General features: G+C 47.9%; 12 protein-coding genes and 1 non-coding gene across 16 annotated transcripts; 8 read left to right on the top strand and 5 right to left on the bottom strand.

Annotated features, from left to right (window-relative positions):
- The first annotated feature begins 13,936 nt into the window (after positions 1–13,936).
- On the top strand, positions 13,937–23,104 carry ATN1 (atrophin 1). Its single transcript, XM_032678625.1, has 9 exons — positions 13,937–14,123; positions 14,321–14,458; positions 14,842–14,955; positions 16,273–18,269; positions 18,488–18,710; positions 18,819–19,536; positions 20,709–20,852; positions 21,120–21,300; positions 21,833–23,104. The coding sequence occupies exons 1-9, from the start codon at positions 14,046–14,048 to the stop codon at positions 21,864–21,866; spliced, it is 3,627 nt and encodes a 1,208-aa protein (XP_032534516.1). The 5' UTR covers positions 13,937–14,045; the 3' UTR covers positions 21,867–23,104.
- Positions 23,105–23,258: 154 nt separating this feature from the next.
- Positions 23,259–24,438, top strand: C2H12orf57 (chromosome 2 C12orf57 homolog). Of its 2 annotated transcripts, none has more exons than XM_032678630.1 (3): positions 23,259–23,353; positions 23,863–24,039; positions 24,121–24,438. In XM_032678630.1, the coding sequence occupies exons 2-3, from the start codon at positions 23,916–23,918 to the stop codon at positions 24,267–24,269; spliced, it is 273 nt and encodes a 90-aa protein (XP_032534521.1). In that variant the 5' UTR covers positions 23,259–23,353; positions 23,863–23,915; the 3' UTR covers positions 24,270–24,438. The 2 variants fall into 2 exon arrangements, with proteins under 2 accessions (XP_032534521.1, XP_032534520.1); XM_032678629.1 differs by lacking the exon at positions 23,259–23,353 and adding an exon at positions 23,483–23,719.
- Positions 23,491–23,551, top strand: LOC116783529. Its single transcript, XR_004355727.1, has one exon. It is a non-coding gene; the product is annotated as a U7 small nuclear RNA (small nuclear RNA).
- A 79-nt stretch (positions 24,439–24,517) lies between the features above and the next one.
- On the top strand, positions 24,518–40,365 carry PTPN6 (protein tyrosine phosphatase non-receptor type 6). Of its 2 annotated transcripts, XM_032678626.1 has the most exons (16): positions 24,518–24,593; positions 25,693–25,794; positions 30,730–30,852; positions 31,145–31,339; positions 34,270–34,492; positions 35,571–35,687; positions 35,849–35,962; positions 36,363–36,459; positions 36,869–36,948; positions 37,041–37,190; positions 37,311–37,442; positions 37,722–37,876; positions 38,176–38,243; positions 38,592–38,743; positions 39,392–39,489; positions 39,611–40,365. In XM_032678626.1, exons 1-16 carry the CDS (start codon positions 24,538–24,540, stop codon positions 39,717–39,719), a joined length of 1,971 nt encoding a protein of 656 aa, XP_032534517.1. In that variant the 5' UTR covers positions 24,518–24,537; the 3' UTR covers positions 39,720–40,365. The 2 variants fall into 2 exon arrangements, with proteins under 2 accessions (XP_032534517.1, XP_032534518.1); XM_032678627.1 differs by lacking the exons at positions 24,518–24,593; positions 25,693–25,794 and adding an exon at positions 30,126–30,472.
- Positions 40,366–45,651: 5,286 nt separating this feature from the next.
- Positions 45,652–52,521, bottom strand: PHB2 (prohibitin 2). Its single transcript, XM_032680441.1, has 10 exons — positions 52,356–52,521; positions 52,194–52,278; positions 52,039–52,118; positions 51,194–51,378; positions 48,944–49,073; positions 48,365–48,468; positions 47,862–47,939; positions 47,269–47,345; positions 47,033–47,038; positions 45,652–46,217 (listed from the first exon to the last, which is right to left on the bottom strand). The coding sequence occupies exons 1-10, from the start codon at positions 52,480–52,482 to the stop codon at positions 46,187–46,189; spliced, it is 903 nt and encodes a 300-aa protein (XP_032536332.1). The 5' UTR covers positions 52,483–52,521; the 3' UTR covers positions 45,652–46,186.
- Positions 52,522–52,695: 174 nt separating this feature from the next.
- EMG1 (EMG1 N1-specific pseudouridine methyltransferase) lies at positions 52,696–57,570 on the top strand. The gene is made up of 6 exons (XM_032679890.1): positions 52,696–52,863; positions 52,944–53,045; positions 53,839–53,980; positions 54,372–54,430; positions 56,270–56,419; positions 57,241–57,570. The coding sequence occupies exons 1-6, from the start codon at positions 52,726–52,728 to the stop codon at positions 57,352–57,354; spliced, it is 705 nt and encodes a 234-aa protein (XP_032535781.1). The 5' UTR covers positions 52,696–52,725; the 3' UTR covers positions 57,355–57,570.
- LOC116782857 (adiponectin receptor protein 1-like) lies at positions 54,550–56,225 on the top strand. Its single transcript, XM_032679891.1, is given in 4 exon segments — positions 54,550–55,469; positions 55,471–55,776; positions 55,778–55,860; positions 55,863–56,225. Coding segments are annotated over 4 exon segments (651 nt in total). The 5' UTR covers positions 54,550–55,329; the 3' UTR covers positions 55,985–56,225.
- Positions 57,571–57,787: 217 nt separating the features above from the next.
- Positions 57,788–72,357, bottom strand: LPCAT3 (lysophosphatidylcholine acyltransferase 3). Its single transcript, XM_032679889.1, has 13 exons — positions 72,217–72,357; positions 63,564–63,671; positions 63,345–63,451; positions 63,098–63,191; positions 62,947–62,984; positions 61,713–61,891; positions 61,182–61,290; positions 60,399–60,485; positions 59,917–60,083; positions 59,184–59,331; positions 58,507–58,665; positions 58,263–58,389; positions 57,788–58,132 (listed from the first exon to the last, which is right to left on the bottom strand). Exons 1-12 carry the CDS (start codon positions 72,311–72,313, stop codon positions 58,273–58,275), a joined length of 1,410 nt encoding a protein of 469 aa, XP_032535780.1. The 5' UTR covers positions 72,314–72,357; the 3' UTR covers positions 57,788–58,132; positions 58,263–58,272.
- Positions 72,358–81,251: 8,894 nt separating this feature from the next.
- Positions 81,252–90,265, top strand: C1S (complement C1s). Its single transcript, XM_032680629.1, has 12 exons — positions 81,252–81,426; positions 81,899–81,963; positions 82,390–82,594; positions 83,678–83,855; positions 84,122–84,247; positions 84,863–85,062; positions 85,275–85,428; positions 85,663–85,778; positions 86,011–86,089; positions 86,334–86,471; positions 86,971–87,045; positions 89,030–90,265. The coding sequence occupies exons 2-12, from the start codon at positions 81,959–81,961 to the stop codon at positions 89,821–89,823; spliced, it is 2,070 nt and encodes a 689-aa protein (XP_032536520.1). The 5' UTR covers positions 81,252–81,426; positions 81,899–81,958; the 3' UTR covers positions 89,824–90,265.
- Positions 90,266–91,689: 1,424 nt separating this feature from the next.
- C1R (complement C1r) lies at positions 91,690–99,133 on the bottom strand. The gene is made up of 11 exons (XM_032680705.1): positions 99,061–99,133; positions 98,064–98,292; positions 97,641–97,833; positions 97,314–97,457; positions 96,970–97,166; positions 96,337–96,484; positions 96,133–96,254; positions 95,467–95,545; positions 94,906–95,046; positions 93,204–93,278; positions 91,690–92,976 (listed from the first exon to the last, which is right to left on the bottom strand). Coding segments are annotated over exons 1-11 (2,130 nt in total). The 5' UTR covers positions 99,063–99,133; the 3' UTR covers positions 91,690–92,176.
- Positions 99,134–104,072: 4,939 nt separating this feature from the next.
- Positions 104,073–105,831, bottom strand: RBP5 (retinol binding protein 5). Its single transcript, XM_032679410.1, has 4 exons — positions 105,624–105,831; positions 105,192–105,370; positions 104,612–104,713; positions 104,073–104,216 (listed from the first exon to the last, which is right to left on the bottom strand). The coding sequence occupies exons 1-4, from the start codon at positions 105,694–105,696 to the stop codon at positions 104,163–104,165; spliced, it is 408 nt and encodes a 135-aa protein (XP_032535301.1). The 5' UTR covers positions 105,697–105,831; the 3' UTR covers positions 104,073–104,162.
- Positions 105,832–106,425: 594 nt separating this feature from the next.
- Positions 106,426–121,940, top strand: CLSTN3 (calsyntenin 3). Its single transcript, XM_032679227.1, has 18 exons — positions 106,426–106,662; positions 109,356–109,478; positions 110,442–110,637; positions 111,114–111,322; positions 111,627–111,776; positions 112,412–112,597; positions 113,232–113,501; positions 113,791–113,903; positions 113,985–114,147; positions 115,192–115,248; positions 116,030–116,187; positions 116,367–116,515; positions 116,980–117,206; positions 118,294–118,464; positions 119,069–119,214; positions 119,345–119,480; positions 120,924–121,141; positions 121,226–121,940. Exons 1-18 carry the CDS (start codon positions 106,446–106,448, stop codon positions 121,394–121,396), a joined length of 3,060 nt encoding a protein of 1,019 aa, XP_032535118.1. The 5' UTR covers positions 106,426–106,445; the 3' UTR covers positions 121,397–121,940.
- On the bottom strand, positions 121,695–130,201 carry LOC116782479 (solute carrier family 25 member 36-like). Of its 2 annotated transcripts, XM_032679229.1 has the most exons (8): positions 130,132–130,164; positions 128,078–128,140; positions 125,761–125,937; positions 125,135–125,212; positions 124,711–124,811; positions 124,045–124,111; positions 123,561–123,844; positions 121,695–123,453 (listed from the first exon to the last, which is right to left on the bottom strand). In XM_032679229.1, the coding sequence occupies exons 3-8, from the start codon at positions 125,817–125,819 to the stop codon at positions 123,254–123,256; spliced, it is 789 nt and encodes a 262-aa protein (XP_032535120.1). In that variant the 5' UTR covers positions 125,820–125,937; positions 128,078–128,140; positions 130,132–130,164; the 3' UTR covers positions 121,695–123,253. The 2 variants fall into 2 exon arrangements, with proteins under 2 accessions (XP_032535120.1, XP_032535119.1); XM_032679228.1 differs by lacking the exon at positions 128,078–128,140 and having other exon boundaries at positions 130,132–130,201.
- Between the last annotated feature and the right edge of the window lie 794 nt (positions 130,202–130,995).

Below are 130,995 nucleotides of genomic sequence, written 5' to 3'. Positions count from 1 at the left end.
GAAATTCCATTTCATCATTTACCAACTCACCTGCCTCAGTACCACCTGAAAACTTTACCTGTGTTCCTGAAAACTTTGTTTGGATGGTGCCTTCACCAGCTACCGGTGATATTCCATATTAGGCCACCATTTGCTCTCACTGGTGGGCTTTGGGGGACTTGCTTTGCAACAGTGGGTCCATGCGTGACGTCTTTTTGCTGGGACAGGTCATGCTTGTGCCATAGTGGTGCACGAAGCTTTATTCCACAGGTTGTCACATGTTGCTTTACAGAGATTATCCAAGGCAAGAAAAATATTTTGGGCCATGATTTCACTTGCCGCTGTGTCTTTTCTCCTGAGTCCAGTCTGAGCCTAGTTTGGGCTCAGTCTCTGGGCTCTTGAGTGGGTGCCCACTTGAGAGGCAGAGGCCTGTGCTTGTGGTTGGTAGGGTTCATTGTGTATCTGAGGTGGTAGCACTTTGGCATAGATTGCCTGCTTTGAATTCTGCTGGGATTGGGGAGAATTTTGAGTACTTGTGACTTTTAGTCCTTTGTTGTATCATGATCAGGAAGACCTTGATTTAGCCATAAACATCTATTTTCTGATTTCGTAAAATCACAAGGACCAAAATCACCATGAACTTGGTGAAGTACATAAGACAAAAGCTCTCCTTCCGCCTAAGATGATTCAGCACTGGCACAGGTTCCCAGGGAGGCTGAAGATGCTCTTTGAGGTGTTTGTGACAACCTCATCTGGCTTTGCAGTTTACTGTGAACAGGGCATTTGAGGGATTCCAGCAATCTCTTCCAATATAAATCTTCCTGGACATACCACTGGGTTTTCCTCCATTCAGTCCCAGAGGTGAGGACAGGATCATTCTACTTGGCCAGTTCTGTAGACCAAGGAAAAGCTGTGGGATTCCAAGCTCAGGAGTGACTCAGAGTGTATCAGTGTCTCAGGTCTGCTGTACAATTGTTCTTCTGCCCATCTGCCTGTCCCCAGTTCACTCCTTTCATTCTGGATCTGTCTGTCCATCCTGTCCAGACACTTGCCCTTGGCACACATGATTCTCATGTTGTCTTTGCTGTCAGTCATGAGTCCCTAGAAAGAGAGAATCTAAAGTGTGTCCCTTGGATCAGTGGCTCCAAGGTCATAGAATCATTTAGGTTGGAAAAGACCTCCAAGATCATTGAGTCCAGCCATGAACCTAATATTGGCAAGTCCACTACTAAACCACGTCCCTAAGTGCCACCAGGGATGGTGACTTCACCACTTCTTGGGGCAGCCTGTCCCAATGCTTAACAACCTTTTCAGTGAAGAAATTTTTCCTCATATTCAATCTAAACCTCCCCTGGTGCAACTTGAGGCCATTTCATCTTGTCCTATTGCTTGTTATTTTGGAGAAGAGGCCGACCCCCATCATGCTACAACCTCCTTTCAGGTAGTTGTAGAGAGTGATAAGGTCACCCTGAGCCTCTTCTTCTCTAGCTGAACAACCTCAGCTCCCTCAGGTGCTCTTCATAAGACTTGTGCAGCAGACCCTGCCCCATCTCAGTTTTCCTTCTCTGGACTTGCTCCAGGACCTTAATGTCTGTCTTGTAGTGAGGGGCCCAAAACTGAACACAGGCTTTGGGGTGCGGCCTCACCAGTGCCCAGTACAGGATCACAGCTCCTGCTGGCCACACTATTACTGATACAATACAGGATGTCACTGGCCTTCTTCAAGCCTGTGGTGTTGCAAGAGGTTGTGTTCCAAGTGCAGTGTCCAGTGGCATTTTCTCATTTCTTGATAATGCCTTGCCTGGAGCCCTTCAAGTAACAATGGTGCCCACAGCTATCCTGTGATTAGTAAATGCCTTCTGAGAAGTCCCTACGGATGAGCAGGAGCTCTTATGGCATATATGCTTGTCTCTTCTCTTCAGTGTATCACTCAACACTTTGTACAATTGAACTTGTTTAAAACATACCAGTGACCCTACTAGGTCCGTCTTGTCCACTGCTGCTGCAGCAGTAGTCACTACCAAATCTCTGGGAAAGAAGTTAAGTTAAGGCAAGCTTATGTGCCATTTTCCTCTGATACTCCTACAGTTGCCAGCCGTTTTCCATGGAGGACCTGCCATAGACAGATGTGGTTTCTGTCTATCCAGAAAGCGTCAGTTATTTTCTCTCGAATGAAACTCTTCAGTTACCCATCAAATCCATACAAACTTCTAGCACCAGTAGTGTCCTTTGATGGGAAATTCTGCAGCCACATATTTAAGAACTACTCTCTCTTTTTAGTTGGTTTTGAACTTGTTTCTTTGTACTGTTATCTGATGGTCATCAGTTTTTGTACTGGAAAAAACCTTGAAAAATTATTTCTTATCCAACCTTCTCATATATGGTTTTACAGTCCCCAGTCACATCCTGACTTTAATAACCTTTTCTCTGGACAGACACTGCCCTTTCTAGTTTCTGCAGGAGCAGAACTGCACTGAAGATATGGGAAAGTCACAGTTCTGCTCAGTTAGTTCTTATCCTCATTATTACCCTCATTGATTTACTTTCGTCAGCCACATTGGCTTGCCTTTGCTCTTTTTCTATATCCATCCTGATTTTACTTCTTTATATTTTATTCTCTTAAGTTCTCTCTTAAATGATGATCATCTGTGATACAGACAGTGTCTCAATGCCCTTGGGAGGCAGGACATTGGTCATTGTGAGAATACAGCAGGTGTTCTTCAGCCTGATTCTTCAGCACTTCATTCAAATCCATTTGCAGAGTTTGATCCTTCCAGCTGCAGAGCTTCTTTCTGGTTCTTATCTACACCAACAAGTTTGCCTGGGACTGAGGGCTCTGAGCAGAGTTGTATCCTTGCCCAGGCCCCCTTGTGCCAGCTTCAGAATGATACAGGTCTTGGCAGGAAGGGGTGACCATTCTTGCTGTTCACTGGTCTGTTAGGGAAGGGAGGGGCTGTTGGTGTGTCCACCCTGAATTTGGATTCAACTTCTAGTTTCCCATGTTCTTACATGTGTCCTGCAGCTGCAAAGTTTCCAGCAGTCTTCCACAGCAAAGGCTTGCAGCAGAAGTCTAGAACCATGGTGGATTGACTGGTGGATAACTTCCATGCGCTGACAGTGAGAAGATATGGGATGTGGAGTCGTGGTCACGAATAGCAGCAAGGAAATTACAACTGATAATGGGTGTTTCTGCACTGGAATGGGTGCCCCAGGTCAACTGGGAAAGCTTCACTCTTCAAGATGTTCAGAACTTGCTTGGAGAAGTCCCTGAGTCATCTAAATTTGGGGTCAGCCCAGCTGTGAGCAGGAGTTTGGAGCAGAGACCTGCTGGTGTCCTTCCCAGACGACATCCTCCTTTGAGTCTCTCTACAACCAGCCTGTGATGTCTTTGAGTAATTCACTTTGCATTCTTAGCAAAGGGTCATCTATCAAAAGAAGGGTGTGAAGTATCACAGTAGACCCTTCACCCCTAACAGCTCGACAGGTAAGGTGTGCTCAGGTGTTGCAAATATAGAAGATGCTCTACTTCTTAAAATAGTGAGTGTGGGGAGTGTGATGTATCCTTCCTCTGCATCACACATCCATAGGCCTCCATCCCACTTGCAGAGGGAAGAGCCCGGTGGTTTTTTTTTTTGTGATCCTCCACTGGGCCTGCCAGCCTATATCTCCAGGAGATCTGGAGGCCCTCCTCTGGGGAGACAGAATGATTCTTCTGGGATTTTTAAAAAAATCTGTTACATACTTAACAGTCGTTTTACTGTGCCCTCAGGAATTATTTTACGATTAATGTAACCTTCTTTAGTACATCTAACCTTCATTTAGTGCATCAAACTTTATTTTCAGTTGCTTCTGCAAAAATTAATATTATCTTCCGTGGTGTAAATTAAGCTATTCCATGGTGTAAATTAAGCTATTGTTAAATGCATGAATGTTTTTATTATTTATTAATAACTTGCTTTAGCTCTGTTTTTATTTCACTCTGCTCATCAGAAATATTTTTTTCTGAGATACATTTTTATTTGAATGGAAGTTCCAGAATTAGAGATTTCTTACTGAAAGTAACATTCTCGCTCCTCATGGTTGTGCAGAATTAAGAAAACAAAATATTAATATAGGCTTAATGAAATATAAACTGGTTTTATATCCTAAGACTGCCAGCACTCTGCACGTTTATTTTTAGTACTCTTATTTGGCACTGTTTCTTGAAGTTCGAGCATTTTAAATTGTATTAAAATGCAGAGAAGGAGCACCTAGGTAGTCTGACAAGTGAATTTGTCAGCAAGTACGTATAAGAAAAGGACTGAAGCTGTTGGCTCAGGATGAGTCTCCTTTCTGCTTGGGAGGTGTTATTTTAAGTACAGAATCATAGACTGGTGTGGGTTGGAAGGGATCTTAAAGATCATCTCGTTCCAACTACCCTACCATGGGCAGGGATACCTTTCACTAGACCAGGTTGCTCCAAGCCCTGTGCAGCCTGACCTTGGACACTTCCAGGGTTGTGGCATCCACAGCTTCTCAGCACAACCTGTTCCAGTGCCTCACCACTCTCATCATAAAAAATTTCTTCCATATGTCCTATTTACATCTGCCCTCTTTCAAACCATTACCCCTTGTCCCGTCACTGCAGGCCCTGGTAAAAACTGTCTCTCCATCTTTTTTTTAAGTCCCCTTTATATACTTAGAATTGCAACATCTTAGAATCATTAAGATTGGAAAAGACCTACAAAGATCATCGAGTACAACCTTTGATCAAGCACCACCACATCAAATAGACCATGGCAATGAGTGCCATATCTACTTATTTCTTGAACACTTCCAGGGATGGTGATTCCACCTCTTGCCTGGGGGAGCCCTTTCCAATGCTTAACCACCCTTTCAGTGAAGAATTTCTTCCTGATCTCCAACCTGAACCTCCTGTGGGGCAGCTTGAGACCTATTGCTAGTTGATTGGCAGAAGAGACCAACTCCCACCTGGCTACAACCTCCTTTCAGGTAGTTGTAGAGAGTGATAAGGTCACTCCTGAGCCTCCTCTTCTCCAGGCTAAACAACCCCATCTCCCTCAGCTGCTTCTCATAAGACTTGTGCTACAGACCCTTCACCAGCTTCATTGTCCTTCTCTGGACATGCACCAGCACCTCAATGTCTTTTGTGTTGTGAGGGGCACAAAATGGAAAACAGGACTCAAGGTGTGGCCTCACCAGAGCCAAGTACTGGGGAATGGTCACTGCCCTGGTCCTGCTGGTCACACTGTTTTTGATACAGGCCATGATGCCATTGGCCTTCTTGGCCACCTGGGCACACTGTTGGCTCATGTTCAGATACTGTTGACCAGCACCCCCAGGTCCTTTTCAGCTGGGCAGCTTTCCAGCCACTCTTCCCAAAGCCTGTAGTGCTTCATGTTGTGACCCAGTGGCAGGACCTGGCACTTGGCCTTGTTGAACCTCATACAGTTGGATTCAGCCTATTGATCCAGCCTGTCCAGGTCCATCTGCAGACCCTTCCTACCCTTCAGCAGATCAGCACTCCCACCCATCTTGGTGTCTGCAAACTGACTGAGGGGTACCCTCGATGCCTTTGTTCGGATCATCAGTAAAGATATAAAATAGGCCTGGCCCAAACACTGAGCCCTGGGGAACCCCACTAGTGGCTGGCTGCCAGCTGGATGTAACTCCATTCACCACCACTCTCTGAGCCCGGCCATCCTGAAAGATTTTTACCCAGTGAACAGTGCACCTGTCCAAGCTGTGGGCTGCCAGCTCCTCCAGAATGCTGTGGGAGACAGTATCAAAGGCTTTACTGAAGACCAGATAGACACCATCCACAGTGTTTCCCTCATCCACTAGGCAGGTCACCTGGTCATAAAAGGAGATCAGGTTGGTCAAGCAGAACCTGCCTTTCCTAAACCTGCTGGCTGGGCCTGATCTCCTGCTTGCCCTGTACATGCTGTGATTGTGCTCAAGATAATCTGTTCCATAACCTTTTCTGGCACTGAGGTCAGGCCGGTAGTTCCTCAGATCCTTCTTTGGACCCTTCGTGTAGAAGGCCATTGTATTGGCTAACCTGTAGTCACCTGGGACCTCCCCTGTTAACCAGGACTGGTCATAAATGATGGAAGGTGCTTGGTGAGCACTTCTGCCAGCTCCCTCAGTACCCTGAGCTTAAAAGCTACAAGAAGGTCTTCCTGGAGGTTCCTCTTCTCCAGGCTGAACAACCACAGCTCTTTCAGCCTGTCTTCATAGGAGAAGTGCTCCATCCCTTTGATCACCTTTGAGGCCTCCTCTGAACCTGCTCTGACAGGTCTTTCCTGTGCTGAGGACCCCAGAGCTGGATGCAGCAGTCCAGGTGGGGTCTCACCAGAGCAGAACAAAGGGGCAGAATCACCTCCCTCAACCTGCTGGCCATGCTGCTTTTGATGCAGTCCAGGACACAATTGGCTTTCTGGGCTACAAGCACACATTGCCAGCTTACGCCCAATTTTTTGTCCATCAGTATCCCCAAGATCTTTACCACAGGACTGCTCTCAGTCCCTTTAGTCCCCAGCCTAAACCGATCCTGGTGATTGCCCTGACTCATGTGCAGGCCCTTGCACTTGGCCTTGTTGAATTTCATGAGTTTCACATGGTTCCACTCAAGCCTGTCGGGGTCCCTCTGAGTGGCATCCCTTCCCTCTGGAGTATCAACCACTTGGCTTGGTGTCATCTGCAAACTTGTCATCTGCAAACTTGTCATCTGCAAACTTGCAGAGGGTGCACTTGATCCCGCTGTCTGTATTATTGATTAAGGTATTACATAGTATTGGTCACAGTACGGACTCTTGAGGGATGCCATTCATTGCTGATTTCCACTTTGGCATTCAACTGTTGGATGCAACTCTTTGCACGTGGCCATCTATCCAATTCCTTATTTCTCAAACCCGTATATTTCCAAAGTTGTGGCGAACCGTGTCAAAGGCCTGGCAAAAGTCCAGGTAGATGACATCTGTACCTCTTCACTTGTCCACTGATGTGGTCACTCCATCCTTGAAGGCACTTGATTAGTCAGACACAACTTGCCCTTGGTGGAGTCATGCTTGCTGTCTCTAGTCAGCTCCCTGTCTTCCATATGTTTTGACATGTCTCCTGGGAGGATCTGCTCCATGTTCTTGCCAGGCAGTAAGGTGAGGCTGACTGGTTGCTAGTTCTCAGGGTCCTCCTTATTACCCTTTTTAGAAATGAGTGCAATATTGCCTTTTTTCCAGTCACTGGGGATTTTCCCTGACTGACATAACATTTCAAATACCATGGGGAGTGGTTTGGCAACTATGTCAGCCAATTCCCTCAAGATGCTGGGATGCATCTCAGTGGGTCCCATGGACTCGTGCATGTTCGGTTTCCTCAGGTGGTCTCAAACCTGATCTCTTACAATGGGATTATGAATCTGCTCTCATATACATACATATATCTAAATCAAGAGAGTTCATTCAGCTTGTGTATTAAAGTATGTGTAGTTTGTCCTCTGGCACAGAGTGAAGTTCCTGAAAGCATACATTTACATGTATTGTTTAAATTTACTTTAACGCATTTCATAGTGACCCATTCTATGCCATATTTTGAAGACGGAAGAATGCAATGACATTCCAGTACATTGTCAGTGTGAAATCAATTCCTTTATATAAAATAACAAAAATTGACAATTTTCTCTAGTTTTAGATTGGATTTATATTTTGACCTCTGAGCAGTAATCACAGTTTTCACTTGTGTTGCAGGCACTTCTGTCTAAGTTTGCCCAGTAACACTGTGCTGCCAAGCCTCCCTAGCAGGGCAGGTCTCAGCCCTTCCCGGGTATGTCCGATGGTAGCTGGTGGTCAGATGCTGCTGTCGCAGGCCCTGTGGGCTGCTGAGGACCCAGAGGTGTGTGCTGTGATCCTGAGGTGTCTCTCTGCAGTGGTGCGGGAGTGACCTGCAGGAACTGGGTGAACAGGTGGAGAAAGCTGCTCAAAGCAGTCTGGGCTCCTGAGTATTTCAGTCCCCTGAGATCCTCCAGCTTCACATTAGTATTGCAGGAAGGATGTAGTCAAACTTATCCACTGGTAGGTGAGAGTTTTAACTGGAGTATGATTATTTGCCCAGGTTAACAGTCTTATTCCTTGATTAATCCACCATCCAGCCTGAGTTCACAGCCCCTGCATCCACCCAATGCCGTAGTTGTTTTGTAGGAGACAGAAAAATGCCTTTGTTCCAAAACTACCTTTCATTTGGTGTCTTATAAATATATTTATTCTTAACAAGATTTATTAAATAAATAAGATTTGCCAGTCATGGGAATATTCACACTGAGATAATATTAGCCACAGACATGTGCCATCTTGGTATTTAACCATTTTGACATCCTGATCCCTTTGCTCACAGAGTCATTTTCCTTTTTACAGTAATGTCATGCTTCAAGTACCGATCAAAAGACTCTGACATGCAACCTGAACCCTGACCTGTTCATTCACTGCTGTCCAACACTGAACACAGTGCTCTTTCCTTCCCTCCCTTTCTCCACTATAGTAAAATGCCAGGATTCAAACATGAAATCAGATAATTAGCCATTGGGAAATGCTGTCTGATTGCAGTATTTTGGACAAAACTTAGTGTTTTCAAGATACTGCACAGTTGTTAAACCTGATTACATTTCTGGAAATCTATCCTTCATTTTATAAAATTAGGGAAATTGAGACAGGAATTAAAAATGCCTGGGACTATCATTCACTGGGCAGTCATATATATATATATGATGTGTGTGTGTGTATGTGTGTGTGTGTATGACAACTTCAGACTTCCCATCCATGGTGCATGTTCCTTGACTATACTGCTCCGGTGGGCCATCTGAGTAATCTTTGCTTGTCAAGAGGGATCATTGGTTATCATCCCAGCTTATTTTCAGGACACTTTTCAGCATCTGCAATGTGTTAGAAAGCAGCTGTGTTCGTTTTGTCACCCTGGTTCCTCTCTCCAGTGCTAACCCATAGTTTTGCAGAAGGGGAAAGAAAAAACAGTATGGGAACACAGAGCTATTGAATGGCAAAGAAGCAGACTCGGTTTAACTCTCATGTCTCCGTCTGAGTCCCTGCCTTTTAATACCAAATGCCTTTGATTTCACATAGGATATTGGATGTGGTTCCTGCATTTCAAAAAGTGACTTAAAGAGTAGTCACTGTTTAAACAGTTTAAACAGTAGTCACTACTTTAAACAGTTCTCAACTGAAGAAAACAAGAGGTTTGCACTTTGGAACATCCTTACTTAGACTAAAGCAGGCACTCCACTGACTCCTTACTCCAAACTTACTTTCCATGGACTAGTATCTAGTAGAGGATGGCTATGTCTACAGTACCCAAATAATAAGGCCCCAGCTTGGCCGGGCACAGCACTATCTGTCCATTAGGCTGGTGTTCCTAGTACAGCCTTTGGCCTGTGCCAGCAAGTCCCCTCCCAGATGATGCCTGAGTGTGATTTAGGAGTTGGTGTAGGAACACACCAGTTGCCAGTGGCCAGGTTAGATGTGTCTGTCCCCTTTCACTGGGCAGGGGAAGTTTGCCATCTCTGTGTAAGCTATATAATGCCAATCACTCCTGGGACCAGAGAACAGGTGCTGTCCCATTTTGTTTAAAGCTACAGGTGCTGTCAAATTGCCCTTTCTTGCAGCATTTGGGGTCCTGATGGGTGGCAGAGTTTTTAATTAGTTTCTTCTTTGAGACTAAAAGATCCAACCATGCACCTTGACACCTTTATATTCAGTGCCTCCAACCAGTAGATGGTCTGTTGTGCAGTGTCTTGGTGGAGAGAGGAGGCTCCATCACTGCTGTTCTTCTCCACCCCCAAATCACCACTGACTAACTCAGGGCAGGCTCCTGTGTCACGTACCATAGTAATGTTCTGCCTGTGCATCTCCCCATCTGCTTGGACCGGGTCTGTATCCACCTGAGATTACTGGGATGTTACGGTTGGAGAAGATCAAGAGTACCAAATAATAAAACCAGACAGGTGGTTGGGGTTCTTTCCCTAAGAGATGAGAAATACAAAAGAAGGGGAAGAGACTGTGGTAACTATTGACAACTGAGTCATCATCATGGCTGGGCTTCGCGAACGAAGATTAGGGAAAGGTCTCTACCCACGTTTGCTGCAAGTGCGCTGGTGGTTAAAAAGGCCAATACGAGACAGGCACGTCCGGTTGCAAAAGGCACAACAGAAAGACTCCTTAGGTGGTAAATTCTGCAAGGCACGATTCTTTCTGCGTTGTCTTTTCTCCTCGAGAGTGATCCTGCGTGCGTTCTCAAAGGAAACGGCAGCGTTATAGATGGTGTGTCTCCAGGCCTCCCGATTGGAGGCCAGAGTAGAGCAGTTATGTTGATCAACATGGCCAAGGCTGAGATGTTGTTTCAGGGAGTCCTTGTATCTTCTCTTTGGGGCTCCTTTCATGCGGCACCCGGTGGCAAGTTCACCATAAAGCAAGATCTTAGGGAGGCGGTGGTCCTTCATCCTTGAGACGTGCCCTGCCCAGCGCAGCTGTGTTCTCAGCAACATGACAACTGAGTACCAGCAGCTAATCTCAGTGAGGACTGGATCAGCCTTAAATGTCTGCTAACTAGACACTGCTGTGGTAATGATAGTGTTAGCCCTTTTTCTTAAGTGACGTGGATCCTGGGAGTCTTCAGCTCTCCCTTCTCCTGGCACTGGCCCCAGGGAGGGCTAGCTGGACCTTAGTTCCCGTTTCCTCTGCTTCTGTTGCCATCTAGGAGAGTTTATTTTCTCAAACCCATTTTCTCTAACATGCAAATGCTATCCTGAGCCAAGGACTAACTTTCTAAGAGAGGTAAAACCTTAGTGCTTCTCATTTGAGATGAACTTGATTTCAGTTTAGTTACCTGTGAGAATTGCTCCACACTACTGCCTGGGAAGGAGAGAGTTTTTTCTGTGTCCCTCAATAGAAGAAGAACTGGAGCTCGCTAGCTCCTGGCTGTCTGTGCAGGACAGTCCAGCTTTGGCAAGGAGAATTACTTGGAGCTGAGGAGGAGGAGGAGCGGGATCCATTTTGAATCCCACATGGGGGATGCCTGTTGAGTGTGTGTTGCTCACAGGAGACTGCACCAGGGCTTACACGAGAATATGGAGGGCTTTGGGCAGTAAGCCAAGCCAAGCTGGGTTGTGTGAAACGCAGATAGAAAATAGCAATTCGCAATGCCTCATAACTCAGTCAAACCTGTAAAGGGCTTCACAGGGCCAGGGAAAGGTTAACCCTTTGACATCAACCCTGCCACATCTCACCTCCTTAGCAAAACCACAGAGCCCTAAGAGCCCTTCAGAGACATTTGCAGGGATCTTCGGTGACAGGAAGCATTAGGTGTAACTTTGCTGATTGTCAAGGCTCACACTGCAAGCTTTTATTTCATAGATGTTAAAATTAGAAGGCAGTGTTGTGATCCTCTCATCTGGCCGTAACAGTTTCTCTACTGAGCCTAATAATGTGTGTGTCAGTTCTCTTACATATTTTAGAAAAGTCTTCACTAAGTGACAGAAACTTATGTCTCAGTCAGGGGTTGATTATGTCTCCTGAAACACCCCTGTTCGTTTCTGGCTTTGTTTGGTACTGCATATTCAGCAGTTGACATAAGTGCCAGGTGGGTATATCTCTGTTAAAAAGGGAAGTTTTGGTCTGTGGTTGGCTGCGTATTACTTCTCTGACTTTTCTGGAAAGAAGCTGCTAATTGTCACTATAGGGTTACTGAAAAGCTGAAGTGAGACCTGTGCCCTGCAGTACCAGGTTGGGTTCTTTGGTGTGGGAGGTGTGGGTGGCATCCCTGTGGAATGTAAGCAGTGACATGTTGGCAGCGTGCTGTTGCTGCTGCTGTGCCTTCAGAGCTGAGCTAATACTTGTAGGTTGCCACCATGGTGTGTGTCAAAGTTGAATTAAATTAGGATTGCCCTACCTAAAGTGTTTGTTTCATGTAAAAAATATTAATTCTAAATGCTTATCTAGAATAGCACCAATGTAACTGGCTGAATTAGCAACTAAAGGGCAAAGCGTGGCAGAAATGTAAGGCTGTAAAACAAGTCAGCTGATAGGGATTGGGAGCAGGCTGTGCCTCCATTAGGTCAGTTATAAACCATCATCAGCTATTTTTCTATTAAAGAAGAGGTCTAAGTTAATGAATTGATGTGTGTGGGAATTAATGCTGGATGAGTCTCCTGTGGCTTTTGTGATGAGGGTCAAATAAAATATTAATGAAATTAAAACAAACAATCCCCTGCTCTTCCTAAGTGCCTTCCGGATGGGTTTCTCTAAGCATTGGTTGGGGAAGATGTGGAGCCCCAGGAGAGATAGGCCGGTGTCATTATTCCCTTTTCATGGGCAGGGAGATGAGGGTGGTAGAAGACAGTGACCCTGGGGCCTCACAGGCCAGCAGCAGGGTTGCACAGGAGATCTGCTGTCTGGTGCTTTTTCTCTGATCTCTCCAAAACCCCTGAGGTTTCAGCTCCTGTCTCAGAGAAATGGAAGTCCGTCCAGATTGCTCCTGCACTGCTCGGCTGGAAGCTGAACTTTCCAAGTCTAAGACAGCCTTTGGGAGTCCCAAATCTGTGGTGTTCTTATTCACAAAACTTCTCTGTGCCTCCAGATCAGAGACTGTAACCCAGTAGATGTGGCTCTTTTCTTCTGATGCCTTATCCACATGACACATTCGCTTGTCTTGTGAATTGTCCATTCTAAAGTCTGAGAATAGGAGCTCAAATGACAGGCTGGGGAAGGATAAAGTCTTTTTGGTTACATCTGTGCTGTGCAGTGCAGTGCAGTGCAGAAGATCTCAGGCGTGATGAAGTCAAGCAAACTTGCTTCAAGAGCAGCATCCCTGAATCATTTCAGTCCAGTTCCCAGGCTAACACAATCATGGTGCTTTCATACTCTAACGTAGGAACTGTGTGGTATAACAGGGTGTTAAATATGTACGGTGCTTTTGGACGTGGCACAAAGCTGTAAATTGGTTCAGAAATCTTCCCGCTGCTGCAAAATATAAGGATGTGATGTACTCTGCATCTGTGGGCATGATTCCATTACACTGAGAAACATCCAGTGTATGGAGAAGGAGACCTTGGCAGGCACTCCAGGCTAAACAGAGACAGTTCTGTTTGCATCATGCAAAATCAAAGCTAAATGCATTTTCTTGCACCTGTTTGTGTACCTTGGGCATGGACCAGCCTAAGCCAGACTTCAGCAAAGGCCACTGGGGGCCCATGGCACAGGGCTGGCGAATGACAGCACATGGCGAGGTAACTTACTGTGCTGACAAGTGCAATGGGGGACTTAATTTGTCATGAGGAACATTTTAAAGCACTTTCCTGTTATTTTTTCTAAGGAAGTGAAAATGCTAAAATTATTTCAGAAGACAGCGAACATCTTGATAACCATTCCTCCGTGTTACCTCCAAAGCATTATTGATGGGCCCTGAATCATAGACTCAGAGAACCACAGAATGGTTTGGGTTGAAAGGGACCTTAAAGATCACCTAGTTCCAACCCCTTTGCCATGGGCAGGGACACCTTCCACTGGACCAGGCTACTCACAGCTCCATCTGGCCTGGCTTTCAACAGTTCCGGGGTTGGGGCATCTACAGCTTCTCAGTGCAACCTGTTCCAGTGCCTCACCACCCTCACAGTAAAGAGTTTCTTCCTCAGATCTAATCTAAACCTGCCTTCTCTCAGTTTGAAGTCATTATAAAGGAATACCTCTCATTGCGTGGGTATCACTCCCGGAAACTGGAACTCAGGTATGGCAGTGGGCAAATCTTTTCCCCCACTGATGGAAAAGTTTATTGAGTTCTTGGTAAACATCCTTGCGTCTTTAAATAAGGAAACAATAATAATTTTGTCATATTTCTGTAGCAAACCACAAAAATGTCTTCTACAGTCCACTCAGTCTTTCTCCCCTCTCTTGTGCTTGTCTGCCTTTCAGGATCTTTTTGTGTGACTGGTGCAAGCCTCCCTTCCAGAAGAACTGCCCATCTCTGTCTCCTTGGGAACAGCCGAAGGGGGTGCGGAGTGACAAAAATTTATGTTTTCATCAAACCGGGCCAAGGAGAATGGGGGTCCCGCACCCAAAAGAATGAAGACACGACAGAACAAGGACTCAGTACGTGAGATAGGAGAGGGGGGTGGGACATGAGAGCCAAGCTGGACCTGTGGATTGGGACTGAGACTCCCAGCAAGCTAATGGGCATGAGTTTGGCACAGTGGAGTGCCGGGGGTTCAGGGGCTTTGGGAGGCTGGGGACGAGGCAGGAGTGGAGGGAGATGCCATGCAGGGCTGATACAGTGATCCTTCCCTTAGATGTCAATGCGGAGTGGACGGAAGAAAGAGACTCCAGGGCCCCGAGAGGAACTCAGGTCACGGGGTCGAGCTTCCCCCGGGGGCGTCAGCACCTCCAGCAGTGATGGCAAGGCTGAGAAATCCCGACAAGCAACAAAGGTATAAGCTAGCACGCAGGTGTGGTGTGGCCAAGGACTGCCCAGACTAGGTAGGATCCATTTGAGGATCCAGGAACACAGACCAGAAGGGATCCACCAGGGAACCCATGCTGGGTTAGCTCCCTAAAACGAGCAGGATCCCTCTTTGCTCTTATCCTCACCATTTTACACTTCCTACCATCTCCTAAGAACTGGTCCTTGGTCCCACCATCCCCTTTTAGTGCTGATTTTTGCCATATCCTGGCTTGTTGTTGCTCTGCTGGTGTTATCAACACACACACCGTGGTGGCTATGTCTCACCTGCTGCATTCTGTGAAGGTGTGGCAGGTTGGCAAATTGCCCTATGACCCTCCCATCTCCCTGTTCTCCTTCTCTTCCTTGCAGAAGGGCCGAGTGGAAGAATCCTGCACCCCCAAGGGCAACAAGCAGGGCCGAACAGAAGAGATCTCAGAGAGTGAAGGGGAGGACACTAACGCTCCCAAAAAAACCAAAACCGAGGTGAGTTCTCACTGCTGTGATTGCTGGCATGCCTCAAGTCCAGGGCAAAGGAATCTCCTGTTTTCCTACCTCTGCTGCTCATGCCTGTCCAGCTTGAGGTTCCCACTGCTTGGGATCCCCAGCACCTTGTTTTGCACTGCAGCTCTTGCAATCTAAATGGCATCTGTCTGGCTACAAAAAATGCCACCAGGAGAGACAACTGAGGAGACAGAGGCTCTCTGTCTGTTTTGCCTTGTCTGCAGGGGACTGCTGTGCTCTTGGAGCCGGGCACATGCCCTGCCTTTCCCAGGTTAGTGGCAAGAGCCTGGCTCCATGCGCAGCTGCTCGTTGTGTTAGTCAGCCTCTTCCGATCCCCTAGCGCAGTGTGAAATGGAGGTGCTTAAGTTGTCATGGGTTCCAGGTGACAGTCGTGCAAAACCTGCTCATGCACACACAGAGTTGTGACAGGACTTTTCCGGAAGCCGACAGCATCAGCCTGGATTGGTAGTTGGATGGCTGGAAGAAGACTCAGCTCTTGCGCTTCTCCATTCCTGTTCCGGGAATTGGCCTTAGAGGCCTGCAGACCCTGGGATATTTGCTCACTTTATGAGGTCATTGTAGTTAAACCACTGTGATTACAACTTTGTAATTTCTCCACATGGGCACTCCATTCAGCTCAACAGTGATATTTTTTCAGTTTAGCCTCTCTTGTAAGCCCTGAGGCTCAAGAGTGGCGCTTGTTAATTACCCAGGATGACTGCTTAATCACCAGTGCACATTGCCTGAGGTGAGAGTGGTGGGGAGGAGCAGGGATTGGGAAGCACAGGGGTAACTCCTAGAGTTAAGGAGTGGGACAGTGAGAGGAGTCTGGATGGGATCTGATCTCCTCAACCAGGGAGAGCTCTGCAGGGGCAAGAAGAATGAGTCTGGGTCTGGGGTCTGTGTTGGGACCACTGTGGTGTGTGCTGTTCTGTGCCACCTGGTGATATCATGCCCTGGCCAACAGCCCATCACTGGTGGTGGTGGTGCAAGGACCTCTCATATCTGTTCACTCAACCTTTTCTGTAGCAGTTCCCTGCCCTCCCTTGCTGCCGCTTTACACAAGGTACTTCCTTCCCAAACGTGGGATACTCATGAAGGATGTGACAGCACTAGAGGAGAGGCAGGAGGACGTGTTATTTATTCCTTGCCAGACGATGTCTCCTTTCCTCTGTGGGCTTTTCTAGTGCTGGAGCTGACAAGGAAGGGCTGGAAAACAAGTTTTCTGGGAACTTGAAATGTGTTAGGTGTGGTCTGGGAGGCTTCCTAATGTGTCTTTTCTCCTCCTTCCTACTTCAGGAGTTGCCTTGCCCTCCATCCCCATCCGATGTTGACAGCCTTGATGGCCACAGCTTCAACGATGAGATGAGCAGTGACCCACGGGACATTGACCAGGATAACAGGAGCACCTCTCCCAGTGTCTACAGCCCTGGGAGTGTGGAGAATGACTCCGACTCCTCCTCTGTGCTGTCCCAGGGGCCATCTCACTCCTACCACCACCCTCCGCTCTTCCCCCAGAGCCCACCGGTAGCTCCCCCTCCCGACAGCCTGGCCCGTCCACCAGAGCCCAGCTTTGGGCTCCCAGGCGAGGTGCACCCCCAAGGACCCCCTGCAGGAAGTTACCATTCCCAGCTGGAGGGCCAAGCCTCCCGCATTTTCCAGGCTCAAGCCCCACAGACACCCGCCTCCTCCTCCTCTGCTGTTGCTGCCCCTTCTGCTCCCCCTTCCTCCTCATCCTCTTCCTCCTCTTCTTCCTCCTCCTCTTCCCACACTCCCCTTTACCCTTCAACCAATGTGGTCCAGGTTGGGACCAAAATTGCCAGTGGAGTGGGGGGGCTCCCAGCACCAGGGGCTCGCGAGCAGACCCTCAGCGCCAAGCACAATCCACCACCCACCACCCCAATCTCGCTGGCGTCAGTAGGAGGGGGGCTCCCCCCTCAAAAGACGCCCCCAGCCAACCCTCCAGCTGCCCCCCCAGCTTCAGCCCCTTCCTTCCCTCACGTTTCTGCCAACCTGCCTCCCCCCCCAGCCCTACGCCCCCTCAACAACACAGTGGCTGCCTCCAGCTCCCCAGGGATGGTGGGTCAGGGCCTGAGCGGCCACCTCCCCTCACCCCATGGCATGGGGCAGGACAAGGCACCAGCCCTGGCCCCCTCCCGCTACCCTTATGCCCCACCGCCTCTGCCACCCTCTAGCTCCTCAGCTCAGTACCCCCAGCCCTCCCCAGGCCAGCCCCTGCCGAGTTACAGCGCTTCCTATGGGCACTCCTTTCCCCCACCCAGTGGCCTCTCTGTCTCCAGCCAGCCCCCCAAATACACCCAGCCCTCCCTGCCCTCGCAGCCCGTCTGGAGCCAGGGGCCACCCCCTTACAGCCGGCCCTTGGGCAATGCCAGCTCCCACCCTGCTGCCCCCTTCCCCGGCCAGTCCCCCCATCACCAGCAGCCACCCCAGCAGCACCACCACAGCCATGGGAGCAGCGGGGGTGTCTCCCCGGCAGCTGCAGCTCCTCCCCAGCCCCCTGGCTACCCCCATGGCCTGGAGTCTAACAGCCATCACCCTTCCCATCCCACCTACGGGCTGCGCCTCTACCCTCCCCACAGCCAGGCTGCCTACAGCCAGGCTCCCTCGGCCACCGCGGCTGCAGCCCCCTCTTCCTCCTCCTCATCCTCCTCCTCTTCTTCTTCCTCATCCTCCTCTGCCACCTCTTCCCAAGGAAGCTACCCCAGCATGTGCTCTCACCCGCCGGGACAGAATCCTGCCACCTACACTTTCCCCCCCCCACCACCCCCCTCCCCTGCCCATGGCGCTGGCCCTCCGGTCACGTCCGCTGCCACCACCCTCTCCACTGTAATCGCCACCATGGCCTCCCCCTCTGCAGCCCCCTACAAGACAGTCTCACCTCCGGTACCCCCTTCAGCTGTGGCCCCATATGGGAAGCGTGCGGCCTCCCCTGTCCCCACCTTCCAGCCCCCAGCCCCCTACAAGCCAGGCTCACCCCCCACTTCCTCAGCTGCCCCTTTCCGGGCAGCCACCCCTCCTGGCTACCGGGTGGCCTCCTCCCCTGTGACAGGCGGCTACAAAGCCCCTTCACCGGCCCCTTCTGCCCCACCACCCTTGCCGGGGAACATGACTGCCCCGGCCCCCCCACCGCCCCCACTCCCTCTCAGTGCTGCACAGATCAAGCAGGAGCCATCAGAGGAGTACGAGCCCCCCGAGAGCCCCGTGCCTCCTGCTCGCAGCCCCTCGCCGCCCCCCAAGGTGGTGGATGTGCCAAGCCATGCCAGCCAGTCAGCCAGGTGAGGGGCAGCTGTGGGGGGTTCTCTGCAGGCTGGGGGGTGATATAAGGGGCAGGGAAGAGGAAATCACTGCAAGCCTGAGGTGCAGCTGCTCCCTTTTTGCCTTTTTCTTGATACTTTTCACTTTCTCTCAGTGCCTTTCCCACAGTACCTATCCCTGTCCCCGTCCCTTCTCTCCAGCCCCTTCAGCACTGACAGGCTTCATGTCTCACTCCCAGATTCAACAAACACCTGGACCGTGGCTTCAACTCCTGCTCCCGCACTGACCTGTACTTCGTGCCCCTTGATGGCTCCAAGCTGGCCAAGAAAAGGGCAGACTTGGTGGAGAAAGTGCGGCGAGAGGCTGAGCAGAAGGCGCGTGAAGAGAAGGAGCGGGAACGGGAACGGGAGCGGGAGAAGGAGCGAGAGCGGGAGAAGGAACGAGAGCTGGAGAGGAGTGTGGTAGGTCTGGGGGTCCCACAGCTGCAGCACAGCCAGGGTGGATGCTCTAGGGCCCCCTCGGCCACTCCCTGCTGGGACCCTGAAGCTGGTCTCTTTGCTCTTTTGCAGAAGATGGCCCAGGAGGGCCGTCCAGTCGAGTGCTCGTCCCTTGGGCCAGTTCCCCACCGCCCCTCCTTCGAGCAGGGCAGTGCTGTAGCCACTGTTCCCCCATACCTGGGCCCTGACACCCCGGCTCTGCGCACCTTGAGTGAATACGCACGGCCACATGTCATGTCCCCCAGCAACCGCAACCACCCCTTCTACGTGCCGCTGGGGGCAGTCGACCCAGGCTTGCTGGGGTACAACGTGCCAGCCATCTACAGCAGCGATCCAGCGACACGGGAGCGGGAGCTGAGGGAACGGGAGGCCCGCGAACGAGACCTGAGGGACCGGGACCTGCGTGAACGTCTCAAGCCCGGCTTTGAAGTCAAACCAGCTGAGTTGGAGCAGCTCCATGCTGTGCCAGCTGCTGCCATGGATCCGTTCCCACGCCATGGCGGGCTGAGTCTGCAAACAGCCCCTGGCCTTCATCCCGCTTTTCCCTTCCACCCAGGGCTGGGCCACTTGGAGCGGGAGAGGCTGGCGCTGGCAGCTGGCCCCACCCTTCGTCCCGACATGTCCTATGCTGAGCGCTTGGCGGCTGAACGCCAGCACGCCGAGCGGGTGGCTGCTCTCAGCAATGACCCTCTGGCCCGGCTGCAGATGCTCAATGTGACACCTCATCATCATCAGCATTCCCACATCCACTCCCACCTCCATCTCCACCAGCAGGATGCCATACACGCGGGTAAGGACCCTGTGGTGGTTCTAATGTGTCCTCCTTACGCTCCCCCCCTCTGGCCCTGGGGAAGCCCAAAAGCTGCTGACACTAGACTTTGAGGTCACAGATTTTCATCCAGAAGAGCCCAACATCGTGGTTGTTATTTCTTACCCTCGCTCCCATCCCACCAAAGGCACTGACACTGCTGTTTAGTGGCAAGCAGAATCGTTTGCATCTGGCATCCATCCCACTGGCTGCCAGGCTGCTATTGCTGGGGACTTCATCCCTCACATTGGGCTCTGCAGAGGGAATAGAAGCCCTGTTAGAACAGTTTTGACAGTGTCCTTAGGACTAATGAAATGTTGGTTATCAGGTTTGCTGCTATAGCTCTTGCTGCAGGTAGTGGGATGGGATGGGATGGGATGGGATGGGATGGGATGGGATGGGATGGGATGGGATGGGATGGGATGGGATGGGATGGGATGGGATGGGATGGGAGAAGGCTGCTGTTCTTCAGAATTGAGTGGTGGTCCCTTCCATTTCCACGTCCTACAGGAAAGCAAAGTAAAAAGTTAAGGGATGAAAATCTCAGGGGAGTAAAGCCCAAGCTACAGTACAGTAAGAAAAAAGTGTTGTGCCTGCTCAGGTGCTGTGAGCAGTCAGTGGGATCTGGTAGAGTGGCAGACGCTGGCTCTAAGCAGCCACAACTGCTCAGAGGTGGCACCAAGTACAAATGAATGTCCATTCCTCCGTTCTCCATAGCTGGGCATCTCTAACCAGCACTCTGGCAGTGAGTCCAGACCACTGGAAAGAGCATCTGTCCTGGATAAGACCAGGAAATGGAAGCATCCAATACAAGTACGCACATGAATGACTGCCAGGGTGGCAGATAAGCATGATACAGGGTCCAGACCTGATTGCAGAGCGGGTCCTTGCAGAATTGACTTTTAAGGAACAGTACTTCCCCCTGAGGAGTGTGGGAACAGAGCTCTGCCAGACTGGTTCAGGTGAAACTCAATGCAGGTAAAAAGAGTAACACTCAGAAGGACATGGTATTGTGTTGTTTAGCTGTGAAGTGATTCCATCCCTAACATACTCCAGCCTTCTCTCCATGTCTGTTTTGTGAAGCCTTACACCTTTCTTCATGTTAGCTTTTACAAAGCATGGGACAATTATCTTGTGTTATCTTTTGTTCCCAGCCTCAGCCTCTGTTCACCCTCTTATTGACCCACTTGCCTCGGGATCACACCTCACCCGGATACCATACCCAGCTGGAACCATCCCCAACCCTCTCCTGCCTCACCCTCTTCATGAGAATGAAGTGCTTCGCCACCAGCTTTTTGGTAAGGATGCTCACAGGTTCTGCTGGTCTCCTCCTGAGAGATCAACAGAGCTCTGACAGGCAGGGGCGTCAGGAGGGGTCACAGGACCAAACAGGTCTGTCAAACAGAGCTTCAGCGTGGTGTAGGACAGGACCACTCTGTCAGGGGATGGGCAGGTCCTCCATGTGGGCAGGGCAGGGAATGGGAGTGCAGCAGAGTCTTGACTGAGCTGTGGGGCCATGGATGGAGCTGTTTCATCAACTTGTTTCTTCTCTGTTTCGGGTGCAGCTGCACCCTACAGGGACCTGCCGGGCTCCCTCTCCGCGCCCATGTCAGCAGCACACCAGCTGCAGGCCATGCACGCGCAGTCGGCTGAGCTGCAGCGCCTGGCCCTGGAGCAGCAGCAGTGGCTTCATGCCCATCACCCCCTGCACGGCGTGCCGCTCCCGACACAGGAGGATTACTACAGGTGCGTGGGCCTGCTCTCACCTCACACATACACCTCCAGGCCCAGCCTGGAGGTGGTGGGCACAAGGAAGCATTGCCCCTGAGATGGGTGACTGCCTGAGCCCACACCTGGGAGCAGGGATGCCTTGCCTTGCCATGGGGAACAGCTGTGGGCTGGCCACAGGAAGGTCGTTCTTGGCAAGTGGCTATTCACTGGCTAATCACTGGCTCCTCACCTCTGGAAGGGGAAAGAACTTTACATGTTTCACACATGCTAAATGTGGTTATGACTAACCAACAGCCCTGCCAAAATACAAAACATTTGCAAGGGCTTGATGCTTTTGCCAAGACAAGGCTTTCATATGTACCTGGGGAGGCACACTGGGAAAGAAAGAGGTGCAGTGCTGTACCTTCAGTAGCATCTCCTGCTTCAAGGATTTGCCAAACTTTGCAAGCCGGCAGTGTCATGTGGGTCTAGACTAACAGAGGCAGGGGGACGTAATAAATTGTCTTTTCCCCTTTCACAATCACCTCATTTCTCTTCTTTATCCTAGCCACCTGAAGAAGGAAAGTGACAAACCCCTTTAAATGGACTTCTGCTGTCAACATGACATCATCATGTCTTTCTCTTAAGAGGAACAATCAATCAACCGAATCCTGATGAAGGGGAAGCTGCAAAGTGACACATCCTGATCCCACCATGCAGTAAGAGTACAAGAGAAGACGGACAAAAAGTACAGGGTGGCATCCTGGGAACAGAAAGTGGAGGAGAGAAAATGGGGAGGGACTGAAACACCACTAATGGACATGAAACAATCGGTACGTGATTTCAGCTGAGCTCTGAAGAAAAGAGAATCAGCATTGCACAGAGCTCGGAAAGACAAAGACTGACATGAATTCAGGGTGGCAGCAGCTCCATCCTTTATTTTGGGGTAACACTTGCATTAAATAAAAAGTGCAGAGCATTGCAGGACTTCATGTACAGGATGGTGCTGCCTTTTCTACTTCTGTGAGGAGGAGGTGCAGCCAAGAAGTAACTCCAAACCCAACAGAGCCTTTTTTCAAGATGCCTCCTCAACACCCCACCCCCCTTTAAGTGTAAGATACTGCTTAGCGATACAGAAGAGCAACGTGGAACTTTTTCAGATTAGCCAGAGCAGCTTCCCATTCTCCAACATCCCTTCAGATGCAAACAAAGTGTTACAGGACCCCTTCCTAAGTGGCCACTCCTGCCTACGGAGGGTCTGGGGTCTGGTCCCAGCCATCGGGGTGCAAAGCACCGCAAGACTGTTTGCTGGATAGTGGCTGTGCTTTCCTGTGGCTGATGGGAATGGGCACGGCCACGAGGTGCAAAGCACCAGGAGACCGTTTTCAAGACTGCGATCACCACCGCGACCCCTCTGAGCCCCACGGGGAGAGATGATGTGGCTGAGCAGTGACACTGAGTCCTGGGACTGTAAGAGGGCGGCTGCCCCTTTCCCCTCACCCATCCTAATTGATGTACTTTAACTCATGCACATCCTATTAGACGTGGCAGTTTTATGTAGCAACTTGTGACTCCCTTGCCCCTGCGTGCGTGTTCTGATTTCACAGTTGTATCTCTCGATTGATCCCCCATATATATATATATATATTTACTTAACCATTAAAAGGAAAACCAACCAACAACACAGCTATGGAAAAAAAAAAAGCAAAACCAAACACCCAAACTACGTTCCCCTTGCACTCCCGCGCACCGACACACATTCTAATAATTTATATATATAAATATATATATGAAGCTCTTACAAAAGGACAAAAAAAAAGGACAAAAAAAACCCTTCCAGAAACAGGACTCCGGTGTGTTCATTTCTTTTCACTGGGACCATGAGGGGAAGGGCACTAACACAAGTTTCTCGGTGAAAACAGGGAAGGGCTGGGAGCGGGGAAAGCCGCGGAGGAGCCGGTGGGCAGGAGCCACGCCCCCTTCGCCTAGAGGGGCGGGGCTTACGCACGGCAGCGCCAATGGGAAGATACCGATTTGCATACGGCCAGACCGGCGCGGCCGGGCTCGTTTGTCGGCGGCGGCCGCCGATGTGAGCGCGGGGAGGGGCGGACGGGGGTGGCGGGGCCGGGGAACCTTGGAGGGAACAATCTAGGAAAAGAGGGCTTCTCGCCCTCACCTCAGGGCGGGTCGGCCGGGAGTGGAGCCCCGCCGGGGAGGCGTTTCCGGCAGTGATTTCAGCTCTTTTAGAATTTGTCCAGCAGGTTTCCCGCTCTTGCGGGAAGCCGCCACACCCATCGGTGCAATGGCAGAGAGGGGCGGCGAGGCGCAGGCGCGGACGGGGGCGATATCGTTGTCCGCCGGCGCGGCTCCGGAGCCGCGGCTGCCCCGCCGCGCCCCATGGCGGCGTCCGCGCAGCCCGCGGGCCCGGCAGCGCTCAGCGCCGAGCAGGCGAAGGGTGAGCGCGCAAGGGTTGCTCCATTTCATCATCTCCATCCCAGCACCTCCCCACCTCCCGGGCGGCTGAGTGCCCGCGTCCCGCGGCGGTGAGTACGGGGGGGATGATAGATGGCTGAGTGTCCGTGTCTCCGTGTCCTGCAGCGGTGCTGGCGGAGGTGATCAAGGCGTTCGGGGCGCCCGAAAACGCGCAGCGCATGGAGGAGGCTCGGGACAACGCCTGCAACGACATGGGCAAGATGCTGCAGTTCCTGTTGCCTGTGGCCACCCAGATCCAGCAGGACGTGATCAAGGCCTACGGCTTCAGCAGCGATGGTGAAGGTGGGTTGTGCCCCCGCCGGGCGGGGAGCTCTGGGCCCGCCGGGGCAGCGAGGGCCCGCTGCCCACCCCCTCTCCTTGCAGGGGTCCTGAAGTTCGCCCGGCTGATCAAGTCCTACGAGTCGCAGGACCCGGAGATCGCCAGCATGTCGGGCAAGCTCAAGGCCATGTTCCTGCCGCCCATGACGCTGCCGCCGCACGGCACCGGGACTGGCGGAGTTGCCGCTTCCTGAGCCCGCGGAGCATTCCCGCTGCTCCGGCTGGTGCCTTCCTTCCCGAGGTGCAGGTCCTGTCAGCCCTGGGAATGGAGCACTTGAACAAGGGAGATGCTGACCTGGAGGGAATGGGATGCTTTGTGCCCTCTCGTGTGTCCGCTCGTAAATAAAACGTGTGTTGAAAATGCCCGTGTTCTCTGAATGACCATGAGCTCAGCGGTGCTCCCCAGGCACGGGTGCTGCTCCCTGGGGCAGGGGCAGGTACAGGTACAGCAGTGCCAGCCTCATGACACATGTGCTGCTGTTCCAGAAGACCCAGTATGCACTACCTTCTGCAAAAAGGTTTGTGCAGAGCCTTATTGTGAAGCCTTATCAAAGAGACTTTTTTTGTAGTAGGAGGTGCTAGGCCTTAAGAAGGAGCATTTACAAATGAGTTGTTTCAAACATACTAGGTAATGTGTCACTAAGCACATCAAGTGCTGTTAATGCCACTGAGCCTGCTGCCCCCAGCAGAGTCAGTGCTAACTTACTCATGCCTCTAGTGTCTGTGGCTGCCTTTTTTTCTGGCTGAATGTGCAATCCAGCACATTATCTGTAGTGAAAAAGGCAGCAGACAGACGCAGCAGGGAGTGGCAGAGCGTGGGAGGGCTGGGCTTGCCCCATTTGGCTGCAGCCTGGATTAGAACAACATAAACAACATAAAATCGTACCTCACGTTTTTTGGGACTGTAGAGGGATCAATCTCGTGGAATAGCCTCTCTCCAGAGTAACATTTTGTGTTTCCAGTGCGATTCAAATGGAGGGACATCAGGTATGTCTGTTTGTAGCCTCCTGCCCCATGTGCTCATTGCCCTTTGAAGAGTTGAGATCTTTGAGGAGGGTGGCAGAGCCGGGGGTGAAGGAGCCAGCCTGGGAAAGCAGGGAGCTGTGAGCCAGGTGTGAGAGAGCTGCTTCTGTGCCTTTCAGTTACAAACCAGGCAGGAATGTAGCCAGGGAGGGCGTGAGCAGTGGATAGGAGGCAGGAAGAGCAGTAGGTCCCTTCCGTCTCCATCTACCTCTCCTAGCTTGGCCTTGGCCTTCCCCCACCCCTCTGATTATTCATTAACTACAGTCCAGGAAGCACTTTGCAAATGGTGACAATTAAGCCCTCTACTTGAGGCCTGAGGTTTGCCTAACCTGGAGCTACCTTCTTCTCAGTCCGCCTAGGAACAGGCGGAGTTCAGGACTCTGCCTGTGCAGATCAGGTGAGTCGCGGGAGGTGCCGCAGCCCGCAAACACTGCCAGCTGCTGCTCCAGAGCCCTGGCACTCACCGCCATGAGCGTATAGCCCTGCTGGGAGGGTGCGAGTCCACCCCTCCACTACCAAGGTCTTTGATTTCTCTCCCAAATCCATCTCAAGATACTGTCCTGATAATTCCAATCTTGCTTTATTTTTTTTTAGTAGGACCCCCTGGGTTGAGGGCTGTGGTACTTCCTCCACCAGCTTCTGTCAGTCCTCCATCAGTGGGGATCTGAGAGACAACATCCTGATGCCATCCCGTGGGTGAGTGCTATGAATGTTAGTTAGGGCTAGAAAACAAGAATTGTTGATGAGAAAAATAAAAATACTGGCACTAGGAATTAGGCGTAGAAGGAAAAAAACCCCACCTTCTAATAGCCAGAGAACTGGAGCTCCCAGTGTTTTAGATCATTATTGCCGTCACTGTTGCTCCTTCTCAGTTTGATAAGGGGTTTGCAGTTCCTCTGCCACCCCACAGCTAGAGCATCTCTCAGTGTGTTGGGCACAGAGAGAGGTCAGCTGTCTGACCTTTAAAATCCCGGTTATTTCTTGATTTGCTACAGTCTTTCTAGCCCTCTATGGAACAAAAGGACATACAACCTTCTTGGTCAGTTCAAACAGGTGCTCTACTCTGGAGACTGCAGTTGCAGGGTGTCAGGAAATGGGATTCGTTCTAGCATTACTCTGTGGTAAGGATTTGAGCAACCTTGTTGGTGCAGCACTGTCCTGGGGTCCCATAGCCTGACAGAGAGCATCTGGCTTCAGCCAGGCCCAGGAAGAGGGTCCATCTGTCTGTTCCCTAAGCCCAAATGGCCTTTACTCTGCACTAACTACACTGAACTAGAATGTAGTTCTGTGCAGAACAGCAAAACCTTGCTGAAATCATCTCAGGGCTGAGAATTAGAAGTAACGAATGCAATGCTCATTTTTGAAAAGGGCTCCAAATTAGATCCCTCAAGTGCAAGGGAAGCACGGAACAATAAAGTCATCATCTGAGCAAGAGGGTAGACATTATAACAGAGAAAGCAATGAATGTGATACTAAAGAAAGAGCCAGCACTTGCTTTTGTAAAGGCAAATCCTGTCCTGTAAAACTGGATATTTTTGAGGGACCTAGCAAGCTTGTAGATAAGGCAGATCTGGCCAATACAGTTTCCTTGGGTTTAAAGAATTTAACAAGATTTTCTCATCAAAGTCTTTAAATAAAGTTTAAGTCATGGCATCAAAAAAGAAGTTTAAGGTTTTCTTAGGTAAAGAATTAATAGAAAATAGGAAATGGAAGATGGAAATTAACATCCCATTTTTACAGCAAAGGGAAGTCATCAGTGGCCAGATCACAGAGGCCTAACCTGAAATATACGCTCAGTACATTCCCAAGTGACCTGGGAATACAGCTTGGTGAGGTGAGAAAAATGGGTGATGGTAGAAAGTTATTCAGGATAATGGAGTGGGAGCTGACTGTGAATAATTGCAGAAGGACCTTATGATGGTGAACAAGTGGGCAATAGAACAGCAGATGAAATTCCATATAGGCCTATGTAAAACAATGTTCATGCAGAAAAATAATTCAAAATTTACATATAAAATGACTGTGAACTAGTTGTAACCTCTGTGGAGTGAAACTTTTATCATATATATATATATATAAGACCCTGCAGTTGCTGGCTTAATGCTGGTTGTGGTGAACATCAAAAGTCACCACTGTCCATGACTCAGCACCATCTTGAACACCACAGTTCTCTGCCCACCATCACCCTTATCTCCAAAACAAGGAACCAGAGTTGGAGACACCTCGGAGAGGGACAGCAAAGGTGATCAGAGGTGTAGAATAGTTCTGTACAAAGATCACCTTAGTAGCACTGGAGTCTTCAGCCTGGCAAAGAGCTGAGGATGTATACGGATGTTACGGGTCTGTTACCATGAGCAGCTTGGAGCAGGGTGGAGGGAACAGGAATCAGTCACTGATCTTTCTTTCTTTGCGACAACCAAATGTTAATAAAATTGAGGGAGGGAGCAGGTTATAAGCAGGTCAAAGGAGGGGGTGTTTCTGTAGCTGAGCAGTAGAACTCCTTGCCAAAGGATGCTAAATTTGTTAATTTGTTATGGATTTGACTGCTGACTCTACAAATAGCTGCAAATAGAGGCTTAGGGGAAAAGAAACTCTATACATAACCTTTCCCTCTATTATTTAACAACTGTTTTACTGTTTTGACCTCTGGATCAGCCCCCTGATCACAACAGAGCTAGATCAGGTTGCTCAGGGCCTTGCTCAGGTGAGTCCTGAACATCTTCCAGGGTGGAGGTTCCCCAGCCGTTCTGGACACTTGTGGCAAGTGCTGAACTGCCCTTGGGGGGGAGCACGTGTGCAATTTTTCCTGATACCTACTCAGAATTTCCCTTGCTGCAAGTTATGTCTATTGCCTCTTGTCCTTTTGCTGTGTCCCACAAAGGAGAATCTGACTCATCATCTCTAACCCCCCCCCCCCGCCCCTTTTAAATAGTCTCAGACAGCTGCTAAATCCCTCCTTAAGCATCTTTTCTCCAAGATGAATAAACCCAGCTTCTTCCATCTTTGCTGTGCTCCAGGCTCTTTGTGCCTGTGTGTTTGTGGCCTTATGCTGAATTCTCTCTAGTTTCTCAGTGTCTTTTGTTTTTCTTTTTACAGCAGTCCAGATGTGGGTGTCTTTTTTACTTAGCTATTTCATTTTTCTCCTGTAAGTTTGTTCCTGTGCTAGCTGTGGCTCGGCTCCGCAAGGGATTTACAAGATGAGGTTCTAACACCTGTGTTGTACTGAAAGCCAAACAACTCTCTTTACTGAAATCTCTTGACCTGTTAGTTATATTAAGAAAGTATTTTAGTGGCTCAATTATAGTCAGCTGTTCTATGCTGCATCCATTTGGGAGAGCAAACTCAAAGATACCAATCTTCTCTACAGTGATATTTCCCTCCCTTAATGGCAGGAGCTCCTCCCTGGTAGTTTTAAATTAGATGGCTCAGGTCAAAGACACCAAGGCAGCTGTGTGCATCCATTCCTTTCCTGAGCTGCAAGCAACCAGAAGCATAAACTGAGCCTGTAAATTATGTGATACGGGATTTGGTCCACACAAATACTGACGGGCCACGCTGCACTCTGTGGCTTGTCCTGCTGGGGGATACTGAGTTACATTGGGTTTAGTGCTAACTCACCCTTTCTGCTCCGATCTGGGCTCTTTGCTACTTTGTTCTTTCCTTGTTTCCGAGTCCAACTGATTTGCAGTTGCTCAGACAGATTTTCTCCTTCAGTCAGTTCATAAGGTCTGAGGATGCTTAGGTTTTATTTTTCGTCTGCCTTGGCTTCATATTGACCCAACATACTCTGATATTCTTTTGATATCAGGAATTGTCTTTTGAGACTTCTGCCCAGAAGTTCCTCCCATTTCTCTCCTACCTCTACACAATACTTTCCTGTGCCAGTGCTACACTGTCTCTGACTCAGGAGCAGCTTGTACAACTTCATTTAGAAGTTCCCTTGAGCCACAGGTCTCTGTGCCTTTAAAGTCTCCTTTTTTTTTTTTTTTTTAATATTGGTTTTAAATCAGTACAGCCGGATCCCTGCAGCTCATGGCTCATCATGTGTGTGAAACTAGAAGCATTTCAAAGGAAGCTGTTGTAGGTGCCTGGGTTACCTTTCTAGCAATGAAGTTTAGCTTCCCACTCATCTCTCCTGTACTTCCCTTTGTTGTTAGTTTCTGTCTTGACCACAAGTTTTCGTCTAGGTCGTAGTCAGCAGCCTGTTCAGCTTTTTGCAGGATTTCCCAGTCTGGTGGGTACACAGGGAAGTCTACAGCTGCTGGTACTTGAAATGAGCAAGGCTCTTACTGTTCCTGCTGCCCACACAGGGTAGCTAAGATTGCCCCAGGGAAAAGTCAGGCTCCTTCGCCAGCTTGATTGCCCTCAGGTCACTGCTTAGCTCCTAGTCTTTTGTGAGACCTGCAGACCTTGAAACCAGTGCTATGGACAGGTCAGCCATGGGCCATATCTGGAAATAGCTAGGTAACTAGAATGGCTAGTTTTCCTTCTTTCTACCTAGTTATCCAGGTTGTCAGCTTTGGCTGTGCTGCGATCTTAAAGGTTCTCGCCTAAGCTCTCTCGGTGCTGTGTGGGCTCACTGTAGGTAGTAGCTGTTTGTCTTGGTCTCTGCCTGCCTTTCTGGGCAGCTTTAACACCACCTCCTTCCCACGCCATCCCTTTTGAGCTACTGCTGCTTTTGTCAGTGCCATCCAGGTCAGGCTGGTTTCAGGGAGGCATCGCTGTGCTCCGAGCACTAGCCTGGACCTCTAAGTCTGTGGCTCTGGGTTTGCACAGATTCCCCTTTGTGACTGTACAGAGCATGTAGGATATTTGGGACTGCTTGTGTCGCTTACTGGCTTTTTGGGGAAGAAAGGGAATAGAGGACATGCAGAACTAAATTTTCTGAGCGTGGCCAAGGCCCAAGGTGCATGCATAGCATCAGCCCTAGTGTGTAAAAAGACAGGGGCCCAAAAATAATAGGGGGGGTGGGGAAGAAAAAACACAAAAGGAGAAGCAGAAGTGTGTGCAAAGCAGCTTGAGGCTGGGGAGTTGATGGCTCAGAGCGCTTCCTGTTCCTGGAGCCGCGCGTGCCCAGCTGCGCATGGGCTTGCACCTGCTTGTGCCCAAGAGCACTATACAGAGAGCCACAGATCAAGACACCTAACCAGAAAATCGTGGATGGAGAGGGTCTGAATGGAGGGACAGTAGACTCCAGGAGAGATACATGGCCAGCTCCCAGGAGGCACAGGAACAGCTTGGCGTTGGGTGCTCCGGCACAGACCTCCGACTTCCCTTTTCTTGCCAGTACAAACTGATTTTTCCTCTGTGTTTTTTGACTTTCTTTGGTGGCAGCCACTTGGCCCCCTCTTCTTTCACCCTCCACAATGGTGAGGTAAGAGGGTCTGAAAAGTCTGTGTGTGTAAGGAGGGGGACCAGAGAAGTAGGACAAATCAGAATGGGGATCACCTTGGAAGCCATGTCTCTAATGGGAAGCTTCCATAGGCTAGGGGAGGTATCAAGTAAGAAGGGATGCTGATTCTGACTCTCACCTAGGGATGCTGACCAGGGACTGTTTTTCACCCTACAGGTCTCCACAGTAGCGTCTGGCCATTTTTATTCACTTGGTCTTGCTTTTATCTTCTCTGCTAGGTGGTTTCATCGTGACCTGAGTGGGCTGGAAGCTGAAGCCTTACTGAAGGGACGAGGTGTCCATGGGAGCTTTCTAGCCAGACCCAGTCGGAAGAATCAGGGTGATTTTTCTCTTTCAGTCCGGTAGGTAACTTGGACCCCAAGTTCTGTCTTTTCAGTGTTATACACACAGATTGTTGAGATACTTACATGTCCCGTGGCATCATCTTCATCCTGTCTGTATTCCTTTGAGTTCTTTCCAAGCTGAGCTTCCCAGCATCATCTAGACCTTCCTTCAAGTTGCCCCCGGAGCTTCTCTTTCCAGTCCTCTTTCATGGGGATGGTTTGCTCTGGTTCCATGGCAGGAGGTAGTCCAGAACACTTTCTGCCTCTTTTCCAACCACCTCATTGGGCTGCTCTCTGCTTTATTCCATAGGGTTGGTGACCAGGTAACCCACATCCGCATCCAGAATACTGGGGATTTCTATGACCTGTATGGAGGGGAGAAGTTTGCTACCTTGTCAGAACTGGTAGAGTACTACACACAGCAACAGGGCTCACTGCAGGACAAAGATGGAACCATCATCGACTTGCGATACCCACTCAACTGTTCTGACCCCACGACAGAGAGGTATGGGGACAGCAAAGCAGTGTGTGTCTGTGGTGAGACCTCCTCTGTGTTTCATGGCCTTCTTTCTGCCCTGCCTGCATCCCTAGGGCAAGTCCTGCAAAAAGCGTCACCTGCCACCTCTGCATCTGTGGGGGCAGCATCCCTGGGAATAGCTGGCCATACCTTGACCCATCACAGCAGACCTAATAGGGCTCTATTTTTACTTCTGGTTTCCGGTTGCCTTTGCTATTTATACACTGTTCCTAAAAGCAAAGGTTGTGGTCTCAGGTGTGGGTCTGCAGCAATCCATAGAGTCATATGTTATGTGGAAGCCCTCAGTCTTACCCCAAACCTCCTTGGTTACTCTGGGCCTGGGTGACTCACATAGCTGAGAGCAGGGCTATGTTCCCTTGCTATTCCCAGCCTGCTTAGTCTCCTTCCTGTCCTCACTTTGCATGTGTCTCTGACACTAAGTTCCTAAATCAAATCAGGTGGTTTTGCCCTTGCATTTTGCTTTTAGGCTCTTTGGTGCAGCTCGGGGAGCTGTCATGCCCTGCTCAGGGGTGGACAAGTCCTCCTCAGGCAGGTCCTCCTCAGACACGTGGAGGCAGGGAGCAGAGATGCCCTGGGCGAAGCATTAGGGTACTAACCAGCTTGCTCTGGGGTCAGGCTGCAGAGGGGCCAGGTCTGCTGCTGGCTGTCCTCTCCAGTCAAGACCATTGCATTGTGGCCCTGCAGTTTCCTCCCTTCCTCTCTGCGGTTGGAAACTTAACACACAACCCCCCCCCAGGCTCTTACGAAAGCTCTTCTCACTCTCTCCCCAAGTGATTTTCCATCACGTGGCTTTGAAGAGCTGGGCTATGCTGGGGGAAGGGAGCTGGTAATGGGACCCATTAACTCCATCCTACCTGTGTAGGGGAGGCCTGGAGACCTCTCTAATGAGCAGGAGAGATCAGCTGATCCCCGGGTGGCATCTGAGCACATGGTAGCTGAGCAATTCTTTGGAAGGAGGTTCAGGAATTAATGACTGCAGGTCACCAGCTACTTCTTGCAGTGCATAGGGCAAAGATCAACAGCAACTACTTGCCAAGGCTGCTGTATGCCACCTCTTGCTGTTTGAATGGTTCTTAGATGTTGTGTAGAGTAATATGACCAGATCTCTGACCAGATCCAGGGGTGAATGAATGCCCTGACTGCTTATGTTACTGGGGTATGACCTCTTGAACTCCATCTTGGTTCCTGGGAACAGCTTCCTTACAGAGTGAAGTCCACCAGTACTACTCCAGGCCTTCCCTGCTAGCTGCTCCGTGGGCAGCAAACCCGCTCCCACAGCCCTGACACACTGGCTTGGCGTTGGCGGCAGTGGACACAGTGACACAGGGAGTGTGGCTGGTGCTTGTCGAGGTACCTGCAGTGAGAGGAATCAGCAGGGACACTGCAAGTCAGCCTGATGCAACAGCTACCTGCTTTTGAAATGCTGTTCCCCAGGGGAGGTGGCCAAAACAGAGCTGTGGCCTTTAGCTGGCACAGCAGCCACGCTGGAAAGCCCCTTGAACACAGAGCCCAGCACAGGGCTGCAGCTGGGGATGGGGATGTTCCAGGACTGGAGGGGACTGTTTCAACTGGGTTCATCCCTGCTGAAGGAGAAGGGCCCAAGTCCCCTCCCTGAAACCAAGCTGGGAAGGAGTGAAGGGGCCATGGCAGGAGTGCCAGGACTGTGCTGGCACTTGGGCTGTGATGTGTTCAAACTCAGCAAAGGCTCCACTGGAAATTGTGTACCAGGAGGAGTGGGATGATTCAGAACACTTCCCAGTGCCCAGAGCACCTCGGAGCTCTCAACTTTCTGTAATTTGGATCTCTAGCTCCACTTTTCAAGTGGGTATTGTAGAAGCAGGACAGTGCTGCAGTGAATGTGGCCTTCCACATCTCTGCCTGGCAGCTCAGCAATGCCCCCCAGGACTTCTGATGTGGTCCAAAGAGACTGTGGAGCTTGGGACAGACATGAGGAACTAGAGAACCTGTACAGAGACAATCTGGATCGCATCTGGAGTTTCTGCAGGGCCAAGAGCCCAGCAGTAGGAAGAGAGGTTGTCCCATGTCCCAGCCTGCTTCTGACGACCATCACTTTCACCTGCACTGCTCAGTTCAATGAGATCCCACTGGACAGGCACATACCCTCCCAGAGACCTTTGTAAGTGGGCAGGAGCTTGGCAGCAGCTGTGCCATTTGCACCACTCTGTGTCCCTCTGTGCCCTGGGTCCAGTCCTGCAGCAAGGCAGAGGGCACCTTGGTCAGATGGGGATGCTGCTCACCTTGTGCTGGGAGGAGAGAAGGAGCTGCTGAGGACAGGAATGTGCACACAGATCAACAGTGTAAATAGCAGGAGCAGAAAAGGGGCTCAGTCCTGTGGCTAGGCTGATTGCTGCAGTGTGATGTGCCCAGAGAATGGGAATTATTTTTTGATTGAGGAGGTGACCGAGTTTCAGAAAGAGAAGTCACTGGAATGGGTTTTTGATGGATCTGATCTCAACACAACCATCTGGGTGCTGTTAAATCTGATGGGAGATTTTCTGACTCAGTGGGGCATTATTTTTCTTTCCCTGATGTTTGAGTATCCAAAGCACCTTGCAGCAGTAATGCTAGAATCCCAGTAGTGCTGTGAGGTGCTGAAATCCCACTGTGTCCTCTTGTTCCAACATTCTGCTCCCTGGGTCCCTTCTGCCTTCACCTCATCCCTTGCCCTGTCCTCTTCTTGCCAGCTCTCTACTTTCTGTCTCATCTGCTTTCCCCAAGATCCTGCTCCTCCCCTGATTTTTATTCTTTCTCTCATTCCTTCCTTTCCCTCTTCCTTTCTTCCTCTCTCACCCTTTCCCAGTGTTGCTCTCCTTCATTCATCAGCTCAAGGCCATCCACTTACTGCATCTCCACCTCTCTCCTCTTGTTTTAACTAGGTGGTACCATGGGCATCTGTCAGGTCCTGCAGCTGAGTCACTTCTCCAGGCCAAAGCCACCCCTTGGACGTTCTTGGTGCGGGAGAGCCTCAGCAAACCTGGGGATTTTGTCTTGTCTGTCCTCACTGACCAGCCTAAACCTGGGTCTGAGGCTCCACCAGCTGGGGCAACCAGTGCCTCTGGGGCCCGGCTCAAAGTCACGCACATCAAGATCATGTGTGAGGTGAGCAGTCGGAGAGCACGAGGAGGGGAAGAGACCTCTCCTGATCATGTCCTCAAAAGTGTGTGCCCTGTCAGCTTGATTACCACCAGCAGTGTTTCTTAATTTGGATCAAAGTGCTATTCCCTTGTGTCCTTGTGTCCTCGCCCCAGCCTGGGTGAGCATGGGCTGGGTGCTCAGACACAGGAGGAGGTAGGGCTCAGTGTGATTGGGACCTCTGGTACAGGGAGTCTGTGGGAAAAGAGAGAGGAGGATTCATAACCTAATTATGAGTTCATCCAAACAGTTAAAAGTGTTTGGAGCAGGAAGAAGGGGTATCTGCAGGGCCTCCATACTTAGTCTGATGAATGTTACCAACCTGGCTGTCACAAGTTCTCATATTTCTTTCACGTGGGATGAGGAGATTTCAAGGACAAAAAGCAACTGACCTTAAATGAGATTTGAGTGCAATATACCTTCTCTGGGCTTCCATCCTACGAGAGTACAGTCAGTTTGTCATGCTGTGAATTCTGTGTTCTCAGGGCAAACTTGCATTTGATTTGCCTGCCAGAGGAAGTGCTTTTCTAGATGGTGCAGGGTGGTGCCCATGGCTTTGCACTCCAGCATTGCCTTTTCCCTGAGCATTATCAGCTTTGTCTGTAGGACAGGTTAAGAGAGTTGGGGCTGTTCAGCCTGGAGAAGAGAAGGCTCTGGGGAGACCTTACAGCAGCCCTTCCATTACATAAAGGGGAATTGTGAGTAAGCCGGAGAGGGACTTTTTATAAGGGCATGGAGTGATAGGGCAAGGGGGAATGGCTTCAAACTGAGAGAGGGTTTAGATTAGATATTAGGAAGAAATTCTTTACTGTGAGGGTGATGAGACACTGGAACAGGTTGCCCAGAGAAACTGGGGATGCCCCATTCCTGGAAGTGTTGAAGGCCAGGCTGGATGGGGGTTTGAGTAACCTGGTCTAGTGGAAGGTGTCCCTGCCCATGACAGGGGATGGGAGATAGATGACTTTTAAGATGCTTTCCAACCCAAACCATTCCATGATTCTATGAATGTTATGAGCGAGACATTACACATTCTTCCTTGATTTAGAATGGACGCTACACAGTTGGAGGTGCTGAAATGTTTGACAGCTTGGCAGATCTGGTTGAGCACTTCAAGAAGATTGGAATTGAAGAGATGTCTGGCACCTTTGTGTACCTGAAGCAGGTAAACCTAGTTTTCTGGTTTTAGGGATCCTTTAGAGGAACTGACTTGCTGTTTGTCTCTGTGTTCCTTTCCTTCTTTTCTCCACAGCACACAGAGGAGACTGCTCTCCAGCACCATCTCTCTCTCTCTCATGCCAACCCACTGTGTTTTCCCATCCCCAGCCCTACTATGCTACAAGGGTGAATGCTGCTGACATTGAGAATAGAGTGCAGGAACTGAACAAGAAGAGTCTATCTGAGGAGACGTCCAAGGCTGGATTCTGGGAGGAATTTGATGTAAGAAACTGCTGGGGGACATTATTTGTCTTTTTGTGAATTCCCTGTACACCACCTCATTCTCCATCCTCAATTTCTTCCTATACACAGACTTCTCATATGTCTTGTCAATTTATCTCTGAAAGAAGTGTCTGTTTGGAACCTGTTCTCCTGGGGAGTGAATGCCATCTTTAAGTGAACCCAGTGAGGTAGAAATGTGCTTTTTCAGGATTGGGAGAATGAGTCACCAAGACAGCAAGGGCACAGATTTTGGACTTTTCAAGTCTAGGTTTGCTTTTCACTTCTCTACTCCCCCACAAACATGGCCATGTGTCCTCAGAACCACCACATCTCTTCCAAGTGCCCACCTCCCCTGTCATATATTGTGATCTTGCCATGACTATTTTTCTTCTGCTCTCAGAGTTTGCAAAAACAGGAAGCCAAGCACCTGTTTGACCGTCATGAGGGTCAGAGACCTGAAAACAAGAGCAAGAACCGATACAAGAATATCTTGCCCTGTGAGTCTTGCTTCTCCACTATAAAAAAACCCCACCAAATACGTACAGACAGGCAATGAAGAGCTGTCCAAGGCATCACTGACCCAGCCTCAGCCTGCTCTATCCTCCAGAACAGGTTATGAGAATTTCAGAGATGATGAGAGAGGTCACAGCCTTTTCATGTCCTTGAGGGAAGCAGAGAAGGTTGCCTTAGACTCATTAACTTCTGATGGTTCATGATAGGGGCAGAGAGATGGGAAGATGGAGTGAAGTTAGTCTGACTTTAGAGAGGGACAGGTGAAGATAGAGGGCATGCTGCATGCACTGGGAGGCGTGGGCAGTGAAATGAGGTGGCATGGGGCAGTGAAAGAGCTTCTTGTGGCTGCACAGAGTATCTCATTGGACTGTTTATTCTTTTACTGCACCCCAGTTGATCACTCCAGAGTCATCCTCCAAGGAAGGGACCCAAATATACCTGGATCGGACTATATCAATGCCAACTATGTCAAGGTGAGGCTCATGAAAGATGACTGTATGCCCAAGAGTGGGAGAAGGCCTGCCTGCTCCTGCAGCCCTCTTGACCTTTCCCTGTCCACAATCAGAACACCATGATCAGCCCAGATGAGTGCACCAAGACCTACATCGCTAGCCAGGGCTGCCTGGAAGCCACAGTCAATGACTTCTGGCAAATGGTGTGGCAGGAGAACACGCGCATCATCGTGATGACGACACGGGAGGTAGAAAAAGGGCGGGTAAGTAGCAGTCTGTAGGTGTCTTGGAGATGCCCTCTTTTCCCCTTCAACCACTGCTCTGCTTTTTCCCCTCTTTCCTGCCTTCTGCCCATCCTCACCCTGCCCTCTCTGCCCACACAGAACAAATGTGTGCCTTACTGGCCAGAGCTGGGCAGCACAAAGGAGTATGGTCCCTACCTTGTGGAGAATGCTGCGGAGCACGATGCGTTGGAGTACAAACTCCGGCAGCTCTGTCTGTGTCCAAAGGATAATGTGAGTGTGAATGATCAAGGGCTGTCATTGAGCCTATGAGTCTAGGAGCCACTCTATTTCTAAAGCTGGGAACTGTCGGGTGCTGTGGTGATGCTGCTGTTGTATCATTCTTGGGACTGCTGTTCCCACTTGATTTGGGCTGGAATCACACTGGTGGAATCACCAAGAAGTGCGCAGGAGACAGATTCCCTTTGGCTTCAGACCTGCATCTCCATGGGACAGAGGCCAGGGACAGGGCTGGGTTGCAGTTTCATCAATGAGGTGCTTTGTTATTATCAGGGTAAGGCTGTGCGTGAGATCTGGCACTACCAGTACCTGAGCTGGCCTGACCATGGTGTGCCCAGTGAGCCAGGAGGAGTCCTCAGCTTTCTCGACCAGATAAACCAGAAGCAAGAGAGCATCCCAGGTGCAGGGCCTATTCTGGTGCATTGCAGGTTGGTACAGAGGCTGGAGTTTGAAGCATCCTCCATTCCTTATCTAGGGTGAGACATAGAAAGTCTGTCCTGGTGCTTCCAGCCTGTACCCCAGGGCTTGTGACTGAAGCCTATGCCAGTCCTGATATTTGCTTTTTCCTCTTCGATGCCCCCAAACCAAACTCTCTGCTTATTGAATCTGTGACTCTCTTATGTCATTGCTGGACAGCTGCTACAAGAGCTGCATCCTTCCCCAGAAGCAGCTGCATTTTCTTTCAGGAGCTGTTTTGCTCTGACCTCTGCTTGTCCTCTCCTTGCAGTGCTGGGATTGGCCGCACTGGGACTATCATCGTCATTGATATGATAGTGGAAACAATCTCCACCAAGGGTAAGAGGACCCCATCAAAGTGAACTGGCCTACCCAGTAGGGCTATGCCCTTAAGTCCAGCTGCAAAGGGATGAAAACTATTCAGGTATAAGTGGGAGGTTGTGTGTTGGATCTCTGTACCATTGCCACTTACTGTGGCTGTAGCCTTCCCTGAGCTTTGGCTCTTCCTCCAGAGACAGACTTGAAAGATGCTGAGCAGGAGGGAGAGATAGGAGGTCCATATAGGAGTAAAGAATATGGAAGGAGATAGAAACTTCTTGACTGACCTCCCCTGTAACTGCTTTTGGTAGAGAATTGGGAGAGGGGGCAGTGAACATGTCCATAAGCTTTTCTGGTTCTCCTTGCTAGGCCTGGACTGTGACATTGACATCCAGAAGACCATCCAGATGGTGAGGGCTCAGCGATCTGGGATGGTGCAGACAGAGGCCCAGTACAAGTTCATCTACATGGCCATCTGCCAGTTCATAGAGGCAACGAAGAAAAAGCTGGAGATTATCCAGGTGAAAAAGGGGACTCTACTGCCCTGTGAGCCTAGGCTTGCATGGTGTTGTCTTTGAGCCCAAGTGCTCTGTTTCACAGGCTTTAAGCTAACACTGGGACCTACACAGACTACAATGGTGCACGAAGATCCGAGTCCTTATTCCCCTCTTTTGAGACTTTTAAGTTCAGGGGACAACATTAGCAGCTCAAGTACCATCTCCACCAAGTACTGTTTTGTTACAAACTCAATCTAGGACAAGCAAAGGCTTTGCCCTCTCCTTTCTTCGTCTTTCACATTTCAATTCTGCAGTTGCAGGATTTTTTCCTTCTGGCTGATAAGTGGTATCTTTATCTCTCCTTGTAGCCTCTGGCAGCGTCCAGTAGCTGCTGCTGTTTAATATTCTTTAGCTGACATTTGGCACTCTCAGGCAAATTCCAGTGCCTCCTGAGATTTGTTGCTCCACTGTTCCCTCCTGGCTGTGTTTGCGTTCCTGCTGCTCCCCTCTGACAGCAGCAGACAGAATGCACTGAGCCTGGGAACTTCAGCAATCCACCAACCTCCACTGAGGTGCTGGCACAAAGTGTGGTTTAACAGCAAGAACTCTTCCATGGTGCCTCGTGCATCTCCCAAACCACACTCCTCTCAGCCTGTTTTTTCTCTCCTGCAGTCTCGGAAAGGCAAGCCAAACGAGTGTGAGTATGGGAACATCTCCTACCCCCCTGCAGCGAGGAATGCACATGCCAAGGTTTTACGAAAACCCTCCAAGTAAGAGCCCCCCTAAACCAGAGACCCAGCTATGCCTGCCTCTGGCGATAGTCTGCCTGCTGGCTTGGCTGGCTTTTTCCTCTTCCTCACTTTTTCCATTGTTTTTCTCTGGGTCTTACAGGCAAAAAGAGGAGTCAACGGTTTATGAGAACTTGGGGAAAAAGGAGGAGAAGGTGCGGAAACAGCGCTCCTCAGAGAAGAAGCTGAAAGGCTCACTAAAGAAAAAATAATGATGATTGCAGGTAGCCCCATGGCAGTTTTGAACCTGGACTGGACTGGAGTTCACATCCTGACTGGCCTGTTTCACATTCCTTGCTCTTGGACTGGAACTAGGCCTTCCCATTATCTTCCCTGCCAGCTTTCAGTGCCTGGAACCAGACTGCTTTCCAGCTCAGCTCAGCTGACTGACTTTACGGTCCCTTGCCTGTGCAGACGAGCAAAGTCTCTTACTGCCCCCTTGTCATTCATTAGCAGGAAAAAAAATCAGGCCCTTTCTTTCCTATGTTCCCTGAGCACTGGGGCCCAAACTCACCTCTGCTGTGTCAGCTTTTTGAGGAAGAAGGCTTCTTGAGTAAGAGCTGAGGAAGGGCATCACAGGAGCTGCCTCTCTGACTACTGCTGTGAGTTAGTTTAGCCTGTTAGTGTTCTCTGAAGCCTCAGCTTTCCAAGTATGGAGGTTTTGGCCTGTTTCAGCTCAGCTCCTCTGCAATTCAAAGGAAACTTCCTCTTTCCTTAATACCAACCCTCTGCCCTATGATCCTCCTACTCTGATCCTTCAACTGGATGCTGTAAATATACCAGAATTCGATATGATGGCCACATTTTCTTCTTTGTTTGTAAATAAACTTGTATTTGTTTGACTACCGAGTACCAAAAGGTTTTTCCTATAATTTCTTTTTGGCTATGGTTGTACTCCTAATTTCACCTGCAGCCCTGCAAAGACTTACAAGAACTCTAGCTTAGTTTTCATGACTTCCTGCAGCCTTCAGGCTCCTGGACAGAAGCTATGACCAATTATGGAGGCTCCTTGCTGTGAGGCTTTAGTGTTGGTGGCTGTCAGGGACTGACGAACTGTGATGTGGCTTTTGCACCTAAATTTTGCTTGTGGGTTTTCAATTCTTGAACGGACAAAGCCACAGCTGCTCTGACCTAGTGCTGGTTAAGGTGCTACTTGCAGCAGCAGCCTGGACCAAAGGCTTCCAGAGGCCCCTTCCCACTCTGATTCATATAATTCTGTGAATGCCAGAAGGCATTCCTTAGTGCTGGAGCCTATCCTTGGTGGTATTAGAATGGGACTCAGCATGGAACTATTTGGGAGAATGCTGAGAGAGTCTGGATAAAGACACAGCAGGAGTGCAGAGAACCTTTCTGTGGCAGCTGGCTTAGGTGGCAGAGAACATGCTGGGGACTCCTTAATTTAGGGATGTGGGTACTGCTTAGGCTGTGGGCATTTGCTACTCAACGAAAAAGATGGCTCAGGTGTCCTGGACCTGTCTAGAGCTGATGGCAGGAAGAACTCTGTCCCACTCAGGGAAAAGTCTAAGCTAGGTCACAAAGGGACCTATGATCCATACCAAGAACACTTGGAAACGTGGGCCTGAGAATTTTGTCTAGTCTGAGCTATGTGTCGGCCCTGTGTGGGAGGAAAACTGCACCATCAGTCACTATCAGCTGTCTGACACAGGACCATATGGAACATTTTACTTTGAAAGTCCAGCTGTGATTGTCCTGTGTTTTGGAGTGGGGATTTTAGGACCAGGTTCTCTCCTCTCAGTTTAGAGCACAAATCCAAACTGGGGAAAGAGTAGAAAAGAGAAGGAATGGGACAAACCTTAACTCTGTTCCACACTGTTTGTAATACAGTGGCAATTGCCACTGTGTGTGCAAGGTGACTGCCTGGGAGCTGGCAAGGTGAAGCAGCTGCCAGCCTGTACAAACCAGCTGGAAGCAGGCACTGCATCCTTGTAACCCTGTCACCTGCCTGAGGACATACCCACACTCTGCACTTGGCAGGAAGGAGGCAGGGATCCCTCAGCAAGGCAGTGGCAGTAGGGTGATTTAGGCAACTTAGGCAAAGTCTCCTGCTTTGATCTGGTGCCAACAGAGCCAAGGCAAGGTTGGACAGTGTACAAGGGAGGGAACAAACTTTGTGGATGCTGCAGTGATTTCAAGCATGCTAACACAAGGAATAGCATCCCCCAAGCCAATACTGCACAGCACAGGTTCAGCAATAACATACTTCCAAGATGAAAGAACTCATCCTGGTAGAAAAAGCAACTTCATCCTATGCCTAGGCAACAGGCAAACTTACAAGGGACAGATCGCAGCCCCAGGGAATGCTGTCCTGCACATGCTAGGAGACATTCTGCCCCTCCTCAGCTGCAAGCCTCAAGCAAGCAAAGGCAGAAACAGTGCCAGAGCATTTTTGAGTTCAGCAGCTGGTGCTGGAGCATGTGGCTGAGAAAGCTGCCTGGGCTAAAGACACACACCCGAGGCACAATATGGGAGGAAAGACACTGCTTGCCATCATTTGATATGGCAAGAAACTTGCTTGGAAGCATTTGGAAGCTAAAAGACACTTTGTAAGCAGACCCTCTTCCCATGTACTGGACTTTGGCTTCCCTTACCCTGTGAGCCAATAGAGGTGTGCATTTACCAGCTAGCTTTGCAATTCTGCTGCCACCAGAGGAAGAGACAGGAAAGGGACAGTGGGGAAAGCAATGGGCAAAAGTAAAGATATGTGGAAGGAGGCGTACTGTGATTCACCTCTCAGTGATGCCAGATCCCCTTGACTAAGTCATGGGGAAGGGACTAAAGTCCTAGTCTAAGGAAACACCTATCTTTGCTTCAGATTCCTGGGTAGTTACAATGGGCAGGATTCAATTCTCTTTGTTATTAAAAAGCTGCTACAGCCTAAAGCAAGGCATACCAAGGATTAGCTTAAACTCTACCTGAAGCTTGAAAATGGAGACATCTTGTGGAGCAAGCTCAGATTCCTGAGAACCTCATTTGTGTTCAAATCCCTGAACTTATTGTGTCTGTCTACAGAGATATCAGTCTGAAAAAGAACTTTCATGATTGTACATCAAGAAACGCAGCACTGAAATGAGCAGTCTACTTTACACAGGCACTGTTAGACACAGATTACTTTAGGGTGGCTACTTGAAAATGCATTTTGAAAGCTGGTTCAAAAAAATGTGGGTATTAGTTATGGCTGTGACTGCTGGTAAGTTTAAAATCAAGAATCCATAGATTACATCTGTTCATTTAGACATCTCATGCTCTGCCTTACCAGAGAAAGAGGTCCCTAAAGGCCTCTCTTCTTCACTGGAGAGCTCAACTTGGAGCTGTTTGTAAAAAGAGATGGTCTCATGGGTGGCTGTCTTGACCATTGTGACCATGAAATATTTGAGTTTAAAATCTTTGGTGATACAAGAAAAACTGTCAGTAAAGCTACTCCCCTGGACTTGGGGAGAGCAGACTTTAGGCTATTCAAGGAAGTAGTCAGTAAGGTCCCCTAAGAGTCTGCTTTTGAGGACAGTGGGGTACATAAAAGCTGCTTACCTTCTAAGGGCTTTCTTTCAAGAGCATGGGAGCATGCAATAATAATGTTCACAGAATATTCTGAGTTGGAAAGGACCCACAAGGATCATCAAGTCCAACTCTTCAGTGAATGGCCTGTAAGAGGATCAAACCTACAGCCTTGGCACTACTGGCACCATGGTCTGACTAGCTGAGCTAATCCCAGGTCAATGTATCAGAAGTCAAGCAGCTGAGGGAGAAGGCTGGCTCTGCTGAGCAGGGATCTATCTCCTTCTACAACTTAGCAGAAAATGTGTGGACTTTGGAAACAAGGACAGGCTACAATGGGAGGATGACGGACACACTACTTGCCACTATTGAGAGCGAATCTGTATGGCCCAAGCTCAGCTGAAGTTGAAGCTGGTGGGTAAGACGAGGCTTTTTAAAATATGTTAACAGCAGAAGTAAGACTAAAGGAAACATTGGTCAATTACCTGATGAGGTAGGTCACCTCATCCCCAAGTAGTGATGGAGATGGAGACATTAGTGCTGCTTTCGACACCCATGATGGGCCCTGGGATGCCTGGAGCCCTGGGCTGGACGGCCACAGCTTGGGGAGTCATAAGCTCATGGCTTTTAACTTGAATGGGAATTGCTACTGCAACTGAACACAAAAAGTCTATGGGGCTCAAAGGGATTCATCCTAGGACACTGAAGAGTTGGCTGATGTTACTGCAAGACTTCCATTATTTATCAAAAGCCTGGGGAATCTGGAGAGGTCCCAGTCAACTGGAAGCTGGCAAATGTTGTCCCAGTTTTCAAGAACAGCAAGAAAGAAGACCTTGTTAATTACAGGCCTATCAGTCCCGCTCTGGTGCCTGGTAAAACTGCGGAAGTTATTCTGGGAGTTATTGAAACAGACTCAAAAGACAGTGGTTGTTGATCAAAGTCTGCATGAGTTCTTGAAGGGAAAGTTATGACTTACTAACAATAATCTTTCACAACAAGGTTACCACCTAGTAGTCAAAGGGATGGCAAATGAGGGTGGTTTTTTTTATTTTAGCAAAGCTTTTGATTCTGTCTCTCACTGTATCCTGAGCAGTGCTCAGCATGCAGCTAGACGTGCACATAATACAGTGGGGGAACAGCTGGCTGAGGAGTCAGGCTCAAAAGGTTGTAGTAAAAGGGGTAACATCTAGCTGGTGGTCAGTCACTAGCAGTGCTCCCCAGGGTTTTAGGGCCTGTTCTCTTCAAAGCTTCTCTCAATGACCTGGACACAGGAGTCAGCCGTGCACTAAGCTTGCTGATAACACTGAATTAGGAGAAGCTGTTGATTCCCTCAAGGGGACAGAGGCCTGATAGAGAGATCTTGATAGACGAGCATGCTCAGCAATCATCAGCCATGTGAAATTTAACAAGAACAAATGCTAAGTTCTGCACCCAAAACAGTGTAACCCCAGATATAAATACAGACTGGGGGACAAGAGACTGGAGTGCAGCTCTGTAGAAAGGGATCTGGGCATTTTGAATGATGGCAGGCTCTGTGAGCCAGCAGGGTGCCCTGCCAGGCAAAAGGGCCAATGTTATCCCGGCGTGCATTAGGCACAGCATAGTTAACCAGCCAAAGGAAGCAACAGTCCCACTGTACTCAGCATTGGTCCAGCCTCACCATGAATACTGTGTGCAGTTCCAAGCTCCAGGATAAAAGGATATAAAAAACATTACAATATGTCCAAAGGAGGGCGACAAAGACTGCAAAAGGCAGCGTGATTTACAAGGAGCAGCTAAGGATACAAGGCTAATTCAGCTTAGAGGAGACGAGGGGCTGACCTCATTGTTCATCACCAGGAGCAGAGATGGAGGTGCTGAACTCTTCTCCTTGGTGTCCAGCAACAGGACGTGATGGAAAGCCTTGAAGCTGCATCGGGGGAAGTTCAGATTGGGTATTAGGAAAAAGGACTTCACTTACAGGGTGGTCAACCTCCCCCAGGAAGCAGTCATGACCCCAAGACTGGTCTCTGTTCAAGATGTGTTTAGACAATGCTCTTACAACTTTTAGGTTGCCCTGTGTGCAGTGAAGAGTTGGACTTGATCATGTTTGTGGGTCCCTCCCAACTCAGGATATTGTATGATTCTATGAACGTGATACCTCCAAGTCCTAAATCTTAGTATAGGGCAGCCCAGTGACACAGGGAGGAAGCTAGCCCTAAAAGCAGACAAGATCTTGCTGTTGAAACCCAAGCAAAAAGAGAGTTAAGTCAGTGGAGGAAGATTTGTCTTATATTTTTGGCCAGGAAAGCAGTATGCATACATATACACATATACAGATATATATATATATCTACACACACAGTGTATACATATATATGCTTCTGTGACCTGGAAAAGCAGGTAAACCTACACTCATCTCTAGCACTTACAGTTGGCTAAGAAACCAGCCCTGGTCACCCACGCAGTTGTATGAGCATCCACACCTCCTCATTGTCTTCCCACCCTGTGATCAACCAGTGAACAGGAGCCTATTTCTCTTGCTCCTTTCCCTTCAAAATCCTCATTCTGTTTTCAACCAAATAAAATCTCCATTCCACCTCCCCCTTTGCAACATCTTTTTTCAGGCACTAAGCACACTTAGACACAATATAAATTTGTTTTTCTTTTAATTTTTACAAATGTTTGAAAGCATCACTGAGCAGGCAGTGACACAAATAGATATCCCAGCAGTGACAGGCACCCAATGAATGGCATTTTCCTGAATTCAGTCCCAGGTTCTCTTGGGATCAAGAGTGAAACAAAATTTACTACAAAAAAAAGCCTGGTGCTGATGGCAGCAGAACTCCCTCACTTGACCAAAAGAGAATTCTGATATCCTACCGAAATCTAAAGATTAATGAAGATTAGAGGTAAATTACTATATCCACATGGGTTAATACCAGTCCCTTGTCTCCTCTCCAAACTTAACCAGTGGGGTGAGGAAGGAATTACAGCTGCCTACAGGCAAAGCCCATTCCTGTAACAGGAATCACCACAGATGGAGCAGGGGTACAGGGACCAAATCTGGCTACTGGATTAAAAACTTCAAAGTGAGGGCAAACAATGCTAGTGGAGGGAGTTCAAAGATCCTCACTCTTATCTTCTGCTGGTCAGCAACGCTGGTTCTAGGAGTCTTTAGCTTCTTTCATTTCTTTCCTTTGAGTAGGAGACTGTCACTGAAAGGGAGACAGACAGGAGCCATCAGTTAGAAAGCACAAGCAAAGCTGAACCAGCCCCTCACTATGGATTTTAGGGTGTGGGGTGTCATGCCCAAAGGATCTGGACTTCCAAGTCCTTCCAAACGGTATTTTTTTGCAAAGCCCCTTAAGCCTTCTGGAATGAGTAAGACAGAATCTCATCAGAGGTGACAAAGAAGGATCTTCTCAGAGATTTCACAGAGAAGAAATCAGCTCTGGTTTCCCTTCTTGATTCAAAGAAATCTAAGCTTTCAGCTACATCTTCTTTTAGCTCAGCTGGCACTGCCTTTTTCAGTAAACACTGGATAGATTAGGCAAAGCCACGAAATTCCTGCCAGCTCTGAAAGCAGGAAATGGAGATTTCTAGCATGGACTGGAAAGCTTTTGGAGAGTAATAAAAGCATCTTTCCTAGAGATCATTACTCCAAACTAACACAAATTCCTATGATCATCAGCCTGCCTTCTTACAGCCCTCTTTGCCACAAACACAGGATCTCCTGTAGACGTGTGATAGATCAGAGAACACTCCTCACTCCTGCCTTTGCCATGCAAGGTTCCTTATGGGACACACATGGAGCTCCAATTACTGAGTATCTCCTGCTTGATGTAGATGTTTGTGTGGCCTCTGCAAGGAAAGCTTCAAGCTTCACATCACAAATGGGAAACGAGGTAGAGATGGAATAAACCTCCTGGGGCCAAAAAAGCCCAAGCTAGAAACATCCCAGGCACCAGGCAAAACAGCAACATCCTTGTTCCAAGTACTAACAAAATTATCAAAATATATAGAGTCTTACCTTCCTCTGTGTCAGCGGATGCAGTAAGGGGTGGAGGGTGGGGAAGAAGAAAAACAAGAATAAGTTGATTAGATTTAACAAAAATCTCCATTTCCACAGTAAGAATGACTGCTCCCTACTTGGCTGTGTCCTCTGGCATCAGGCTCCTCTCAGAGGAAAGATCCTGAGGGAGCTCCAGAGAGGGGACCAGCTTGCCAGGTAGGGTGCAGACAAATCCAGCCATCCAGTCCCTTTACCTGGTGAAGCCCTCATCCTGCAGGTTCAGTACCAAGTTATCTGCTGTGAGATACACACGGTTTTGTGAGGCAGCAATCTGAAAGAGAAATCCATTAGGGAGACGGCATAAGGGACTATAAACGCACATGGGGGAACAGTACTAGGAACCTATCTCCCCCTCCAGATACAGAACTCCTGTTTTATTTCAATCGATGCAATTCCCCAAAACAACTCTGTAACTTCCTGACTTCCATCCCAGAAGCCATCAGACTTTCCAGAAAAAGTGCTCATTCTGTCTCTGCCACAAAGACCTTCGATCCCACACTTATCTGTCCCCTCTTCTCAGCCTACAGGGAACCAGGAGCTTTTGGCAGCTGCAGCTGAGTGTGGGTGATAGAATCTGATGTGGATCTGGCTTTATCATATGAAGGGCATGAACTCTTAGCCTCACATCTAATTGCAGATCATCTTAAGCTCTATCTGAGCAAAAACAGCTGGGCAGGAACAAAGACCAGGACAGGGCAAATCACATTCGCCTTAAATTCATCACGTGGCCACTGGGCTGGGGGGACAGCACAAATACTGCAAAGGACAAAGGGAATTCCGTGCTCACCGTTTTTGAGATGTTTTGAGCAGCTCGGATCTTACGTAGCTTGATGTAGCCTGGATTCCTGCTGAGAGCTTCCCCAAGGTACAGAGGAACAAAGTTAAGGAAAACCTGCAAACAGAAGCTGCCTGCCCTCCAGGAATTCTTTCTAAGCCATGTTAAAAAACATCTTGAAGACTAAAAAGAAATCTCTATCCGAATAACATGGGCCTTTGGGCAGGTATGTTTTTCCTTCCCCAAATCAAGAACATTATGGATTATGGTCCAACACAGCCAATAAAAGTTAAACCTCATAGCAGGGAGCGAAGGCTCATGACCTTCTCTGCTCTGACCTGCAACCTCAGGTGAACCTCACTCCAGCCAACTGGAGAAGTGGGGGAAAAAATAACAGTGACCTACTTGAAGCTTTCATCCGATCACAGTCTCCTGAGCGTGAGCTCAGTGTGACGGATTCTCAGGACTGTCAAGCTCAAAAGCCACGACCCACAAAATCTCCCGAAGCAGGATATCATCTTGGCAGCTGTCGCTTCCCCCTCAGCCTGAACTATCTTCTGCTTCTGCTCCTGCTTGGCCTTCTCCACCAGGAACTGGGCGCGCTGTGCCTCCTGCTGGGCTGCAGGGAGAAGGGACACACGCATTGGAACCACATCGTGTCTTCTGAGCCATCAGAACCTGAGAGTGGAGGCCCAGGGGCTCTGCTTCCGAAAGAACCTATGGCATTCTGGGACCATATCCACAAGTACAAAATGTATTTGAGTGCACCTTACCTTAAGTAAAATCCACAGCATCCAGACCCTCCACATGTAATCCCCACAGGAAGAAACATTTTCCTGGCCTGAAGAGGAACCCTAGCCTGGGGAACTCAGTCCCTCCAACAGTCTATCCTATCAGCTATGGTCCAAAGCTTTCTGACAATACTTACAAAGTAAACCTGTTCAGCTCCATTACTAAGGAGGCTGGGATTTATAACTCTGTACCTGTACTGATATAAAAGCAGCGACACAGTAGCCCAAATTCCACCTCCTTTTTTAATAATTCAGTGAAAGGGAAAAGGCAATCCACCCTTTTCAGGCACAAACAGAACTCACCCACTTGCTTAGCCTCCACAGCTGCTGTGTATTCACGACTGAAACTAAGCTCTGTGATAGCCACATCATCCAGGATGAGGCTGAAATCCTTGGCTCTCTCTGTCAGTTCTCGCCTAATGAGCAGGGACACCTGAAACACAAATACAGCAAGAAGAGTAGTACCAAGCACAGGGTGTTCCTGTGCACTCCAGAAGTGAAGGACAACTGCTCTTCACAGTGTGGAGGGAGACATTGCCTAAGCCCAGCTCCAAACCATGAACATCAATACTGCCTCTGAATAACACTGCGTATCCACAGCTACACATCACATTTTCAAAACTGCATTACAGCTTATTTATAGTCACTACTATGCAATTAACATTGCAGAAATAAAAAAACCTTGAAAGCATCTTTGGCTTTCACATCCTACCACATCTAGTTCCACAGTTCTCACACATTTTGGCAATAAGCACTTCCTTCTCCACCTTGAACCTGCCACTGTTTGCAGGCTGTCTTCTCATAATTGTATTCCAACATGGAAAAAAAGTGACCACACAATTTGTTACTTCTCTATTGTGGCTACTCCACTCTTTTTAGCCACTTTGGATAGGCGTTGCTGCAAGATATTTTTATTTATTACATGTTTAACTTGCCAGCACCTTTTTCAGTCAGGTTGACAAGTCCTGCACTAAATATTGACTTAAACAGAAACTATTGCTACAGTATCACATGCTTGGCCGGTCTAGTATTTTTTTTTACTCTTGCTGCAGCTGTTGCTGAGCAGAACTCGAAAATAATGACACAAACCTTCACTGTGTGAACTGCAAGTACCTAACTACATAAAGGCACTTCATTTTCTCCTGATTATCAACCCCCGCAATACACATCATTTCACAGTAACACACACTAGTAAGGATATGTGAAAAGAAGGCAAATCCAATTCAGTTTGTTCAAAAGTTTCAGAGATCATAGAATTACTCTCCTCTAAGATCACAGATGCTTAACAGCCTTTGCTTCCAATAAACCTGAACCCCTCACAGATACTCTTTGCTGTCACATCATTTCCACTCATTCTCTCCACATGTGAGGATGAACAAATCCCCCCAAGTGCACACTGTGTGGATGAGCACAAAACCCTGAAGTCCCTGTTATGGGTCAGTTCTCATAACAAAACCTGGACACTTAGTTCCTATCTTCGCTTCTTTTGTCATGGATCAGAAACTACCTAAGAGATGCTTTGTACTTCCGCTGACAACTTTTCCTTTTTAGCACTCTACTGATCCTGCAGGATCTCCTGTAAAGCCTTTGAAAAGAAAAGCAGCACCTCCTCTCTCCCTCAGCTACCACAGGTGATGAGCACTCTCAGAATCCCTGGCAATCAAATTACCACAACACAAACTTTCAGACACAAGCATTTTTAAGCTAAATATTTCTATTATTTAGTAACACCCCTCCCTCCAGATGACCCTCTAATCTTTTTCTAATCAGTGTGTGCAGGGGGGGTTACAAGAGGATGGATCCAGACTCTTCTTAGTGGTGCCAATCAATAGCACAAGAGCGATGGGCAAAAAGTGATGCACAGGAAGTTCCACCTGAACATGAGGAAGAACTTCTTTACTGTGCAGGTGACCATGCACTGGAACAGGTTGTCCAGAGAGGCTGTGGAGTCTCCCTCACTGGAGATACTCCAGAACCATCTAGACACAATCCTGTGCCACGGATGAAGCAAGATGACTCTGCTTGGGCAGGGAGGTTAGACCAGATGAATCACTGTGGTCCCTTCCAACCTGGCACATTCTGGGATTCTACGCAGAAGTACTCCCTACCCTTCTGTAGCATCCATCACTGACAGGTTAGTGCTTTAACTGCTCATCCCCTTCATTTTTCAGACCCTTCAAAACTGTTTAACTTGCTCTGACAGACATTCTGAGACCCATAAATAGCCAGGTAATTTGTTTTTAAAGCCAGTTCTACTGTGAACTGTGATGTAAATCAGCTCTCCCTCCCCCACCTCTCCCACTGCGGTACAGTTTTGACCTCATGTACCAATGGGTCCAGTCTTCTTCAGAAGCAAATGATACAACCTTAGTATTTGCACTGGAATTGAGGTGCAAGCAAGGCACAGCACCGTGCTCTTTCCACTTGGACGCATCACCCACCAGCCTAAGACGTTTCTCCTTTACCTGTTACAACACTCCCCACATCCACAGTGGGGAGTGTTCAGCAGTTTCTTTGTGACCTGAGTGCAAGCCTGCCCCGGGCAGGGCTCACCTGTGCTCTCTGTGTGATGAGCTGGGAGGCGTTGAACTTGGCCACAACGCTCTTGAGCACCTCGTTGACGATGGAGGGCAGGACCCGCTCCTCATAGTCCAGCCCCAGGCGCTGGTACATGCTGGGCAGCTCAGCCGCGTTGGGGCGCGTCAGCACCCGCAGGGAGATGTTCACCATCTGCAGGTCTGAGAGGGAGGAGAAGGGGAGAGGTGAGGGGCCTACAGGGAAACCAGAGAGCAGCCCTTCATTAGGGACTGTAGTGATTCACGTTTCGTGGCTAGGCTTCGCAAAGGAAGATTTGGGAAAAAAATTTAGGGTAGAATGACGCTCAGGACGTCTGCTATCCACAGAATTGAGCATGGTTCTGATGTTCCAGCATGCTAGAGTTGATTCGGATGCACCTTTGGAGGCAGGTGTATATGCCTTTGTCTTTTGATCTCTGTGTGACTGCATTTGTAGAAGATGGCCGTTTTGACCCTCGCCCGGCTTTGTAAATGTGGGTAAGGCCTTTGAGCCTGCGCAGTAGATTTTTTAGGTGAGACATAGTATACGCAGAACTGAACCCACCCTTTAATCCTAAGGTTAGGAAAGAATTCTTTATGGGAGATTGGTGAGACGCTGGCACAGGTTGCCCAGGAAGATCGTGGATGCCCCATCCCTACCAGTATTCAAAGCCAGGCTGGATAAGGCCTTCGAGCAACCTGGTCTAGTGGAAGGTGCCCCTGCCACGGGCAGGGACTTTCAGATCCATTCTAACCCCCTATCATCCCTTGATCCCATGAAGGGGACCGGCACTACGGCAGGACTCCCGTCCCCTCCCTCCCGCCTCGTGGCCTCTCTCTCACCTTTGGAGCCAGTGGGGGAGGAGATTTTCCGCGGGCGCGCTCGGATGTCATAGATGATGGGATACTGGAACCAGGGGATCCTGCGGGAGGCGGAGAGGCGTTACGGGCGTGGGCACCCGCGGGGCCAGGGAGGGAGCGGGGGGGCCGTGCCCTACCTGAAGTGCAGCCCCTCGGCCAGGATGGTGTCCTGCTGCACGCCGCCGATGCGGTTGAAGAAGATGGCGCGCTGGCCGCCCTCCACTGCGAGGAGAGAGCGGGGGCTCGGTCAGCACGGGCGACGGGCGCGTGGGGCACAGGGGGGCGGGGTGGGCACTCACCGATGAACACGGACTCACGCACGCCATAAGCCAGGGCGCCGGCGCCCAGCAGCAGCTTGAGCGCGGTGCCGACGCCGCGGGGCCCGGCCGGCAGCCGACCCGCCAGGTCCTTCAGGTTCTGCGCCATGGCCGCGCCGCCGCCGCCCCCGCCGGGAAGGACACCGGAAGGAGCCACCGCCGCCGCGTTCCGGCGAGAAACCGCGGCGCCGGGAGCGCCACCACCGCCCCCTCCCGCGGGCGGGCGGGCGGGCGAGCGCTCCGGAAGCGGGTCCGGCCGGAGCCAGATAGAGGGCGCGCCCCGGGCGCCATCTTGGGTGGCCGCGGCGGACGGGGCGGGGCCAGGGCGGGGCCGGCGGGGCGGAGTGGCAAAATGGCGGCGCCCAGGCGGCCACGTGGGGACGCGCAGGGGGGTGAGAAGGATGAAGGGCTCCCGCTGGAAGCGAAGCGGCCCCGCGGGCAGCGGCGGCTCCTGGTGGTGCTGGAGGGGGCGAGTCTGGAGACTGTGAAGGTGCGGGCGGCGAGGGGGTCCGGCCGCGCCACGGGCGCCCTCGTCCCTCGCCGCCCAACCTGTCCGTGCTTTGGCCGTAGGTGGGGAAGACGTTCGAGCTGCTCAACTGCGACAAGCACAAGGCGCTGCTGCTGCGGATCGGCCGGGACCCCGGGGAGGTGCGGCCCGACATCACGCACCAGGTACTCGCTGGGCCCGGCAGCGCCTGTGCCATCGTGGCAGCCCTGCAGGCGGCCTGGGGACATCGCTCCTCGGGGCTGCGGGCCTGCTTGTGCTGCCGAACAGGCTGTATTTCTTTAAAAAGGAGTCTATGCAGCAGCGGGGGAAAACGTTGACCTAATCAGCAAGCAGGGAGATTCAGTCCGTGAAACCGATAGCGTCTAATGATTAAGCTCTAAGTGATGCCCATGTGTTAGGAAAACAAATTTTAGGCCTTGACGTGCTTCAGTGATCTCAGACTTGGTGGGGGAAGTTAATATAGCTCGGGGAGAAGGATGTACCACTGATAATGGGCAGAATTTACTGGCGACAAGGGCATTTGGCAGGACTCCCAAGATAACGAAGAAACTAATAAAACCAGTTCAAAAATTTTGTTGAAATCAGCTCTGAGTGGGTAGAAGGTAATTTTGCCGTGCTGAGGGGTGCCCCATATGCCTCAGCAGTGAATACAGTCATGTCTGCTTTCTAACCTAGTAAATGGGTTGGAGGGTTTATTTCCTGGTTTTCAGTGACACTTGTGCCTTTGGAACCCAGGGAGCGAGTTTGGCCTCTTGTGTTGTGCGTGTGGTTTTTGAGTTTAGTCGCCGTTTGAGTCTAGGCTTGCTTTCTTAGCATTACAGTAGAACTCCAGTAGTCAGATGAATTTTCAGCCTTAACATCGGTCCCTTCTGCAGTCATGGGAGGTAACCCTCAATTTACCCAAGAATCCTTTCTTGTGCCTTTCTGTTTCCACTTCTGTGTGTTTTTCACTTTCAGAGTCTCCTGATGCTCATGGACAGCCCCCTGAATCGGGCTGGTCTCCTGCAGGTTTATATCCATACCCAGAAGAATGTTCTAATTGAAGTCAATCCCCAAACCAGAATCCCAAGAACTTTTGATCGGTTCTGTGGTCTTATGGGTAAGTGATTCAAAATTTATACCAGCCACAGAATAATGCAGGAAGCTGGCTAAGAGAGGAAGAATTTGGGAAAAGTCAAAAAGTGGCACCAACCTTAAAACGTGAAACTGAGAAAAAAAGCAGAGAAATTAAACCATCCATCTGTGATGTTCCAGGGTGCATAGTCCAGCTGTGTGTTCCTTAGCACAGTGGTGAGTGCCTGCAGGAGACTGTGCTACCAGCAAAATAACTTGCTGGTCAGTACTTCTTAAGACTGCTTCAGGCAGTGCTGGGAAATCTAAAGGTAGATTTCTTGTGTACCTCAGCTCTGATCTCCAGGCAGAGCATGGGATTCCTCCAGCAAAAGAACTGTCAGCTTAAGTAATTTTCTTCTCTTGTTTTCTCTTGTCAGTTCAGCTGCTGCATAAGCTCAGTGTTCGAGCAGCTGATGGGCCTCAGAAGCTGCTGAAGGTAAGCATTCTTTAACTGTTCACAGCTAATGTTGCGACATTCTAGCTCTGCATCCTACACCGATTTAGGAGAGATTTTTGGGGAGGTTTTTTGGTTGGTGTCCTGTTTGCAGAGAGGGGATGGAGATTAGAGGTGCGTGGGCACGGTCACTATTCCATACCACCCCGTCATTGCATGGGGCTGGCATCTGCTGTGGGAGCTGCTGCAGGAAAGGAACCTCAAACACTGCTGTCCTTGGAGCTGAGTGATCTGTTTCCTTGTGAGAGCCTGACTGCCATGGCTGGGCACTGACACTGGATAAACTGCAGGGACAAAGGTCTTGTCATGATATCGGATTCCTTGGATGGAGAATTACCTTTGTTGCTGGAAACACCAGAGAAGCAGCAGCCTAAGGAAGATGGTGATGATAATAATGTCATCATCTTGGCAGAGAATGCTTTGCCTCAGCCAGCACATCTCCCTGAGTAAACGGGTCAGCAGGCAAGGATAGACAACAAGCAGCCAGGCTTGGCCTTCCTTGCTCAGGGCTCTCTCAAACTTGGCTCAAGTATTATGCCAGAACAAGGAGCTGCTGGGCAGGAGCAGGACCTTACTGCGCTGCTCATCAGAGACAGAAGCAAGATTTCCAGGTGAGGAAGGAATATACTGAACAATATATTGAAGAATTAATCATGATCAAGAACTGCTATAACATAAATGAACTTTGTACGTTCAGATTACCCAAAAAAGGTAGAGTGGTCTTAGATCCCAGCGGCATCCTGCTTGCTAGCCAAGATGAGACAAAGGTGCCTAAAGTGGATTACTTCAACTTTTCCAAACTCATGACCCCTGGTACCCATCTTGGCAAGCTCCAGTTGTGCCTGTTCCTGGAGGAGAAGGGGGACTAAGGACCGGGTGGCATGGCCAGTGCTGAGGACCTGCCATGTCCAGTAGCCCGTGAAGAGGAGGAGGTGGTGCAAGTACTGACTCTGCCCCTACAGGCTCACCACGCCATGGAGAACATGGAAGAGTTTATGTACAAGGTTTGGGAATGGCAGTGGCTCATACAATGTGCTGCCTGACTGGCTCAAGGCCAAAAGTTACCTCCTGCATGGAGAGAGGCCCCCTATGCCCTCCTTCCACACCTGCTTCAAGAGCATCTTCCAGATACACACTGAAGCTGGCAACATCTGGACACACCTGCTGGGATTTGTTCTGTTCCTCTGCCTGGGGATCTTGACCATGTTGCTGCCCAATGTGTACTTCATGGCTCCTCTCCAGCAGAAGGTGGTGTTCAGGATATTTTTCCTAGAAGCAGTGCTCTGCCTCAGCTTCTCCTGGATTTTCAACACTGTCTATAGTCACTCAGGTGGTCTCACAGACTTTTTTGAAGTCAGATTATTCAGGAATTGCAGTGCTGATCACAGGGAGCTTCACTCTGTGGCTCTACTACTTGTCTTCTGCTCCCCTCAGCCAAGACTCACCTACTCCTCCATCATCTGTGTCTTGGGCATCTCTGCCCAAGCAGAGATGGCCTCAAGCGCTTTTGCTCAAGGACCTGGGTGCAACTGGTGAGTAATGCAGAGGAACAGGGAAACATGATGTGTACCTCAAGGGGATTTGATTTTTGAGTAAGAACAGTCTGTCATGTTGAATTGTGTATGTAATATTGGTTGCTGAATGACATATGTTACATCGTAACTACTGTGGACAATGAGGACGGGCTGTTCCAGTCGCACTAGTTGCGAGCTCCTAGTGCAGTTTGCAAACAGCTGACAACAGCTGTTTGTTTGTTTGAAACAATGGACCTAGCTATGTGGCCATACTTCTACATCCCTGTGAACTTTCTGCTTTCTGTAGGTGATTAAGAATCCAGTCAGTGACCATCTGCCTGTGGGCTGTATGAAGATTGGTACTTCCTTTGCAGCGTCAAAGGTGACGAATCTGCGTGAGCTGGTTCCTGCAGCAGAGCCAGTTGCCATTGTAGTGGGAGCTTTTGCCCACGGTTCGGTAAGTGTGTGTATCCCTTATCTGGAGTTGTAAAGATCTTTATCAGCATAGATTTCAGTCTTGTTCTGAGTATGGAGGTTTTACCTGCCCCTTTTTTCAGCTTGGCTTCCCCCCCGCCCAGCCCCCCATTTTCCCTCCAGACAGGCTTGTCAAAAAAGGCCCCATACTGCAACACTTGGGACTGTTCTCCCTCTCAAGAGAGGGCATTAGTGAGGGCTAACAGTTGTCCTGCTGGAGAAATACTGTGCCTCCCCAATTAATGGAATCACAGAATTGTTAGGGTTGGAAGGGACCTCTGGAGATCATCTAGACCAACCCCGCTGCTAAGGCAGGGTCACCTAGAGCAGGTCACACAGAAGCATGTTCAGTTGGGTTCTGAATGTCTCCAGAGAGGGAGACTCCACAATCTCCCTGGGCAGCCTGTTCCAGTGCTGTGCCACCCTCAATGTAAAGAAATTCTTCCTCATGTTGAGGTGGAACTTCTTGTGTTTTAGTTTACGGCCATTACCCCTGGTCCTGTTGCTGGGCACCACTTAAAAGAGTCTGGCATCATCCCCTTGGCACCCACTTTTGAGATATTTATATGCATTGATGAGATCCCCTCTGAGTTTCTCTTCTCTAGACTAAACAGGCCCAGCTCCCACAGTCTCTCCTCATAAGAGAGATGCTCCAGCCTCCTAATCATCTTTGTGGCCCTCCACTGGACCCTGTCCAGTAGCTCCTTCTTTTTCTTGTACTAATGGAGATAGATGGGGCTCAAGGAAAACTTGCAGCTTGATGGGGTTTTTTTCTATTTTTTTTTAATCCCTCTTTTCTCTCAGGTCAATGTTGACTATACAGAAAAGATGGTCTCCATCAGCAACTATCCCCTCTCTGCTGCCCTGACGTGTGCTAAAATTACTACTGCCTTTGAGGAAGTCTGGGGAGTAGTATGAGCTGCTGCTGCTACTGCTGTCATGGTGGACTTCTATACAGTGACTCCATGTTCCAGAAAGGCTCTCTTACTTAGGTGTGGACCTGGTGCAACTTTCTGCTCTTGGAAAGGAAAAGGCTTCAACTTTGTCCTTGTAGCTTCTGGAGCACTGAGACTTTAAACGGACTGCCTCACTGACCCTTTTTTCCTCCTATTAAATGTATCTTTTGATTTAAAAGTGCTTGTGAATTTTACTTTCTCATGCTTCATACGTGGGTAGGCCATATCCCTTTATAGCAGGGACTTGGCCCAAATTTGTCAAGGAACTGAAATTCTTAGCTGTGCCCTGCTCACCCTGGTGTCAGTCAGTCCCGCAGAATCACCTTGCTCAGTGGCATGTGACAGTTCACACTCCCACACCGAGGCACCTAAGAGGAAAGGAGCTGAAGCCGATGTGAAAAAGACCAGGAGCAATTTTTATCTTAGATGACAAACGTAGAAAAGTCAGAAGGTGGCTCCAATCCAACGCAGCACCTGCCGTAAGTGTGGTACAATCATCTGGTATCAGCGGAGAGACACGAGTGTCGGCCGCAGGGCGGCAGAGATAAGGCAACGGACAGAAGGTTGAGGGTCTCAAGGAGGCTTACTCGGATCCCCTCCTTCCAGGTCTCTGACCCTGTGCTTTCTCCTTCCCCCTCCTCGCATTGAAAAAAGTCATACTTCAACACAGCAAACTTGGCAGGTGATGCTTTGCTTCCGGAGTGTTAAATCGACTCCTACAAATGCACAGGTGGTACAATCTGAAAAAGAGAGGTGCTATATTTGTTTTGGTTGATTTTATGTTTGCCTTTTGCCTTGGGCTGTAACACTGCTGCCCCACTTCACCTCCTAGTCCAAGCACAGGATTCTGTCAACCTAGCACAACCTTACCTTTTGGCTGTTATTCTGCTCTTTTTAGCTTTTCTTTTCGTGGCACAATTAATCTGCGAATGTAAGGCAACACCAACAGTAAGGTGAAGAACAACACGTGGCCAAAGAAATAAATAGACCTGTACACCTGTAAAGAGAAGGGGAGGGTTGAGGATCAGCAAGGAGCTTTGAGCCAAGAACATATTAGAGGGGATGGAGGGAAAAGGGTTACCACATGGGTCCTCTGTTCGTGGCTACTAAATACCTTCATCCATTTGTCCCAGGTGAAAAGGCAAAATGGCACCAGAGAGTAACCCATAAACATCCAGTGATTAGTCTGCTGCAGCACGTAGAAGATGGGCCGCAAGAGAGTGATGGAGGCCAAAGTGCTTAGGAGAGGACTGTCCCGAACAAGGTTTATGAACTAATTTAAAGAAAAAACCAGAATTCTCATCAGTTCGATGTCCTGTGGCTGTATATGTGGGCTCTGGGGCGGAAGTTCTCTATCCAGCTGTGTAAAATGAATTTTTAGTAAGTAAAGAAGTAGCTAAATACCTCACCTGGCCAAAGTTTTAATTAAGGAAATAAATTTTAATAAGCAATACTGTTCTGTCAGTACTGGGAGATTAGCAGAGGCATTCAGTTCATGTACTTGTGCTCCAATCTTTTCCAGCTGCCAAGTACTTCAGCTGCCCTCTGCTCATATGCCAAGTTCTCCACTTTTCTTCCCGTCAGCTTCTGCAATATATTTACGGTTTGCCCACGCAGAAGCCAGCAACCTACTGAACTCTTTAAGAACAAAACCCTATCATGTTTGAAAATCAATTCCAAAGCAAGCAGCTATTTTTCATATTTAATCCAAGTAAAGCCTTCACAGTTTCCAGACTCAGGGGGAAGGACTGGTGCAGGCCACCCCATTCTGGTAAATCGTACAAAGCATACCTGTCTTTCAACGATGACTATCAGCAACTCCATTTGAAAGCATACCAGGTAGCCAGAGTGCAGCCCATGCCAAATGGCCAAGAAGAACAGGGCCAGTGCCTGTGACAGCAGTTTGTTACCCAGGAACTTCAGACGCTTGAAGATGTAGCTAGATCAGAAAAGAAACAAAGTGCTTCCAGGTTATTGTCTGTCCCTCCCTGTTTGTGTCAGAGAGGCAGGGCCCAGGGGACCATATGCCTTTGCACACCACGTGGTGACAGAAAACAGCAAGACCAGAGCAAAACGTACATCAGAACAGTCCTTAAGAAATCCCAGCTATAAGGGGGAGAAGGGGTTCATTATGTACAATTTAGTTGTATCCCAGCAAATGCTGAACCCAGTTGAGTTTGGCACAGGAGCATCAAGAGCCATGATGCAGGAACCAGCTGTGAGAGCAGTTCTGAGGCTGGCTGAGCAGGCAGGCAGCTCAAGGGCTTGCTGCAGTTCTGTTCTAGTCTCTGCTGCCATCAACTGCTTGCCTTTATTAGTAAACTCCCCCTCCAGGTGCATTAAAAGATCTCTCTAACCCAGTAACCCCATAACCTGTTTCTAATGGCACAGCAGCAAAACATGAAAGAAAGTGCAAGAAACTGGCAGATTCTTCCTCTAATGCTCCTGCTCAGCCGAGGATCTTGGTTCTGTCAACATATAATGTCGCCAACACATTATAGAAGGAGAATTCTGTCCTGCTCACCGGGCTACCCAAGCATTGGTGTTGATGTTGAAAGAAGCAATGGTCCCTGTGAACAAAGGTGTTGTCTCATACAGCCAGACCTTCATGTTGGCACAGGCATTCCACAAAGGCTTTCCATTCTGGTCCTTCCCATTGTACCCCAGACCAACAAGGATGCAGACACCTTCCTATCAAAAAATACACGAGTAAGATAAGAGGAAAATATTGCCCTTTTTTTGTTGGAAAGGCAGAGCTGAGAAAGCTCTGACTCTCACTGTGTTGAGTGGAGAGCACCACTGCAGATGGAACAAATGGCTTAAAAACTGCCTGCTTTTTAGTTATCTAGTCTTGGCTAACTTGGAGCAAGCTGAATTGACTTGTACTGATCTCTAGATATTTGAATTTCTTCCATTTAGTGCTAAGTCTAAGAGCATACTAAGTAGCTGCAAGGGTGTGACCTTTATTCGTTCGTCTTTTGCCTCTGGAACAACATGTAGACTCACCGTAACAAGCCAGCAAGTTACGTATTTGTAGAGTATAATTTTGCCCCAGATCAATATGTAACCACAACGGAACCAGAAAGGCTTCTCCTGCAGAGACAAGAGCGAAACAGAATAAAAATAAAAACGAGAGTTGAGTGGCCATAATGGGACAAGGTAGACGAGATCTCATCACTGTCTTTTGTTTTTATCTGATGTATGTGTTGAGACTGCTGTACGGAGTAGGCTGCCAGGCTTATGCAAACTTATACATTGTTCTCCTTCCTTTGGTAATATGTGGCTGTACTGAAATAGCTAAAGTTTGGGAAGACTCTGGGATTAGCATAATCATTGTGAAATTTACACTCTTATTTAATCACATTGACACAGAAATGCTGATAATCTGCAAGTAGGAATTATTTGTTAGGAGTTTTCTAAGCACCTCAAAGATTCTGATGAGCCTTGCAAGTTACTCTAGTGAAGTTCTTTGCATGTAATTGTTATTAGGAGGGTAATTAAAATATCATAAAATACATAGGTTTCCAAAACTAGCAGTAGCATCTAAGATTAATTATCTATTTGTAAAAGTTTTGATTTGGTTCAGTTCCCCATAACACATTCCTGTTCTGCATCAAATAGAATCCACCAGATAGGCAGTAAAGCCAAATCAATTGTGGAAAGGCTTATCACTATTGAATGACTGAATTGCTGAATTGCTTTTAAATTGAGGGAAAGCTAAAAAAAAATTTAAAAATTAACAAATTCTACTCTTGTGCCCACACCCCACACAACCAAGTCAATACATACCATATAGTCATCTGAGATGAGGTATTCATCAAAGACGTACAGACTTGATAAGGTATAGGTTACTAGAAACACAAGACCCAAACTCAGGCGCTTGAGAGCAGGCACAAAACTGAGAAAGAAAAATACGAAGGTCAAAGAAATGCCTTGGAAAGAGACCATCAAATCCAGAATTTTAAAAACAGAGGTGGAGAAGAGGAGGTGGGGGGACAGCAATAGGGGGGTACCACATTCCACTGCAGCAGCTGCCTCCATTTGGAAGCTGGGATGCAAATATTACCAGTTTGGAACCGAGTCTGTACTAAAGATGTCAAATAACTGTTGACATTCATGCCCTGGAACAATGTTGGGACATTAAGTGGAGAGTTACAAGCAACTTTTGAAAGACTGCCTTGTCTTATAAATCACTTTTGGTCACAGTACTCCTGTGTCCAGGCAAGAAGGCAGTTTGCTGCAGGGAACATAGAGGATTCAGTGGAGGATTCAGCATTCTAGGATTGCAGGAAGGTGAAAAGCCAAGTCGCTTTATATTACCTATTGGGTCTCTGGCCTGGGACGTCAGTCATCTCACCCCTTGCCAATTTCTGATAGTCTGTCATGGAGAACTGAGGCCCAACCATGAAGGCACCATAGAAATAGGAGAATCCTGAGACCTCCAGGAAGGTAGGAACTCCCCGGACAGCAAATCGCCGCTGCTCAGGGGTCAGGAACTCCTGCACCAAAGGGAGTGGCATTAACATCATCCCGGGGAATTCATACTAGCTCTGGATGTTATGTTTTCAGCCTGCCTCCTTACTGGTCTCAGTTCTTGCTCTCCAGGTACACAGAACTTTAGACTTTGTATTTCTCATCCATTCCTCTCCCCAGCCCTCTCTATCCCCTCTCCCTCTAAACAGCAAGAAGATCCAATGGTTGAGATGAGTTGCACAGATCTCTATTCCCAAATAAGCTCAAAACATGGAAGGGACCTATTGACATGCATCCCTGTCAGCACAGTAGGCATAGCAAAAGGACTGTATCTGACTTATTCCGGTCCCTGACTGCAGTTGCATGTACTCTCAAGACCTTATCATACTACAATTCCTACTTCTTGATGCAAGAATTCATCGTCTTTAAATACTTGAAACTTCAGCTTGGGAAATTTCAGCTTGACGTTGTTTTCTTGCAGTCAGCAGTGATTCCATGGATGCTAAAGACCAGGTCAAGCCTCAAACACGAGGTGGGGGATCAAGACACTTGAAGTAGGATTAAGTGTATCAAGTGCAATGCCCTCTCCCACACACTGTGCTGCACAACTTCTGTCACTGTTTTATCTGCTCTAAAAAGAGGGCCCTAACAAATGGTAAAGGGCAACTGTTCACCAGGGTATGCTAAAACTAATCAAAGAAAAGGAAGATGGGAACTGAGACCCAGTACTGATGGTATGCAAGTTCAAAGTGCACTACCCACAAGACACAGAGCATCGGGGATTAGGAATCTAACGCAACACATTTGGGGGAAAGAGATGGTGGGGAATTTGGAAGGGAGCAGGGTAATATTCTGACATAACTGAAACAACTTTTGTCCATCTCTAATCACTACTGTCTCTGTTCCAAATTATTTCTTTCCACTCCAGAATTCAGTGCCCTCAGACACTCACAGAGGCTCCCCTCTCAGTTATGGCTTTTACCAAACAATGCAGCCTGCTAACTCACATTCTTTGAACTTCATTTTCTGACCTCTAGCTCACTGGAACAGCATGGAATGATGGAGAAATGGTCTTACTCACCAGATCTTTTCCTCCATCATAGTAATCGATGGCCAGACCTAGAGGTGAGAAACAGTTATTTGAATCCCTGGGATGGGCTGAATAAGCAAGTCCTCTCTTCCCTGAAGCACAGCTTGCAGAGTGCAAGAGATAGAAGAGGGGTGTCACTCACCAATTAACTTAAGTGTCAAGACACAATGTGGCATTGTCCACTTGATGTCATAATGTTCTGTGGCTGTGAAGTAATATCCAGCCATAAGGTATGTCTGAAAGAAACCATTGTTTGGGTTATTCAAACTAATTCCTCCAGCTGGTTTTGATCTGCCTCCACTTTTCCACCCACAGTTGCTACTGGGAAGTGCAAAACTGAACAGAGGGCTCCCTTCTACAAACCGATGGAGTAAGAAAGGGAGTTTTACCATCTGAAAGAAGAACGTGGTGAAGACGGCAGTGATTGTGCGACCCATTAGTCTCAGTATGAGGAACTGGATTAGGACACATATCAGGGAATGAAAAAACTGCATCCCTGTGGGACAGGAAAAGAGAGAGAGATAAGAAGTAGAAATTACATTTACAGGTTCTCCTAAACTGCAGCTCGCCCTGGGCCAGGCAGCTCTCTTTTCCCAAACTCATCTTACCAAAATTGAAGTAAGCAATTGAGAGTCCTGTGAACACATTGTAGAGATGAATGAGGTAGGTCTCCTTCTGGAAGAGGAAATAGCGCTGGAACAAGGCAAAAGGATATCCTGAGTAGAGAAGAAAGGAAAAAAAAAAAAACCCAAAGGAAGAGTTAATAAGTTTAGACAAGTATTGGTAATGATCCAAACTACAGCTTTCTTGAACATGTTACTAGGAACATGTACTTTACATGGATACATTATCAACAAAGATCATGGTGTTAATTCTCGATACAGTATTTCCATCTTGGGAGACAGATGCCAGATAAATTACTCTGTATAGAAGAAAATACTTTAACAGGAACACGATCATATCAAAATTGACATTGAAGTGCAAGAAATTACAGGATTACAGTTTCTGGCCTCATTCAATACAGATGAATAATGCTTAAATACATGAATCAGACTTTAGTCTCTAATTCATTTCCAAATTCTGCAACAAAAACATTGAACATAGCAAGAAGCTATATTAAAAAAAAGGGGGGGGAGGGAGGAACTTTATGGTTAATACCATTACAACGTGCTGAAAAATTCAATCCTGCTCCCACCTCAATGACTTCTTTCAGCTTTAATTTTGGAATTCCTCAAGTGACTTCCAGTAAGATAGATACTCTTGCTTTTCTAACTCTGCAACTTCAGATTTGCATCTGATTTGTGAACTGTTGAGTACACATCTGTAACTAAAATCCACTGGTACTATGCATGTAGTATTTTTGGAAAGAAAAAATCAGTCAGAAGCATATCATATGGAGCAGCTAAAATAAGTGGAAGGAGTTTTTTCCTTGCGTTTTCTGTGTATTAACTCCTAGCCTAAATTAAGAATGCCTCCAGATTATTCATGTGTGGCTCAAGTGAGAAGCAAACATTTGTAAAACACTCTGGTAGTACAGTGAGAAGTGTCACACAGAACACCATGAGTCAACTAAATTCTGTTGTCTAGGTGAGTTCACATAGCATGCAATAAACACTGCCACTCATTAGACAATAAATATGTTATGTTTTAATACACAGTGACACAGGAAGAGTTGCCCATCTCATGGGTACATGAAGCCCATTCACGCAATTAGTGTTTCTAAAGGCACATGCACAAGGAGCTGAATTGGGATACCAGAAGCCACCTTAATTCTAGCATTTTATTGCTTTATTTTGCAAGATTGTGTTCTTTTGTCCTGCTTAAAAATAAACAAAAGAAAAAGGAAATTCATCACGTACCACAATACTGGCATCCATGCTACTTATTATCCTAGCTGAAATCTGTAGCAGTGGATAGATCTCTTATACTTCCACTAATGGAGTACTAGGAGTAGGAGATAGTCATGTTTTATATGGAGCAGTAATAAAAGGTGACGACATGCACATTCTGCCGAGAAGTGTATGATGGATGGAAGGTTTCCAATAAGCGAGGCCAAATCTAGTCACTGCTGTGAGAGGAAATGAGAAACTCTGTCATGCTATGTAAAATATATGTCTGGCAGTCTGGCAGTGGAGCCATTTTAAGGTCCTCTCCGTACCCAAAAATCCCTTGGGAGGGAGCCCCAGGGTTTGGGACTTTTGGGCTCCCTTCTAGGTCCCAGACAGCAGCATGCTCTACTGAGTCCAGATGTGTACCTGCTGCTTCTTGAAACCGAACTGCTGCTCCCCATTTCCTCAGCCTCTTGCCACCCCTCTTTCGGTCTTCCCTGCCTCCTTGTTGCTGTTCCTTCCTCCTTTTGTGTCCCACACCGGTTTCCACACCACAGGCTGCTTTCTCAGGCTGAGCAGCCGGCCAGCCCCACATACCACGGCCCTTCACTCGCAGAGCCTGGCAACCTCCCTCCTGCACACCCAGCCTGCTCTTCCCTTCCACAACAGCGGCTCCAAGCTCCCCTACAAAATGTCTTACCCAAACCATCCTCTCCCTGCCTGGTCCCCCATGATTTTTACACAGCGTTCTTTTCATTCGCTAACATGGCCTTCTGTCCCATTTCCCCCATTGCTGCCCTGAACACCAGCTGATGGGGAAAGAGGGCATTGGCAAAGGGAGTTCATCACACGGGCTCTCTAGGGATACAGGAGTAACTAAAAGAATTAGAGCAATTCACATAATCAAAAAAAAAAAAAAGTTGTGTTTTCTACCAGCCTTTTACTCAGGAACATGCAGACGGGGATTCTTTGTTCATGTGCCAATTTTCCTGCTGAAGTTTAATAAACACAGAAACAACTGGCTTTGAGAAATGGAAAGTGGTAAAAAAAGGTAAAGTGTTACTATCAGATTAGATCAAAAGTTTACTGTGGAAAATGTTTCCCCTTTTTGAACAAGGGGAGAAAAATCAGATTACAATTACAGGCAAAGCACAATTTCTTGCTGTTCGTTGACATGGATGGTCTTAAAACTACATTTTCAAGGCTGTCCCACTCTCTCAAAAATCAGTAATATCTTGAAAAAAAGTCCATTTTCATGAGAATTTTTTTCTCTAGATATCTCTGTAGACAGAATTAAAGTATGACTGAGTACTACAATGTACCGCAAATTTCTAAAATTTCTAAAAGAAATTTTATCTCTTTTCTCCCATGCCCATCTAGAGTTCCTACTCTGAGAGAGCTGTCTCACTTGTCAGGCATACTCCTTTTTAGCTCGACACAGCAGATCACATCACGGTTTGGCTAATGATGCTCTGAAGGGAAAAGAACCCTGGCAAACAGAGAGCTACTAATATGTACAGCATATATGTTTTTAGAAAGCCACAAACAAATCCTGGTCTTGCACTACATGGGTACTGTTCCAGTTCAAAAGTCACAACATCAGCCTAAATTCTTCTGATATCCAGAGTAACTTATTAGTACTCTGGACTGCAATTTACGTACAGGTCTGCTGCATGAGATAATTTTCTCAGTTTTACAACTGGGCCAGTTCCACACTGCAGATATAAACTTTAACCCCCAAATGGCAGTGGATACTGAATGTCAATGGTCATTCTGCTGTGGCCTCTGCCCTTCTGAACACTCATAAACTCTCTATTAAATAACAAGCAACTTCTACTGATAACAACGGCAGTACTCCTGCCCCACTACCGTGTTCCTGAAGCACAGCAGTTTTTGGAGTTATTTTGGAGTTGGCTGTCACCTTTGGATATGTCAGCAGCAGGACGCTGTGCTGCTTTGCTTCTGCCATTCAGTGCAACAGGACAAGAGTCCCTGGTCCTTGCTGCCAAGAGATCCTGCACAGCAGCTCCCACTCTGCCAATCTCCTCTTTCACAACTCCCTCAGGCAGAGTAGGCTGTAACACTCCTGGAGAAAACAGAAGGGAACCCCTGATCCCAAGTAATTCTTCTTCTCTACCCACCATGGAGTTGAAAAACAGTCTGCACACAGAGTTGGATGTTGCTTCTAGAAAGAAATAAGCAATTGATATAGAAGTGGCAAATTAGACATGAATGCTGCTAATGATAAATCCCTCCTTTTTTTTTTTTTTTTCTTAAACTTCACAGCAACAAGAGGATGATCTCTGGTTAAGAGAACTCCTGTGATGAAAAGAAAGGACAAAGTCAGCTTTTTGGCCACAGCCATTTGGGAGAGTAATGGGTCACTGCACATCGCCCAAGTTGTCCAGAGATACAAGAATCTAACTAAGCAAAAGAAGTAAATGATCGAGAAGGTGGATTAGGCAGGATGAAAGTTCTAATACCAAGCAAAAATAGTGCCATCTTCTTGAACGGGTGATTAAGATGCCTGTCTTTTTCCAGATATAAAGCTGCAAATAAGAATACCAGAAACATTCTTTTCATCACTGCTCCTTTTATTTCCCCTTTTATATGCATTAGCTCTGTTTCATCTTCAAGAGAGTAAATATGACTATTTTTCCCCTTCTCCTTTGCTGATCAGTTAACTCCTCCTTAGTTAACATCTAGCAGGTCAATTGCCTTCATTTTCTTGTAAAAATGCTAAAACTAAAAGGAAGGGGACAACAGGAAAAGAAAGTGGTAAAATACCAGCCTTACCTAATATTTTGACTTCAAAGGTATTCCCTTCTTCTGTCTCTAATACTGCAATACTTGTTTAACACTGGGTGCATAAACATGAGTATTTTAATTCAGCTCAGGACTGCACTTTCAAAGTCCACTTACGATTCTTTAGTTTGCTTTAGTCTCAAAGCATGTGAACAAGGCTCTCTTCAGATGAAACTAAACTGAAAACACACTCCAGTGGATGCTTATTCCGTATGACCAGACTGAAACAAATTGAAAGTAAATGCTCAAAACCCACAGACAAGTCTGCTTATAGATCTGCTCGTCCTGTACCACTTCGCTAATGTAGACATGGGCAGTGTGTAACATTACACTCCTTCCTCTATTTTTTTATTATTTAATGGACAAGAAGTATTTGAAGTTAGAAGTTTAAACAACGCAGCACATGAGTGCTCTGTGACAGGGCTGGTTTTAGACCCCGTGACAGGGGAGTGCTGCCTCTTACAGCTTCTCCCATCTCTTACCCATCAAAACCAGTTGTTTGCCTTCCCTGCAGTAAGGTTCTTGCTTGTCTGACCAGCTGGGGACTCGGTTTGGGATAAGTCAACAGCTTTGGGTGACCACAGTGAGAATTTCATGGAGCTTAAAAATCTTCAGGATGCAGAGAGTAGGAAGAAACAGAGGACGTAAAAATAATGATGAAAGGTAGAAGAGTAGCAGACGACTGGCAAGCAAAGCAATAGGTTTCTGGCACCTATTGAGTAGGAATGTGTTAATTTCTGCAGGTTCCTGATATGTGTATGGATGAGGGAACACTTCCCCAATGCTTTTCCTGGCAGGTCTGGGCAAATCAGCAGGGTCAGTTCTGGCTCAGGGGTGTAAACAGCATGTTGGCCCCCCTCCACACTGTGCAGCAGGACATGCCAGGTAGCTTGCAAGCCACTGCGTAATACTATGATCAGATAAATAGCTGTAATTCTTTGGGATCATACAGCCATGCAAGAAATGAGATCAACATAAAGTCTTAAATACACATGCCACAGGGCCCCCTGCATCCTGGCTTATGCTTTGAGTGGTGACAGCAGGAAAGAAATCTGTCCCCTCTCATGTGAGGACAGGAGGAGCAGCACAGAAGCCCTGTTCTCTCCTTCACACCATTAAAGGGCTCCTTTTTCCTCCAAGGGGCTAGGACAGTATTGGTTCAGACCTCTTATTCCAGCAACTGGAAAGTGACTCTGTAGGGACAGAGCTGAGACCACTGGTATCTTCGATGCTGACAAAAAGACAGAGTTTCTCCTGTGGGAACAGTGGGTCCTGGACCTACTGAAGAATGCAAGGTAGAGTACATCTCTCAAAGACACCTTCATATCATCGACAGACATTAGTGTACTGACACATCACACTTGTTTTATTGGCAGGGTCCAGAACTATGCTTCAGGTCTTACTGCTGTTGATAAAGCAGCCAAATTGCAGACTAATTTCTTCAAAGGCTGTTTACACAAATTTTTACATATAGGAAGTCTGCAGTAAGTTTTTAATCTTGTACAATCTGAGTAAAGGCCTCTAGTCTAGTTGTATTCTTTGCTTCAAAATTGCAGCATATATAAATGTGTCTGATCTAAATACAAAGCTGTGACTAAAATCCCCATAATTCGCTCAGCAATGTGCCATTACTTGTTCACTAAAACATTGTGGTGCCCTTTAGGACTACTCCAATTTTAGTTCTTGGAAGCTCTTCCTTCCTCCTTTCTCATTCTCTTGTTCTCCCCTTTATTTAATTTTTTTCAGTTGTGACAGAATGTTAACAGTTTATACAACCTCTTTTAGTTATTTCATATTATGACTAAGTAAACACACTTATTCTGAATCAAGAGAGTCCATTTAGACTTTTTTTCAACAATAATTCAGCTTTCTCCAGAAATTAATGTAAGAAGTTGCAAAGTCCCTTGTGATTCTTCCTCTTTCTCAGAAAACTATTTTTACCAGTTTTGGTGATCTTCTGAACAGTGAAACCCTAGAAACTGTTGTCACAGTGTAGATGGGAAACTGCATCACAGAGCAAGAAAAAGAAACAACTTTTTAGTCCATCTTTGGAACAGAGATCTTTGAACAGCTTTGGAACCAAGCTTTGTCCTCACGGTCTTGTTCTGAAATAACTCAGCAGTATTAGCTGCAGCCAAAAAAATAGTTTTCTTCCTGAATCTATACAAAAACCTGAAACAGAGGAAGTGAAGGAAAAGCCATACTTTTTCTGTCCTAATGACACTTCCAGCTTTCAGAAATGCCTTTCATTTACACCCCATGCCATCCTATGAAGTGGTCATCAGTGCTAGCTGCATTACCAACTAGCTTAAGGCTTTCCGTCACATTAAATGGATTGTAAACTAAGCTGCAATTAAATGAACATTTCTTTGTGCTGGGCTAAGGAACTCTTCTTACTCTCCTCTCATGTTGTTCTGGAGTACTGTTTGGCCTGTCCAAACAGTAATGGTATAATGTTTTACCTCCCATCCATTAAGCAGGAAAGCTGAAGTCAATCCCCTCTGCCCGAGTGGTTCAACCTACACGACCTGCAAGAGTGCCAAACTACAGGCAAGGCTGTTTTGCATGCCCTGAAGCCTTCTGTCTGAAGTTATGCCTGCCATTGCATGTAATTAAGTGATACTGAGCTAGGGAGAAAGGACAGGGAAAGGCAGGTCTAGCCTCCTGGTTTAGTAAATACATTTTAGTATGCAGGGGAGAGATGTGAGTGGTTTCCTAGTCCAGACTTTAATACAAATTACAAAAATCCACTGGGACCATGCAAAATAGATAGCGGCCTACCTCAGGAACAGCACTGTGCTGTCTCAGTGGCTTAGCATCAACACTGTACGTGGAACATCTGTAACAGCACACACAGATCTCATGCTTCCTCAATCTACCGACTGCAGCGGGCAGCTCTTCTTATCTTTTTAGGAGAATAACTATCTGCTGTTCATTTCAAAGAAGTGGTTTTGCTCACCCATAAGACACCGAGCAAGAAACAGCTTTCCAATGTAGTGTACTAACTTATTATTAGTAAGAAGCAAGAAGGAACTCAGAGAGTAAGATCCAGGTGGGAATATTCTGCAGAGGCATCTCTCTACTGTAGCTATCTGCCTCCACACAAGCTTTCTAGGACCTTTTCTGCATAAGCACCTGTTAGACTAGTCCCTTGGTTAATTCAGTTGACTAACCTCGTAGTGAACTATCTGCTTTTTCTGGTTTAGGTTTCTGCCAAGCAAGTAAATTCAATCAGATCGCAATTAAACTATCAGAGACAGACGCGGGAGAAAGGAAAGCAGGACTTTCCCTGTTCATTTGTGGGGAGCTGCTAGACCAACTCATGCTGAGTTGTGCGCATGTCTTGTATATGTTATCTATTAATTTTTTTTCTTCTAGAAGAAGTTTGGTTTAACTAACTTCTATGTGGAGTTCAAAATGATAATCAGTTCAGCCTCCTATACCTACCCCTGATGTGAGGAATGTTTTGGTTCAGCTTGATCTCGCACATCATAAACTAAATCATGCAGAAATAAGTCTGGTGCAGACCACAGTTACAAAGTGACATCGTTTTTCTTGCTTGCATCTTTTCTTAAAAATTATACTCCTAGTTAGCCAAAGCAACTTTATTTTGACAGATCACACAGGAGCAGCTGCATCACTTCAAACATATTTTCAGGTTCAGCGGAAAGCTTGTATTTCCTTTCTGCTAGATGACTACACCCCCAAATGCTTTCACAACTTGAAGTTTCACTGAGCATCTGCAGATAGCGTGTATACATACACTTGAATTAATGTTTTGGGAGTCATAACCTCCCCCTCAATGGCTAGCTCACATCATAATGCTAGCCCTGTCTTACCCATTTCACACGGGACTTAAGTATCTCATGTTTACATAAGCGCAGGCAGTGTGTGTTTTGCAACATGCTTCGCGTCGCAGGTGGAGCGCAGGACATCATCCCAGTTCTCCCTGCCACTGCGCTGGCAGGTTCTGCTCACCCTACCTGGCAGTGCCCGTGATGACACGCCACTCCCTCAGTGCCATCACTGCTGCAGACACCAGCGATATCTCTGGGCCGCGACCGCCCTGCACTCGGACAGGGCAACACCTGGGAGAGGTTGCGGGGATTCCCGAGCGGACACACGCTCGCGGGGTGCGGGATGTACACGGAGCCCCGGGGCACTCTCACAGAGCCAGCGAGACAATCGCTAACAAAGTTCCTGTGCCCGGGATAAGGGCCCCAAGAGGGGTCTTCCGCTGGCACCCCGCGCTCCTCCCTGCCCCACTCCTACAGGCGGTCTGACAGAACCGCGCCCCGACTTCCCGCGGAGAAACCGGGCGGAGTCCCCTCTCCGCCGGGACGGCGGGGGGCTCGTCCCGGGCGGCTGCTGCGGGGCACGTCCCCCGTTCCCCGGGCGAGGCGGGCGGTGCCGGTAGCGGCGGGGGTTCGCCCGCCGGCTCGCCGCGCACACGTGGCCTGGTGCGGCGACGCGAGCACAGGTGCGGCTCCGCGCCGGCGGGGCGATGCCCGGCCCCGGCCGCCGCGCAGCGTGGCACAGTGGTTGAGCGGCGGGGTCGCCCGTGCCCACGGCGGGCGCGGAGCCCCGCCCGGGGCGTCAGCCCCGTTTCCCCCCCGCCCTGTCTTACCCATGAGGATGGACAGGATGAGGCGCAGCGCCTGCTCCGACGAGCCCAGCGCCTCGGCCAGGCGCGCCAGGCTCCAGCCGGCCGCCGCCACCGCCATGTTCACCGCCGGCCGCCCCGCCGGCCGCTCGCGCCCCGAACCCGGCAGCTGCACCAGCCAGCGCGGCCCCCGCACCGCGCACCGCCCCCAGCCCGCCCATTGGCTGCGCTGCGCCCGGCCCCGCCCCGCCGTGCCGGCGATTGGACCGCCGGTGGCAGCGGGGCCGGGCCCCAGCGCACTAAGGCAAAGGTTACCCGCGGGTGGGCGGGGCCGCGGCCCGGCTCCGCCGGCCAGTGATTGGTGGAAGTACGGCAGGGGGCGGGGCGCAAGAGCGGCGGGCGGGGCGGGGCGGGCGAGCGGGGCGGGGCCCGGCTCCCCATTGGCTGCGGCGGGACAGGAGAGCGGCGGGGCGGGGTCGGGGTTATTCGCGGACACGAGGCACGAGCGGAGGGCGGGAGATCGCGTAGGGAGGGCGGGAGAGCGGGGTGGTGGCCTAGGCCTGGGTCTGCGTTCTGGCTTTGGCCTTGACCTCAGCCATGGCCTCGGCCGCAGCCCCAGCCCTGTTCTTAGCCTCAGCCTCGGCCTTAGCTTCGGCGTGAGGCACTGCTTGAGCTTCCCCAACGCTGCCAGGTCCACCACCCCATTTGTCCCCGGAGGACAGACCCCTGGTGCTTGGCTCTTGTGGCCCAGAGGGATCCGTTTCCCATACCAGCGTTATGGCAACACCTGTTCCTTGCACTGTCCCTGTAGCCACAGGGTGGCTGAGTGTGTCACAGTGCCAGGCACAGTTTCAGTGGTTCCCAGTGACAGGGCGAGGAGCAATGGCCACAAACCAAAACACAGGAAGTTTCACCTCAACATGAGGAAGAACTTCTTTACACTGAGGGTGGCAGAGCACTGGAACAGGCTGCCCAGGGTGGTTGTGGAGTCTCCCTCTTTGGAGACATTCAAAACCCACCTGGACACATTCCTGTCTCACCTGTTCCAGATGACCTTGCCTTGGCATGGGTGATTGGACTGGATGATCTCCAGAGGTCCCTTCCAATCCTAACAATTCTGTGACTCTTGTCACTGGGCAGCTCTGCCCACACAGCCTCCTCATAACTGATCTACTGGATGACCTTCTCCTAGGTTAGGTTAGATATTAGAAAAAGGTTCTTCACCCAGAGGGTGGTTGGGCACTGGAACAGGCTCCCCAGGGAAGTGGTCACAGCACCAAGTCTGAGTTCAAGAAGTGCTTGGATGATACTCTCAGGCACATGGTGTCACTTGAGGATGATCCTGTGCAGGGCCAGGAGTTCAATTCGATGATCCTTGTAGGTACCTTCCAACCCAGCATATTCTGTGATTCTATGTGGCGTGTCCCTTCGTGTAGTCGTACGTGAGTGCACGCCAAGTTCTCCTCCGCTACAGCTTTGGGTGTAGCAGATGTGATCCTCTTTCCCTTGTTTGTGTTACCATTTTCCTGCTGGGTCATTCAGGTGAGCAGTAGCACCAAAATTTAGCTGGAGGGGCAAACTCAGGCTCACACAAAGATTCACATGAAAAGGGACCTCTGGAGGTCTCTGATCCAAGCCCCAGCTCACAAGCTGGACTCCAAACCTGGATCAGATTGCTCAGAGTGTTGCCTGGGCAATTTCTGTACATTTTTATGGGTGAAGAGCTCTGAGCCTCCCCGGCCTCCCGAGTCAGTGCTAAATCACCCTCTTTATCCTGCTCTATCCTCTTTATCATCACCATTTAGACAGCAGCCCCAATGAGATCCCATTTCTTGTCAAATCTGACTGGAAGAGGGACTGTCTGGCAACATGCCCATCTGGACCTCACTTATATAGAAGACCAGGCTAAAGACCTTGCCTCCTCTTGCCCTTCTCTTTTCCAGGCTAAACAAATCCAGAATACTCAGTATCAAAGCTCTAGTCACCTATCCAGTGGTCCTCCACTGGGCTCTTTCTAGTTGGTTCACACCTCTCTTGTGCTGGAGAGTCTGTAGTGAACACAGCAAAGCAAATACAACTATATCTGTGCCACACAGAGGGAACTAATTGCTTCTCTCCACCTGTTGACTCTGCTGCCATCCATGTCACCCAGTGTGTTGCTAGGGTGTATCATGGGCTGGTGTGCCAGCACCTCCAGGATCTTTTCTGCTGAGCTGCTCCTTAGCCTATTGTCTCCCAATCTGTGCTGGCACATAAGATTACTCTGCTTCAGGTGCAGATCTGGCCATGAGGTTATGGTGTGGCTGTGGGGTGGGCTCACCTGCTGGGAACAGGCCCTCGTGGGCACAGTTTTCACTTTAAATGATGTGGATTTTCTCCTATCCTCCATTTCTTAGTGGGAAAGGCACAGATCAAGAGAAGGAAGAGGATAAAGTCTTGAAAGAGCAGTTAAACTGCACATTGGGCTGTGCAGCAGATGTAGTGAGTGTAGAGAGTAGAACAGACAAGGGATGAAAAGAATGAAGGAGTGATCTGACAGAAACCTCAAAAAGTTCAGAAAACAAATGCATTCAAAATAATATGGGACCTGAAGTGAAGCTAAGGGAGAACTGAGCCAGAATAATTTCAGAGGTCCACAGTGAAACTGTGAAAAGCAATAACTTCAAGCTGCTGCAAAGGAAAGTTCAGTTGGACCAAAGGGTGGTTCACCATGGGAACAGGTGCTTAGAGAGGCTGGGACATCTTCAGCCTTGGAGATGTTCAGAAGATGACTTTTTCTCACAGAAAATGAGAAAAATGGAAATGAAGAGTAATCAGTACAGTAAGGAAGTGAATGAAGAAGGTGAGATCACGGCCTTGATCTCCAGAGGTCCCCTGAAGACAGTGTAAGGTGCAGAGTGGCAGGCCAAGATGTTCAGTGGGGGTTTAAAAACCCTTCTGACTCCATCAAGTTAGACTTTACAAATTGGTTACTGTGTTTGTCCACCTTAACTGGTTACTGTTTGCCAGTTGACTTTCCAAGGAATATCTATCTCTCATTTCCACATTCAATTGTGTGGTTATGGTGTTTAGGCCAGTTTCCTGAGTGAGTCCTATGTGAGCATGATGACTGTCTATTCCTCCCCCTGTCATGTTTTACAAGGAATGATCCTCTCAAATTTCAACATTTGTAGAAGTGTAATGAAAGTGGAGAGCCAGATTACAGAAAGGCCTCTTAGCATCACCACTGAAGGAATCCACTCCATAACCAAGCTTCATCCCTTGTTTGGTATAATTAAATTATCCCACAGATTTAACACTCTGAGGAGATAACCTCTTAAATTCTCTATCTTGCTCAGTTGTGCTGTTGTCTGACAGGTGACTATAGTTGTTATCATTATATTAAAAGTCCACGAATGAGTTAAAGAGTGATGAGAATATTCATGTAAAAAAGATCCACTGAGGACACGTTAACAGTAACATACAGATATAACTTCTGGCTCAGTAAGTCGCTACATTTTAGATAGCCAAAAATGGGAGAATATACCAGGGAAATGTCTCCATACACTTGCCTTCTCCCCTAAACCTCCACATCAGGCTTCTCCTCCCTTCATCCTTCCCATTCCCTTCTTGTCCTCTTTTCATAAAAGCTTAGATCATGCCTGGAGGATTACTTAGATTCTGTGGGCAATGACCTTGCTTTGAAGGTCAGACTGCTGTAACCTGGCACCAACTATGCCACTGTTGCTGCAGCCACTGGTACTCTGCTGGGCTTGGCACGAGAGCTTACAGCCCTGGGCTTAGCTTTCTGCATGTTCTGCTGGTACACGTCCTGCCCAAGAAGACCTCTGTCTCCTGCAGACGCAGACTCCTGCTTTTCAAAAGGCAAGGTGCTCTGTCTGGTTTTGGAGGACACATTTGTAGCAGGAAAAATGGATTTGGACCACAGTCTCTCTCAAGTGGTGTCCTCCCGTAGACCCGAGGTTACAGAAAAAAGGGAGAGTTAGAGGCTGTATGCTGGGCTAGCCAAATTCTGGTCTAGGACCTTTGTGTTCTGGAATAGCTGAGGCAACAACCCCCTGACACACTTCTTTTGTGCAAAGAGGAACTTACTAGAAATGTCCGCTATTTGTGAAATGAATTTTTTAAATACTGTAGTATTTTAATACACTTGAGGTTAGCTACGTGTATGGTGAGACAGAGTGCATATGAACTTTCATTCTGTAATTTACTGTTGTCAGAGATGGGTTTCAGAAGCAGCATCTGCCCCTGAGATTCCCTAACAATTTCCATTGCAAGATTATGTTTTCAGTTGCTTGAAATGTTGCTATATTTGACCTGTTTAGATTAAATGCTAGATAGCCAATTCGGGTCAGAGCACAGTAGCTGGTTTTGAGACTTGAATCATGATGAGTGTACTGCTATCTTTCAGTAGTATTATTATTTTAATAATCATAGTGGTGTCATGCTTGAGAGGAGGGGGTGTAGCCAAAAATATTTATTTACTGTCCTGAAGATACACCGTGGTTTCATAACATTACATAGGTATTAATATGAAACTTGAGGTTCACATGAGCTCGGTGAGGCAATATGGGAATGGAGCTGCTGCAGCTTCTGTAAATTCATTTCCATTGACTGTGTTCCAGCACTTCATGCAGCTTTCCCACACACCACAGCTGCATGAGACCCCAGATGGTTCCTCAAGAACTCTTGCAGTACGTTCTTTCCAGGACCATTTCTTGTATGCTGAGGAACTGAAACAGGAATCTTGTGCTCTGCCTCACTAGTGCCTCTTCTCCCAGGCAGGCACAGGTGCCTACCCTGATTGAAATGGCCATGGGAAAGGAGCGAGTTACCTGGGACAAGGTGACTATCTGGGGAGTGGGTTTAGGGTTGAACGCTGATGGGGAGGATGAAGATACTACAAGAGCAAGAGTCAGAATAAAAATAGATAGGACAGAAGTCTGCTGCTGGCAATCATTGTGTCAAGAGAGAAGCACAGGGAGGATGGGGAGAGAAATAACCACTTGGAAGAGATGGAGTATAGAGGGAGAAGGGTGACTGCTTGGAATAACGGCAGGAGAAGACATGAAAATAAGTTTTCATTAGATGGATGAATAGGAGGCCTTGGAGCCAGCAGGGAAAAAATTCAGGAGTGGGTGAATGCAAACCAGAGAGACAGAGAAACTAGGACTCTGTGGTGTTGGAGGTGGAGAGAGAATAGTATGCTTGAAATCATGTCACCTTTTCACTCTGGAGATTATTGCACAAATTAATCTTAGAAGGAAAAAGTCTCTAAGGTCATAGAGTCCAACCATCAGCCCAACATGGCCAGGTCCACCACTAAACCATGTCACTAAGTGCCACATCTACATGTTTTCTGAACACTTCCAGGGATGGTGATTCCACCACTTCTCTGGGCAGCCTCTTCCAATGCTTGAACACCCTTTCAGAGAAGAATTTTTTCCTAATGGCCGATCTAAACCTTGGCAGCTTGAGGCCAGGGTCTCAAGGTCTCCTCTTGTCCTATGCAATGTCAGAGCCTGATTCTCAGGCACCACCGGCTCCGCACCCAAAATCCCCCTCCACGAAACGGGGGAGCTGCAGTTCGTGGCCCCTGTTCCTAGTGGGAGGGCTCGGACGCGCCGTGCCGGGCACGGGGCGTGTCACCCAGGGGAGTCACCCCCCCGATATCCACTGTGGGGCCGGGCGCGGCAGCTCCCGGGCCGTGTTTCCCCGGGGCCGGCCGGTCTCTGCTGCCGCCCCTCGGTGCCGCCGGGACCGGCGAGCTGTGTCTGCACTGATGGCTTCAGTCCGGCGGGTTCTCCTGCCGCAGGAATGTCACCTTTCCTCTCATAGCAGCGGCTTCACCACGACGTTTTACAGCGTTGTGGTTTAAGGGCTGAGGGAGCTGGGGTTGTCCAGCCTGGAGAAGAGAAAGGGGCGAGGAGACCTTATAGCACCTTCCAGTACCTAAAGGGGGCTGGAATACCTGAAGAGAGCTGGAGAAGGACTTTTTACAAGGGCAAGTAGTGATAGGACAAGAGGCAGTGACCTTAACCTGAAGAAAGGTAGGTTTAGACTGGATATTAGGAAGAAATTCTTTACAGTGAGGGCATTGAGACACTGGCACAGGTCACCCAGAGAAGCCGTGGATGCCCCATGCCTGGAAGTGTTCAAGGCCAGGTTGGAGCAACCTGATCTAGTGGAAGATGTTCCCGCCCATTGCTGGGGACTGAAACTAGGTGATCTTTAAAGTCTCTTCCAACCCAAACCATTCCATGATTAGTGAAAGTAAGCCAAAGTATTTAGGAATATTTTACTCTAATAGATGCAACTGCTCATCTTCAGCAGTTCAGCTGAACAGTTTCAGCTCTGGAACGCCACGTGTGCCATGAAGATGGATATCCCTTGGAAGGTCGCAGCAGAACCCACACCAGTCATCCCACGGTGAGACATCTCAGCTGTGAGTTAGAATAGGGAAAAGTAGGCATGACTATAAGGCTTCTGTTTGTAGGAAATGTAGTGCATTGCTTGTACAGGCATTGCTTGTGCTTAACAGTCACAGCTGCTTGAAGCTACAGCCAGGGGCATAGGGGAAGGGAGCCAGGAGGCAGCAAGCATCTCAGTGTGGTATAGTGCACAGAGCAGAGGCTCCCAGCTCCCAGGTTTTACTGGGACCTTTGCATTCAGACTTGGTGATGGAGGGAGTAAAAGAGGTGAACAGATTGGTGAAAATGCCCCCGGTACAGTAAGCAGAGATGGAAATCTATGGGTTATACTGAGAGGTTCTGAACACACCCGCACTGGCAGGTTTTCCTGGGGTTTACACAAGGCTCCAAATTTAGTGATTGGTAACAAAACTGCCCTGGATCACAAGAGGGAAGTGGGAAGGGTAGTGAGCAAGAAACCCACTGAATCCTCTTATTGGCAGAACAGGAAACAGGCAAATTACTGCCAGGGTCTTGGTAGTTGGAGCATATTTTACTTGTTACTTACATATCCTTGACTCCCTCGTGAAGGATTTCACTTAGTTAATGTTGTTTTCTCTTTTGATATTCACTCCCTTTGTTTTAGGCACTGACTCAATGTTTCCAGATGGGAAAGTGTGGCTTTTCTTTAGAACTTGGGAAAAGCTTTTTTCCCCCCCAGTTTCCTGGGTGAAGACAAGCCAGTCAGGCCTGTTTTAGATGGTAATTTTGTGAAACCTGGAACACTACTGTGCTTCATAACATCTGGCAGAAAGGTTACAGCTACTCAACTCTGAGTCATCTTAAGAAAAGGTTTATCTTATGCAATTTGGGAAAAGTAGTATGTGGTCATGTAATTTAGGAATTTAAGAGAATGCATGTGCCTCTGAGCAGAATTATATTGTATTGACAAACTTAATATTATCATTTATTAAACTTAATGGCACAATTTTGCCTCTTTTAAATTGTTACCTGACATAGTTTCAGTGAATTGTGAAATATATTACCTAGCTGTTTCATTTTACAAGTTGTAAAAACAGTACAGATCTAAGCAAATGGAATCAAACGCTGTGTATGTATTCAGTGTAAACATATACATAGATATTACCAGTCTTCTGCATAAATAGTTAGCATTATGCAGATATGTGACCAGAGAAAATGCAGCTACTTTTTTACTTAACTAACTTCAGCAATCTTTTTCTTAATTAATAGGTATATGTCTTCTAAAGAATTATTAATATTCACACACATATTAATCTACCACTGCTACAGACAAGTTGAGTCAGGTTTATATGAAAATATACAATTCCCCTACGATGAAATGACATGCATAATATATCCGTCCACACTCATTTGATTTCTGCCATGCCCATTCTAAAATATGATTGTGGCTCGAAGAGTCACTGACAGGATTTTTACTTTGCTCAGCTCAGAGGAGAAAACATCTCCCCATGATTTGTTGTGTATCTTTCATCACTGTTTTCCTGATTCTCAAAATTCCAGTTAGAAACATCAAGCTGTGCTCCCAAGAGATATCAGAGGTGAGATGACACTGTTTTCTCTCTCTCTCCATTCTCAATTTGACATTGAAAACAGATAAGTCATGTTCTTCAAGCAAAACCTTTATCCTGACTACAATGAAGTCAGTTATGATTCATCTGTAGGTGTTTCTCTCCCTTGACAATATAAAAAACTCTTTCAGCCAGGCTTTGCTAATGCACTTTGCCTATGGCCTGCTAAAACTTGAAGCACTTTTTTCCTGGCTATAACAAGCCCTGGAGTGTGCTGTGCTGATTGTAAAGAGTAGAGGCTGTAATGGAGTTTTACATTTTCATTTATAGTCCAATCCTAGTGCACCTGGTTTGTGAGGCGAGGGGGTTTCTGGAGTATTAGTGACAGGGATTTTAGTTTGTATTTTAGTCTTGGCTTGTGGGCACTGGCTGGATTAAGGGTCCTACCTGGTGTAAGCCTTTAAACTCCTTTCTGTAAGGGTCTTGGATCTACCCTGCTCTGGGGCTAAGCCTGATAAATGTGAACATGATGAACATGCTCTTACATGAAGTGCACTTGACAAATAAAGAGGTAGTTATGAATTCCTAGTCCTAAACCCTTACATGAGTGTTCCATACCAAATCCAGCAAAACCATGCACTCCCACTCCTAGTGGTAGCCCCAGAGAGGCACAACATTAAATAGGCCACTATCTTTTGGGGTTTTTTTCCCCTTTAAAAGGGTCTCTGAAGCATCAAATGAGGAGCAGTGGGAGCAGCCCTATGGCCATCAGGTTGCAGTAAGAATGAACTTCAGCAAAGTGATCTCTGGACAGGATGATCAAACAAGTTTTCTATGCAGAAGCGTTGGACTCTCCCTTTTCTACACCCTTTGGATGTTGTTCCCAACTTTTAAAAGGGAGGGGAAAGAGGAAGAGAGGGACAGCAACCGAAAACTCTGTACCCCACCCTTTTCCCAAAAGTCATCTGATTTCCCGAAAATAGAGACGAGACCTGTGCACTCCCCCTGGCAGCCTGGGCCAGCAGGATTGTGCAACTATTTCTGGGAATTCCCCTTCCTGCCGAGAGCTGACAAGGCTAGCATCTCACCCGAGAGGGAAGGCTGGGAAGCCGCATCCCACAGATAGAGGGTGCTGCGATGTTGCGAATTAGAGCTCCCTTCCCCAAACCCTGCTTTGGGTGCGTTTGGAGAAGGGTGTGCACAGGAAGAAAAAGCGAAAGGTTAGAAAGAGAAGCGAAGAGAGAAGAAAACCAGACACGAACTAGGGAGAGAAGGTAAATATTGCAAACATTAGAAAAGAGAAAGGAAAATATTTCCAAACATTGCTGTCTGACAGCTGGAAGAGTCAGGACAAGCTGCTCCCCAACCCCAGGGTCTTAGAATGATTTCTGAAGTGCTGAGAAGAATGAATTGGGTACCTGGGGGGGGGGGGGGGACGGACGGGGGGGACGGACGACGTGTTTCTGTCTTAATTTGCTGTGCACCAGCATGGTGTCTGGACACCCTGATGGTCACAAAGACAGAGTGTGAGTACTGATGAGTACCAAGATCATCTCTCCATTTTGTCAATATGGAGCTTAAGCATCCCTTCTTGGGATATGCAGGAAGAGACAGAGATACAAACTTGCTTCTGAAGCAAAACATTGACCTAGTCTCCACAAACTGGAGTTTTAGGGTCTTTGACCTACTTAGCAGACACGCAGAAGCACAGGCAACATTAATCAGTTACACTGTTTTTTGTCCCAGATCGTAAATCCAAAGTCCAGTTCATGAAAGTTTGCAGAAAGGAAGAACTGCTTTTTCCAGATGTGGTGAGTTATTAAATCTCCAAGGGGAACTCAGGTTTATTAGTAATCTCATTTTATAAATTAGGTGTTTTTCCTGTAATGCTGTACTGATTGTCAGATCTGAATGTATCTATAGCCCAAGTAGCTTCAAGAACAGGACAATGAAGTAGGGAATAGGATTTAAGACCCTTGTGTTCAGCTCTTGCAGCATTACCAGCTCTTACAGAGCTTGAGAAAACCAGAGAGCACCATTGAGGTTGTACTCCTGTGTGAAAAGTCACAGGAGAAAGACAATCCCCACACAGGCCCAGCACTGGTCATTAAAACTCCAGAACCAGGAGCCCTGCTGCATGCTGCATACAGTTGAAGACTAGCTTTTTCACTGGGGACTGTGCACGTATGTGGATGGAGAAGCCTTCTGCAATGCCATCTTCCTTCCTCTTTTCTCAGGTACCTTATTTTCTTCTCTCTCCCTGCCTGGGCTGATGTGGCCTCCATGTATGGAGAGATCTTGTCACCCAATTATCCTCAGGTGTATCCCAATGATGTGAAGGAATCTTGGGAAATCCAGGTCCCTTCGGGATACGGCATTCACCTTTATTTCACGCATCTGGATCTTGAACCATCACAGAACTGCGAATATGACTTTGTGAAGGTACTGTCCCTGTCCTTGAGTGAGAAAAAGACATGAAGATGGGTTAGAGTACAGAACAGCAAAGCTGTGTACAAAGTTCAGAGCTGGAAAAGGAGTTAAGCACATCCTTCATGTTCTGAGCTCCAAGAAGCCCAAATAACTGAGTATATCTCCACTAACAGTCACTAAAGGATTTGAGTTTGCCTCATAACCACATGAGTGTTGTCTGCTAACTGATTGTCCCATTTATGTCCCCCCTCCCTATGTTTCTCCTATATTCATAGGAAAAGCCTTCTTAGGCATTTCTGACACTTCCCTATTGCAAGGCATATTCTTACCCAGTGAACTGTAGATGTAAAAGGACCATTTTCCTAGGATAATGGTTGTCTGTGCCTGAAATTATTCAGAATTAATCCATGAGTGGACATAGATGGTTAAATGAAATCAGAGATTGATTGGAAAGGATGGAGGTTAGAAACAATCCATCTGTTACGGATAGCGGGCACTCAGATAAAGTGCTGTGGTCCCTTCCACCATAGTTTTCTATGATCTATGTACCACAGACTTCTTAAAACTAGTTCTACTCCACGTTGTCCCATAAGGCACTAAAGATGGAACATTTCCACACAAACAGGCAGAAACAAGACCGTTCTACCCTGCCATATGTCTGTGTGAAAAGGCGCAGTAAGATCAGGTGCACCACCAGAAGGAGACCTTCAAGGAGGACTAGGGTGGGACTTGCTCTGTAATAACGTGTCCTTTTGCAACAAACAGATGAACCCGTTGGACTGCTCTTCAGACTGCCAGGGATTGGTTTTGCCATTTTGAATCACAGTGCTCATTTTTTGTACAAGTGGCCATGAGGAAAGGATGTTAACAGAGAACTGTCTGGATTAATTTCCATCTGAGAAGTTAAGACAGGTATTTCACAGCTGGGAAGTCAGTAGGAGGCAGCACTACTCAAGTGTCTCACAAATATCATGCAACTGGTTGTCTAGGGGCTCCATTCAGCTACACCTTAGCACCCATAAGCTGAAAGAATCAAGTGTTGGTAATCACACATGTTCCAGTAGCAAAGTAAGAGGTCTCTGAATTCTTCTGCAGATCCTGTCTGGTGACCATGTTGAAGGCGTGCTTTGTGGTCAGAAGAAACCTCGTGCCTCTGGCTCCTCGATTGTGGAGGAATTTCATGTCCCTTACAACACCCTCACTTTGAGCTTCCAATCAGACTTTTCCAATGAGGAGCGCTTCACTGGTTTTGCAGCCTACTATGTTGCAGTAGGTAAGGTTAAAACAGTCTCCTCTGAATCTTTGTAGTGTGCATGCTGGAGCAGGAAGAAAAACTGATAGAAGGGTTTTCCTTACAAGAATGCCTTATTTAAAAGAGATCCCAGCAGACAGGACTGCATTCCAACATGGCCAGTATAAATACTGTCTTAGAGATACCTTTTCCTTATTATCCTTTAGCGTTTGCTTCACTTTCTAATCTTTCTCTTGCCCTCAGGGCCCTCTCCTAATTTTGGCTGATTCCACTTTTCACACTTGCAGACTTGGATGAGTGCACGGATTTTGTGGAGGAGCCTTGCAGTCATTACTGTAATAATTACATTGGAGGTTACTTCTGTACCTGTCCACCAGATTATTTCCTCTATGAGGATAACAGAACTTGTGGAGGTGAGACATCTACATGAGCTGTGGTCAAAAGCAAGAGTTAATTTAGGCCAAGTGAGATATGTACTTGGAAGACCTTCTCTGCCATTTGTTTCAGGTATATTTTGGGGAAAAAAACCCAACCCAGTGCAAATCTGAACTGCAGTAGACTGTGATTTTGGAAATTTCTATTAACATATTCTTAACATTCTTATTTTTATTTTTGTGAAAAGGGAATTAAGAAACTATTAAATGACATTCTATAAAGACTGTGATGGAGACCCTTAGCGTACTGCTGTGTTTGAGTCTTTAAATCTCTAACAAAACAGGGCAGTTCCATAGAGACACAAAAGATGGCCAAGGGCCTGCTTGGCTTGAATCAAAAAGTTCCAAGGTCACAAACGGTGCATGTTGAAAGGAGTATAATATGAGGACCAGAGCATGATGAAAGGAGCCTAAATTGCAGGTGGAGGGTAAAAAGGAATGAAAGTCTGGCTAACTGGATAGACAGCGGACCTGGCTTCAGTTTCTTGGAGAGATACAATGTTGTGACATGGTTATTGCATGAAGCAGTTTGTCAGCAGCGCACCTGGACCGTTTCCTTTCTGAATCCTGCTTGCATTCCTTCCTTAATCCTAGTGAACTGCAGTGGAAATGTCTTCACTGAGCTCTCAGGGGAGATTGCCAGCCCCAACTATCCCAACCCGTACCCGGAGAACTCACGGTGTGAGTACCGAGTGGCTCTGAGTCCAGGCTACTTCGTGGTGCTGACCATACGCAGCGGGGACTTCGACGTGGAACCAGCCGACTCAAATGGGACTTGCCTCGACAGCTTAACAGTAGGTGTGGGGAGGGAGTCAGGGTGCTCTGGATCTCCCATCAACCTCCTTGTATTCAGAAAACTCTCTGACTGCTTAACTTTATTTTCAACTCTGTTGCCTTTTGGAGTTTGTGAGAATGCATTTGAATATGTACATATTGAGCATACATTTTACTCTTTATCTAAATACATTTGATATGTTTCATTTATTCTTGTTTGTTATTTTCCCAGCTTGTCTCTGGAAAACAACATTTTGGTCCCTATTGCGGCAGCAAATTCCCAGGTCCTCCTGAAATCAAAATTAGGAACAACATTCTTGACATAATCTTCCAGACAGACCATGCTGTACAGCACAAAGGCTGGAAAATACGCTACTATGGGGATCGTGAGTAAACACTTAGGAATGCCTTCACTCTGCTGCTGAGTTAGGGAGAGGGTTTGTTCCAGGTCAAATTCATGGTACAACAGCATATTAACATGCTCACTGCTGCTGATACTGAGTAAAAAAGAGGATGCCTGTTTACTAGAGAAAAAAATCACTGGGAGAAAGAAGTTGGGAGCTGGAAGGAAAGTAAATCTTGAACCAAATAATCACTGATTTCCACTTATCTCTTCAAAGCTGTAACCTGTCCTCTGAGTGTCATCCCCAACTCTGTTCTTGACCCAAAGAAGGACAGGTATATCTTAAAGGACAGTGTGAAGGTGACCTGTGTGGAAGGCTATGAAATTGTGAGGGTAAGTTACATAAAAAAGCATGTGTCCACTCTGGCCCTCTCAGCAACATCATGAGGCCATTTCCCATCAGGTGCCCTGAGTACCTTTGGGGACTCAAAGTTTTCAACACAGCAGTAGTAAGCAGAAACCTCTTCCAGTCACAGCAGTATTTTAAGGACACTCCATGGGAGCGCCTATATCAGATATATATCATGTCCAGAGATTTACATGGATCATGTGTTCTTTTTCCTAGCAACGAGATAGCATCACAAGTTTTCACTCCAGCTGTCAGGACAATGGTGAATGGAGCAACTCCCATTTGAGCTGTGTTCGTAAGTGACCCGTCTCTGTACTGTGGGAAGGAGACTAGAATGGAGTCTTTAGGCTATAGATCCACTATGTCTCCAGATTAGGTGAATGCTGAAGGACTGGGAGGTGAGCATGCTAAAGGGACAGAGAAAGCGAGCACCCATGGCTGTGCAGGGATCAGAGAAGCTGAGTGGTTCCCCATCATACAGAATAATCATATTGTTGAGTGAGGATACCCCTTTAATAATTTTTGTTTTGTTTCTACAGCTGTGAACTGTGGCGACCCCCCTCCTGTTGACAATGCCCAAGCCTTATATGTCTCTGAACTCCATGAGCCTCTCTATAAAGCTGCTGTCCGGTATCAGTGTGATGCACCTTACTATACTCTAGAAAACAAAGGGGATGGTAAGTATTTTCTCTACTACACAATCACATTTCTTTGATCAAAGGCCTAAGAAATGGTTCTGGTATTGTCATGGGGCTGGTATTATATCCCATCAGGTCAAGACTGGGAAAAAGTTCTTATTGGTGTGGGGTTGCAGGCAGTAGTTTTGTGTTGCCTCTGTGTTTAATACACTCTAACAATGTCTGTACATGGACTGTTGACCCTAAATGCATTAGCAAGTCCTCTCTCATTTGCCTTGTGAGCAAACCATGGAGGTTTTTGTCACACGTAGCACAGATTTCTGGTAGAAAAGTAAAGGACTCAAGAAATGTATTAAATGAGGTCTCTATAAAAAAAGGGATAGAAGCACCATGGTGGGTAGATAACAGCAATGTTTACCAAGCTGTGCTTGCTTAGGAAATGAGAAGGTTAATGCATCATATACAGTAATGCTACTTACCCTCTCTTCATCTTGATTATATCCTTATGGAAGTCCTTTTTTTTCTCATGTTTTCAAAGTGGTGTATCAGTGCTCAGCCAGTGGAGAATGGGTCAATGAAGAGATGGGAACAAAGCTACCAAAATGTGCCCCAGGTACTACCAAGAACTGTGTGTATATATGTGTGGCCTGTGAAGACCACTGCTTCTTTCATCCCTGTGTTTTTAAATTGTTGAGCCTGAAAGTACAGTTGATCCTTTCCTGTTTGAGTCACGTTGAACAGGGTATTTCTGAAAGTTGTGGGCCCCATGAGGCAGGAGAAAGAAGCTGGAAACAGAAATGCAACATAATAAGACATCTGGTATAACAGGGCCTCTTCAAGCATCAGTGTGTGTTTCTGCACCAGTTGCCCCACCTTCAAGTGTGCATATTCTCAAGTTGTTCAGTGCTTTAGATCTCCATCTTCATTGAAAGTAGCAAAAAGACTGACAGGTCAAAAATATATCTGACAATGCTGGACCTCTCTGTCTTCAGTCTCTCCCAGGCTACACTGCAGCACTATAGGGAAAGGCCTTTCACTACTCTGACTGGAAGTCATAGCCTAATCCCTTAAGGTTTAATGCATCCTTCAGCATTCAGCTACAGTTACTATGTCTTAAAGCTCAAGCAAGATCCTTGTCAAGGACCTTCTCATCTTCTCTTTGTGTACTTGGGAGACACTATGTCTTCCAGGGAGGGTAGTGCTCCTGCTCCTGACTGCTGGGAGTTATAGCTGGGTCTCAACTTCCAGCTGATGGAGAGAATTTTAAAACTTGTGTATACTGCACTCTGTTCAGCTTGCCCTCTTAGAGGAGGCAGCATGACTAGGCCTAGTTGTACATGAGGCCTGTTCACTACTTCAAACCCCCAAATCCTCATTGGCAAAGTACAAGATCCAGATGAAGATGATTCAACCCTCTTTAGGGCCAGCTCAGCCAGTGACTTGGACTGTATAAATGAACAGTGCAAAAGACAAATTGTAAGATAAAACTCAGGGAATTTACCACCCAAGAGGAGGTTACAAAGAACATGAAGCCAGACTCTTCTCGGTAGGACACAGCAATAAAAGACAATGACAGGCTCAAGTTGCAACAAAGGAAATTCTGACTGTATTTAAGGAAAAATGCTCCCCAGGAATACTGGAACTGTTATCCAGAGAGGCTGGCTAATCACCACCCTGAAAGATAATCAGAAGTCACCTGTCAAAGCCCCTGAGCAACCTGACTTCGTAGTTATGAGGGCGGGGGGAGGGCAGTTAGGAAGGAATAGGTTGAACTAGAGACATTTAGGCTTCCAGCCTAAATCCTGCTATGATTATGTGAAATTCTTTAGCAAACTCTACTTCATTCTAATTGGAAGCTACCTGCTGGCTATAGTTCCTTAATCTCTGACTATACGACTAAGGATTCAATGTAAACAAGGCAATGTGATAAGAAATCAATTTCCTAGCTATGTTAGAATGGCCAATCTTATTTATGCCCTTGGTGTTCACATTCTGCAAAATGTTACAGAACATTTTACTCAAAAAGCACAGTGCATCTCTGCAACCATAAGACCCACAGACGAGATCTCACACTGCTTAATATTTTACATACTAATGGAATGGAGAGGAAAAATGGTAAAACATCAGTGACAAACCTGAACACTTAACTTGAGAGTATCTGGAGTTCACCAAAAAAAGAAAAAAAATTAAAGAGCAGTGTTGTATTTCTAAGAAATTAAGCAAATATTTTTTCAAAGACAATTCCTTCATGTAAAGGGCATAATGAAGCAAAGGAAAAATGCCAGCTAGAAGGCAATTAAATGGTGTTACTGGTGGGGTGACAACTGGTTTCCAGAAAAAAGAATTTGAGAATGAGTATTTTCAGTTTAAATTGAGTATTGATAGTAGTTTTGATAAAATTTTCTTTAATTTCTCTGTAAATGCTAGTTGTGACCTCTGTGGCATAGAATATAAACACTGGTTACTCAGAACCAAAAATGATTTAGAGGACACAGGAAAGAGGCAACTATGGGCTTTTTAGCAGTACCAAAGAACCCCCTGTTTGTAACTGCTAATTCTCCCATCTGGTTCCTCTTTTTTTTTTCTTTTCTTTCCAGTCTGTGGGATACCTAGTAATCCCATCCGAGACAAAGCAAGGATTTTTGGAGGCACCCGTGCAGAAAAGGGCAACTTTCCCTGGCAGGTGTATTTCCATGACCCAAGAGCAAGTGGTGTACTCATCTCTGAAAGATGGGTAATGACTGCAGCTCATGTTTTGGAGGGATATGAAGAGCCCACCATGTATGCTGGGGTAGTCGATGTTAGTAAAGAATCTCTGGACTATAATGCCGAACGTCTGATCCCAAAAGCTTCATTCATCCATCCTGGTTGGAAGGAGGAGCCCGAAGAAACCAGGACCGATTTTGATAATGATATTGCACTAGTGAAGCTGAGGGATCCTGTGAAGATGGGTCCAAACATCTCACCCCTCTGTCTTCCCGGTAAATCACCTGAATATGAGCTGCAAGAAGGAACTCTGGGCTACATTGCTGGATGGGGCCAGAGAGAGAGAGGAAAACTACCTAGGGATCTTTGGAAGGCCCAGATTCCCGTGGTTAACATGGACAATTGCCGATCTGTGAAACCAGAGGGCTACGATGATTCTGTTGTTTACCTGTTCACCGACAATATGATCTGTGCTGGTGGGGGCAAGGACAGCTGTCAAGGGGACAGTGGCGGAGCCTATGCTATCCAAGATCCTCTTAATGACACACGGTACTACGTTGCGGGGCTGATCTCCTGGGGACCAAAATGCGGTACCTTTGGTCTTTACACCAAGGTAGTGCGTTATCTGGACTGGATTAGAGAGACCATGAGCAAGCACGAGGATGAAGAAGCTTGGCAGAAATAGCTCTTTTTCAGCACACATACCCTAGTATGATGGCTGTATGTTTGGGCTGGCTGTGATCCTGTTCACTCTGTGTATATAATGGGCAATATATAACACAATGTAACTCGTGTCTATGCTGAGTGGAGAGTCAGGAATATGTATCTGTTTCTCCCACTGTCGTCATGTCTGGGAAGGGAAATTCTCTTTTTTCTACTCATAATAGCTTAAGAGCAACATGTTGTTCTGAATAAAGAGCTTCCTTTCATTTTTTTCTGTCCTATTTTTTCCCACTTGGAGAAGACCTGGCCATGGCTCACCTAATGGGGAGATTTCAATGAAGACAAGAAAGAATAATTGTTGGTTCCCAATATACGTTCAGAGCCTGGTTTCTGATTTATGTATTTCCTTTACTGTTCAGAATATCTAACAGCATTAAAAAATGTCCAAACTGCCTTTTGTGCAATGTGCTATTGTGTGTGTATTGCCTTTCTTAGTCTAGACCTAGTTCTCCTCGAACTCCCTAAATTGTATGTCTAGTCACACTCTTGGTGCCAGCTCGCACCAAGCTATAACCTGTGCTACCTCACCTCTCTACCTGAGAGTCTTTATGAAGTTCTTCTGAGATGGTTGCATCTCACTGATCAACCATTACCAGCAATGAGGTCTTTAGACTTCTCAATCAAGCTAAACAGAACAGACATCTTCAAAATCCTTTTATTCACCGGTTCTCGGGCTTTATTTTTTCAAACTTTATGGAGTTAGATAAGAAATGAAGTTTGACTTTTCTCCCACAACACTCCTTCCCTTGATTTATGGCAGGTAGTGTTGTGGGAAAAGATTACCTGACAAGTGTTAGGGGTATTTTCTGCTCCAGAAGATCCCATATTACTCAATTCAGGACAGCAGAGGACAAGAAAAACAGAAATATAGCTGAATGGTCCAGGAGGAAGAGACAGAAAAAATACTTATTTAGCTGGGATTGCTATTCCTAGGAGGTTTTCAGATTCCTATGGGGATTTTAGGCAAACAGTCTATTCTCCATGCCTCAGCTTCCTAAATGTTCCTAGTCTCCTGCAAAACAAGAGTTTCCCTCTCCCAAACCAGGGTTTATCTCTTGGTCCTGTAAAACCCTATTTTTCCCTGCTCTTGTAGCCTCTCATGCTCCCTTACCCAGACAGATGGGAAAAATCAACAGAATCCTGATTCATGGAAATCATGGATGAACTTCTATCACCTATGCACTTTCACAGATCACTTCCTAGGGCATATTATCTCTAAAGCAAATGAGATATACTGACATCTGAGAAGATCTGGAGCTGGATCTCACAGAAAACAGTGCAAGAAGGTAACTATGACCTTACCCCCAGAGTTCTCCTGTCAAGCTCTTGCATACTTCATTTCTCTCAGTGACTCACAAGAAAATGGTAGGTCATTTTGCAGTAGCAAAAATAGACAAGAAGACAACTCCAGAGAATACCCACAACACAAGAGAGGTCACCTTCTCTTTGAGATAGCATCATTTGAGAGCTGCTGTCCTGCAGTTAAAGCTTTATTTCATATTATATAAAAACTCCACCCTCAAATCTTGATCAGTAAAGGCTCCTACACTCTTTTCTCCATGAGATTGGTTGTTGTCTTCCCTATCTTTTTGAATGTGGCATCACACAGACAACTTCTTTTCATCTCCCTTGAAGCCACTTGGGGTTTCAGACTGGGTAATCTAACAGTATTTTTTGGCAGGTGAGCAGCTGCCACAGGGCATTGTGGAACTGGAAACACTTTAGGGGTAGGTAAAGCAATCCCTGTATAAAGTCCAGAAGTTGCTTTCAGTGGTGGGAATATTCAGTCATCATTAAAAACAAAGACAGAAAACCATAACACACCTGGTTTCTCCAGCAATTATTTTAATATTTATAGAATCTCAGTGATGCCAATGGGCAAACACACACTGTACTCAGCACAAACCACATCTTTCAAGAAAGGCTTCTGCCCTGCAATCTTCCCACACAATAGAGTACAAAAGTAGACAACAATAGTCTCACGAGATTGTCAGCATTTCAAACAATAACGTTTGCTGTCCTGAGATTTCCTGATATTATTAAGGCTTCATCCAGTAATAAGATTTGGAAGAACTAGAATATCCACAAAGGCATCCCACAAGCTGCCAATGGTACCGCAGTTTTGGTAAGTTTTGATGGTGTCACCAAGAATTCATCAAACAGTATGATGGCTTTCAGAAGTGCTTATGATGAAGGTTACATGGTTTGCCTGTTTGAAAAGCCTTTAGGACATCATCAGAAGCTTTGGATAGGATTTGCTGTATCTGGAAATTGGTATGCTAGCAGTGATCCTTCAGCTAGTAGGACAGCATCATCTAGAGCTTGTCCTCCTCTACTATCCCTTTGATCCAGTCCAAATAGCTAAGGATCTTGGTGTAGAAGCCATAACCTTGGGCACAGCCAATACCCCAAGAAACTATACCGGTAGCCACCCAACGACCACTTTCCCTGTCTAACGCTGTGAAGACGCTCCCACTATCCCCCTGGCAGGTATCCTGTTTGCCTCTGGGGAAGCCAGCACAGAACATATTCTCAGAGAAAACCATAGGGATGTCTTTCTTACTGTCCAGCCAACTCTGACACTTTTCTCGAGCAACTGCTGGTAGGCTCACGTACTTCAAATCATTTGAGATGATGTTTTTATCCACACCAAAGCCGCTCACATAGCCCATGTGCCCATCCACATAGAACGTGGTGTTGGTGGTATCTGGGAGACAGATGGGCAGTAGGGTAGGGCCCAAGGTTACTGGGTGTTTCAGCTCCAGCAGGGCTATGTCCCCATTGAAGTTATATTCATCTTTAGGGCTGTAATCTGGGTGGATAAAGATCCTACGTACAGGGTGGTTACCCATCTTGTGGAGCTCTTCCACATTGGTGTGGCCAAGGAAAACCTCAGCCTCCTCTGCTATCTGGTCCAGGCTCACGTTGTTCCTTACTGCTCCTTTGGGGAAGATGGTGTGGGCAGCTGTCAGGATCCAGCGATCACCCAGGAGGGCACCACCCCCTCGTCCATTGATGCCAGTCAGAGCCTGCCAAGGAAAATTGCCTGTCTTTGCTGACAAGCCACCCAAGATCCGCTGGACTTTAATAACAGGATGGACCGGTTTCCCACACACTGTAGAGAAATACAAGGAAAAAACATGAAAAACATGACACCCTCTGTTGCCCTAGCTTGTCTCTCTGTTTCCTACACCATCCTTATTTTGGCTTCCTGGATAGACTTCCCTGTCAGCCCTCACTGATACCATTATTCTCACTCCCCTTTCTGCATGTTGTCCCAGTTTTGTACTGATTGTAAGCATGAGATGGGAAACACTAGATGAAGTCAGAGTTCTTACTGACCTGGCAAGCAGGCAGGAATCCTTGCCTGGCCATCTTGGTCCAGCCAGGTTCCCTCAGGAGAACAGGTGAATCTGTCTGTAGGATGAGAGAGAAGGAAATGAGACCCAGGCCTGCAGGGTCTGAGGTGGGAAAATAGAACAGAATGGAACAAAATAGTATAGAATAGAATAGTTTTCAAGAGGTTTCTTTCTCCAAAGTGTCCCACATACTGCACTCAGCCCTTCCATGCCAAAGCATCCTTTCCTGGGAAAAGCTGTCTGCGGTACAGTATGGAATGTTTCTGTCTGTGCGTCTTTAAGCACCTCAGTTTCAGGGGACCAGTAAAGTTCAGACACTGCTTCTGTAGAAGAAAAGCCTGAAGGGCCATCTGAGGGAAGTCTTAACTTCACTCAGTCCACGTGTGTACGGAGCACTGTTTGACCCAATTTATCCCAAAGAAATGAGAAGAAGTAAAGACATGGATTTTAGATTCAAGTTTCTGGTCTTTGTAGTTTGCAGAGAGTAGGACAAGGTGTTTGTTTCAGAAATGGGAACAAGATGTACATGCTCAGTACCTATTTCTGAGCTGATGTTGCAGGTTGGCTAAACTTGCACGTCACCTCTCAACACAAACTTCACTACCTCCAACACTCTTGCTTTTCTTAGACAGTTTGTTCTGATGACTAAAAATAATTTTTATACAATTTATCTTAACACTGAAGTAAATGCTTCTAAGAAAGTGTTTGCTGTTCTCTTTCAAAATTGACTAAATCACGATGACTCCCCATCAGAATTTGGCCAATGCTGATATTTACTTGCTGCTGATTTTTTTTCTGATGAGACCAAGCTCTGACTCTATATGAAGGAGTTAAACTCAGATGCAAGAATAATCAAATTCAACATTAGTACCAACTTAAAGAACTCCTCAGCTGCTTGCTCCTGGCCCCAGTGGTAGCATGTCACCTCTCTCCAGAATGCTGCGTGCGCTGTGTGCGTGCTGGCAACTGTATCCAGCAAACTGATTCAGTTAAAAAATCTGCTGCCTTTTTTTTTTTTTTTGGGGGGGGGGGTGGCAAGGAAGGCTAAATGAGCAGTCAAGGGCAAGGAAATCATGAACTCCTTGTGCTGTTCTTGGAATCCAAGGTCCTGCATCACCAAGTTATGTCTTGGGTGTAAAAAGAAGGTGTGTGAATGGTTTTGAACAGTGACTTAATTTTTCTGACCTGCTGCATAAAAAAATTTTTCTGTAAGATTTTATTTAGCTCTTAGATATCTCTGCAGCTGAAAAATATTTCAAATATCTAAACAGTGTTATAGGGGAACAGAGTGTGAGTTTATTTATTTGCGTCTGTAGCAACTTGGACTGATGAGGTGAGTTTTTTGAATTTTGATGATTCCCAGACACCATGCCTCAAATTTCAGTGAAAGAATGAAATACACTACAAAAGAATGAACCATGACTACAGCTGAGAGAATAAGTCCTTCTGCAAATGTTAAGAGGAGCATGAAAGAGGGATGTAATGGACTCTGGGAAAGAAGCAGGGTGGGAATAGGCTGAAACAACAAGCCTCAGGAGATATATGCAGAGTCAAGGAAAAACTGTTGAGTCTTCACAGGAGAAAAACACGAGCCCTAAGCCTGGGGAGAAGAGACAATTCTAAATGGAAACCTGAGAGGGCTCTTCATGCACAGGTTTCAGTGTCTGTGTGGGATTGGGACTCACCACCGCCTGTTCCAGTGACGATGTGATAATACGGCTCATTGCATCGGTATGAGATAGTTGACTGGTACTTATTGTTTGCAAGTTCATTAACATAGCTGAATGCCCCATTGGTCAGGATTTTAGGGCTGCCACAGTTCACAACTACAAAAAAGGAAAAAAGGGAAAAAAAAAAAAAAAAGAGATGACTCAGACAAACTCATACTGCCTGCAGGTCTAGGCTCAACTTGCATTGTGGCCTTTGTGTAAAGGACCAGTTAGGAGAGTTGGCAGAGAGAGATTGTTCTAAAATGGATCCCAAATTGGGATCTTTTACTTTTAGATGTTACAACATTATTGCAAATTTTGAGTGATATTTTATGCATTTTTGTAAGGGGGGAAAAACATTTAAATTTTTACAAGTGGAAAAATGTAAGTCAATGGTGCACCTCCACAGGTCCTTCCAGCCAGCACATCCATAAGTCTATGGTATGGATGAACTGAGTCACAGAGGCTGAACCCCCCATTTTCCTGGAGGGGGAAAGCCACAGCAGAGTACACAATCCCTGTTCTCAGCTCACTCACTTTCACAGCGCGGCATGGATTGATGCCATGTCCCATCAGCCTGGCAGACAGCAGTGAAGGACAGCAGCTTTCGGTTGCCCTACATGGAAGAGGAAAACAACTGTTGTTCGACAGAGCCTTTCATTCCCTTTCCCACATTAAAATATTATTCTATGTTCCCATCTTTTAACTGCTGTCCAATATTTGCCCCTCTGAGGTCTGTTCCAATTGCTGTCTTCTCCCTTTGATGCCTTCCCTCTATCCTGTATTTGCCACAGCCTACACAGTCTTCATAGAGGCCGAGATACCAGCAGCCAGCAACCATAAAATCATGACAAGTATGGGGTGCTATCCAGTCCTGGCAATGGGATGGCAAGGGAGGCAGGTAACATCTTCTGCTTCGAGTCTGATTTTATATCCTTCCAAAGAGGTATCCTTATTTACTAATGTTTCCTGGGATTTTTGTTTCTCGTCTTCTACTAGGGTTTTATGAAACAGTAACTGCATAAGGAAGAGAGCTAGGAAAAGAGAAACCACTGGAAGACAGCCAAGAGAAGCAAGGAAGAAACAGAAATTTCAAGAGGTTGTCATGAGTGAAGTCTCCAAAGAAAGTCTTACTGAAAGATGAAAGACACAAACTGAAGAGAACCCAAAATATGGCTGAAGGGAGTGGAGAAGGGATCTCACCTCCATCAGGTTATACCCAGTCTTGCAGCTGACAACAAAGTAGTCCTGAAATTGATACACAGGCTGCAGGTCTCTGATAATGGTAAACTGATCCCGTGGGACAGGCTGTGGACACCGTATTTCTGTGAGAGAGGGACAGTTTAAATTGGGATTGACAAACAGTGTCAGTAAGCTGTAGTAGCCTGTGGGGGAGAAATCTCTTACTCTCCGAGGTGTAGTGGATCTTCCAGCCACGACTGAACCCTGACTCATCAGTGAGGAAGAGTATGTCCACCTCATTGCTGTTGGTTTCAATGATGCCAGGTGATTCCCTGCCACAGAATTCACCAATCTCTCTCCCTCGTGCTTGGATCTGATGAGAAAAACAGGTATCGCAAGGACAGAAACACATAAGCTTCTCTGCCCCAGTATCTCTATTTCAATCCAGACCAAGTTTACCAGAGCGCCTATGACAGTGAATAGGGCTGGTTGTCTGACCCATCTTCACTATGTCTGCACTGACAGATCAGGACTGACCTACCACATGCTCTACTTCTCCCTTGTCATGGCAATCAGAGTTATCAACCCCTTCAAGTCCTGAGATTAAATCAAAGTGAGATTAAACTGGAAGAAGGAGGGGTATTTTTTTCTCTACTCACAGGGGCCTGTGACCCAGAGTCTCTGACCTCAGGACAGTGGTAATTAAGTGCACTGAGGGAGGGATAAGTGCTCAGTCCTTCATGCTGGGACATTCTCCTTGTACTGATCCCATATTTCTCATCTGAATAGTGGCATCCACACAATTCCTGTCCAGGTCTGGCAGCAGGGCTGGAAGCAGAGTTTGCTAATCTCCAGTACCTTGAGTTGGTCATAAGGACAGTGGACTTGCTGGTGTTCATCAATCTCAAAGGGTTCCAAGAACGTGAGGGTGATAGACAGGCCCTTTTGCAGACGGATGCTGTAGTTACACCGAAGGTCTTCAGGATAGGGCTGGGGGTATTCAGGACTGCTCAGGTACCCAGATGCCTCTGTGAACAACTCACTGCTGCACTCCACTGGTGAAGAGGAAGAAAGTGGAGGTCACATCATGGGGCTGTGTCTTCTGTAGCCCCATCATCTGCTTGCTAAGTCACTTCTCTCACCCTTCCTGAGTGAAGGGCTCCTTCTCTGGAACCCTCTAATCTTTTAGAATTTCTATTTACCTTGGCAGGAGTGGTGGTCGCTCTGAAGCTGGTAGCCAGTGCGGCAAGAACAAAAGTAGCCACCCACATAGTTGTGACAGAAGTGCTGGCACCGAGGCCTTTCATCATTCTCAGCAGCATTGTTAGAGTCACATTCATCCAGATCTGAAGACAAAGGAAATGCAGGGACAAGGGGAGGAAAGTGTTAAACCTCTCTGCTCTACACTGGAAGTACTTAGAGATCCAGATCCTTGCTTGAAGCTTCTCTTCATTTGCCTGGCAAGGAGGAAAACTGGTTGGAGCCACACAGGCTTTTCTTTCCACATGCTGAGGATATTTCCTACTCACCCACAGCTTTGTAGTATGCCAGGAAGCCCCTGTAGGGAATCACTGTGCCATTGTCTTCATTGGAGAAATCAGAGTGAAATTCCAGGTGCATCCTGTTCCCCTTAGATACAAACTCCTTTCTTCCCGGGTGATTGCCCGTGGTTGACCCAAGCTGACCGCAATATCGGCCCAAGTCCTTCTTGTCTGCTTTGATCTGTCAAGGTTAAGGAGAAATCAGCCTTGTAAGATTGAGTGTGCTCCATGCACATGTATTACCCAACCATGAGTTGCCAGCACCTGCTCCACCCATTTCTATCTTTAACTCCTTCCCTTTCCTTTGTGGGAAGCATCAGAGGAGGCTTGGTGAATGAAGAGCCGTTGCATGTGGTGGCCACTAGATTCCCATCTCCATCCACTCCTTGGTGCAGGTATCTATGCACATACCTTAACATAATCGTAGAAGCAGGACTCAGATGGCTCCAGGTCAAAGTATTTAAAGGTCAGCTTCACCACATAACCTTTTGGGACCTGGATGTCCCAGATGCTGATGTTATTGTTTGGATATGGCTTGGGATAACCAGGGGATCTGATCTCCCCATAAAGCTTTTTTGGGACTGGACTGGAACTGATCGCTCCAAAAAAGAGGAAGACCCATGGGAGACAGGGAACATGCCTGTGAATATGACAAATAAATGATGACATTGCATAAAATTAGGTCATTCAAAATCAGAGGAGACTTGACAAGTGACTTGTCCACTGTCTAATGGAATGCAAACACAGGAGGTCTAGTTGCAGGATGAACTCCCAGGTTGGATCACTCAGGAACAAGGGGGACAGCTGAAGCAAGGACACCAGCATTAGCAAGATTCCAGCAAGACATTGTGATCAAGCCAGAGAAATTTGAAATTCATCAACCCAGGAAGCAGCGTGAAGAAGCGTGGGTGAATTCCCTGAGCAAGGTCTGCATGTTCCCAGAAGTTATGGGGCTATTTCTCATAGAACCAGAAGTTTGGTTCCCTTTGGCCCTGGGCCAGCGGGTCATTTCTGGTTATTGCTAGTTTTAGGGTCATTGGTGAGGGTCTGAAAATCTCAAGCTTGGTTTGCTGAGGAGCAATCCTGCCAATGCCTCCTCGGCAGCCCTCTACCCAGTCATGCCTCGATCTCTCTCCGCCAAAAGCTGGAGCTCAGTTTCTTTTTTCTCCTCATGCTGCAGATCCTCCCTCTTCCCCTCTGTGTTCCTCCGAAAGAAGCTCACGGCCCAGATCTCAGGCAAACATCAGTCAGGAGGATTCTTCTGTGTGCTAGCAAGGTTTTCAACGAAGGGACAGCGAGCAGCAGCTTACCCCCCTTGACCTCTTCTCCTTCCTGGAGGGGTCTAACCCCCCGATCCCTGCCCGCAAGGTTGTGCCAGCGCGTCCCCCTCCACAGAGCCCCGACTCACATCTCCGTGCGCTCCTGCCCGGCCTGAGCTGCGGAGCGGCAGCCCGCGGGAAGCCGGGGGGCGGGCAGGGCGGGGGGAGGAGGAGGAGGGAGCGAGGCAGTAGCGGGGAATAGAAAGCCGGGCTGCGAACGGCCTGGCACCGGACCAGGTCCGCGGCGCCCGACGTCTGCTGCCCTCTGCTGCCGGGTCCCGGTCCGCGAACAAGGCAGTGCCGCGGGGCGGGTGTCCCGGCCGGGCCACGCAGAGCCGAGTTACCTTTTCTGGGCGAGGAGGCAGCAAAACGATTGCTAGAGACCCCTCCGAGGGTTTGATCTGCAATCCAGTGGCTGCTCTGACTTTGTTCCCCGCGAAAATATCCTCCTAGGAAGTCCACTCCCAACCCTTCTGGGCTGTTTTCTGGTATAGAAGACCAGAAATCTTATAGTCCTCCCAAATTGATTTAAACTTAAAAAAAAAAAATCAAACCGTCAACCCCTCCAAGTTTTCTCAGTTCTGGCCTGCTGAAGAGCACTTCTGAGATTGTTTTGGGGTGGGAAGGGAACTGGGATCTTCTTCAAGGAAAGCAAAAACCTCAGGCACTTGAGTTAAATAAATATTAAGAAAAATGAGAAAGTCTACAGAATTAAAAGCAATCTAAGAAAAAAAATCCCTTTTCAAGGACCCTTCTTGCTGTTTCTTCTGCAAGCATTTTTACAAAAACCAAGATAGATAGATAAGGCCTCTATTTAACAGGGAAATGAGAAAATATAGCTACTTACAAACCCATTTCAGGCTTTTAACAATGTAGTGCCCAAGACATATATTGTGTGTCCCCAGCTTTATGAAGTTCAAAATTTCTTGGCTTTCAGACTTTTGGTGTAAGAGATAAAACGCCATTTTGGTGTTTTTCCTTAGAATTATGAGTGGCTTCAGAGAAGTTAGCAAGTGTCCTGCATTGAAATCACAGGAAGTAATTCACAGCTACAAAAACATGTGGAATCAAGACAAAAATAGTGCTAAAAAGAATGAAGAAAGCATCTTTGGGATATTTATGGAAGTGTACTACAGAACCTCCTCATCAAACATCTTTGAATTATTATCTGAAAAAGATCACATAAACATGCAATTAGTGCCTCTGTAATAACACCATATGCCCCCACGTAGCAGATATAAGATTGAGTAAGGGGCATTATCCCAGTACTTCTGATGTCCAAATACGCATGATGAACACACTTGGGCAGGATCACTACTTTGCTGTGTCATGCCAGAGTGGGTTCTGCTGGCTTACTGTCTCATGAGAAGGGAAGCTTTTACTCAGAAACCACATCTGGAAAGTAGCTAGGAAATACTGGAAGCTATTGTTTGAGAGATCTGGTATGAGCCGGTCACCAGTGGGAAGAGTGTTCCCTGGCAAAGCACAGACGGACAGAGGTGCCTGAAGACCATTTGTAAGGAAGCTGATAATTTCATTGTGTCCTTGACAAACAATCTTATGAGTGTCCTGTGACACTTTCAAGGCACATCTCCCATGTCTTCATTTCCTTCTCCCACCCCAATGACATTATCTGTGATAATAGGAGAGTACTTCAGCTGGTGAAGGGAGGATGATTAGCTGGGAATACGCCTAGCCGGAGCAGCCCACCTCTAAGACATGTCCCATAGACCCACCTGATTTAGACAATACAGCTGCATCCTCAGTCTTGCTCCAGTGCTCCCACTGGTGGCGTTCCCCTTCGGATGTCCTGTGCAATCTTTATGTGAGATAGGAGCCAGGTAATACCCGTGTACCAAATTTTCCTCGGGAGTAGGATGTTTGTGCTTTTCTGTGCTTAAGGGTAGAATTCACGTAGGACCATGGAATACATGTAGGAACACGGAATGCCAAAACTAGTACCTGTTTGCAGCCTGCTTGACTCAGCTGGTGACAAGTGGTCTGGACAATAAATCCAGACAATATCAGAGTAAAGTAAAGAAACTGTAGATCTTCAGCACGGTCAAAGGTGCCAACATCCTCTCATGGAGCATGACTCCTGTTTTGAATAGTGTGTTGCAGGAAGTAATTTGAAAGAAACCTGCTCTACAGCCTCAGAAGCAATGAGATTATCCTCTGAAATGTAGACCAGACCCTTTCATCCACTGAGAAGAAGAAGAGTTGGATACTTTGCCCTCAGACCTGAAGCAAGGAGGACAGAGAACTACCTCTGTTTGGCCTCCTACAGCTACACCACCTACCCTACAGCACACCAGGGCCATAGACCTGGGCTCCCTGTAAACACTGAGTTGTTTTCCCAGGGCACTCTACCTTCAACCCCCTTGGCTGACTACCCAAAGTACCCAAACGCTTGGTTTGAGCCATCTGGGGACGCTCTGCCACTAGTCATTGGGCTCGGGCTTCACACAGCCAGGTCTGTGCTGTCAAATGGCTCAGACAAATCATGCCACTCCTGCGCTCTGGCTGATATGGAGAGGATGACCTAGACCAAAGTAAGGTTCTTAAAAGACTCTTAAGAGTGGGTCTTTCCCCTGATATGAGAGGATGACCTAGACCAAAGTAAGGTTCTTAAAAGACTTTTAAGAGTGGGTCTTTCCCCTGATATAAGAGGGTGAGCAGCCACAGCACCTTGGTAATCTGCTTGTCTGTCTTCTAAATCAAGGAACAAAGCCAAGTGTAATACCCCAGGAGGTACACAGTTGTGATGCATTACCACTCAGCATGGAGCATGAACAAAGACAGTGTCACCCCAATATCACACTTCATCCCCTGCCTTGCACTGGCATCCTCACTTCCCACAAGCTCGTGTCTCAGGAATATAGTACTGTTGCATAAAGTCACCATCTGAGTTGGGCATCACACCTACAACATGATTACAAAAGAAAAAACAATGAATTACTAGTTCTGGTAGTTACTATCTGAAGCTCCAGAATAGGTTTTGGAGTACTATCCCTTGTGATTATTATTACTGTGGACCACATCAAGTGTGCATGATTCTTATCTATGGCTCTGGCACAACCAGATGCTTCCTGAAGAAGAGAGGCTGTCGTGGATATATGATAGCTGGCAACCAGTCAGAAGCAATCTACTCAGCATGTCACCTCACAGGCTTACAGGACAATTACATGAATGGTTGGCAGGCCAGTGGAAGAGTCTGGCTAATCACCCGAAGGCAATAGCTGTCTGCCATCCAATCAGAATGTAGGCTCCAGCTTGTGGTCCAGGACCTGAAATGAGCTGATTACTTGTTGATCACGCAGTCTGGAAGATAACAGCCTGGACACGGTGAAGTGAGCTTGGTATTGGGGATCAGAAGCAGCCCAGAGGGGCTCTTGTGGTTTGGAAGAGTGCGAAGAGGGCAACAGCTGAACCAGCTTCAGCTGCTGTTAGTCAAAGCTCTGCCTTTTGCAACTTCATGATACAACAAAGATCACGCAGAGGCTCCCTGTGATAGAATGATGGATTGAGGAGGTCTGCACAGAGCAGATAAGTGACATGCTGGATGGCATGGCTACGGTTGCTCACTGGTTTGATTGTGGCAGTCTTGCCCTGTGGATATTGACAGAGTGCTCCCATCTCGTATGTCCTCAGAGACAACTGTGAAGAGCAGAGGTTGACATTGTAGGCACAGCTGCAGCTCCCCAACCCTTTGCTTATCACATGTTCTGAAGTAATGCTTTTCTCATGGCACTCAACTTTGCAGTTCCCTGAAAAGAAGCTCTTCAGAAAAGACTATTTTTAAATGAGCTGCTGGAGGGGAAAAAATGCATTTTCTCAGCTTGACAAGGATCTGTATTTTCAAAATCTGCCAATATCTTGGTTCTCTGTGGTGTCAGCAGCAACACATGTTTGCGTCCCCACCCTTTAATCTTTTGTTGAGGGTAATCACAAGGATTGTTCAGAAACAACTGCATGTGGGCTCGTGCCCACCCCATGAGGTGTCATCATTAATGGACATCTCTCTCTTTGTCCCTGTTCTGGCTTTTTCAGGGTACTTCACCTCCTTTGGTTTTGCCCCTTGGTCTCCAATTCCAGACAGCTGTGAAGGTCATGGGGAGATGCTACCAAGAATGCCAGAGGGAGTGTTGGGGCTAGAGGGGGTAGCCATGGTTTCTTACCCAGGAAAAGTGCCTGAGCCTTCCTCACCCATGGGACCTTCTCAGGAGTGCAGTGAACATGGGTGTAGTTGCTCCAGCCCTCAGATTTCACAGCATTAAATAAGAATACCTAACTCTGAAGGAGAAGTGCTGTTTTCTACCCAACCAGCTTGAGGATCTCAAGAAGTTGTGGCTACCCCACGCCTGGAAGTGTTCAAGGTCAGGTTGGAGGGGGCTTTAAGCAACCTTGTCTAAGTGGAAGGTGTCACAGAATCATTTAGGTTGGAAAAGACCTCCAAGATCACTGAGTGCAACCTTTGACCGATCACCACTTTGTCAACTAGATCATGGCTCTAAGTGCCATGTCCAGTCTATTCTTGAACACCTCCAGGGATGGTGACTCCACCACCTCCCTGGACAGTCTCTTCCAATGCTTGACAACCCCTTCCTTGAAATTCTTCCTGAATTTGTCCCTGCCCATGGTGGGGGTGTTGGAACTAAATGGTCTTTAAGGTCCCTTCCAACCCAAACCATTCAATGATTCTATGATGCCGGGACTCCAAGAAAAATGTGGCACCCCTGGAAGACAGCAGGTGTTGGTGGCTGCCGAAGAAGGGGCAGCCTGAGCCACCCTTGCCCACTCGGGCACCGACCCCCGCATCCCCGGGGAAGCTGGAGGGCAACGCGGGGTTCGGCTGCGGCGGGGGCGGCAGGAAGAGCACTGGAGCAACGGGGGCCGGGCCGGCCGTGGGGCAGCCCCTGCACCGCTCCTCCCCAATTGCTCTTATTCTGAAAGGAGCCTCCGTGCAGCCGGCGGCCCATCGCCCTCCCCGCCCCGGCCCATCCCGCTCCCCGCCTCCCGCTCCCCGCTGGCCCGGCCCCGCCGTGACCCCCGGCCCGGCCCGGCCGCTGCTCGGCGGGGGGCGAGGCACAAGAAAACACACTGGGGGAACTCGGCTCGCTCGGGTCTTGTTTCGTTTTCTTTTTCATACTGAGGAGCGAGGGTCCCGTCCGGGCATCCCTCCGGGGAACGATCACTTCACCTTCTGGAAAACTTGGACGCAGATCTCATCTTCAGCAGTCATGCGCTGGGGAAAGCGGGGTAAAAGAGGAGTTTAGCCTAGATTCTCTCCTCTCCCTCCCCAGCTGCCTCCGCTGCAGTCCTGCCAGCCCTCCTGCTGCTGGCTGGAGCCTCCCAGGCCACACGCTGCACAGCCGACCCTCCCAAAACCTCAGTGGGTCCAGCTCCAGGGTAGGGAAAGGACATTGCCTTTGTTGACCTGTTTAACTTTTGAGTTTAATTTTTAAATCCTGGAGGCGGATGTTTGTGTGAAGTGGTGGCTGTTCCCGGGGAGCTGTGGATGAAGTCTGAGAGGAGCTGGAAGGAAGCTGCAGGGCTGGCTCAGAGCCCACAGCACCCGCACTGTGTTCCCCCCACCCGCCACAATTAGGATTTATGAAGTTGCGCTGGACCCCTCCTCACCAGATGCAGCTTGTCCCCCTCCAGCCAGTGCCTCCAGCCTCGGTTCCTCTTCTCTCCTAGCTGCTCACACACCAGCTGATCCCCCTCCCAGGAGACAGTTGTCTGAAAAAAAGGAGGAAAGGAGAAGATACAGTCCAGAGACAAGTGGATCTTGGCAATACAGGTTCCCAGAGATGTCACTGGCTGTTCCTCTCAGACACAATTTCAAATGCAGTCCCTGATCTGGTGTCTCTTTAGTGGCTTCTTGGGACTGATGCTTTCCGCGGGAGGTGAATGACCCTCTGGCTTCCAAGTGCAACAACAGAGTTCCACCAAGTGGGCTGACATTCTGTCTTCTCAGGGCTTTGCTCCAAAGGATAATATCCTCTGGGTCCCAAAGTACTGGCTTTCTGGGTCTGTAGTGATCATCCCCCTTTGCTGTGAGTAATTTACTCATAGAATCACTTACTCCTGGACCTGCAGGGGCATGCCAGCTCTGGGCTGGGCTCTCATCTGGTTTTTGAATCAAAAGCTGAGCAAGTCCCTGAACTTCCTAGCACACCCCAGTCCTCTGTGAAACTGCACTTCTTGGGTTTCTCACCTGGCATTTGCGTCCATCCACAGGTCCCAAGTCTTCCTCAAACTGGACTCCCAGATCAAAATCCATCACGTAGTCCCTCAGGGAGGTGATGGTGCGGATGACCATGTGATTTCCCGTGTGAATGATTTCTTTGTCAGGCTTCAGTAGGCAAACCAGTTTTCGCAGGACCACGTTGATATCTGAAGGACGAGAGGGAGAGAAGATATGTGGACGACCTGGGCCCTTCCTCCAGCTGAGCTCCTCCACTCTTAGCCAGGGAGCACCAGCCATGGTACCTCCTCCCCCCTACTACCACAGCTCAAAAGTGATGATCACAGACAGAAGGACCAGAGGGTTCCCAAATACCTTCCTCCGCTTCCCAACTCCTGACTTTTTGGAGATAGAGGGGAGCGTTACGTGGAGGAGGGAGCGTGGTGGGGAGGGTGGCATTACCTAAAGCCCGCAGGTAATTGTCCATGTTCTCCTGGGAGACGAAGCGGTAATAGCCGGTGAGGTTGGGAGGCATCCTGGGGCAGAGGGACGGGGCGGATGGTGCGGAGGAAAGAGCGCAAGGAGCAGGGCAAACGGGCAGCCGGCACAGAGCTGGCTCGCAGGGCGGCCCGGACCCTCTCCCGCGGGGAGGGGAGCTCTGCGGGGCGGCCCGACTCCCGGGTTCCCCGCCGCAGTAAGAGTCCCCTCGCCGGGGGGCGCGGAAAGGGCCGGGACGGCCCCTGCTCCAGCATCTCCGCCTCGGCTGGGCAGGACGTAAGGATGGCAGGTCACCTCCTCACCCTCCGCCCTCCTGGGGGGCTGCTCGTATTAATAAACTCTGGGCTTCCAACCAGCGGCAAGGAACCCTTCCCGCCGGCCCCTTCTCACACCGTTACACCGGTGGCTGCGAGCTTCCTCGGAGCAGTGCCCCGGCCTGCGCTCCCCCCCCCGCCCGGACACCACGTCGAGGAGAGGCGGCGGCAGGCTGGCGGGTCCGCCCTGCCGAGCTCGACCTCGAGCCCGAGGTCCGGATGCGGTCTGCAGCCCCTCGCTCCCGCATCCCCCGATCCTCACACCCCTGCACGTCCCTTGGCAGCCTCCTCGGTTTTGAAGCTCCCCCCACCTTCCCAGGCGCGCTCAGCCCTCGCCCCTCTCCGCGCCCTGCCCGGACCGCAGTGGGAAGGCGCGGAGCGGCTCCCGCGCCCCGCCCCGCATCCCCATCCCGCAGCACCTGGCGCGGCGGCCCCGCGCATTGGCTGCCGCCCCCCGCCGGCCCGTGACGTCATGCTGCAGTGCGGGGCGGGGCCGGGCGGGGCGCGGAGCGCGGTGCGGGAGGTGCCGGGGGTGCCGCCGTCCCTGCGCGCCGCCGCCGCGGGAGCGAGGGCGTGGGTCGCGCCGGGACCCGCCGCCGCCGCGATGGGCGACCCTCGGCCCCGCGCCGCCGTCCTCCTCCCTCTGCTCTGCCTCTGCGCCGCGCTGCCCGGCAGCGCCTCCAACAAAGGTGAGCGGCGGAGCGCCGTGGGCACGGTCCCAGGCGGCGGCGGCGGCGGCGGGCGCTCCGCTGGAACCCTTCGGTCGCCCCCCGCGCCGGGGCTCTGGAGGGGCACGTTGGCACGTCCGCCCCCGCGGTAGCGGTGAGGCTTCGCGCTGCCCGCCGCCTTCGCCCAACACATTTTCGTTGGGGCATCTTCGGCATCTTCCGGCGGCTTTGGCGTTCTTCGCCCCTTCGGGCGTCCTCATGCCATGCCATCCCATCCCCATTCTCTACTTTCTCCATCTGTCATCCTACCACCGCGTTTTTCTCCGTTCTTTCATCTCCTTCTAGCGTTCCCTTCGCATTTTCCCCTTTTCCATGCACTTGTCTTGCTTTTGTTTAGTTATTGCTTTGTGGATTTACGTTCCCTTCCCTTCCCTTGCATGCTGAGAGAGAATATGTTGTTTCTCCACAGACCCCCGCGATCTCTAAAACACATCTCCTATCTCCACCTTCCAATCCCAGTTCATCCATCTACAGTCTGTCAATAGGAATTATTTTACAGTTATGTGTTAAAGATGCAGGTTGCTTATATAAAAGAATATTTTATATGATAAAGATAAAAGAAAACCCAAACCATCCCAGTGCTACAGCTGTAACGTTCTGAATGCAGATGTTCTTTGAGCACATATAGTGATGTACAAAGATGTAGGTTTCTAGATCTGTGGCTGTAGAGACAGGCATGAGAGATTCATCTCAGGGGAGTCAGTGCGTCAATAATCCGACAGGGTGGGGGAATCTGCAAACATTTAAGGTCTTCAGGGGTCATCACGGAATGTGACACCTTAGGGTGCTTCCCGTGCTTTGGAAGAGGTATGGCTACAGGGCGGATGCACCGCAGAGCTGTGTGTACACTGACATTGGCAGGGGCATTTATTTGTACTGCTCTGGTTCCATGCGGCCCGGTGGCAAGGAAAGGCCCCTCGTGCTCTGAATTCTCTCTCTCCTTTGTGAATTTGCACTTGGAAACATCTACCCACCTTTGGCAAATTTTTTTAGATTTACAGCAGCTTTCTTGAAGCTGGTAGGAGTCCGTATCCTAAAAATATTCCCGAAATGTTTTTCTATTCTCCAGCAACTCATTTCCTGAGAAATCAGATTGGTGATTCCCAAGTTGCAGGTGGATGCAGCAAAGGATTTATCTCTCTACCATCAGCTTGTTACCCCAGCAACAGGGCACATTTGGCATTTATAGCTATGGATTTCCACCTCGGTGGTGTGGCGCATGGACTAGAGCCATAGAGAATGGAAGCTGGAGGGGACAATGGAGGGGTAGGGGGAGACGTGGGCACTTGCATACAGGAAGGATTCCACCTGCATACTGAGCAGGATGGATGTTTCTCTGGGTTTCCTACGCAATGCTTTATAATCTCAATCAATACGGTGATGGAGAAGTGCCAACCCACACTCTTCGCTGCTACGCCAGGCTGGGTCTGCCCACTCTGCCCTGCTGGGGCATCCCCACTCTGACCTGTCACCCTGCCTGCTGGCCCACCACCCACCTCTGGCAGCATTCCCTGGCCTTGGAGTGCAGAAGGGCTTGGTTGTTCAGGATACTACCCCTCTTGAGTCAACACATCAGGCCATGCCAATACGGCATTTCAGAGGACACTGTGCTGCAGAGAATGGATTCACATATTAGAAGTAGTGCCCTTGAGGGGAATGGCTCTGTATCCTACTCTCCACCAGCTCTAAGCCATGCTATGCTCAAAGTATTGCTGGGTTGTAATAAATCTTGGTCTCCAGGGGGTGGGAGAGTGGGGGATTATCTGGGAATAGGGGTTGTAACTAGGCCATGTAATATAATCTCTGAGGCCCATTTGGCAGGGAGTGGGCATGGGGGAGGGGTTTTTAATTTGTAATGATTTTTTTTTTCTCTCTCCCCTCCCTTCCCTCCCCCCCACCCCTTTATTTCTCCCTTTCCCTGCCCCAGAGCCTGTGTGATAAAGATTAATTTGCTATTTCTGGGCCTGTGACATTTTTCAGAGCCTCCTGCTGGCTGCTGCCTCCATGCCAAGCCTGGCTGGGCTCCAGCCAACAGGATTAGCAAGGAGGGGCCAAGGGAATATGGTGCTCACCATGGAGTGGGGAAGGAAGGAGCAAGGCACTCTCAGAGGAGGTTATTATGTGCATAGGATGTCTGACTGGAAGTGTACCTGGGTATATGTGTGTAGGTCCTGGGCCTTAGTCTAGAGGATGCACACACAAGTAATAATGGCTGCATGCAAGACTTGTCCCCTGGGGACACCCCAAGGGAAGATGTAGCCTGGATCCTTTAATTATGGCTTCATTGAGCTAAAGGATTTAGCATTTGGAATATGTCTCCAGGGTCAGGCTACTTCTGCCTCTGGAGTTCACTTTCTTTTTTAACTGCTCCAGCTTTCCTGGGCACCCATATGCCTCTCTACATAGTTCTGATAAGATAGTAATGAGGAGACCAGAAGGAACACGTTGTTTCTAATGAGTCTCCCAAGAGCAGAACTAAATAAAGATAACTTCTTCCTCCCAGCCTATTTTAGACTTCTTTATTTCCGTAGAAGAAAGTGGGGAGGGGAGGTTGTTACTTGCCACTGGATAATATTCTGCTTGTTTTCCACTGAATCTGCCATTGGTGGCTAATACATTCCTGTCCTCTATCCCTTGCCCCAAATCCACTTCAGCAAACAAGCACAAACCCTGGATTGAAGCCGAGTATCAGGGCATCATCATGGAGAATGACAACACAGTCCTGCTCAACCCACCACTATTCGCTCTGGACAAAGATGCTCCACTGCGCTATGCAGGTAGGTGGATAAGAGCTCTGAAAGAGTGGGAGGTAGGGACAGACTTATGAAGAGGCAGAGACAGGGTGACATTCATCCCTGTGCTGGATCCTAGCTCTATCCAGGAAACGATCACCTCCAGACCTTGTTCCAAAGGAGGTCCCTAGTGAAGTCTGGAGGCAATTTGGGCACAGCTTGATTTAGGATGCTGTGAGCTATTTCCTTAGGGAGAGAAATTGAGGGTGGAGTCAGCTACTTTTTGACGCAGTTCTGCTATTTCCAAAGATCACATGCACTGCGCTGTGTCTGTGAGCCCTGGAGAAAGCTGGTAGGGCACACTTGGTTGGCAGTGCTACATCCTCTCACAGTAAGCACAAATGCCTGTTACAACAGATGAGGTTTTACAAGGGTTATATTCCTAATGCTTGCTTAGGCCATGCCTGGAGCTTCCTCATGCATCCTCTCGCAGCTTTGGGAGAGGAAAAGTGGTCTCTCTGAGCTGAATTTTAGGAATTAGTGACCCTATCTGCAGTTCCCTGCGGTACTCTGCGCCTCCTGCATGTGTGGGTGGATGAGACATCATGGATCTACATGCTCTGGCTGTCTATTTGCAGTATATGGCCTGTTTTACCTCACTGAGGGCTGCAAAGGAGAGATAAGGTGCTCCCTCAGGACTGTGGCTGTGTAGCACTAACACATGTAGTTTGAGCCTTGTAACCTCTAATCCTTTGTGATGCTGGTCAGCACTCCTTGCCGTGGGAGTAGTCTCCAGTAGATGGCAATCTGCACCATTAATGGCTGTAGGGGATAGCAGGAGGAACTCCTAGTGAACTAAAAATTGTTCAAAATGAAGGGTGATAATGAGGAAGAATGGAGAGTGCAAGTTAGAAAGGAAGAAAATATGGAAAAGGAAACCAAGGGATATGATGTGCTCTTCTCAGTTCTTTTCTTTCTCCCCTTCTTCTCTGCTTTTGTGTGTACCAGGTGAAATCTGTGGCTTCAGGATTCATGGGTCAGGGGTACCTTTTGAAGCTGTGATCCTGGACAAAGCCACAGGTGAAGGGCTCATCCGGGCCAAGGAACCAGTGGATTGTGAAGCACATAAGGAGCACACATTCACCATCCAGGCTTATGACTGTGGAGAGGGACCTGATGGAGCAAATACCAAGAAATCACACAAGTAAGTTCATACAGACATTGCTGCATGTTACAAAGTGTGATCTGTCACAGAAACACAAAGGAAAGTTGCTGTGGAAACACTTTCTTTAGCCAGAAGTATTTTTCTCTATCCATGATACTATAACTCAATATGTTAAGAAGACCCAAAGAAAAATATTCATTGACTGTTACATGACTGAATATACTAGAAATGAGGGCTTTCTAACAGTGGTGTCTAAGGGTGACGTTTTATGTTGCTGCATATAGGCAGGAGGTCCAGATTGCATTATTATTCCTTTGCTCTTTCTGTGGGGTTGGAAACCATTGTCCAAGCTCCTGTATGCCAGCATTGCTGCATTGAAACCAAGGTCTCTTTCCTTGTCCTCGTTTTTGACAGATGGAAATCAGACTGGTGCACTTTAGGGGACTGATTTGAAACTTAGGTGGTGTATGGCTCCTAGCAGCCCATCAGTTCTTATTGGTGTCTCTCTGTGTCAGGGCCACAGTGCACGTTCGAGTAAACGATGTGAATGAGTTTGCTCCTGTCTTTGTGGAAAAGTTGTATCGCGTGGCAGTGACTGAGGGAAAGCTGTATGACCGCATCTTGCGTGTGGAGGCCATTGATGGAGACTGCTCACCACAGTACAGCCAGATCTGCTACTATGAGATCCTGACCCCCAATATTCCCTTTCTGATTGACAATGACGGTAAGAATCTACACCCACCATGTGCACATCACTCCCTCTTTCCTGCTTTGCTCCTTCTCTGCCAGTCCCATTTACAGGCAGAGCTGTGCTATGTGAATTTTCTAGCTGCTGATATATCCTGGTGTAGAGATGCAGCAGCTGTTTTGTGAGATGCTATAGCTTCTTACGGAGTGGCATTGGGCAGGGGGAATCAACCCCTTTTTTGGTTGTTTTTGTCATTGATAAAAAAAGAGTGATTTTTAGAAGGAACATCTTAGAGGAGACTGTCTTTCCTCTCCCTTGATCTCTTTATTTTGCTAACCAGGGAACATCGAGAACACAGAGAAGCTGCAGTACAGTGGAGATCATGTCTACAAATTCACAGTGACAGCCTATGACTGTGGAAAGAAACGGGCTTCAGATGATGCTGAAGTGGAAATCCAGGTGAAACCCACCTGCAAGCCCAGCTGGCAGGGTAAGAAGCCTCCAAACACAGATATGTCTTCCCTTTGCTTTTGCTTAACTACTACTCAGTTCAGCTCATCGCAAATGTTTGTACATACACCTATAAATTTGTATGCCCTTTGATATGGTTTAGTTTTAGCATCAACCTATCCCCATCAGGGGATACAGCAGACATCTAAGTCTGTTGCAAAGCCATTGAAAGGCAAATTCTGACTTTGGAAAATCATTCCTTGGATCACTGTGAGCTGCTATGTGTTTAATAAGGTTCATAGGCTGTCTTCAATGGGGCTGCTCATCTTGAGGATATTTGGCTTTTCTAGGGGTGTTGTGTGCCTGCAGGCTCACCTTAGTCTATAGAATTAAGGGGAAATTGAACAGCTAAACAGCTGCTCTGCCTGATAGGAGAGGTTGACCAACCAAGGAATGATGCCACACCAGTACAAGCTGTAGAAGCAGAGAACTTGGATTCTGTACTTCTAGGAAACCTTCTCTTGCATTGATGCCAGCTGCATAAAACTGTCTTTCCAACGTGAAAAGGGCCAAAAGTGCGGACTACTTTATAGATGCCACTTGTGTGTGTGCCAAGTGTTCTGGCCTTGGGTCCTTGGCAGTACCTAACCCCTCTCTTTTACTCCTCTTCATTAGGCTGGAACAAGAGGATTGAGTACACCCCAGGTGCAGGCAGCCTCGCACTCTTCCCCACCATTCACTTGGAGACATGTGATGAGCCCCTGTGGAACATCCAGGCCACGGTGGAGCTGCAGACAAACCATGTGGCCAAGGGCTGTGACCGGGACAATTACTCTGAGAAGTCACTGCGCAAACTCTGTGGTAAATTGGTTCTTTCCCTTTCTGAGAGCAGCTGTGGCACGGCACCCTGCCCCTTCCTCTGCAGGGGTTTACACTGGTAGCTCTGTGCCTCACACAACAGAGATGGTGGGGGATGCATTCCTCACATCTGTTGTGGTCGGTGGAGCTGGGAGGACACCTAGCTTGCACGCTGCATTGAGGGGCAATGGGCATTACTGCCCATATTTCATAGAGTTGTGGAAAGGTGTGGGCTGGAAGGGACCTTAAAGGTCCTCTAGTTCCAACTCCTCTGCTGTGGCCAGCAACAATTTCCACTAGACCAGGTTGCTCAGAGTCCCATCCAACCTGGCCTTGAACACTTCCAGGGATAGGGCATCCAAACTTCCTTATTTTGTAAGGGGCTGCCCATGCTTTCCTTGCTGGGAAGCCAGAGGTTTCTGTGCATTGCCCTAGTATACAGAGTCTGTGGGACCTCCTTCAGCATAGATGGAAAAGTCAAAATCCTTCTCCAGGAGAAGGCCTATAGACAACTCCTCCTCTCCCTGTGCACTGGGACATTATGATGAGCCTTCTAGCATCCTCTTCATCTGTTCCCCAGTTCTAAGTCTCCTTATTCTCCTGTGCCAACACTCTTGACTCCTTTCCTTCTCGGTAGGTGCTGCCTCAGGAGAGATTGACCTGCTGCCAGTGCCCAGCCCCACAGCAAACTGGACCGCGCGGCTCTCGGTGCACTACAGCCAGGACAGCAGCCTCATCTACTGGTTCAATGGCAGCCAGGCTGCCCAGGTGCCTGTGGTGAATGGGCCGAATGCCCATGAGGGCCTGAGTGACCACTTCACCTTGTCCGTATGGATGAAGCATGCCGTGGTACCTGGCAAAGGCAGGCGGGAAGAGGAGACAGTGATCTGCAGTACAGTACAGAGTGGTGAGACACTTCTCCTGGGGTGGTGACACTTCTGCCCTCTGCCTTTGATTTGTTAGAATGGATTTTCCCTGCAGGGGCAAATCTCTTGTGTGGGAGCAGGACCTGAGCAGTGGTCCCTCCTTAGGAACACAGCTTCTTTAGGTGTCAGGTTTTTTCTGGGCGCGCTCAAACCTACTGTGAACATATGGTGCTGAGTGCCAGTTGTGCAGGATAGAGTGGGCTGCTGAGTTCTGGCTAGTGATACTGCTCAGAGGTGTGATGTGTAACTCCCTGTGCTTGTCCCTGGCAGAGGAGGGCTACTCGCACTACTCCCTGTCTGTGCATGGCTGCCGGATTGCTTTCCTCTACTGGCCATTGCTAGAAAGTGCAAGGCCTGTGAAATTCCTCTGGAAGCTTGAGCAGGTGAGGAATCATTTGCCTCTTCCCCATGTCCCTGCTACTCCTCAGCCCTTTGCTGATCCCTTCCTCTGCTGTTGGCCGTAGGTCTGTGATGATGAGTGGCACCATTATGCCCTCAACCTGGAGTTTCCCACTGTCACGCTCTATGTGGATGGCGTCTCTTATGACCCTGCCCTCATCCATGACAATGGCCTCATTCACCCGCCACGGCAGGAACCCTCGCTCATGATTGGAGCCTGCTGGACTGGTGAGTGCCCACTCCCCAAACCACACTCCTCCCATATGGGGAAGAAAGGGGAGAAGATGTGAAAGAAACACCACTCAATACTAAATGATGCAAACCACATTGCAGCCAATTTGCCTCCTTGGCACCAAAACCAATGTGGCTCCTTCCTTCCTTGTGGATCAAGGTTATAACAACTCAGGGAAAGGTGTCACTGGCAGCTTCATGGACAACAGCCATAGAATATGCAATGGATAACCAACTTTCAGGCAGAGGAGAGTGGAAACTCTGTACCTCATTCAGACACTGGCATTTCTATCAAAACCTTTCACCAGAGAGCAGGCAGTACTATTTATGCTACTGATTGTATTGATGGGGATTTCTGTGTTTTGAAGGTCTATATGAAGCAGACACAAATCATTCTGTACAGGAATTGTGTTGGAAGACAAAAATCAGGTTAGGAACAAAGTTCGGCCACTATCAGATTAAAACCTGTTCTGTGGAGATGTAAGGCTGCATTTCCCAGGTCTTTCAGGTCTCCTGCAAGACTGAAGCAGATCAGAATGAAGGGAATTTGCCTGCTGCTTGCCTTCACTCTGGCAGAAATTTCTAGCAAGATCAAATCTTTCCTGTAGTGCTGCTTCTTCCAGGTCAGGGATCTTCCCACAGCTCTGTGCTCTTGACTGGCCTTTTGCAGACAACAAATATTGATCAACTTGGGACCTCTTAATGGAGCTATCTGAGTTTCAAAGGGGTGTTGAGAATATTGCTTGTTGTGAACATGGATAATTCTGAAAATAGATAACACTGGGAAAGGATTAAAAAAACCCAAACACTACTTGCTCCCCTAAATCAGTTACTCATCCTACAGTCTCACTATCCCCTTCACAAGAGAGACTACCTTCTTTCATCTATGATGTGCTGTCCCTAAGATTGAAGGGTACACTGCTTGGCACAGAGCTGTTCCTGTGGACTGGCCAATACAGGCATTTATGTTGGTATTTTCTTGACCCTGTAACTACCATCTTCCAATGCCTTATTGCTTGTCTGGATGTTCTCCTTTTGCAGAGGAGAAAAACAAAGAGAAAATCAAAGGAAGTGAGAACTCCACTGATATTGTACAAGGTAGGGAAAAGAAAGAAGATGGTTCTCTTCTCCTCTTCACTGTGCATGACTGTCACATCTTGCATGGTGCCTTCCTCATACAGCTTCCCCAATCCTGTCCTGCCACCTCCCACTGCCTTGGGAGGAACCTCCTTATTTGGCAGATTGGTCCTTGATACCTGTGGAGCATGAAAAGGCTGATGGAAGGATTGCAGCCTGCTTTGAGAGAGAGAGTATGCTTTTCATGTGGAGAAGGAGTCCTCATGCCTGATCATTAAAGCTGCTCTATGAAGAACATGATAGCCATTAGAGACATCAGGAGATGTCACCTCATCCCTAACTATCTGTGGAATGTGTAGTTTCTTTTACAAGCCCTCACAGGAAGCAGAATGAGAAGGGGACAAGAAATTGTTTCCATCTGGCATTCAGCAGTGTGGCAGAAACTTCTCTATGCTACCCACCGTTCAGTGCCCTAGTCTTTCTGTTGGTCTGTTTTTCTCACTTTCCCCCATCTGGAATTCAAAAACTCATCATCTCTTTTCTTCAGCATCCCTTGTCTTTTTTTTTGTCTTTGTCTTTGCTTTTCCTTGTCCTGTGCAACCCTCTGTCTCTCCCTGTTTCCCTTAACGTGTGTACGTCCCTCATATTTTGCTTTTGTTGTCTGGGCTTTTCTGTGCCCCATGCACCCCCCTCTCTCTCTCTACCTCCCTTACAGTGTAAGTCCCTCACACTGTTGCTTTTGTGGTTTTGCTGTCTTCCTCGCCATGTCTCTCACACCCTCCACCTCCCATGTTTCCCTCAGGAGATCCTCTGTCGATACACCACTACTTCCATGGTTACTTGGCTGGCTTCACTGTGCGCCCTGGTAGCTTGGAGAGCCGGGAGGTTATTGAATGCCTGTATGCCTGCCGTGAGGGGCTTGATTACAGTGACTTCGACAGTCTGGGCAAAGGGATGAAGGTATGCCCATCTGCCCAGCTTGCATGAGTTTCCTCCACTCTCCTCCCCAGCCTTGCTTCCTAGGACTTTGCCTGCTCCCCCACCTCTAACAAGTCCCCGCCTTTCTCCTTTGTGTCTCACTTAGCCTGGACTCTGGGCATTTGCCAAGGAACCATGAGTATTTTCTCTTCCACTTGTAGGTTCACGTGAACCCCTCTCAGTCCCTGCTGACCTTGGAGGGTGATGATGTGGAAACCTTCAACCATGCAATCCAGCACGTGGCTTACATGAATTCTCTGCGCTTCGCTACCCCTGGGGTCCGGCCTCTCAGGCTCACCACTGCTGTCAAGTGAGTGGACAAAGCATCACCTCCAGCTAAGTTCAGCAAGAGTGTTACCTCTTTTTGGACTGAAGTTACACGCACTCACCTTGTATTTTAATTCTAACTGATAGTCTCAAAATGGGTAAAAGTCTTCCTGCAAATAAACATTAAAGTATCCAGTATCTAAATGGATACTGTAATACTGGTTCCTAGGGTCTATGCATAACTTCTGCTTTCACTCACAATGTTCCAGGCTTGTGGACTGGTTTTAATTTTCTCTGTGGTGTGTTGACGTGACCAAGCCACCTGAAACCCAGTGGTGTCACTCCTACCACATGACTCTGTCTTGCACAGCAGGCTATAGGGAAGCTTTAGGAAGACTACTGGAAAAAGGATATTCCTTTCACTGGAAGTAATTGGCAGGAGGCATTGTCCATAATGTTGTTGGTGGAAGCTTGAGCCAACTGATGCTTTCTACTGCTCTCCTTCAGGTGTTTCAGTGAAGAGTCCTGTGTCTCCATTCCTGATGTAGAAGGCTATGTTGTGGTGCTACAGCCTGATGCCCCACAGATCCTGCTGAGTGGCAGTGCCCACTTTGCTCATCCTGCATCAGACTTTGAGTCTCCCGATGGGATCCCCCTGTTCCCCAACCTCCAGATCACCTGCTCCATTTCTCACCAGGTGGAAGTCAAGAAGGATGAGAACTGGCATGGTACCGGTGAGTATAGGGCAAGATAAAAAAGACAAACTGTAAAGACCTATGAGAGTTGCAGTCCTGCAGAGGAAGTAGAGCCCCTATAATTACACCTGAAAGAGAGAGTTTACAAATATAGAAGCAAGGCACATTGTCTGTCAATATGTAGGCTAATCGGCTCTTATCCCTTTCTGCTCCTCCCTGTACTTTTTCTATCCACTCAGTTCCTTTGCCTCACTCTCTCCTAATTCTTTCCCAGGCTGTTCATTCCTAATCCCTTTTACATTTTACCTACATTTCTCTTTATTGAATCCCACACTAGATGGATGTCCTGCCTGTTACCCTCTCTACTCCTGCACTTACTTAGGGTTCTCCTACTTCCTTCTCTCCTGCTTTCTTCCCTTATTTCTTGCCCCCTCCCTTCTCTTCCTGCATCATTTATATATGTGAATTCCTCAGTTTCATCACACCCTATAATATCTTGTTCTTCAATTTCTCTCCATCATCCTCAGATTATTTCTCTGCACTCTATGCTCTACGTGTTCTTCCACTTCTTCCGTATCTCTTCCGGTAATGGGATTTTTGGCTCCTAGTTTTCTGTTTAGAAGCTTTGCCTTTCCTCGTGCAATGAGTTTCTTGACTTAGAGCAGATTGGTCTCAGCCCTGCTGAAGGCAGATAGTTATTGAATGTGATTGCCATTTTAAAGAAGATAAGATCTCAACTATGGTAACCAGCAGTCATGAGACAGGGAAAAGCGTGCAGGGCCTGGGAATGTGTGAGCATTGTTCTTAATTTGCACATTGTCATTTTCAACAGAGTACTTACAGCCAAGATGTGTTATCATGAACCAGTCTGATACTAGTATGTTGTTCCAAAATAAAGTGACTTTATTATGTGCATAAATAGTGTCATTAGAACCACGGGGACTCCTGCAACAAGTAATTAGACTGACAGTGATTTTACTCAAGGTCAGTGCTAGCCAGAGAAGGAGAAGTAATTACATATGATGTGAGCACTTTTAAGTAAGTGGGTACCACTCTTGAGTAACTCCTGCCTTCACTGATGGCTGTCTGGCTTTCTGGCCGTGTCTTCTTTCCATTTGCATCTCAGTGACAGACACACGAATGTCAGATGAGATTGTGCACAACCTGGATGGCTGCGAGATCTCATTGGTAGGAGATGACTTGGACCCAGAGAGGGAGTATCTGCTCCTGGATGGGGCACTGCTGCAGCAGCGGGGCCTGGAGCTTGTTAACACCTCTGCCTACCTGACCATCACAGGTACGTTCTCTCCTTGATCACAGCTGTCTAGTTATGTCTCTCTCACTGCCTGTCAGACATCACTGCAAGGAGCACTTAACCTGATGTTAGAGATGTGTTGGTGTACTTTGTGACACTCTGGGATGTAACCATTTGATGAACTCCTGGCTTTTGGAAGTCCCATGCCATTTCCTTGGGGAGGTGGCTTTTCCTCCACCACATGGTACTGAAGCACAGCGTCTGAGTGCTCACCCAGGCTTGTATCACTCCTCTGGACTTAATCCTTGGGGTTTGGTGTTCTCAGGTGTCAGCAACATTTTGCATCACGTGACTGAGGGACAACATCCCACAACTTGTGGACTGGTACAACACTATTGTGCTCTCCAGAACTTAACAGGGCTGTTGCTCTTGGTCCTTCCTTCCCTTCCACTTGTTTTATCAATGCAAGCAGGGATTTCATCATGTCCTTAGCAGCAAGCTCCATCTTGGAGCCCCTCCAAAAATTAATGAACCCAGCATTGCCTTGGATTCCTCTATAGCTTCTAGTTGCTATAGGGTTATGATGCCAGATAACTTTGAAGAAGGAGGTTCCTAACCCCACACTAATTCTCTCTTCTTGTCTCAGGCGTGGAGAGCATTGCAGTTTATGAGGAAATACTACGCCAGGTCTCATACCACATCAACCACGGTGCTGCTCTTTATGAAAGGAAGTTTCACCTGTCCTGCACTGAGATGAATGGGCGCTACTCCAGCAATGAGTTTACTGTTGAGGTACAAGACCAATACATGCACATATAGGTTCTTCCGCAGGCATGGAGAGGACATGGTGGATGGGAATGCACACAGCGTAGAATGTACCATGGACACAGGGCTGAGTCCTCTCACTCTGGTCTTTCTACAGGTGAATGTCCTCCACAACATGAACCGGGCTGCTCATCCTAACCATATTCTGAGTTCCCAGCAATTCGTGCACCGAGGCCATCATTTACCCCCAGAGCTGTCTGGGCACAGTTTGGCAAGCACCCATAGCAACCCAAGTATGTAACACTGTCTTTTGGGTTTATTCCTTTAGGTCAAGATGCTGATTTTCTGATATCTCGGCAGAACCTATAGCAGAGGATTCCTTTCAGGCTCCCTATACCCATTACTGGGTTCTCATTATACTGTCCTATCCCACTTGTCATTAGCCAATGGACTGCAGTCTGTGTCAAATTGTATTTTAGAGCATGGTGCAACAATCCTCCTCTTGTGGTGTGTTGTTTTCTTGATGTAGAAGCAGCCTGAAACCTACACCTCAGAGGGTCTATAAAGAACAACCGTGAGCTGGATGATTTCATTTGCACACCTTGTAAAGGTGCTGTGCATGCTTGTGTAATTTCAGAAAGAAGCTTCAACAGCAGGAGAGAAACAAGTGAGTCAAGACTGCCACTGCTCTAAAAAAAGAGATGTGGTGAGCAGAAAGGCAGAAAAATATAGGAAATGGCACTACAAAGACAAGAGGAGGATTCTTGCCCCCAAAACAGAGGAGAAGCCTGAAAGCTACACTAGATGTTGGTTTGTGCTGGTAGCTTTGTGCCACAAGCATGAACACAGGCCAATTGGTTCCTTCCAGGCTGTGAAAACTCAGGACTTTTTACAGACATTTTGGTCCCATGTTGTAAGGTACAAATAAGGCACCTTTAAGCTATCTTTTGCTGCAGCTTCCTGCAGCAGCTGATTCCAAGCCAGTCCAGTCCTGCAGCTGGCACTTCAGAGACAGCCTATGTATGTGCCAGCCTTTGTCACTCTTCTTCCTAGCTCTGCCTGATGGCAGCAGAAAACTTGTCATTGCTGTACAGAGCCATAACAGTCATAAAGGGCCTGGATAGATTTTGCAGAGAAAGTGGCTATCTGGAGAGTTAAGGCTCAGTCTACAGGCCTAGAACAAACAGGTGGGAGTTGGGTTAAGGGTCTTAGATAAATTTTAAGTTTTATCCTGTGGAGAAGCCAGGCTTTTACTATGGCACTAGCCAGACATCCATCATAGCCTTCTCATCTTCCCTGTGTGCAATGCAGGCATCTTTTGGCTTCTTGCTTTCTCTACTGCTTGCACAGAAATTACACCCTCTGAAAATCATCCTCAAGCCCTTACAGGCTCTCCTCAGCATACATTTCTCCCTCCCAAGAGGGGGATACAAATACCTGCTGTGCAACATATTCTGGTGAATTCTGCAGATAAAGACGTGCAGAGTCTAAAGGCCAGGCCAATATCAGAGGGTGCCTGGACCTACGCATCCTGGAAAACCATGCAGCCCTCAGGAGAAAACACAGGAGTTGAAGGCAGGAACTGCCTGTGCCCAGGGGAGCAGAAAAGTCAGGACATGTTCCTGCCTAGGCCAAAAACCCAAACTCTGCCCAGGAATCTCAGCTCCTGCATGTCAGGTTGGAAATGCATGTTTCTGTGACAGACTCTAACCATACCTTCTCACTTTCTTTCTAAGTGGTCCCCAGTGCTGCCACTGTCATCATTGTGGTGTGTGTGGGCTTCCTGGCACTTATGGTGATCCTTGGCATCCTTCGCATCCACTCTCTGCACCAGCGGGGAGTGGGGCAAGAGGTCCCTGAGGCTGCTGAATCAGGGCACACCAGCACTGGAGGCAAAGAGAGCGACATGTTTTGGGACGACTCGGCCCTCACCATCATAGTCAACCCCATGGAGGTGAGGAGCAGCCACAGTGGTTGGGGCTGGGCAGGCAGCTTGGTTGTCAGATCCTTTCACTTACTGCATGTCTCACATCCCCAGTCCTACCAGAGCTGTCAGGAGAGGGCAGCAGGAAGCATTGAGGGCAGAGCTGGTGAAGGCATGGATGATGAGGACGACAGCACTGACTCGGAGACACCCGACTCCCCGGACAGCAACGACGTGGATGATCGACACATCATCGGCAAAAGCAACATCTCTCACCGCTACTAGGAGCTTTAAAACACCAGTCCAGTGGATCCCCCCCCAAACATATGGCTGGAAGGAGGAGGTGTCTTACTTTCAGCTTCTTCCCCCACTGTGTACACATGTGCTCCTCCCTCATTTGTCATTTCTGCCTCCCGTGTTCCTTCATCTTCTGCCATTCCCATTGTGGACATTCCCCACATTAATGACCCCCCATCTGGCTCTCTAGAAACATGTGTTAGGGCACTTACACATGATCGTGGCACGGTTCAAACTATGATCCAGATGTTGGAAAGAACAGAAATCTGAAAGGCAGAGCCAGCCATAGGGCTCAGAGTGGGGTCTCTCACAACCCCTACCCAGATATTATATATATATATTGTATATTTTTTCAATGTTGTCATTTGAGGTTTATTCTCGTTTCATGCAAAAAAAAAGAAAAAAAACAACCAACAAACCACTGCAGCTTGTGTCGCTTTGTAAAATTGTCAATACTCCTAAACTAAAGGAATGAAGGTAAGAAAGATGAGGAAACAAAGTGGATTTTAAAATAAATGGATTTCAAATAAAATATTCAGGGCTTTTTCAGTTTTTCACTAGAAGCAGAGAAAGAAACAGTGTAGCCTCTAATATGAGACTAGAGGTTGTCCAGAGCGCGTATTTACTGAAATTACTTATCTTGGGGAAGGGTTACATTTTTTAGCATATGTGATGAAACAAGAAAAACACTACTCCTGACTGTACCCTCTGCCTTTCTGAGATTCAAAATACTCTTTGTAAATACAATGTAGCCTTCCCCAGGAAACAGGGTTAGGAACCCACAGAGGAACAGAAGGCATCCAAGCCTGTCACATGCAAATGTAGCACGTGCAGGAAACTGAATTCTTGATTATGGAAAAGAATAAATAAGACTCTTTCATCTCTTGATGATACACTTAGCGTATCATCAACAGAAACAGGCCAAACCTCCTTAGCTTCATCCATCTTCTCACCTGATCTGCTTTTCTTACCAGCACGAAAAAGTATTTTTTCATATTAGAGGTTCCAGCTTGTATAACAGCTGGAACAGAGCATAACAGAGCACTTCTGAGGGAAGGAGGTGCCCTCCTCTTTCTGCTGAGAAGGGTGGGGATGGAAACACATCAGATACTGGGAAAGCATGGCTCTGAGCCCAGGAGTAGCATGAGGTTTTAGGGTAGTGCTTCATAGCAGGTTGTGCTTCTTCCCTTGATATACTTGGTCTGTTTTTTCAGACCTTGCAAGACAAAAGCAGGCTGTCAGCTGGCTGACACATCTTGAGGCAATGGCAGCCAAACATTAAGGACCCAAAGGAAAATTCTGCAATTTGTTGGCAGCCAAGGTTGAGAAATCCTCCCGAGGAGCAAGAAGGCAGCACAGTAGGTGAAAGTGGAAGAGCCCCTCTGAGGACATGAAAGGTTGCAGCACAAGATCTCTGCTTGCTGCGGTTCTCAAATGTCTCAGGTCTAGCCTGTCTTCATGCCCCATCCACATATGGTTGTTACTAGGTCCAAAAGAAGTGAACGTGCTAAGGCTAAGATACTTTTATGCTTTCTGCTTTGTCTCCTTCCCAGTAAGTTCCCTGCCCTTGTTTCATGCAGGGAAATTACAATAGGCACTGTCAAACCAGTGCCCTGACATCTTGAAGCACTGGAATAATTCAAGTGTCCAGAAAGAAAAAAGGCTACATTGTGCACACTGGAGCAAAAAATTTGGCACAAAATAGTCTTATGTCCTGAGAATGCCTGACCCAGTTCTGATCTGCAACAAAACCCACCACCTCTCAGAACACTGAGAAAGACCGGGTCTCAGGACCACGAGGTCCCTGTACCTCTACAGCAGCCTCAGCCAGGAGCTACAGCATGCTTACAAGGTGGAAGAGGCCAAATGTACAATGACTTCGTAGGTAGCCATCATGATGGCTGCATTTGGGATCTGGCGGATCAAGTGAGCCAGGAGCCCTCGGTATAAAGCTGAGGGTCCCTCTTCATGGACCACAAGCTGCAGAGTCTGTATAAAAGAACGGTATCGTGACCCTTCTTCTCGCAACCGTGTCCGAATGACCTCTGGAGAGACAGGAAGGGAAGCAATATATTAGCAGATAGATCCTACGGACACAGCATCTCCCATCAAGGGTAACAGAATCAAGGAGAGGGGACCACTAAACACTCACCATGTGGATATGCAATGCATGTAGCACATGTTTTGGAGACAGCAGCAGCACCCATTAGTCCAAAGAAATCATAGTTGCTTGGTGAATGTGTGAATGGTCGGGAATGGGAATGATGGCTGTTTCTCAGCTCCTGTTTCAGTTCTTCATAGATGACAAAGTGTATGATGGTCTCTGACACTCCAGCGTAGGAGGCAGTGACACCACGGTAAAATCCACGAAGGCCTTCAGTGCGGTACACGTGCATGGCACATTGGAGAGCATTGCTGGCCATCTCCCCCTTTACCCTGTCAAGAGGAGAGAGGGTTAGAACGTCACACTGCTCCGCTGACCCAAAATCCTGTTGTGAACACAACCATAAGACTCTTCCCCAGTCTATGACTTACCATGTTCTCATGGCAACTCACAGACCGTTCCCTACCCAACCCCACCCCCAAACTAGTCGTGATGTGACACAGAGTGGCTCTGCATTGCTGGCCTGCCTTACCTGGCTTCCAGCTGCATCCTGGTTTTCACTAACCAAATAGGGTTGGTGAGTGTGGCTGAGCTCATGCCTAGAGAACAGAAGAGGATGACAGGCATGAGCACCAGGATCATGTTGACAGTTTGTGAAGAGGTGCTGATCTATCAGCTCTCTGAACTCTGCTTGGCAAGCTGCAGGCATTTGCAATTTGAGAATGACCTTGAGAAGAGATATTTAGGGCAGACTATTTGATTCTCTTTCTTCCCTCTTCTAGCCATTGTCTGGTGGTAATTAGCCTCCAACAAAACCCTACTACAGGCCCTGGTGTTACAAAGAGGCAGGAAGCAGCAGGCTAATTTTGCAAGAGTGGAGGATTTTGTTAGAGATCTGGGATATATCAAGAGAAAGATTCTGTGAGTGGTCTAAATTACACACTGCCTTCTCCCTCTCACAGCTGAATGAAGCTCTGATAGCAGCTGAAGAGGTAAAGAGTTTGAAGAGGTGAGCCTAAGAAGAACAAAGAGCGAGAAAACACTTCGGTTACCCAAACTCACTTCTCCAGGTGTGGAGGGAGAAAACCTCAGACAGAGAGCAGGACTGCTGGGAGCAGCAACAGAGAAGGAATGAAACCTGTTGACACTTAGAGATCAAAGGACCCCTCAGCTCTGATTTGAGACAGAAAAGGCTCACCTGCAAAGGCTGCTGCTAGTATGTGTACCTTCTTGGACTCAGGTACAAGGATAGCATTGAGCCTCTCCTTAATACCAGAATAGGCAGCAAAATATATAGCCCTGGTTGGAAAGAAATACAGAAGAGGTTACAGCTCCTGTATGAAGAGCAGAGACACTGCTGTGGGTCTCACTCCAACTTTTCTTAGTCCCAGCACAGGTTTATCAGGTTTGTTTTGTGACATCAGATAACATTTAATCCAGGCCCACAGCAATCATCTTATCTTAATACTATGATCTGAAGCTCCAGAAAATGTCTCTGTGAAGGGGTCCTATGGCACCATAAGCACAAGACTCAGACTGCTTTCAGAATGTGGAGCAATAGCTATCACAGAGATCCCTTAAAAACCATATAACCTGAGCCATTGCAATGGAGGAGTACTCACCGGGAAGGAGCAACCCCAGCAAGGTTTGGACCCAGACCTCGGAATAGGGATCGCAGGCCTTCCTTCTCAAGGATGGCCCTACAGAAGGAAATGAACAGAAAAATCAGCAGAATAACTAAGCTAGGGGCTCTCCTGTTTCTCCTCCTTCTTCATTCTTCAGAATTTTTTGTAGCATCCTCTCCTCACCTCCCATGTTATCCTTTTTCTGCCCTTCTCTCTCCTTCAGTCATAGAATCATACAATGGTTTGGGTTGGAAAAGACCTTAAAGGTCATCTAGTTCCAACCCCCCTACCATGGGCAGGGACACCTTTCAGCAGTCATTTCTTCGTACTCTGGCTGACACCATCTTTCTGGGTCTGATCAAACCACTAGCTCAGAAATTCCTCACAGTCTCCAAAGCAGCCTTGCAGATAGCTTTTTTCAAATTTGTTCAAAGCACAGATCAATGGTGAGAAGCAGATGTACCTGTGCTCTCATGAAATCTTCTGTCACACTTACAGTATGCAGAGCCTCAGCTCAAACGCTATTTCCATTTCTTTCTCTCTCTCCCCCCCTCAACCCCTTCAACTGATGGCCAACTCTCACCTCCCTGGTGCTAACATGCACATTGCTCTATCCTACTCACCTCAGCAACTTGAGGACTCCAGGAGATGGTGGGGTGGGATTAATCATCCTCACGCTCATCCCCGGCAGCTGTACCTCTGAGAGGCACAGAGGCCGCAGTGCCAGCTGGGATGACTGTAAACGTGTCTTCACCACTTCCAGGGGACAGGTCAGGATGGCTCCAGCTGTGCCACCACATCTAGGGCATAACAGCACACTTAAGAATGACTTTTGTGCCATAATAGGGCAATAATTCTGACCCTGCTTGTCCACAACTTCTCCCCTCTAGGAGAAGAGGTAGGCTAGGTATCCCAGCCTGCATCACACATGACCTCCTGCTCTGACACTGATTAACGTAATAACAGCTGAGCTTGGGACATCATCTGGCAGCCTCACTGTGAAACCTTACTCAGTATTTGACACAAACAGTCCCAAGTCCATAGGGACTCAGCAGTCCCCCAGAGAAAATACTTCTGCTGCCCAACCTCACAGCAATGCTTTCTGCTGAGATCACCAGGCACCATGCCTCAACCTCTCCACAGCCGCACAGGCTCAGAGAGGGGCAGCACAAAACTCCTCCACCCCTCAGCCTACCCGTGTCTTCAACCCATAACCCATTCACATTCCCAAATTTGCAAAGCCCTGCAAGCAAGATCTGTGTTTTCTGCCAATAGCCAGGCTCACCCCAAGCCTGACTTGCTTAATGACCAAGGACCCTGACCTTCAGCGGACAGAAGTTATTTTTGGAACTCGTGAGCCATCATCATCAGTCAGGCTAGTCACACTGCAGGAATGCTGGAAGGACACATATTCCTTTTTTCCCTTTCTACCACCCAGGGACTAGTTGGAACCATTGGTTCTCAGCTTCTGCCCCTTCAGATCCTTAGACTCCGTTCTAGAAGAACTCTGTTCTTCTAGGGGATGCTCAGTACCTGAAAGACCACTTTGAGATGAATTTGCATGTAACAGCCATGCAAGAGGCTTTGACAAATGGACAATTGTTCACATGTGCTACAGCCAAAGCTGCTTTGTTTCACAAGAGATGGAGGTTTAAAAAAAAAGAGCTTACTGTGCTCCAAAGAAAGAAAAGCTAACCAAAGAACTATAAGATATCAGGGAAGAGTCAGGTATATCAACAGAATTACATGTGACCATACAGGACAGCAAATAGCTACAGTTCTGAAGAATTATTTTGAAAAAGTCTATAGAGCTCAACACACATATACATTGTTCTCCCAGGCTTTGCTCCTAGGGCTTCATTTATTATTGCCTACAGGCTAGGGAGGGGAAACAAAAGAAAGAGGCCTGGATGCCTATTGCAATGATGTCCAAGAGTTGAAGATCTCACAACTAGAATATTATGCAAATAATGATGTCAGCAAACAGTATGCTATTCCATAACACTCATGCTGCTTTGTCAAGCCCTTGGCAGTGGTGATGAATTGCAGAGCAGCCAATCAGCAGCAATTTCCCTTAGGAGATATGATGAGCGGTGGGACTCTGGGAACATGACCCAAGAATTTAACTCCAGCTCAGAAGACAACAGAAAGCAGAGCAGTAAACATTCTGGCTTAGATTCTCTGGATGAACAAGCTGATCAAGTACAGACTCCAGGACACAGCCTACATAGCAATTCAAGAGTTGCATGAGGCAAGGCCTCCTTTTACAAAGGTCATGTTGATCCTTCCCATATAGACCATACTCACTCAGGGGCCCAACAGTCCTGTTATTTACCATAGTTTCCACTGATTTGTCTGATACAAGCTCCAGACTTACATGCCTCTGGTTTTCCTGATCAGAAGGGTTCAGGAGAAGATCTGAGCATACTGGTGACAGATTAAGATGCCTAAAAGGTCTGAATAGACCAGTTTCAACTTTTTATCTAAAAGCTGAGCAAACACTACAACAGGACAACATTTAGAAAAGCAATTGCTTGGTATACTAAAAATTCTTCTCTCTAACAGTCCATAAGAAGGCACAACTGTATGTAATGTTCTTCTAATATCTCGTTTCTTCAAAAAGTCCCTACCTGCAATGGTCAGGATACGAGTTTGAACCCACGCTTCCAGTATGTATAAAAGCTTCCTGAGTTCAAGTTCCTCAAGCTACTGATACATATAGTTAGTCAATAGAGAAGAATTATAAAAGCAATAAGAGTTTAAAAAATTGTTACTCCTTAGCATGGTGGTAATTTAATCAGCAGTAAGAGAGTTCAAGGTGAATGGGGACCTCTGAGCCACTATGGCTCAATGGCGAGACTAAAGAGGAGCAAAGAACACTCAAAGCCAAGGAGATGAGGTGTACTAAAACTAGAACAAATCTCAACTATGTTGTCTCACCATGAACTACATGATGATACAGCTGCTCACAGTGTATGAAAGACATAGGTCTGCAAAATTCTTCTGTTTCAGGAGAAATGGAAAATTATGTGTCACTCTAGAAGCAGAAACAAAAGCAATTCCTGCAAAATATGATGAAGAGCAGCAGTCGACAAACAGTACAACATGTACTCTCAGAGAAAAGCAGTGGCAAAAAGAGCTAATTGAAGAAGGCAGGTAATTTTACCTTAGAAAATAGTACTTGCCTTAGATATTGCTTTCACTTTTTAAAAGGAAAACTGGAAAGTCTCAGGTGACAGAAAAAGAAGATTATTTGAGAAATACAAAAAACACCGTCAACATTTTTTCAGTGATCTGAAAAGTGTCTAAGCGCATGCACAGAGGTGACAAGGTTTACTTGCAATTCTAAGTTTAGCTCTCTCTTAGGCTAGTCAAAAATTGAGATGGCTTGAAGATCTTAATTTAAAAATAACAGTGCTAGGTCACACAACTCTATAATTAAACCAGGCTTCTGCCTAGGACATGGGCAAATAAAGGTCACCTAGAGAAGAGTAGGAGAAATACTCATCTCCAGAACACTTTCCCAGTTTCCTGCAATTTTCAGTTCAGGGATTTTCCCAGCCAGAAATGTTGCCTTGCTTTTAATAGCCTTCAACACATTCTTTTTCATTCATCTTTTTAAAATGCTTTCTGGACACATAAAAAGCCTTTAGGCCCTACTATCCTGTGGCCAGGAGTTCCACAGTTTAGCCACACGCTGTGTGTGTGTGTTCTTAATGTTCTTTCATTAGTTTTGAACAAACCTCTCACAAGTTTTGTTTGATGGTCTCCAGTTCTTGCACTAAAAGATAAAGTGAACAACTGTTCCTCATGAATGAGATCCTGTTTCATTAAGCAAAACAATAATATTAACTATATATGGCAGCAATAAACTGAACTTCTCATTAATGTCTTACTTTATTATCCCTTGGGTTTTAATTAATTGTAATTCAAGGATTATTGCTTAATGGAAGAGGACAGGATACAGACTGACAAAGTTCCACTAGTGACATTCTTGTCACTACCCAAACTCTCATAGTTTTTCAGTAACCAAGGTGGAAAATGAGGATGAGGAAAGGCTTAAGAAGAAAGCTAAGAAATAAGATTACATTCAGAAAGGCTAAGATGCAGTAACTATATAGTTCAAAGGATAAATTAATGAAAGAGAATAACATATACAAAATAACACTGGGAACAGAGAGGGCAAGTACATATAAACAAAGATTGCCATAGTGTAACAACTGCATTAGCTGCAGAAAACCGAAAATTTGCTAATTAAGAGCAATTAAGTAATCGGGTGTTATTGCACGTGCTGTATCACAGGTTTCACTGTCACACGGACTCCAGCGGGCTGGTGGGATTTGGAAAGGCATTAGGTGGCTGCCTAAGCGAGGGACTTCTGCAGTTACGCAGCAAAGTCCAGAGGACCACAATTATCTTCTGCTTTAGGGCATCAAAAACTTGAAGCTCATTGTTTTGAGACTTTAAAGAGAGAAAGGGCGAAACGCCACTTGAGAAGGGACTTGCTCAAGGGCACGCTTCGAATTCAGAGAGGCATTGCTGGGATCCAACCACCTAACTCACCAGAATCAGCCGCACTATTTAAAGCCAGAAAAGACACACAGGAATGCTAGTCATGCAGTGCTGGAGAGCTGGCTACTCTCCCAAAGACATGGATGCTCCACCATTTGCTCCGCTGGAGAGGCCTCGTGGCGCCTGTCATCCCCCCCGTTCAGCTCCTCGCTTCCCTTGCCCCCCATCCCCGGCAAGCTCAGGCTGGATAAAACTCCACGTCCCACAGGGAGGCTCCCTTTCTTCCCAAACTGAAGAGCCAGACATTCACCCCGGCGCTGCGCGGCTGCTCCAGCGCAACGAAGCCCACACGCGAATCCGGCACGGCCAGGACGGCGCGGGCGAGGATCGCGGGGCAGGGGCAGCGCGGGGGCTCCTCTCCCGCGGCTCCTCCCCGGAGCAAAGTCCAGGGCCCGCCGGCCGCGCGTCCCGGGGCCACTCACCCTCCGGCGACCAGATGCAGCAGCGTGCTGTGCTGCTCCATGGCTCCGCTCCATCTGCCCGCCCGCCACCGCCCCGGGCCCCCGCCGGGCCCGCCCGCAGCCCCGCATTGGCTCCGGGCCGGACGCGGGAGGAGCCCGCGAGAAGGGCGGCCGGGGCGCTGGGTGGGGAGCCGGGTTTCCCTCCTTACAGATTTCAGGGTGCTAGTTCACACAGCTCGCAAAGCTCCTTTTGCCCAGCCCCTCAGGCTCTTCCATGAAAAAAAAAAAAAAAAAAAGAGAAGAACAACATCCCCACGCACACCACCACCGCCCAAGCCCACACAACCAAACAAACTCGTATTTGTTTTGCAATTAGGGGAGCCAAGGCAGAGTGCCAAACTATTTTTTTTTTTTTGACTACAGGGAAGTGACGGGTCCAGGAGCAGAGTCAAGTCGTTCCTGACTCCCACTGTCGCTCACGGGACCCATAGATGCTTCCTTGGATGTTTGGGTTCATATGAAAACAGGCCAGTGCTCTCCAGACAAAAAACCCACCCAAATCAGACCCATGATTTTGAAGTCTGAAGGGTCAGCGTGTCAAAGACAGGAAATAGTCAGGGCCAAAAGATCCTCTGTTGCTTTTGCAAATGCACAGTTTCAGAGCGTGTCAGAATTCATCATCTTCCTTACAAAAAGCAGAACGTACATCAACATCATGCTGTTGCCAAAAAGGCACACATCATATCAGTTTATGTGTTTAGAAGGATAGCCTGTAGGTCAGATGAAATAAGCTGTCAGATCGACTCTGTACTGCTGTGACTTCACTAACAGCACCAAGTGGCACAGGACGAGTGTCCAGTTTGGACACATGCTGCTACAACACAG

The sequence above is a fragment of the Chiroxiphia lanceolata genome, chromosome 2 (genome assembly GCF_009829145.1).
Source record: "Chiroxiphia lanceolata isolate bChiLan1 chromosome 2, bChiLan1.pri, whole genome shotgun sequence".
Taxonomy (NCBI): Eukaryota; Metazoa; Chordata; class Aves; order Passeriformes; family Pipridae; genus Chiroxiphia; species Chiroxiphia lanceolata.
Note: the sequence above shows the minus strand (reverse complement) of the source record. Positions and strands in the feature narration are given on the sequence as shown.

Coding starts and splice junctions, on each gene's coding strand:
- RBP5 (XM_032679410.1), bottom strand. CDS start 105,696: ATGCCTCCCAACCTCACCGGCTATTACCGCTTCGTCTCCCAGGAGAAC. Junction 105,371..105,623: donor CAATTACCTGCGGGCTTTAG/GTAATGCCACCC, acceptor CTCGTCCTTCAG/ATATCAACGTGGTCCTGCGA. Junction 104,217..104,611: donor AGGGGGACAAGCTGCATCTG/GTGAGGAGGGGT, acceptor CGCTTTCCCCAG/CGCATGACTGCTGAAGATGA.
- EMG1 (XM_032679890.1), top strand. CDS start 52,726: ATGGCGGCGCCCAGGCGGCCACGTGGGGACGCGCAGGGGGGTGAGAAG. Junction 54,431..56,269: donor GGCCTCAGAAGCTGCTGAAG/GTAAGCATTCTT, acceptor TGCTTTCTGTAG/GTGATTAAGAATCCAGTCAG. Junction 56,420..57,240: donor GAGCTTTTGCCCACGGTTCG/GTAAGTGTGTGT, acceptor CTTTTCTCTCAG/GTCAATGTTGACTATACAGA.
- C2H12orf57 (XM_032678629.1), top strand. CDS start 23,662: ATGGCGGCGTCCGCGCAGCCCGCGGGCCCGGCAGCGCTCAGCGCCGAG. Junction 23,720..23,862: donor CAGCGCCGAGCAGGCGAAGG/GTGAGCGCGCAA, acceptor CGTGTCCTGCAG/CGGTGCTGGCGGAGGTGATC. Junction 24,040..24,120: donor CTTCAGCAGCGATGGTGAAG/GTGGGTTGTGCC, acceptor CTCTCCTTGCAG/GGGTCCTGAAGTTCGCCCGG.
- CLSTN3 (XM_032679227.1), top strand. CDS start 106,446: ATGCTGCAGTGCGGGGCGGGGCCGGGCGGGGCGCGGAGCGCGGTGCGG. Junction 111,323..111,626: donor CTTTCTGATTGACAATGACG/GTAAGAATCTAC, acceptor TTTGCTAACCAG/GGAACATCGAGAACACAGAG. Junction 118,465..119,068: donor TGCCTACCTGACCATCACAG/GTACGTTCTCTC, acceptor TTCTTGTCTCAG/GCGTGGAGAGCATTGCAGTT.
- ATN1 (XM_032678625.1), top strand. CDS start 14,046: ATGTTTTCATCAAACCGGGCCAAGGAGAATGGGGGTCCCGCACCCAAA. Junction 14,459..14,841: donor AATCCCGACAAGCAACAAAG/GTATAAGCTAGC, acceptor TCTTCCTTGCAG/AAGGGCCGAGTGGAAGAATC. Junction 14,956..16,272: donor CCAAAAAAACCAAAACCGAG/GTGAGTTCTCAC, acceptor TTCCTACTTCAG/GAGTTGCCTTGCCCTCCATC.
- C1S (XM_032680629.1), top strand. Junction 83,856..84,121: donor AGCCTACTATGTTGCAGTAG/GTAAGGTTAAAA, acceptor TCACACTTGCAG/ACTTGGATGAGTGCACGGAT. Junction 84,248..84,862: donor GGATAACAGAACTTGTGGAG/GTGAGACATCTA, acceptor CCTTAATCCTAG/TGAACTGCAGTGGAAATGTC.
- PTPN6 (XM_032678626.1), top strand. CDS start 24,538: ATGACACATGTGCTGCTGTTCCAGAAGACCCAGTATGCACTACCTTCT. Junction 30,853..31,144: donor GATTTTTCTCTTTCAGTCCG/GTAGGTAACTTG, acceptor TTTATTCCATAG/GGTTGGTGACCAGGTAACCC. Junction 31,340..34,269: donor TCTGACCCCACGACAGAGAG/GTATGGGGACAG, acceptor TGTTTTAACTAG/GTGGTACCATGGGCATCTGT.
- LPCAT3 (XM_032679889.1), bottom strand. CDS start 72,313: ATGGCGGTGGCGGCGGCCGGCTGGAGCCTGGCGCGCCTGGCCGAGGCG. Junction 63,192..63,344: donor CCACGTTCTTCTTTCAGATG/GTAAAACTCCCT, acceptor GGTTTCTTTCAG/ACATACCTTATGGCTGGATA. Junction 62,985..63,097: donor CTTGACACTTAAGTTAATTG/GTGAGTGACACC, acceptor TCTCACCTCTAG/GTCTGGCCATCGATTACTAT.
- PHB2 (XM_032680441.1), bottom strand. CDS start 52,482: ATGGCGCAGAACCTGAAGGACCTGGCGGGTCGGCTGCCGGCCGGGCCC. Junction 52,279..52,355: donor GCGTGAGTCCGTGTTCATCG/GTGAGTGCCCAC, acceptor CTCTCCTCGCAG/TGGAGGGCGGCCAGCGCGCC. Junction 51,379..52,038: donor CTCCCCCACTGGCTCCAAAG/GTGAGAGAGAGG, acceptor CCTCCCTCTCAG/ACCTGCAGATGGTGAACATC.
- LOC116782479 (XM_032679228.1), bottom strand. CDS start 130,172: ATGGAGCAGCACAGCACGCTGCTGCATCTGGTCGCCGGAGG. Junction 125,213..125,760: donor GGAGTCCTCAAGTTGCTGAG/GTGAGTAGGATA, acceptor TTCCTTCTGTAG/GGCCATCCTTGAGAAGGAAG. Junction 124,112..124,710: donor ACTAGCAGCAGCCTTTGCAG/GTGAGCCTTTTC, acceptor TCTGTTCTCTAG/GCATGAGCTCAGCCACACTC.
- C1R (XM_032680705.1), bottom strand. Junction 96,255..96,336: donor GATCCACTACACCTCGGAGA/GTAAGAGATTTC, acceptor CCTCTCTCACAG/AAATACGGTGTCCACAGCCT. Junction 95,546..96,132: donor CTGGGTATAACCTGATGGAG/GTGAGATCCCTT, acceptor TCTTCCATGTAG/GGCAACCGAAAGCTGCTGTC.